The sequence below is a fragment of the Odocoileus virginianus genome, chromosome 17 (assembly GCF_023699985.2).
Source record: "Odocoileus virginianus isolate 20LAN1187 ecotype Illinois chromosome 17, Ovbor_1.2, whole genome shotgun sequence".
Lineage (NCBI taxonomy): Eukaryota > Metazoa > Chordata > Mammalia > Artiodactyla > Cervidae > Odocoileus > Odocoileus virginianus.
In genome coordinates, this window is record NC_069690.1 from 13,319,185 (window position 1) to 13,441,080 (window position 121,896).

The 121,896-nt window shown below is 44.3% G+C and overlaps 4 protein-coding genes, 1 long non-coding RNA gene and 1 pseudogene across 12 annotated transcripts; 5 read left to right on the top strand and 1 right to left on the bottom strand.

Moving 5' to 3' along the window:
* The first annotated feature begins 12,609 nt into the window (after positions 1–12,609).
* On the top strand, positions 12,610–14,636 carry LOC110132062 (C-C motif chemokine 3). The gene is made up of 3 exons (XM_070478393.1): positions 12,610–12,872; positions 13,705–13,819; positions 14,108–14,636. The coding sequence occupies exons 1-3, from the start codon at positions 12,800–12,802 to the stop codon at positions 14,196–14,198; spliced, it is 279 nt and encodes a 92-aa protein (XP_070334494.1). The 5' UTR covers positions 12,610–12,799; the 3' UTR covers positions 14,199–14,636.
* A 22,561-nt stretch (positions 14,637–37,197) lies between these two features.
* Positions 37,198–39,198, bottom strand: LOC110132064 (C-C motif chemokine 3-like). The gene is made up of 3 exons (XM_020885167.2): positions 38,666–39,198; positions 38,093–38,207; positions 37,198–37,683 (listed from the first exon to the last, which is right to left on the bottom strand). Exons 1-3 carry the CDS (start codon positions 38,739–38,741, stop codon positions 37,593–37,595), a joined length of 282 nt encoding a protein of 93 aa, XP_020740826.1. The 5' UTR covers positions 38,742–39,198; the 3' UTR covers positions 37,198–37,592.
* A 258-nt stretch (positions 39,199–39,456) lies between these two features.
* On the top strand, positions 39,457–47,818 carry LOC110132055 (uncharacterized). Of its 2 annotated transcripts, none has more exons than XR_002312349.2 (4): positions 39,457–39,668; positions 46,016–46,202; positions 46,947–47,061; positions 47,445–47,818. It is a non-coding gene; the product is annotated as an uncharacterized lncRNA (long non-coding RNA). The 2 variants fall into 2 exon arrangements; XR_011492112.1 differs by lacking the exon at positions 39,457–39,668 and adding an exon at positions 45,863–45,923.
* Positions 47,819–79,239: 31,421 nt separating this feature from the next.
* Positions 79,240–80,470, top strand: LOC139039008 (heterogeneous nuclear ribonucleoprotein D-like pseudogene; annotated as a pseudogene).
* A 10,959-nt stretch (positions 80,471–91,429) lies between these two features.
* Positions 91,430–96,614, top strand: LOC139039009 (C-C motif chemokine 15-like). Of its 2 annotated transcripts, none has more exons than XM_070478652.1 (4): positions 91,430–91,826; positions 94,537–94,608; positions 95,446–95,557; positions 95,960–96,614. In XM_070478652.1, the coding sequence occupies exons 1-4, from the start codon at positions 91,736–91,738 to the stop codon at positions 96,162–96,164; spliced, it is 480 nt and encodes a 159-aa protein (XP_070334753.1). In that variant the 5' UTR covers positions 91,430–91,735; the 3' UTR covers positions 96,165–96,614. The 2 variants fall into 2 exon arrangements, with proteins under 2 accessions (XP_070334753.1, XP_070334755.1); XM_070478654.1 differs by having other exon boundaries at positions 91,447–91,793.
* Positions 96,615–110,688: 14,074 nt separating this feature from the next.
* On the top strand, positions 110,689–121,693 carry LOC110122181 (C-C motif chemokine 16). 6 transcript variants are annotated; one of them, XR_011492113.1, is made up of 4 exons: positions 117,304–117,572; positions 117,710–117,989; positions 119,878–120,364; positions 120,468–120,816. XR_011492113.1 is itself a non-coding variant. In XM_020869597.2 (4 exons), the coding sequence occupies exons 2-4, from the start codon at positions 117,920–117,922 to the stop codon at positions 121,493–121,495; spliced, it is 303 nt and encodes a 100-aa protein (XP_020725256.1). In that variant the 5' UTR covers positions 117,512–117,572; positions 117,710–117,919; the 3' UTR covers positions 121,496–121,693. The 6 variants fall into 6 exon arrangements, 5 of the variants coding, with proteins under 5 accessions (XP_070334756.1, XP_070334758.1, XP_070334757.1 ...); XM_020869597.2 differs by lacking the exons at positions 119,878–120,364; positions 120,468–120,816 and adding exons at positions 120,823–120,943; positions 121,384–121,693 and having other exon boundaries at positions 117,512–117,572; XM_070478655.1 differs by lacking the exons at positions 117,304–117,572; positions 117,710–117,989; positions 119,878–120,364; positions 120,468–120,816 and adding exons at positions 110,689–111,168; positions 114,390–114,580; positions 115,033–115,251.
* Positions 121,694–121,896: the final 203 nt, after the last annotated feature.

The window sequence follows — 121,896 nt, forward strand, 5'->3', positions numbered from 1 at the left end:
TGATCTTCACCAAGACTGCCATCCCCAGGTCTAACAGTCTATGATCCCTGATATCTAAGCAAGTATCTCTCAAGTTCTCTCCTGGTTGTGGAGTTTCATCTGCACACATCTTTTTTGCTTCAAGAGCAGGAAGATGTGTCTGATAGCACCAGGAATCTACACAGATTTTGTGATCCATGGCATTTCCATTCACCCCAAGTCACCTGCTCTTTGTCAGGGCAGACAGAGCTGAATGAAGCCCCACCCCTGCCCTCAAAGAGTTCTTAGTCAAGAGGTAATGATGACAGTGACGGAAATAACTATCTCTTAAGATAGAATATGGTAATCTCATGTCAGAGGTAGAAACAAAATGTCAGAGAGCCCAAAGTGCGGAAAAGACTATCCCTTGGGTGTAAATGAATCATTCCAAGTCAAGGCTAAGTTCACTGTGCATTAAGGAAGAGTACTTGACGTGGAGACCTCAGTCTAAATGAGTGGGGAGTGCTAGTCTTTAAGCCATGGAAGGCTTATGAAGATGCTTAAGAAGAATGATAAGAATAGGTGATTAGCCACACAAAGGATGACTGTTGATTTTTGCCTCCTAGCCTTGATTTGATCTTTGGCTAATGCAGGTAAAATGTTTTTATTCGTGAAGGTCTTAACAATAATAGTGCGCTCACACCAGTGAAATTTCACATGGAGAATACAAAGGCTTGTGTCAATATTTTTAGCTAAATTAGTAGCCTCCAAGATTTATACATTGAGGTCTTTTCTAAGTAATAATCGACTCTACAGTCCATGGACTTCTCCAGGCCAGAATACTGGAGTGGGTAGCCTTTCCTTTCTCCAGGGGATCTTCCCAACCAGGGATCGAACCCAGGTCTCCCACATTGCAGGCAGATTCTTTACCAGCTGAGCCATAAGGGAAGCCCAATAATCAACAGAGAATGATAACAAATGCCTTTTGTATGCACAAAAAAATTGCTCTTCTCCTCTAGGGAACCTTCCCTGACCTCTCGCAACTGAATTCTGTATCTCCCTCTGTGCACCTCCATTGCTTCATCTATAATATGTCTATCTACTCGATTGTCTCCTCCCCTAGAAAGGGAGCGCCTTGAGGCAGAAATTGTGTTCTGCTTTTCTCTGCGTATACAACAGGTGTTCAATAAACACTTGGTTAATAAGTGCCCAGAGGCAGCCCTAACTGTTTTAATTTGAGGGGGTGTGATGGGTAACATGGACTCAGGATGTGAATTCAAGGGGGTGTGATGGGTAACATGGACTCAGGATGTGAATTCAAATGAATTCAAATGAATTCAAATTCAAATGAAGTCAAATGAAGTACGAATGAACTGGGCATTTGACACTCTATCCAGAATGTTTCTGGGGGTTTTGTTTTGTTTCCTAATTCTATTTATTTATTTATTTATTTATTTATTTATTTTTGGCTGTGCTGGGTCTTCACTGCCGGGAGGGCTTTTTACCTCTAGTCGCGGTACCTGGGCTTCTCATTGCAGCGGTTTCTCGCAGGGCACAGGCTCTAGGGCTCACAGGTTTCAGTAGTTCTAGAGCACAGGCTCGGTAGTTGAGGCGCACAGGCGCAGTTGCTCCGCGGCGCGTGGGTCCAGGATGAGGGATCAAACCCATGTCTCCTGCATTGGCAGGTGGATTCTTTAGCACTCAGCCACCAGGGCAGCCCCTATTCAGAATGTTCTGATGGAATAGTAACTCCTGCTCCCCCTCTTTCAACCCACACGCCCAGTGGGTTTATGGTGAAGGATACTATTCCAGGCCTCGGCTCTTCCCAGTTCAGGCATGTCAGAAGTGACAGTGAGGCAACCACGGTCCAATAGATTGGACCACAGGGCATACTGTGAGCCGCCCCCTCACTCCCGAGCAGGGAAACTCTCCACTTCCCCCTCACTCGTGCTGATAAGAGGTTTCCCTTCCCACGCCCCCCACCGCTTCCCTACGCTGCCACTACGCTCGAAACTCCATCCTGGGAACTTTCACATCTGTTTCAGCACTTTGTCCTCCCAGCTTCCCGAGGCTGAAAGCAAGACCTCTGACTACAGCCATCACATGACCTTACAAAAGCCCTAGTACTTTTAGTGTTGATTTCCCTCAACACTTTTGATTTCCCTCAGCACATCCATGTCTGTGATTTTATCTGAGTCCAATCTATTTTTCCATGCCTCAGATTAGGAAGCAAGACCTAGAGAAGTAAAACAAAACAAAACTTGATTAAGGTTACATAGGATATATGTCAAGACTCAGTTTCTTATAACTCGTGGTCCAGAGATGACCAAACTTCTTTGACAGGTGTGACCTTCTGAGATCACACGTGGCAAATCTCTGTAGGTACCAGACTCTCCGGAGAGATTACAAAAGCTCCTTCCGGCTGAGGAACCGGAAGCAGAGGTGGTCAATCCCGACATTCTCTGCTTTTGTTAAAGGGGAGGGCTGAGATGCAAGTGTAGGGGAGATCGCTGGGTGCCAAGACCAAGAGCACTAGCCTCTAAGGAGGCAGAGTGCCCAGAACTAGAGAATTCCTTGTGAGTGAATGTTGAGACTGCAAAGCCAAGCTGAGCTAGGATTTGTGGTCATTCTGCCAAGATCATAAACCAAGAAGAGGTGAATCCTTTGGTCTGGCCAACATGGTAGCCCAACTCCTTGGTGGGAATGGGAACAGAAATGGGATTGTAGATTGAAAAAGTAGGGACACAATTATCTGAAGTGCAGGGTTCAGGGTGGAATCCACAGAATAGTGAGCGGGTTGAAGCTGTCCATCAGTGCCTCTTCTTAAAGTGGAAAAGTGCCTTCACAGCCGTCCGAAGCCTGCTGTGTAGCTGTCAGAGGTGGGCGGCAGTGACTTCAGGGGATGTCAACTTCCTGAGAGGAGTTTATTTGGTGGGTTCACGAAGAAAACTTTCAGCATTCCTTCTGGAGCATCTTTCTTCCTTCAGACAACACTTTTACACCTGTTTCAAGTTCTTTACAGGCTGGTCATGGGGCACATCCAGAAATAGAACAAAATGATTTAGTAAAACTTTGTTGGGGACCAACTATGTGACAGGCATTGAGTATACATGTTAAAGGCTTTCAAAAAAGATGATGCCTGATTTTTCAAAAATTTATGTCAGTTTTCTTTTCTCTTTCAGGGAATATACATGGTTACTGTACAAAATTTAGAAATTACTGGAAGGCATAAATAAGAAAACAAAAATTATCCAGCATTCTGTACATGGTTTTGTATTTTATTATATTTACTTAATATCTTTTATGGAACCAGTATATCTTATTGTTGTTACTGTGTATTCTTCCGTGTTATTAAAAAGTTATTCAAAATTAGCATTCATGATGTTTCATTGTGTGAGTATACCAAACTTTTATACCAAAATTTATATTTAACCATTCTGTTACTTAGCCCCCTCAGGTTGTTCTAACTTTATTCTAAATTTAGCTGAAACTTGAAGTATGATTAACCAAGAAGAGTGTGAGAATGGGGTCATTCGGGAAAAGAACAAGAGACTTGTACTTTTTAAAATATATAAGATAGATTACTTGAAATATTTCAGTTATAATGATAATAGTAACGAACACATAGCACTTACCATGAGCCGGTCCCGTTCCAAGTCTTTATAGATACTAATGTATTTCGTTAGTCAATCCTAAACCAGTCACTCCTAAAAGAAATCAGTCCTGAATATTCATTGGTAGGACTGATACGAGAGCTGTAACTCCAATACTTTGGCCACCTGATGTGAAGAACTGACTCACTGGAAAAGACCCTGATGCTGGTAAAGACTGAAGGCAGGAGAAGAAGGGGACGACAGAGGATGGGATGATTGAATGGCATCACCGACTCAATGGACGTGAGTTTGAGCAAGCTCTGGGAGTTGGTGATGGACAGGGAAGCCTAGCGTGCTGCAGTGCATGGGGTAACAAAGAGTTGGACACAACTGAGGCACTGAACTGAATGTATTTCATCCTCACAGCAGTCCTCTGAAGTAGGTACTGTATTATCCCCTTTCACACATGAGAAAACTGAAGCACAGAGTTAGTAACCCACAGAAGAACACACAGCTTATACATGATAGATGTGGAAATGACACCAAGGAAATATGACTCCAGAACATAAATAAATCAGAAAATGAGTATGTGCTTATTATAAACTTGTGTCAAAAGCTTAATAGCCAGAGTTGTGTTATCATGATGTAAAATGTCTTTCAGTTTTGCATTTTGCGTGTCTTTAAGCAGTGCAAATCATGGATTTCTCTCTTTTCCTTAGAAAATTAAGGGAGTTAAATAGTGGTTTCCTTTATTTGTTCTAAATACTAAGCTCTGCAGCTGTCATGGGATATAATAGAACTTAAAGTATTTCACTCTGGCCTATGATCTACAAGAAGGGGAAATTGTGCTTTACTAAGTGACACTTCATTCATAAAAAGCAGAGCAGAGACCTGCACTTTTAAGGAATCGCATGCAGTTCAGAGTATGACTCTTTGTTTCCAGGAAGTCTGAAGGAGGCAAGAGATGAGGCCAAAGGGGAAACAGAAGTCAGGTCAGAGAGGGGAAGCTTCTATTTCATGCTGGAAACAGTGCAGACTCTTTGAAGGGTTTTCCAGAGACAGAGACTGACTTAAACAAAATCACTTTAAATGCCTTGTGATGGACAGATTGAACAGAGGCAAAAACTGGAGGGAAAAAAACAATGGACAGGATACTCTTACAGCTGTCTTGGCAAGAAGTGGCGAGGGTCTGCCTGACACAGAGGCAACGGGAAAGGTGAGAAGTCGATACACTCCGTTTCAAGTATACTGCAGCGTCTGGCTGAACAGATGGAGGAGATGAGAAGGGAGGAGTCGAGGGTGACTTGGTAACAGGGCATGCTTTTTACTGAGTTACAGAGGAGGGAGGGGACAGGTGGAAGGATCTAATCCAGTACCAAGACGTGTACCCCACTTTCTATGCATGTGCACACACACACCACACACACACAAACACACAATGGCCAGAGGAAAATGACAAGAACTCAAGATAGGAAAGGCTCTGGCTGCAGAAAGGAGGGGCTGCATCGATGAGATACAGCTAGAGGATGCTAGAGGATGCTAGAAAGGGCCCCTCAGGATACTGTCTCTGCCCACGTGAAACACGGGGCCAAGCTGGCTGCAGCCTGACTCTGTGGACCACAGCTGAAAAAAGCAGACCAGGGCTGGGCGAAGGAAGGGTGTCATTATCAGTGAGCCCCTCCACGGAGCCACTGCTGCTGGAGGGAAAGAGCTGAGATCGATATCTGGGGATGTAGAGCTGTGGGGCCGGAAACCGGAAGGAAACCAATCCGTCGGGTCAGGGCACAGGAAGCAGGGAGGAGGTGAGCAGAGAAGGACAAGGCGGAGGTGTGGCAGAACCTGGATTATTCAGCCAGAATTCCCTGTAGTCTTGGCTGGGGATTTTCTGCTGGACTGAAGTGGGGCCTCAAAGAGGCTGGAATGAGCTAGAAACCTTGCACTCAAATCAAACCCCTCCATTTGATTTGAAAGATCATCATGGTGGAAAGATCCACCATGCTGATTGTTGGCTACTTTCTGACATCACCACCTATAAGATCTTAGGTAGCCCCCCAAAATCAAGACCTTGACACCATGGCCTTTCTGAGCCTTTATATAATATCAGTATTTCAATTCTAGTGAGATTTTGGGTCTAATACATGCTGTCGGTCAAATCAATGAATCATTTTTTCACCAAATACTTATTAAGGCATTGTGGTTATTGCTGGAGATGCACTGTTAAATAATGCGGAAATGTAAGGGCTTACTGGTGGCTCATTGGTAAAGAATCTGCCTGCCAATGCAGAAGACGTGGGTTTGATCCCTAGGTCAGGAAGGTCCCCTAGAGAAGGGAATGGCAACTCACTCCAGTATTCTTGCCTAGAAAACCTGATGGACAGCAGAGCCTGGAGGGCTACAGCCCATGGGTTTGCAAAAGAGTCGGACATGACCTAGCAGCTAAACAATAAAAACAGCTGAAATGTAAAGCTGACTAATTCTAACTCTGTGATCCTGGACGAGTCACTTCACCTGGGAACATCAATTTACCAATTAGGAAATTTCTGAGACCCTTCCAGCTCAATCATCCTACAGCTTCCTTACATTATTCATTCAGTATGTACACATGAAACTCATACTTTGTATACAAGTATATTTTTTTCTGATTCAAATAAAAACATATATGGCCAAGAACTATTTATTACCTGGTTTTAGGATTAGTATGAAAAATCTTACAAATATATAATCACTAAGATAGAATTTTATATTCAATAAATCACTTTTATTAAAAAGAACAAAATTATAAGAATTAGAGGTTACATCAGAAAATTAACCATTTTATAATCACCATGTGCTAGAATCTGATTTAAATCCACAAAGACATGGCATGAATTTGATTTAAAATCAACAGGACATGCGATAGGCACATGAAAAGATTCTCAGCATCACGTATTTTTAGAGAAATGCAAATTAAAACCACAATGAGGTATCACCTCACACTGATCAGAATGGTCATAATTAAAATGTCTACAAATAATAAATGCTGGAGGGGGTGTGGAGAAAAGGGACCCTCCTACACTGCTGGTGGATACAAATTGGTGCATGACTATGGACAACAATATGGAGTTTCCTTAAATAATGAAAAATAGAGTTACCACATGATCCAGCCATCCCATCCCTGGACATATATCTGGAAAAGATGAAAACTCTAATTTGAAAACATATATGAACCCCAATGTTTAAGCAGCTCTATTTACAACAGCCAGGACAGGAGAGCAACCTGAATGTCCATTGACAGATGAATGGATAAAGAAACAATGCCATTTGCAGCAACAATGGATGGACCTAGACATTGTCACACTAAGTCAAGTCAGTCAGAGAAAGACAAGTATCATATGATACTACATATATGTGGAGTCTAATATGGTACACATGTACTTGTGTACAAAACAGAAACAGACTCACAGACATAGAAAACAACCTTATGATTACCAAAAGGGAACCAGAAGAGGGACAAATTAAGAGTTTGGGATTAGCAGAAACAAACTACTCTATATAAAATAAATAAACAACAAGGACCTACTTATAGCACAGGAAACTATATACAATATCTCGGTGTGAACCTTAATGGAAAAGAATATGAAAGAATGTAAACAACTGAATCACTTTGCTGTACATCAGAAATGAATGCAACATTGTAAATCAACTATACTTCAGTAAAATTTTTTTTAAATTTTAAAATAAGTAAAAATAAATTTGCTTTAAAATAAAAAATAAGTAAAATCAACAGAACATCTTTTAAGTTTGTGAAGAGACAGCTACCTAGATAACTAATTATTTCCCAATGTGGAAAGTGTAGTAATGTCAGAGGTAGATAATAAGGTCCATTATCAGAAATGTGGTTGATTCAGCAGTTTCCAGTTCCTCCTTCTCACCCTCCTCAATTCAAATCCGTCCACTCTCAGAAACTGAATCACGAGTGTGAAGGGGGTTCCCCCAAGGGTAAAGGGAATGCAATTCGAGTAATCGACTGAGGACTGGGAGCGAGCGGGCTGGGTGTGAGGAGGAGGCATTGTCTATGACTAGAGTTTCCAATGAAGCAGGCGATAGACTCCTTTTTTTTTTAAATTGACAGTAACAAAGAAAGACAGCTGGATGCTACAGCCCCAGTGAGATCTGCTACTGCCCCACATCTTGCTTTTGTTTCACCTCCCTCAGGACCAGCATCAGGAATCATAGAGATGGATGGAATCAAAGCTCGTGTGTTTTAAGGGAAGTACCTGTGCAGACGTAGGAAGGACAGAATTCCTAAGGTGTGGTTTCACTTGGCTTATGTCTTATTTCCTCCATTATTCTAGCTCCTTTGGGAGAATTCAAAGCCCTCTTGGACTGGCCCGAATTTAACTTCTTTGCTCAAATTTGCTCCTCCATCCTGCAGCTGAGTCAGAACAACTCACTTCTCTCTCTGACCCAGCAATTTCACACCTGTGACTCTGCATCAGCTGATCAAGTCATCTATTGCCACACTGTCTATATATGTTCAAATCCTGTGTCACTTTCAAGACCCAATAATTCTATCCCTTCTGTGACAGCTTTCCCTATCCTCTCAAGAAAGCCTATGACTCCCTCCTCCTCTTGCTCTGAGCTTTCTCCTATTTATCTCCTAAGAATTTTAGCACTTCCTGCTAAGTGCTATGGTTGCCTGTTTATACTCTACCTGCTCCTATTAGACTGGGTGCATCTAGAGGATAAAGATTGTTAGAAAATATAATCCATAATTTAAAAGAACATATATATATATATATATATATATATATATATATATAGTATATATGCTATATATGCATATATATATTTGTATATATAGTCAACAAAAACAAGATCAGGAGCTGACTATTGCTCAGATCATGAACTTGTTGCAAAATTCAGACTTAAATTGAAGAAAGTAGGGAAAACCTCTAGCCCATTCAGGTATGACCTAAATCAAATTCCTTATGGTTATACAGTGGAAGTAACAAATAGATTCAAGGGATTAGATTTGATAGAGTGCCTGAAGAGCTATGAACAGAAGTTCATAACACTCTATAGGAGTTGGTGATCAAAAACATCGCCCAGAAAAAGAAATGCAAAAAGGCAAAATGGTTGTCAGAGGAGGCATTAAAAATAGTTGAGAAAAGAAGAGAAGTGAAAGGCAAAGGAGAAAAGAAAAGATACACCCATCTGAATGGAGAGTTACAAAGAATAGCAAGGAGAGATAAGAAAGCCTTCCTCAGTGATCAGTGCAAAGAAATAGAGGAAAACAATAGAATGGGAAAGACTAGAAACCTCTTCAGGAAAATTAGAGATACCAAGGGAATATTTCATGCAAAGATGGGCACAATATAGGACAGAAATGGCATGAACCTAACAGAAGCAGAAGATATTAAGAACAGGTGGCAAGAATACATAGAAGAACTATACAAAAAAGATCTTCATGACCCAGATAATCATGATGGTGTGATCATTCACCTAGAGCCAGCCATCCTGGAATTTGAAGTCAAGTGGGCCTTAGGAAACATCACTACGAATAAAGCTAGTGGAGGTGATGAAATTTCAGCTGAGCTGTTTCAAATACCAAAAGATGATGCTGTTAAAGTGCTGCACTCAATATGTCAGCAAATTTGGAAACCTTAGCAGTGGACACAGGACTGGAAAAGATCAGTTTTCATTCCAATCCCAAGGAAAGGCAATGCCAAAAAATGTTCAAACTATTGCACAATTGCACACATCTCACACACTGATAAAGTAATGCTTAAAATTCTCTAAGCTAGGCTTCAACAGTACATGAACTGAGAACTTCCAGATGTTCAAGCTGGATTTAGAAAAGGCAGAGGAACCAGAGATCAAATTGCCAACATCTGTTGGATCATAGAAAAAGCAAGAGAATTCCAGAAAAACTACTTCTGCTTCATTGACTATGATAAAGCCTTTGACTGTGTGGATCACAGCAAACTGGAAAATTGTTAAAGATGGGAATAGCAGACCACCTTACTGGTCTCCTGAGAAACCTGTATGTTGGTCAAGAAGCAAGAGTTAGAACAAGACATGGAACAATGGACTGGTTCCAAATTGAGAAAGAAGTATGTCAAGTCTATATATTGTCACCCTGCTTATTTAACTTAGATGCAAAGTACATCAGGTGAAATGCTGGGCTGGATGAAGCACAAACTGGAATCAAGATTGCTGGGAGAAATATCAACCTTGGATATGCAGATGACACCACCTTTATGGCAGAAAGCGAAGAAGAACTAAAGAGCCCCATAATGCAAGTGGAAGAGGAGAGTGAAAAATCTGGCTTAAAACTCAGCATTCAAAAAACTAAGATCATGGCTTCATGGCAAATAGAAGGGGAAACAATGGAAATAGTGACAGACTTTATTTTTTTGGGGGGGGGCTCCAAAATCACTTCTGATGGTGACTACAGCCATGAAATTAAAAGATGCTTGCTCCTTGGAAGAAAAGCTATCACAGACTTAGATAGCATATTAAAAAGCAGAGACATTACTTTGCTGACAAAGGTCTGTATAGTCAAAGCTATGGTTTTTCCAGTAGTCATATATAGATGTGAGAGTTGGACCATAAAGAAGGCTGAGCACTGAAGAACTGATGCTTTTGAACTGTGGTGTTGGAGAAGACTCTTGAGAGTCCCTTGGACAGCAAGGAGATCAAACTAGTCAATTCTAAAGGAAATCAGTCCTGAATATTCATTGGAGGGACTGATGCTGAGGCTGAAGCTCCAATAGTTTGGCCACCTGATGTGAAGAACTGACTCACTGGAAAAGACCCTAAAAAAAAAAAAAAAAAAAAATTAAAAAAAGAAAAGAAAAGACCCTGATGCTGGGAATGATTGAAGGCAGAAGAGGATGACAGGGGACAAGATGGTTGGATGGTATCACCAACTCAATGGACACGAGTCTGAGCAAGTTCTGGGAGATGGTGAATGACAGGGTAGACTGCCATGCTACAGTCTATGGGGTTGCAAAGAGTTGGACATAACTGAGTGACTAAACAACAATGATATATATGTCGGTATCAGTGGGGCTTACCAGGTGGCTCAGTGGTAAAGAATCTGCCTACCAAGCAGGAGACACGGGTCTGATCCTTGGGTCAGAAAGATCCCCTGGAGAAGAAAATGGCAACCCACTCTAGTATTCTTGCCTGGGAATTTCCATGGACAGATGAGCCTGGCGGCTTATAGTCCACGAGATCACAAAAGAGTGGAACAGAACTTAGCAGTTAAAGAACAGCATATGTATAACTGGGTCACTTCGCCATACAGTAGAAATTAACCCAATATTGTAAAGCAACTATATCAGTAACATTTTTCAGAAGATCATTGGAAAGAAGTAAATCTGTTTCCCAATATAAAAATGTGATTTGTACAGTAAGTGCCCACTAGTTATCCCTCTTGTGTGTATGCGTGTGTGCTTGGCTGTTTCAGTCATCTCTGTTCCAGGGATCTTCCTGACCCAGGAATCGAACCTGCGTCTCCTGCATCTCCCGAGTTGCAGACAGATTCTTTGCCGTCTGAGCCACCAGAGGTGGCCTATGCCCACTAATAATAATAAAACAATAAAGGACAGAAAAGAAGATATGTGTCTGGCTGAGAAAGAAGACCCTCTCGCACCACTGAAATTATGAGTTGAAAAGAATAGGAAAGGAAAACTGCTCTGAATTTGGCATTACTTACGGTCCTCAAGTAATGCCAAATTCAGACTTATTTTCCTGAAGGGCTGCCCAAGTGGCGCTTGTAGTAAAGAACTCCCCTTCAAAAAGTCAGACACAGCTGAAGCGACTTAGCATGAGCGCGATGTTCCTCAAAATAATTCAGAGAAATGGAAATCAAGACTTCATTTTAGCAAAGGTATTCGAAAGAAACCTTAGTATATCTATCCAAAAATTCTTTCAAGTTGAACAGTTAACAATAACCTACTTTCCAACTGGTTGTCTTGTCAGTGCTTTAAGACAGAATGTGTCCATAAATCTGTTGGCTCACCAGGAAGGTAATACATTTTTACTACAAAAAAATGAGAAAATTCCAGAAAAAGAGGAAAACAAAATTAATCATCCATTCTTCTGTCACACAACTATAAGTACTATTGATGCTTTGAGCATTTATTTCTAATGCTTTTCATGTTTTCCATGCCTAGATCATATATACGTGTGTGTCTGCACACACACATATTTGGTTACACTATTTACCATATATGTGTATGTACACATATGTATTTATATAATTCTGTGTACATTTAGTACTAATGTAGAATTAGTACATTTAATACAATTAGTACATTTTTTATCTTACTTTTTGACAACTGAGGTTAGATTATATTTTTGCTACTTCCTTTAGTTTAATGGTTTAAAAAGAAACATTCCAGTGGATATAGCCTATCTTACTTTATCATCCCCTAATAGAGAAAAATTTATATTTCCTTATTTTGAGTTGTGACGCTGGGGTCAGCCCCTTCCTCTCTGAAGACATCTCTGTATTTGGGCTTGTTTCTTCAGAACTCTTTCTTAGAAATGTGATCTCTAGATTAGTAGGCATAAGTATTTTTAGGCTCCTGACATATTAACACCCACATCTAATTTCTCTTTATGATTTTCAACTAGCGTTTAACCCAGGGGCCCTGGTCATTCGGTGACTGTTTGATGAATGGACGAATGACAGAAACATGACCTCAGGCTTCCTGGTCTCTGGCGGGAATTCCTTAATTCAGTTCCTTCCATCCAAAGGAGGCTTGTGCCCCCTTGCAGGGCAACATCGCACCTAACCATCTATTTGTGTGGTTAGAGCATCTGAAGAATCACACTTTCGGTTCTGTGGGAAGGTCTGGGATGGAGAATTCATTAGAGGCAGGGACCAGACAGGAATAGCCCTGGGTGGACATATACCCTTCTCCGGATGCTCACAGGGGAAACCATTTCCTCACATGCAACCAGAACAAGTCATGTGTTGCAGGCTGACACTTATGGCTGAGAGAAGCTATTCTTGGATATCCTGAGGCCCTGTGGTTGTCGGAGACCCCGAGTTGTGCAACACTGCATGAAAGCACCGCTATGCTTAAAATTTTCCCTCCTCACCCCCAGATTCCACTTCCCCATCTGCCAGGGCTGCCTTTATAAAGAGCCAGGGAGATGGTCTCCCACTGCAGAAGGACAGAGGCAACAGCAAGCACCGAGTCCCCCCTCAGCTCCACTGACCTCAAGCCCACACTCCGACTCGCAGCACCATGAAGGCGCCCGCGGCTGTCCTCGCTGTTCTCTGCGCCATCGCCCTCTGCGGCCAGGTCTTCTCGGCACCATGTGAGTCTGGGTGGTAGCTGAGGGGGTCTGCATGCCAATCTTGTGGCCTTGAGAGCCCCCAAGAGAAAACAGAGAACTTTTTAAGGGTTATGAAACATTTTTAATCTTTTTAAAGGGAACCTCAGATCGAGAGCCAGGGTGAGGGAGTTATAGTCCCATTTTACAGACGGCAAAACGGAGACCCAAACAAATGAGTTTGTAAGAGGCAGAGTCCAAATCTGGTTACTGCCCAGTGGTGTGAGTTTTCCACTAACCCTTCCTAGGTCCCCCCAAGAATTTGTCCTTCGGATGTCTTATGAGAGACAGCCAAGCTTTTTTCTCTTGCTAGGTTGTGACTTCTTGCTCAGTCGTTAAGTGGTGTCTGACTCTTTTGCGACCCTGTAGGCTGTAGCCCACCATGCTCCTCTGTCCTGGCATTTCCCCGGCAAAAAAATACTGGAGTAGGGTGCCATTTCCTTTTCCAGAGGATATTCCTGACTCAGGGATTGAATTCACATCTCATGTGTTTCCTGCATTGGCAGGCGGGTTCTTTACATCTGAGCCAAAGGCTAAATGATTTCCTGACCCAAACACAATTTCCTGAAGGGAGAAGTGATAAGAGAGAGCCCACAGTAAAGAGTCAAAAAGGAAGCGGGGTTCAGACAGAAATAAAGGACAGAGACAGGGAAATTTCTAGGCAAAACCCCCAGCGCCTCCCACTGACCGGTCTCCCCGTCTGCACCCTGAAGCGGGCTGTCTCCCTCCCCGAGTCTGCATCACCCGCCCACAGATCACGGGTCTCGCCTTTTCATCTGAACTGTGACTCAGGTTCATTCTGTCCCTTCCTCCACAGTTGGCGCTGACACCCCAACGGCCTGCTGCTTCTCCTATGCCGCCCGGCAGCTTCCTCGCAAATTCGTAGCCGACTATTACGAGACCAGCAGCCAGTGCTCCAAGCCTGGCGTCATGTAAGTGCCAGCCTTCCTGCCCGCCTCTGGGGAGATGGGGGATTTGGGGTTGGGGCAGGGGTCGCACCCAAAGGCACAGACAGGCCAAAGGAGCCATCGTGGAAGGCCCAGGCCTCCAGGGCTTATCAAATATGGAGCACCTGTGTCTCTGAGGAGTGACCTGACCTGGCCAGGCTGACAGAGTCTGGGAGGGCTGAGCTGCTCGGGACAGGGATTGGGGGTGGGGGGCCCCCAAGATCTCCCCCCTCTGCATTCCGCAGCGTGTGACCCTTCCGCTCCTCTCCACAGCTTCCAAACCAAAAGAGGCCGGGAGCTCTGTGCCGACCCCAACGAGGACTGGGTCCAGAAATACATCACCGACCTGGAGCTGAATCTCTGAGTGGCCTGGAAGCTTTGAGGAATCCAGTGACCTCAGGGGCCCGACTGGGCAGCAGGGGTCTGAGCCTTGGGGGCACCCCTGCCGTCTCCGTAGCTACCTCTCCTGTGCGCTGGTTGTTGTCAAACAGCCACACTCTGGGACCCATCCTTAACTGAAATTGCAACTTATTTATATGTACTATTTAATTTTGTAATTTAATTTCAATGCCCCACTGGGGTCTGGGACTGTTTGCTCCCAGAGGTCCCGAGATACCTTTTCCCCGGCCTTCCCCTCCCCCTCCCCTTGCACTTCGGGGACAGTGGAGGGATGGTCGCCAGCTTGTTCCAGGCGGAGATGACGCCAATGCCGCCAGACTGACTTGTGTGTACTTGATGTTTCTCTTCAGTGTCGTGTTCAGCCCAGCAAAATAATAAAGATGCTCTTTTGGAGAGTAAACTAGCTTCGAGTTTGGTTTTGTTTCTCTGGCAAATCAGAATCACTGATTGACTTTCTCTGAAAGACAAACATCATACGATATCATTTATATATGGAATCTAAAAACTGGTACACATTACCTACTTACAAAGCATGACCTGAGTCACAGATACAGAAAACAAACATGATTACCAAGGGGGAAAGGAGTAGGGGATGAACTGGGAGTTGGTATTGATAAATGCATACTACTATACACAAGAGATAACTAGTAAGATCCTACTGTAGAGCACAGCGAACTTTTATTTTGTGTTCTGTAATGACCTGTGTCTGACTCTTTGCAACCCTATGAACCCGTCAGGCTCCTCTGTCCATGGGATTTTCCAGGCAAGAACACTGGAGTAGGTGGCCATGCCCTCCTCCAGGGGAATCTTCCTGACCCAGGGATCGAACCTGCATCTTCTGTGGCTCCTGCATCGCAGGCAGATTCTTTATGGCTAGCACCACCTGGGAAGCCTGACTATGTGTATATGTATGGCTGATTCACTTTGCTATACAGCAGAAACGAACACAACATTGTAAGTCAACTATACTCCAATTAAAAATTAGTTTTAAAAAAAGAATCACTGGTTGAAAGACATAGTAAGTTAAAGAATAGGAAGATGGGAAATGGAGGGAAGCTGAGAAAGATGAAGAGGGGGCTACATACCATAGAGCTACTCTGTTTGACAGTTGTGATTGAACAACGGTGACTGCCATATCAATAAAGGAAGGATGCTGCAGCCATCAAGCCATCACATTACTGCTGCCCTGACAGTGAGCTCTGAGGGAACTCAGGATAGAAACAGGATGCCCAGCATCTAGCCGTCAACCGCTACAGTCACCCCAAGAGTTCACATTGAAGAGACTCAGACGGTGGAGGTGTACATCAAAGGAATGATTTCAGTGATCCCACCCTCTTGCCTCTCCCCGTACATACAAAAAGACTGAATTCCTTAACTTGAGATATCTGGTTTTCTTTAAATAGCAGTTACCTTTGGATGTCCCAGCTACCTGGTCTTTGTTGCAAAAACTCCTTTATGTATATCCTGGCTCCTCACCTTGCCTCTACAGAGCAGTCTCTCCAAGTTAACTGAGATACTGCATTCTTGGCTTAAGTGCTCAGTTTTGTCCACCAATAAATCTTAACTCTCGACTTTTAGATTGTGCATTTTTTTTTCAGTTAACACTCTGGAGACACATTTCCAGAACACTGAAACTGTGAGTATTTTATGTATCAAATGATAATGTACATTAATGGATATCATTAAGAAGAGTGTCTGTAGTACATATTTACTATAAATCAAACTTTGTTAATAACAACAACTAACATATGAGACTTACTCCAGGCTGAGTGCTTTTTCTGCTGTGTTCATTTGATCCTCACAATAAAATAATATAGTTTAAGTGCTATTTCATTCTCAGTTGACAGAACAGTAAACTGAGGCTGCAGGGTCAGAGAGGTTAAGCAACGTGGACAAGATCACACAGCAAGTAAACAGCACCATTGAGTTCTGAAGCCAGATTCTGATGTAACTAGAGACTTTGCTCTTAATCACTAACCAGGTTATTTCCCCAAATGCGACTCACCTGTATTCAAATCATAAGCAATGATTGTTTAAGCCACTTACATCAGAATTTCCCAGGTATGTCCCTGAGAATTGATATGTCTACCAAGCTTATCAACCATTCCACATGCATGTTAACAGCTGAGAACCACTGAAATAGTCAATAGAATTCACTTCTCTTTTCCAGATGTGCTGTATATCTGCATAGGGTAACAGATATATTGAACATTTTTTTCCTAGAATCCATGCTCCACAAAACAAATGACTAATGTTAAAGAAGAGAAAAACAACCAGCCTACATGTGGAACAGGATTTTGTTTATAGGTTTACCGTGAAAGCTCGGTTATTTAATAGATTGCCGGTTTTATAGTTATAGCTACAAGAAATGTACCCTGAAATAGAGTCCTGTTTGTAGAAGAAGGAGAAATTCAGAAGACTTGTGTGAAACTCAAACAGATATTAACTTTTATGAACCACAATTATTTCATTTTGTTGAAAAATAATCTAATTTTCATACCCAAATTAGCTTAGATTTGTAGTGATCAAACTCTCTAGAGTACAATTCAACATTACTATTAAGCAAACATTAAGATGCCTATACTATTGTACCAAAATATTGTTTGCACTGATTCCATTTCTAAGAATGTATTTTGAAGCAACATAACCAAAGGTAAGGAATATACAGACACAATGATATTCTTTGCAGCATGGTTTACAAACATCAAACAAATGTAAATAACCACTTAAACCAGCAGAAGACAAAATCAGTAGAGAAATGAGATGTCCACCAATGCAGTTTTCAGTAGTTAGTAAAAAAGATAACACACATCTATATCTATGGAAATTGTCCATAATATTAGATGCAAAAGATATCTGTTTACCTCTAGTAAATGCAAGGATACTCTACACATATGCTACAAAACTATACATATAGGACAACATTATTTTTACTTTTAGCAACTAATAAACACATATTTGCAAAGGCATATTTGGAAAGATACATATCAAATAGCTAACTATGGTGGTTTCTTAGAGGAAATGGAATTTTTATTCTTCTTTCTTTAAAGGAATGGAGACTATTTTCTGTACTTTTTTAAAGTAGAAATTTTTATTTTTTTATTTTAAAGTTTTTATTTAATTTGTTACAAATTGCTTCTGTTTTATGTTTTGGTTTTATGGCTGTGAGACATGGGGGATTTTAACTCCCTGACCAGGGATCGAACAAACCCACACCCCTGTACTGAAAGGCGAAGTTTTAACCACTAGACCACCAGTCTGTCATTTTAAATTTGGTTTATTTTTTTATAAACATGTATTGCTCACCTTTCCAGTTTCACCTTTGATCATCAGATACCCTTTTATGCATCAAATCATAAAGTACAGTAATGGATACCATTAATGGGTACATCCATGGGTGGATGGAATATCACCCATCTATCAAAACTACTTTCTGGCTGGGACCCTAAGTTGACACAGAGATAATAGAGCTCAGCTGAGCTCAGAGTCTTGATGTCATAATGGCTTTTTAAAAAATTAATTAATGTATTTATTTATTTATTTTGGTTGCACTGGGTCTTCATTGCTGCCTGCAGGCTTTCTCCTAGTTGCAGTAAGTGGGGGGGCTACTCTTCATTGCAGTGCACGGGCTTCTCATTGCAGCTGCAGAACACGAGCTCTGGGGGGCACAGGCTTCAGTAGTTGTGGCCCACGGGCTCAGTTTCTCTGTGGCATGTGAAATCTTCCTGGACCAGGAATCAAACCTGTGTCCCTTATTTTGACAGGTGGATTCTTATCCACTGTATCAGCAGGGAAGTCCTCATAATGGCTTTCATCAAATGAGAACAAGGCAAGGAACAAGTCCTTTCACTTAAGGCTTTCCTCTCACACATACACACACACACATGCACACACATACGGAGCTCCTTCTAAAAAGCATTTTACCATCCCCTTCCTTTAAGAAATGCCCCGTTCCCCTAAAACTGAACTGGTCAACCCATGACAAGTGTGAAGATTCTATCAGGAGAATGAGAGGAACAGCTTTGTCCCCAAAGAAGCAGGGGAGGTGTCACCATTTCTTTGCTGTTGGCTTCCAGCATCTTAGGACAAACAAAATCTGCTCACTTCTGCTGAACTGCTTCTCACGGCCTGGAAGCCCAAAGGCAGACAGGAGCACAGTTGTGCCCACTATTCCCTCAATACAAGTGTTGTGAACAAAGTGTGTAAGAACAAAGAGAATTGAGTGCAAGGAGAACTGAGAGCATGGGAACTGCACTGTTAACCAACGAACAGGGCATTTCAGAGTCCAAGGCTTGGCTGAGATCCTTGGTCAGCCTTTCTGGTTGACCTCCCTGGGGATTGTCCCCCTTGGACACACACGTGTGCTGGGGAGGAGCCCTTTTCCAGGTGGCAGCCAACTTCTTGACCATGTGAGTTAGAAGCCTAGAGTTTGCCCTAGGTGTTGAGCAGCTTACAGCTATTTTGGAGTGATCTTGTAGTTTCTCTGGTAAGTAACATCTTTCTGATAACAGCAGGCTTCTGATCTCTTTGCTTCTGATCAATTCCATGAGCTCAATAACCCAAAAGACAGAGCTTGTCTAGTCATATATCTTGCATTTTACCTGGGGTTGAGAACATGTGTCTCCTAGCACGGCCCTCAAAACTACAGTCACCCCTACACCCCTACCTCTAGCCATGGGGTGGGAGACCTCTGCTTTTATCTTGGCCCCTGCAGAGATGGGGCAACATGCAGAAGTGATGAATATTTGACGCCCAAAGTTACATCTTACCTGTTCCTTTATAAGCAGGTGATTGTCTACTTCAAATAAGCAAATGTTTCACAGGAGAGGTGAGGAGGGGGACTTAGGACCCAATCAGAGCCCAGATTTCTCTCCTGTTAAGTCTCTCACCTCCTTGTCTCTATTCGCATTAACTTTTTTTAAAAAACTTTTTATTTTGTATTGGGGTAAAGCCTATTAATAATGTTGTGATAGTTTCAGGTGCACTAGAGTCAGCAGAGTGACTAATGTATTCATTCTCCCAAATTCCCTTCCCATTTCTTGCCTGGAGAATCCCCACGGACAGAGGAGCCCGGCAGGCTGCAGTCCCCGGGGTCACGAAGAGTCGGACCCGACTGGGCGACTAAGCACAGCACACACATATGTCCCTCCCTCCTAAGCCTCCCTCCAACCCACCCCACATCCCACCTCTCTAGGTCGTCATGTTACATGAATTCTTGTTCATTTTCTTCAGGGAAGAAAGAGGCTGGTCTTCACTGGAAAAAAAATCACTCGGTTCTCTCAGATTTGACTGACATGTCGGAAATCCAACTCCTAACCATTTGCTGTGGCTGGGGGGATGGGTTTCATTGATCTGCTTAAACTAATTAAGGTTGTTGTTGTTCAGTCACTAACTCACGTCTGACTCTTCGCAGATCCCAAGGACTGCAGCATGCCAGGCTTCCCTGTCCTTCACTATCTCTAGGAGTTTGCTCAAACTCATGTCCATTGAGTCGATGATGCCATTCAACCATCTCATCCTTTGTTGCCTGCTTCTCCTCCTGTCCTCAATCTTTCCCAGCATCAGGGTCTTTTCTAATGAGTTGGATCTTCACATCAGGTGGTCAAAGCACTGGAGCTTCGACTTCAGCATCAGTCCTTCCAATGAAGATTCAGGACTGATTTCCTTTAGGATGGACTGATTGGATCTCCTTGCAGTCCAAGTGACTCTCAAGAGTCTTTTCCAGGACCACAATTCGCGAGCATTAATTCTTCAATGCTCAGCCTTCTTTATGGTCCAACTCTCATATCCATACATGACTACTGGAAAAACCATACCCTGGACTGTGGCTGAATGAATTTCACATAAACTTAAAATCTGAGAACTTTGGGGTAGAGTGGCTTCCCAAAGGAATTGTGGGTTTCTGGTATCAAGAAAGATGTAGAGTAGATGGTGGTCAGGAAAAACATGTCTTTTTCCTGTCTTTTTTTTTCTTTCTTGAGATAACAACACTAACACTTAAGGTGTGATAAATATTTGTCCCCTTTGCTGTCTAGATTAGAAACCATTAGTCTTCCCCCTTCCTGAATGACTTAATTTTTAAGAAGATGCTGATTTGTGTATTTCCTGTTGCTCTGTAAATGACTATTGCCCAAATCTGAGACATTAAGCTCTTCATGGTGGCAAAGTCACAACCCCAAAATAGGCCTAGTGTTCATTCCAGAACACGCTAAGAGAGTTATAACTGGCCCTGCCACAAACACTACCCACCATGCTCTGTAAAAGCAGAAGATGGGGGAAGGTGGAAAACAACAGAACTCTCAGAATAGTGAGTCATCATTACTGAAATTGCCCATATTGAGGAAGAGAGAAGAATCCTTTACTGTTAAATTGACTGAGGGGTAGATGAGAGGAGACACATTATACTCGCTGTTTCTATTCTCCCTCTTTCCTGGGAACAGGATCCCCCCAAAATATTAAATGCAACTGACCACCTCCCCAGGCACAAGATGGGTTCTGATTAAAATAAGTCAATTTGCATCTTGGGTTTTTTTTTTTAAGCTTATCATTAGAATGTGAGTGTTTCCAATGTCATCATATTGTTTCAAAAGGTTGCCTAATAGCAAACCAAATGAAGACACCATAATTTTCTTTACCATTTTTGTATTGTAAACAATTTATATTAGGTCTAATTTTATTTTTATTTTTCTCCTTTCAAACTTTTTTTAAAATTATTTTTAATTGGTGGATAATTCCTTTGCAGTGTTGCACTGGTTTCTGCCTTACGACAATGTGAATCAGCCATAAGTATACATATATCCCAGCCCTCTTCAAACTCCTTCCTACCCCACCCCCATCTCAGCCCTCAGGTCATCACAGAGTACTAGGCTGAGCTCCCTGTACTATTCAGCAGCTTCTCACTAGCTGTCTGTTTTACACATGGGAGTGCATTTATGTCAATGCTATTCTCCCAATTCATCCCACCCTCCCCTTTCTCTGCTGTGTCCACAAGCCCATTCTCTACCTCTGTGTCTATATTCCTGCCCTGCCAATAGGTTCATCAGTACCATTTTTCTAGATTCCATATATATGCATTAATGGATGATATTTTTCTCTTTCTGACTAGGTCTGATTTTAATGGGGACAAAATATTCTTATGCATAAACCTTTTTCCATATTTAAATGTATTTTTTCATTTTTAAATTAATCTATTTATTTTAATTGGAGGACAATTACTTTACAATATTGTGATAGTTTTTGCCATCCATCAACATGAATCAAAAGAGAAATTAACAGTAACACAATAATAGTTGGGGACTTTAAAACCCCACTCACACCTATGGATAGATCAACCAAACAAAAAATTAACAAGGAAACACAAGCTTTAAATGTTACAATGGACCAGTTGGACCTAATTGATATCTGCAGGGCTTTTCACCCCAAAACATTGGATTTCACCTTTTTCTCAAGTGCACACGGAACATTCTCCAGGATAAATCACATCCTGGGGTACAAATCTAGCCTTGGTAAATTTAAAAAATTAAATGTGTTTACATAGGAAATTTATTCCTTGACATGGATTATCTTGGTCAAAGGTTAAGATCATTTTAAGGTTCTTTATGTATGTTACCACCATTCCCAGATGATGCTAGTGGTAAAGAAATTCACCTGCCAATGCAGGAGATGCAAGAGAAGCAGGTTGGATCCCTGGGTCAGGAAGATACCCTGGAGTAGGAAATGACAACCTACTCCAGTATTCTTGCCCAAAAAATTCCATGGACAGAGGAGCCTGGCAGGCTACAGTCCATGGGGCCACAGAAAGTCAGACATGACTGAGTGACTGAACATACACACATACATAACATGTCTTTGCTTTGTGTGTATTGAGGCCCTCGATAAACCTCTCTTGAACTAGTGGGTGTCTAAAAGGCATCCCACCCTCTGCAGGCCCATCATTCCTGCAGCCCAGTTTTGGATCATACAACTCTGTCTACCTGGATGTGGTTTGAAGTGAGGTGTGTTGCTCAAGACTCATGGCTTCACTGCAAATGCCACATCTACGTGTGAGAACAGCTGTGGAATAACAAAAGTTTCTGCTGGGGGAAACTATGACTGCAGGGCTTCTAATGAGAAGGAACCAACTTAAGTGTGGTCCCAGGATGACACCAATATCTCACCTCCTCTCGCTGTGGAAACCACTTCCCTGTAAACAGCCCAAATTAAGTGAGCACTTGAACTATTCTTGCAAATACCCTGAGCCCTGTGGTTACCCAAGACCCCTATTGCGTATACAAGTCAACAAGGCACCACTGTGCTTAATAACGTCCTCTCTCGTTACCCCCAGTTTCTATCTCCCGATAGCCCGTGGCTTAGGTCTTAAGAGTAGGGGACATCACTTGGACCCCAGAAGGGGGCAATAGCGAGTAGTTCTGGCCCTCCCTGCCCTCCTCACCATGGCCCTTTGTTCTCAGGACTCCTCTTCTGGGTGTCCTCCTGCTGCCCTTTGCTGTTGACCCCGAGTCCTAGCTCAGGTCAGACCACATCACCAAAGGCCTATGTACAGAGCTACCAAATGAAACACAGGACTTCCCAGTGGATTTTCAAAATGCCCTGGGCTATCTGTTTCTTTCTGCAGGAGCTGTAGATTTCTATTCTATACACCCAGAAGATGGGATAGGGGCTTGTCCTATTGTGAGACTGGGAAAAGTGAGTGGGTTTTCAACAGGAGGCAGAATCCAGGCTCAGTTGCTTCCCAGTCATCAGCTGAGTAGTAAAGTCACCTCAGTGCTACTTTATAGGTGATTTACAGAGTTTAGTCTCTCGCTGGAAAAAATCCTTTCTTAGACGAGGAAAAATCTCTTCTTAGGTCAGATTGAAAGTGAAAGTGGTAGCCACTCAGTCCGTGTCCAATCTTTGGGACCCCGTGGACTGTAGCCCACCAGGCTCCTCTGTCCATGGGATTCTCCAGGCAAGCACACTGGAGTGGGTTGCCATTCCCTTCTCCAGGGGATCTTCCTGACCCAGGGATCAAACTCAGACCTCCTTCATTGCAGGAAGATTCTTTACCATCTGAGCCACCAGGGAAGCCCCAGATAGAACTGAAATGAAGCAGACCATTCAGTTAGCCGCCTTCCCTGCAGTGGGAAATAGAGACCAAAACTAAGATTAGAGTAAAAGTAAGTGAGGAAGGAATTCATCCAAGATGGTGACTTAGGGAGATCCTGAATTCACCTCTTCCCACAGACACAATGAATCTTTAGGTACATATTAGACAATTTCCTCTGCAAAAAGACCTGAACACTAGCTGAGCAGGCACTTCACGTCAGCAAACAAGAAAAGAGCCGCAGTGAATAGCACAGCAAGATGGCAGACTAAAAAGACCTCATGCTCACCTCCTCTCCCAGGAACACCAGAATTATAACTATTTACAGAACACCTATCAGTGAAAAAGATTGGAACTTACCAAAAAGAGATCTTCTCCAACTAAATATATAAAGAAGGAACCACAAGACAGGAAGGGAGGAGTCACAGTCCAGTCAAGAGCCATACACCCAGGTGGGCAACCCACAAACAGGAGAACAGTTATAATTACAGAGCTTCTCCCCAAGGAGGGAAGGGTCTGAGCCCCACATCAGCCTCCCCAGGCCAGCGGTCCTGGGCCAGGAAGATGAGACCCCAGAACATTTGTCTTTGAAGGCCTATGGGGCTTACTTTTGGGAGTCCCAGAGAGCTGTGGGAAATAGAGTCTCCACTTTTAAAGGGTGCACACAAAAATCTCACCTGCTCCAGGATCAGAGCAGAACCTGCCATTTGACAGTAGCCTGAGGCAGACCTACCTGCTGATCTTGGAGAGTCTCCCAGAGATGCAGGAGGCAACTGAAGCTCATCCTGGGGACACAGACGCCGGTAGCAGCCATTTTGGGGGGAGTCCATTCTACCACATGGGCACTGCTGCTGGCAAGCACCATTTTGGAATCTTCCCTCCAGCCTATTAGTCTTAGGATCCAGCCCCATCCACGCCCACCAGCCCATAGGCAGCAGTACTGGGACATCTCAGGCCAAGCAACTGACTTGGAAGGGACACAGCCCTGCTTACAATCAGACGGGCTGCCTTAAGACTGCCTGAGCACATGGCCCTCTCTGAACATGGCCCTGCCCACCAGAGGGCCTAGGACCCAACCCTACACACCAGTGAGCAGGCGCCAAGCCTGGGACCCCCAGAGTCCTATAGCCAGAGACCCTGGAACCCAGCTCCACCCCACAGTGGGCAGGCAATAGCCTCAGAATCCTCGGCCCCTCCCTCCAGTAAGCCTGCTCTAGGCCTGTCTCACCCATCAGTGGGTTAACACAAGCCCCCGGAAAACCTCAGCCCTGGGCCTGTGGGTCCAGCCCACTCACCAGCAGGCCAGCACCAGACCTCAGACCGGCTGGGCCCCAGCCCCGCCAACCAGAGAGCTGGCTCTAAACTCAGCACCAGCCTCGCCCACCAGCAGGCCAACATTGGCCCTGGGACTGACCAGGCTCAGGCCCTGCCACCAGCATAGCAACACGAGCTTCAGGATGCCCTGGACCCCACAGCCAGCTGTGTCAGAATTCAGTCCCACCCACCAGCAGCCACCAGTTCTGGAACTCTTGGACCCTGTAGCCAGAGCCTAGGACCCAGCTCTGTCTACTTGTGGGCAACCACTAGCCCTAGGACCCGAATTCACCCACTGGTGGGTGGGCACCAGCCTGGGGATCTCCTGCACCCCAACTTTGCCCACCAGTGAGCCAGCATTAACACCAGGGTCCCCCAGGGTTCTGCAGCCAGCCCGACACTTGACTCTGCCCTATGCCTGGGCCCCACCAAGAAGTGACTGTCAGCCTCTACACAAGAGAGGGCCTGGAAATCAATAGACCAGGAGCCAACTCAGCCTGCTAGACTACCACTACTACTGACTACTGGTAGTCGCCCTACCACAACAGAAGGGTCCAAGCAGCCCACATCGGGGAAATCCCTGCAGAATATGGCTCTAGTGACCAGAGGGGATGTGCTGTTGGCACTCATGGACATCCACAAAAGGCCACTTCTTCAAGGTCAGGAAACATGACCAACTTACCAGATGCGTAGAGATAAGAACAGCAAGGTAGACAAAATGAGGTGACAATGGAACATATTCCAAACGAAGGAACAAGATAAAATTCCAGAAGAAGAACAAAATGAAGTGGAGACAGCCGATCTAATCAAGAAATAGTTCAAGGTCACGATTGTAAAGATGATCGAAGAACTTAGGAGAAGAAGGGACAAACAGAGGGAGAAGTTAGAAGTTTTAACAAAGAGAAAATATAAAGAACAACCAGAGATAAAGAATACAATAGCTGAAATGAAAACTAGACTAGAAGGAAGCAACCATAGACTAAATAATGCACAGGAATGAATTAGCCAGCCAGAAGACAGTGGTGGAAATCACTGAAGATGAACAGAAAAAAAGGAATAAAGAGAAAAGAGGAGAGTTTAGGAGACCTCTGGAACAACATCAAGCATAATCACATGTGCATTATACAGGTCCCAGAAGGAGAAGAGAGAAAGAAAAGGGCAGAGAACATGTGTGTTCAGTTGCTCCGTCGTATCTGACTCGTTGTGACCCCAGGGATTGTAGCCCGCCAGATTCCTCTGTCCATGGGATTCTCCAAGCAAGAATACTGGAGTGGGTTGCCATTTCCTTCTCCAGGGGAACTTCCTGACCCAGGGATCGAACCTGTGTCTCTTGCACTGGCAGGTGTGTTTGTTACCACTAGTGCCACCCAGGAAGTACCTCAAATAACGTATCTGAAGACATAATAGCTGAAAATTTCCCTAACCCGGGAAGGGAAATGGACATCTGAGTCCAGGAATCACAGAGTCTCAAACAGGATCAGCCCAAAGAGAACCACATCATAACACATTGTAATTAAAATGGCAAAAATTAAAGAGAATATTAAAAGCAGCATTGACAAAGCAAAAAGTTATATACAAGGGAATTACCATAGGCTTTCAGTAGACTTCTCAGCAGAAACTCCACAGGCCAGAAGTGAGTGGAATAATATATTTAAAATGATGAAAGGGTAAAATCTGCAACCAAGAATCACTCTACCTGACAGTCTTTCATTTGGATTTGATACAGAGATCAAGTTTTACAGACAAGCAAAAGCTAAAAGAGTTTAATGCCACCAAACCAGCTTTACAAGAAATGTTAAAGGGACATCTGTAAGTGAAAAGGCCATAACTAGAAACATGAAAACTGAAAGGAAAAGGCTTATCAGTAAAGGCAAATATACAGCAAAGGTAGTAAATTAACCATGTACAAAGAAAGTTATTGTCGTTTAGTCACTAAATTGTGTCTGACTCTTTTGCAGTGCCATAGATTGTAGCCTACCAGCCTCCTCTGTCTATGGGATTTCCCAGGAAAGAATACTGGAGTGGGTTGCCATTTCCTTCTCCAAGTGATCTTCCCAACCCAGGGATTGAACCCATGTCTCTTGCATTGGCAGGTGGATTCTTGACCACCAAGCCACCAGGGAAGCCTGTACTAAGGTAGTAGGAAGGTTAAAAGACAGAAGTAGTAAAATCATCCATATCCATAATAAGCAGTTTAAGGCATAAATAAAACAATTAGATGTAAAATGTGATATTGTGATCAGTAATCATGAGGGGAAGAGAATAAAAATGGAGGGTTGCTAAAATGTGCTTGAAACTAAGAGATCAGCAACTTAAAATATAATATATAGATAGATTGCTATTATAAACCTCAGAGTAACCACAAACCAAAAATCTATAATACACACACACACATATACACACACACACAAATTACTAGAGCTCATCATTGAATTCAGTAAGGTTGCAGGATACAAAAGTAATATACAGAAATCTGTTGCATTTCTATACACTAAGAATGAACTATTAGAAAGAAATTAAGGAAGCAATTCCACTTACAATTGCATCAGAAAGAATACGATTCCTAGGAATAAACCATACCTAAGAAAGTAGAAGATCTGTATTTGGAAAACTGTAAGACACTGATGAAAGACATCGAAGACAATACAAACAGATGAAAAGATACCATGTTATTAATGATTAATTGGAAAAATTAATATTGTTAAAATGACCATGTTACCCAAGACAATATGCAGATTCAAGGCAATGCCTATGAAAATACCAATGCCAATTTTAACAGAACTAGAATAAATATTTTTAAAATTATATGGAAAAAAAATTAAGTCTGAATAACCAGAGGAATCTTGAGAAAGAACAGAGTTGAAGGAATCACACTCCCTGTCTTCAGATGATACTACATCACTCCAATAATCAAAACAATATGTCACTGGTCAAAAGCAGACACAAAGATCAATGAAACAGAACTGAGAGCTCAAAAATAAACCAATACACTTACATTCAATTTAATCTATCATTCAATTTAATCTATGACAAAGGAGGCAAGGATGGAGAAAAGATTGTCTCTTCAGTAAGTGGTACAAAGGAAACTGGACAACTACATGCAAAAGAATGAAATTAGAACATTTTCTCACATCATATACAAAAATAAACTCAAAATGGATTAAAGACCTAAATATAAGACTGGAAACCATAAAACTACCGTTTCTGAAAGAATGCGTGTGGTCTGGCTGGTTGCTGCTCAAAAGCCAATATAAACAGGCCAGGTTGGTGGAAAGGAAAGTTTGCTTTATTTCAGAATAAAGTAGGGGCACGGGAAGTGAAGGTGAGCATCTGTCCAAAGGCCAACTCTCCCCCCACTCCTCACTGGCAACCAGTGGGGCAAGAGCTTTCATTGGCAAAGGAGAGGGCTACACGCAGGAGCAGCACCGTCAGCTCTAACAGTCATCTGCAAATTGCTCATCAGTGGTCTGACCAGCATCATCTTGGATGTTTCAGGTACAGTTAACCTTCCGTTCCAGGGTCTGCTTTTTCCCATTTCTTTGAGGCCAGTTCTCAGAATTTTGGCCACTTGTGTCATAGATACCCTCTGGTCATTATGTAGTTAACTTCTTGCTGGTGTTCCGGTATCTATAGGACAGCTCCCAGCATCTGGCTCAGAATATTATCTATAGCCCTTGAGAAGGAACCAAAGGTCCCTGACTATGCTCAATGACGACGTTATTATTTTTTGGGCTCCTTTGACTGTTTTCCTTTGTTTCTGCATTTCTCACTTCTCTGATTAAACTTATTCTTTGCCTAAAATTTCCCACAGACTAAAGGCAGGCAGAGGACAGGGACGGGTGGGGGGAGGGGAAGGGCAAAGGCCATAGGGCCCTGCTATGTTTCCCTACAAGAAGAGAACACTCTTAGGCAGAACACTCTTTGACATAAATCATAGAAATACTTTTTTGGGTTTTTTGTTTCCTTCAGCAAAGGAAACAAAACCAAAAATAAATGGGACTTGATTAAACTTAAAAGTTTTTGCACAGTGAAGGAAACTATCAGCAGAATGAAAGGATAACCTACTGAATGGGAAAAGTATTTGCAAGTGATATGACTGGTAAAGAGTTAATATCCAAAATATATAAACAGCTCATGCAACTCAACAATAAACAAACAACCCAATCAAAAAATGAGCAGAAAACATGAATAGACAATTTTCCAAGAAGACATCAGATGGCCAACAGGAACATAAAAAGATGTTCAACATTGCTAATTATCAGGAATATAAATCAAAACCACAATGCGTTATCACCTCACACTGGTTAGAATGACTATCTTCAAATGGACCACAAGTAACAAATTTTGGTAAGGATATGGAGAAAAGGAAACCCTTGAACACTGTTGGTGGGATTGAAGATTGATGCAGTCATTGCAAAAAAATAGTATGGGGGTTCCTCAAAAGACAAAAATAGAACTACCACATGTTCCAACAATTCCACTCCTGGGTATACATCAGGAAAAAGAGAAAACACTAATCTGAAAAGATACATGCAACCCAGTGTTCATAGCAGCATTTTTTTAATTGCCAAAGTATGAAAACAACCTAACTGTCCCCAGTATTTCAATAGATGAATGGGTAAGAGTATGTGGTTATATACATGAAATGTTACTCAAACATTAAAAAAGAATGAAATTTTGCCAATTGTAACAACATGGATGAACTTGGAGGGCATTATGCTTAGTAAAATAAGCCAGACAAAGAAAAACAAATACTGTGTGTAATCACTTATGCATGAGATTTAACAAATAAACTAGTAAATAGTAAGGAAAGGAAACAGACTCATAGATAAAAAGAACTAACTAATGGTTATCAGTGGGGAATGGAAACACAGGAGGACCAAGATGAGGGAGACAATGAAGAGATGCAAGCTATATGTAATGAGATGCAACTATATGTAAAATAAGTAAGCTACAGGTATATACAGCACAGAGAATGCAACCAATATGTTACAATAGCTATGTGCATGCTAAGTCGCTTCAGTTGTGTCCGACTCTGTGCAACCCTATGGACTGTAGCCCACCAGGCTCCTCTGTCCATGGGATTCTCCAGACAAGAATACTGGAGGGTTTGCCAAGTCCTCCTCCAGGGGATCTTCCCAACCCAGGGAGCTGAACCCCCATTTCTTAAGTCTCCTGCATTGGCAGGCAGACTTTTTAGAACTAGCACAGCCTGGGAAGCCCCATAATATCCATAAATGGAGTATTATTTATAAAAATTTTGAATCACCATGTTGCTCACCTGAAACTAATACAGTATTGTAAAAATATCTCAATATCTCAGTCCCCAGGGCCACAGAGTCAGACATGACCGAAGCGACTTAACAGTAGCACTTTTTTTTTTAGTATTAAAAGGTGGAATTTTGATGGTCAGTGTTTTTGAAGCATAATGACACTTTCTAGCAAATTTTATTTTATTTTTTTTTTTATTTTTTTTTTATTTTATTTTATTTTATTTTATTTTATTTTATTTTATTTTTTAAATTTTTATTAGTTGGAGGCTAATTACTTTACATCATTACAGTAGTTTTTGTTATACATTGATTTGATTTAGCCATGGATTTACATGTATTCCCTATCCCAGTCCCCCCTCCCACCTCCCTCTCCACCCGATCCCTCTGGGTCTTCCCAGTGCACCAGGCCCGAGCACTAGTCTCATGTACCCAACATGAGCTGGTTATCCGTTTCACCCTAGATAATACACATGTTTCAATGCTGTTCTCCTGAAACATCCCACCCTCGCCTTCTCCCAGAGTCCACAAGTCTGTTTCATACATCTGAGTCTCTTTTTCTGTTTTGCATATAGGGTTATCGTTACCATCTTTCTAAAGTCCATATATATGTGTTAGTATACTGTAATGGTCTTTATCTTTCTGGCTTACTTCGCTCTGTATAATGGGCTCCAGTTTCATCCATCTCATTAGAAGTGATTCAAATGAATTCTTTTTAATGGCTGAGTAATATTCCATGGTGTATATGTACCACAGCTTCCTCATCCATTCGTCTGCTGATGGGCATCTGGGTTGCTTCCATGTCCTGGCTATTATAAACAGTGCTGCGATGAACATTGGGGTGCATGTGGCTCTTTCAGATCTGGTTTCCTTGGTGTGTATGCCCAGAAGTGGGATTGCTGGGTCATATGGCAGTTCTATTTCCAGCTTTTTAAGAAATCTCCACACTGTTTTCCATAGCGGCTGTACTAATTTGCATTCCCACCAACAGTGTAAGAGGGTTCCCTTTTCTCCACACCCTCTCCAGCATTTATTGCTTGTAGTCTTTTGGATAGCAGCCATCCTGACTGGCGTATAATGGTACCTCATTGTGGTTTTGATTTGCATTTCTCTGATAATGAGTGATGTTGAGCATCTTTTCATGTGTTTGTTAGCCATCTGTATGTCTTCCTTGGAGAAATGTCTGTTGAGTTCTTTGGCCCATTTTTTGATTGGGTCATTTATTTTTCTGGAGTTGAGCTGGAGGAGTTGCTTGTATATTTTTGAGATTAATCCTTTGTCTGTTGCTTCATTTGTCTAGCAAATTTTAAAATGTACAAACTCTTCAATCTATCTTATTTCAAGGAATCTATTTCAAGAAACGCTATGTAAAGATATAAAGGTGTAGGCACACAGTTCTTTGCAGACCTGTTAGTGAAAGCAATGAAAGAGAAACAAATCTATCAAAAAAAAAAAAAAGAGAGAGAGAGAATAGTTTAAAACATCATAGTACATGCACTTCCCTGGTGGCACAGTGGGTAAGAATCTGCTTACCAATGCAGGGGACAAGGGTTCGATCCCTGGTCTGGGAGGATCCCACATGCCAAGGAGCAACTGAGCCTGCGAGCCACAACTCCTGAGCCTGTTGCTACACCTCCTGAAGCCCATAAGCTTCACCCAGAAGCCTAGAGCCCACGCTCCTCAACAAGAGAAACCCTTGCAATGAGAAGCCTGTGCACCGTGATGAGGAGAAGCCCCCGATGGCTCCAGCTAGAGAAAGCCTGTTCTCAGCAACAAAGACCCAGTGCAGCCAAAAACAAACAAAAAAACAGTGCACAAACATTCTAAATTTTAAAAATGTCATAGTACACCCACATAATAAATACGAAACCACTAAAAAGGAAGAAGTATTGATATGAATGTGCTGAGATGAAAAGGTATCAATGATATTAATTTAAAACTCTGAATATGGAATATAACTTTCACATGGGCAGCTGTAAGTACCTGCCTAGACTGCAATTCACATTGGTCAGGAGTTCCCTGGTGGCGCAGTGGTTAGGACTTGGTTCTTACTGCCAAGAACATAGGTTCAGTCTCTGATTGGGGAACTAAGATCCCGTTAGCCACCTGGTGTATCCAACAAAAAGTTCGCCTTAGAAGGCCCCCTTTCATTGGTTAATCTCTTGTTGAGAGTAACTGGTAGAGACGTTAGCGCTCCCTAAACATTAATAGCCTATGTGTTTCCCTACATTGCAGATGAATTGGCCTCTTGTGACTACTTCTGGTGAATGGACTGTAAGCAGAGGTGATGTGTGTCACTTCTGGGCCAGGATAGTTAAAAGGAGCATTCCTTTTCTGTCTCCTTCTTCCTTATTCCAGAATCAATAGCTGCTAGGATGGAAGTTGCCTGGATTCCTGGGTCACCACCTACAGGCAAGCCGCTCTGGGGTCAGTACTGCTCAAATATGGTTCATGGACCAGCAGCATCAGCGTCACCTGAAAGCCCATGAGAAAAGCGGAGCTGAGCCAGATCCCAGACATAGCATCAGAGTCTCTGCCGTGGGGACCAGGACTCTGTGCTTAGACAGGCCTTCCAGGTGGCTCTGGTGCACACTCAATTTTGAGAACCAGTGACCTGATCTACATCAGATCTGGTGCCAATGAGAAACTTTTATTTTGTTAATCCACTGGGGGGTTGTTTGTTAGTTAGCTATAGCCTGTCCTATCCTGTCTTATCCGATACTTTGGCCACCTGATGCGAAGAACTGACTCATTGGAAAAGACCCTGATGCTGGGAAAGATTGAAGGCAGGAGGAGAAGGGGATGGCAGAAGATGAGATAGCTGGATGGCATCACCGACTTGATTGATATGAGTTTGAGCAGGCTTCGGGAGTTGGTGATGGACAGGGAGGCCTGGCGTGTTGCAGTCCATGGGGTGGCAAAGAGTTGGACACGACTGGGCAACTGAACTGAACTGATCCTAACGATTACAGAAAATAAACATAAAATGCTGAACTTTTCTTCCACCAACCTTAACATCATTTGGGCAGATCCCATAGCCTTCTGAGCACATTCAGTAATTAAAATTCTTTCTGTTTAAAACTCCAACCTCAAATTTGATCTCATTTCCACTTCTCACCCCCTCCACACCTCCCACTGGTACAAATCAGGCTTAAAGGTTTTGGAGCAAGATGAAGCTTTAGCTTGGTCCTGGACCCCTTCCCCTCCTCTCTTTTAAAGGCCTAGTTCTTCTGGTGTGTTGGGGAGAAGACGGTCTATGTGGGGTGATAATGCAGTAAGGAAAGCTTCTTGTAACTGCACACAGATGTAGTCCCTGTTCCCTTCTGCTTGTTTTCTCTGCCTCTCTTTTTAATACCAACAAGTCACTGGTGCTCTCTGGGGCAGCACATGCCTTTCTTTGCATGGAAGGGGTTCTGTGGGTCCTTTCTTTGTCTAGTTCCCTGATGTCAGCACCCTACTCTTGCCTGCATCCTTCACCTCTCTCTCCACCCACACCACTGGCAGCACACCTGGGCCTTTGCTAGTCTGAGGGCATTAAGAAAAGGCTCCCTGTTGGAGTACACCTGGTCCTGTGTTGGATGTAAGACTGTCTAGGGGTCATGCAGACTAGATTTCAGCATCCTTTGCCCACACAGTCACAGACCTTTATGGATATCAACCCTGAGACCGTCTCACCAGCACATGTCATTAGAGACCTTTCAAGCAGTAGACCTACTATTGTTAGGATGGGCATTTTGAGAGTCAGAGAGGATACTATTAGTAATATTCTGGCATAACCAGCAAAAATGGGGTCTTCTTTAGATAAGGTGGGATACATGATTCTCCAATCTGTGTGGTGTAAATGAGAAGAAGGTTCAAGCTCCAGAACCTTCCATACACATTGCCATATTGAAAACGGATAACCAAAAGGACCTACTGTATGGGACAGGGGATTCTGCTCAATGTTACGTGGCAGGGGAGATGGGAGGGTGGCTTGGGGCAGAATGGATACATGTAATGCATGGCTGAATCCTTTTGCTGTCTACCCGAAACCATCACAACACTGTTAATCATCTATGGCCCAATACATAGCCCAAGACAAAAGTCAAAGGTTTTTTTGAAAAAAAAAAAAAAAAAAAAGCTCCAGAACCTTCCACAAGTTGGTTTGACGAAGAGGAAATTCACTCCATGTGAAGGGAGCATAGCTGCCCCCACACTCCTTTCTCTGCCCTGCCTCTCATGTCAGTTTCTTTTCTTCCATTCACTCCGGCTCAGGAAGTGGACAAGTTCATTCTACACCTACAGGAAGAAGAAAGAGTGGCCCACCTGCTGGGTTCCACCTTTGTGAGGAAAGGTCATTACGTCTTCTCTTGAAACCACACAAAGGCGTCTCAAGTGGGGGGTGGGGACTGTAAGCAAGCTGACTCACTCTACAGCTGATGCCCTAGGATGTAGCTCTCAAATTGAAGGGAGATCAGAAATTTAGAAAGAAACATGGTTTATGGTGATACTTTAAGGACCACTGGATCGTTTGCTTTTTTTTTTTTTCTGAATCAAGTTTTGCCTGAAGGTAATCTACTTCTTGAAACTTACTTTTGCGAACTATTACTAACAAGTTCCCTTCATCATCAGTTAAGTCAGATTGAGCCAGCTTTTCTGATTTGCTGTTGTTTAATCCCTCAGTCATGTTCCACTCTTTGCAACCTCATAGACTGCAGCACCCCAGACTTCCCTGTCCTTCATTATCTCCCGGAGCTTGCTCAAACTCCGGTCCGTTGAGTTGGTGATGCAACCCAACCATCTCCTCCTCTGTCATCCCGGACTGCAGTGCTGCAGACAGCAGACCCCAAAAGTGGACTTGGCCAAGGGCAGTAGCTGAGGTCAAAGACAGGGAGGACATCTCTAACCAGCACAACAGCTGGTCACCCCCATGACTTTTTTTATATTCTCACCAAGGCCATCTGCCTACCAAGTTTGCATCAAAAAGGAAAATGCAGAATGTTGAAGACTGATTGCTTCATGCATACGTAAGCAAAGCTGTCTAAGAAAGAGACTAATTCACCTTGAAACTGGCTCCTCCGATAGCAGAGAAGGAAAAAATATATAGTTTGCTTAAGAGAAACCCTTTCTGCTTGCTGGTTGAGAATCAGTCATCAGGAAAAGCAGAATTCTCCCCTCCAAGCTAATGTTAGTAGAAGCAGAAATGACGGGATGGGAGACTAGAAAGGACTAAAAGTGGAATCCATAAACATTCTCAGACCCCCTCCTTTAAAAATTCATCCTGTGAACAAAATGAACCCTCATGTTCTCTGTGAGGAGGCAGAGAGCTGATCAGGGCAACCTCCATACCTTGTGGCATCATTTCATCAGCAGAGGGCAGTGAGGAGCCTGGAGTCAGTTATATGGGTGAGAAGGGTGGGGAAACGGGATGCCCAGAGCTCCCAGCACTGTGGTATGAGAGAGGAGTCCTAAAACCCCGTTCTGAAAGTAACAGTAGCTGACAGATTTTCTGCTAATTAACCATCCATCGGACTTGACTAAAAAACAGATCAGAAGCCTTGAAAAACTGGAAGGGAGTTGTATTTCCTCTGAAACCCCAAGACCAGCCAAAAACAGGCTATGAGTACACCCCAACATCAGCTCTCAAGCTAGCTGTACATGAACTGTATTTACTATAATTACTGCTGTGCAGGTTTTACCTAGATCTCATTGCAGCCTTAACTTTGGAGGCAAGCTCCTGGTAATGAAGTTTCTAGAAAGCTCTGCCTGGACTTGTCTGGTAGTCCAGTGGTTTAGAATCCACCTGCCAATGCAAGGAACACAGGCTTGACCCCTGGTTCAGAAAGATTCCACATGCTGAGGAGCAACTAATCCTGTTTGCCACAACTATTGAGAGTAAGGTCTAGAGCCTACGTGCTACAACAAGTGAAGGCCGTTCACGAAAATAAGGGAAGCCATCTCAGTGAGAGGAGCTTCCCAGAGGTGCTAGTGGTAAAGAACACTCATGCCAGTGCAGGAGACATAAGAGACGAGGGTTCAATCCCTGGGTCAGGAAGATTCCCTGGAGGAGGGCATGGCAACCCACTCCAGTATTCTTACCTGGAGAACCCCATGGACAGAGGAGCCTGGTGGGCTACAGTCCATGGGGTTGCAAAGAGTCGGACGAAACTGAAGTGACTTAGCAGGAGGCAGGCACCTCAGTGAGAAGCCTATGCACTGAGACAAAGACCCAGTGCAGCTAAAATTAATTAATTAAAAAATAAAAAGCTCCCCCAAGTGATTCTAATGTGAATTTGAGGTTGAAAAGCACTACTCTGCCTTCAGGCCGATCCTGGGTTACTCAACTCTGACAGGAAACAGGCAGCCTTTATGAGATGTGCACCCCAAGTAGTGTTACCGGGTAAAATACAGGAATCCCAGTTAAAACTGAATTTCAGATACACAACAAATAATTTTTGCATAAGCATGTCTCAGCAATTGCATGGGCCATCCTTATACTAAAGAATTCTTCCCCCTATAATTATATTTAACTCTGACTACTCTAGCTCCCAAACCTCAGCTCAGATGTGGCTTGAAGAACTTTCCCCAGTAAAGCAGAGTGGGAATAATGGATAAGGCGAGCAAAGCTCTCAGTCAACTGGTGAGTAGGGGATCCTTGCTAGACTGCAGGCAGGGTTGGCTAGACTGTCACCAAGGCAGGCACTCAGCATAGCACTTCTGTAAGCACTTAGCATCAAAGCCAGCACCCAATAAACCCTCAACAGGAGTTAGCCATCATTGTGAGGAAATCACTCATGAAAACACATTTCTGTGTACAAATACACATCAGCTTGGTATTAATTTAATTAGAAAACTTCCTAGACCATATCAATTATGATTTGGTTGTAAAATAATGTGTTAGGGCTTCCCTGGTGGTTCAGTGGTTAAGAATCTGCCTTCCAACGCAGGGGCCACGAGTTCGTTCCCTAGTCAGGGAACTATGATGGCACATGCCAGGGGTTAACTAAGCCCTGGGACCTCAACTAAGAGTCCTTGTGCTGCAACTAAGATCCAACACAGGTAAAAAAATAAACAATTCTTAGTAAAGATAAATGAAAATCTTTTTACTTAAAATTATTTTTTAGTTAAAAAAAAAAGTCAGTTTCAACTTTCCAGGACAGCATCTCCAGGGGAATGTCTGGTGTTCTTGTTCTAGGATGCTTTTTCTTTCTGGTGGTTTCTGCCCCTTTTCATATTCCCCTACTTTCCCCCCAGTATTAGTCTCAATCTGTCGTTCTGGCTGCTGGGAAGACAAAATCAAGAGTCACCACAAGGAAAAGGCTGGTTTACCTTTTATAGAAGAGCCTTCAACATTTTGAGTCACGGTCCTGGGCAAAACCACTCGACCAGCATTTGCTGTTTGGCCTCCAGGAGAGGACCGATCACAGTGACTGACCCACGTGCTGAGGGTGAGGACAGTTACGGAGGAAGGGGAGGGATGCGTGGGCAAGAGGGTGATGGGGGTCAGAGCAGGTGTGCATGACATCACACACTTCCACGGTGGAAATAAATGACAGAGGTTAAATAGGAGACATTAAAGTGAAGGAGGGCCCCCGTGAGTGGCTGGGGAAGGGGTGTGACCCACAGAAGAGGTGCCTTTTGGAGCCCCAGGGTCATCGCCCTGCTTCCCCGACTGTCCGTAGAGGGAACATCTTCCCTGCAGCTCCCGGGCCACTCAGGGATTCAGCTCCAGGTCGGTAATGTATTCCTGGACCCAGTCCTCACTGGGGTCGGCACAGACCTGCCGGCCTCTTTTGGTCTTGAAGCTGTGGAGAAGAACGGAAAGGTTATACACTGGTGAGTGCAGTGGGGGGGATCCTGGGCCCCCAGGGACCCCCCTCCTTCTGCCCCAGACACCTCAAGGCCTGTCCACATGCTCATATCGTGTCCCCTTCACCCTGGGGTTCACAGACCTTCCTGGGTCTCCTGTGGGGGTCCCCTCGGACAGCCAGCATTGTTGTTTGGCAAATGAGAGGGGAGGACAATTTCCTGCTGTCACCCCTCTCCTCTCCTCCCTCTGCCCAAGGGCAGACCCCCAGGACCCTCTGCAGGCCCCAAACCAGGTGAGAAAACACAGTGGGGCCCCCCCATCCCCGTGTCCTGAGCTCCAAGGAGGTGCCTCAGGCTAGAGCCCCAGGCTCCTTCCCCGGGGTGGGCAGGAAGGCTGGCCCTTACATGACGCCAGGCTGGGAGCACTGGCTGCTGGTCTCATAATAGTCGTCCACGAATTTGCGCGGAATCTGCCGGGAGACGAAGGAGAAGCAGCAGGCGGTCGGGGTGTTGGCACCAACTGTGAGAGACGGGACAGACCATGCTAAGTCCTTGTTCAGGGGGAAAGGCAGCCAGCTGCCCCTCGAGGGTCAGGCAGACCTGCAGGAGACAGCGCTGGGGGTGGGGATGGGGGCGGGGGAATCCAGGAGGAAGTGGTGCTATTTCAACTGGATTCCAGAGGAGAGCAAAGGCTACACTGGGAGCCCACTGGACACAGATCCCACCTTTGGTCAGAATCCCGCCTGGGCCTCATTTTCCCAGGAATCCATAAAATGAGCTTCCCTCCCACTGTCTCTCAGAGCCAGAGAATAGAACTGCTACAAACCCCCCTGGGAAGGAAAGTTCTGCTCAGGAAATAGTGTCTGAAGTCTCTCTGAAGCTCTCTGCTTAAGGGCTCAGGTCAAAGACTTCAGCCCTGTGGCCCAAGCCCCGGCCAAGAGTGGGGGACAGGCCTAAAGGAAGGGAAGACGGACTCACGGCTGGCCGAGCAGGAGTGGGCAGAGAGGGCCGCGGTGAGCAGCAGGACAGCCAGGGCGGCCCCGGGGAGCTCCATGACGCCGGGCGGGTGAGAGGGTCAGGTGGGGCCAGTGGAGCTGGACCCGGAGACCCGAAGCCGCAGTCTCCTGCTGGGGTCTGAGCTGCGTCCTCTCTTTATAGGCAGCCTTGGGACACTAGAGGACGGAAACTTGTGGAGACTGAGGCGGGGGGTGTATTTTTCATCACAGCGTTGGTATCATGCTGTGAGTGGCAGAAGCCAGGAAAGCTTTGGGTCACCACAAAGGCTCAGCGTATTTGCAAGAATGGTCGTGTTGCTTTCGTGATGGGGAAATGGTTTCCCCAGTGAGAGGAGGTGAGAGGCTGGTGTGACCCTGTGACAAGTTCATGCGGCGCTTTCTCACAAGAGCAGGTCTCTACACCAAGCATCTCCCCACAGAACTGAACCTTCTGGGACCCACCCGCAGCTGTCCCGACAACACAGCTCTGACCTAGAGCATAATACCATGGAGTCTTGAGAAGGCCCACCACCCCCCCCAAGCTAAAACCACACCCTGCAACGGGAAGCAGATCTGGGGAATTCTCAGCTGCAGAAGGGGCAGGAGTCAGGCTGGCCTTTCAGACTTCGGCTCATTCCTCAAACATTCTACCTTAAGCTTTTGACTGTGAGGCATCCATTTTGAAGATACCCATCTTGAATAAGCACATCACCTTATACAGAACTAGATCACGGGCCAGGCTGCCCTAGCCATGAAGTTCCCCTTTTAGAAAGTTCTGGATGACCTAGATAACTGACCATTTGAGTGACTTCACTTTTCCCTTCTATACGTTCTCTCTTATCTTTTAAATTCACCAATAAAGAGTGAACCTGCAAAACCCTGGGCACCCCACCCTCACCCCAGCAAAGGCAGAGCCCCAGGTCTGAGCTCTCTCTCTGTGAGACCTTGCTGTGTGGCCTCAGCGGTGCCGTGCACCCTCCAGGACGGTGAGTAACAAACCTTGTCTTTTCAAAGTCCCTGATGGTTGTTGCTGGGGTGTGTATCATAATAAGAACCACAGTGGCTGATGCAGCTTCAACATTGGCTCCAGCTGGGAAATGTCAGTGGGGCTCCCACAAAAAATACAGCCCAGGCAAGTACCTGCAGGCATCACCATCAACAGGCTGGGGACTGATGCAAGACCGCTGGTCTCTGGGTTAGCTGGACTTACTGGGAGCTAATATGATGAGCTTTAAAATGTTGTTACTCTTTGAACAGCAAAGCTCTCTGCCAGGGATCTCTCCTATGGACATAAACACAATGATGAGGTTGTATGCATAATAGTGTTTGTCACAGCTTATTTATAGTAGTTAAAAGATGGCCTAAAATTACATGCTGGTGTATTCACCTCTTGTAATAATAATTCACCATTAGAAACTGTGAAAGTAAAGAAATTTTACTTTCTTTAAATAATGATATTTCCTATTTCCTTATTGTAAAATCAAGGAGAAAATTCCAAGGTTTGTCCAGTAGCTCAGTGGCATCATTAAAGACTCTGACATCTCCCCTTCTCACATCATTTTGTCGGCTTTTCTTCTTTGCACTCTGATCTCATGGTTCTAACGTGGCTGCTGCTGTGCAGGCATCAGTTCAGTTTAGTTCAGTCGCTCAGTCGTGTCTGACTCTTTGACCCCATGAACTACAGCATTCCAGGCGTCCCTGTCCATCACCAACTCCCAAAGTTTGCTCAAACTTATGTCCATCATGTCGGTGATGCCATCCAACCATCTCATCCTCTGTTGTCCCCTTCTCCCCTCGCCTTCAGTCTTTCCCAGCATCAGGGTCTTTTCCAAGGAGTCAGTTCTTCACATCAGATGGCCAAAGTATTGCAGTGTTAGCTTCAGCATCAGTCCTTCCAATGAATATTCAGGACTGATTTCCTTTAGGATTGACTGGTTGGATCTCCTTGTAGTCCAAGGAACTCTCGAGAGTCTTCTCCAACACCACAATTTGAAAGCATCAATTATTTGGTTCTCAGCTTTCTCTATAGTCCAACTCTCACATCCACACATGACTACTGGAAAAACCATAGCTTTGACTAGATGGACCTTTGTTGGCAAAGTAATATCTCTACTTTTTAATAATACTATCTAGGTTGGTCATAGCTTTTCTTCCAAGGAGTAAGTGTCTTTTTATTTCATGGCTGCAGTCACCATCTGCACTGATTTTGGAGCTCCCCCAAAAAAATAAAGTCACTGTTTCCACTGCTTCCCCATCTATTTGCCATGAAGTGATGGGACCAGATGCCATGATCTTAGTTATCTGAATGTTGAGTTTTAAGCCAACTTTTTCGCTCTCCTCTTTCACCTTCATCAAGAGGCTCTTTAGTTCTTCATCACTTTCTGCCACAAGGGTGGTGTCATGTGCATATCTGAGGTTGATATTTCTCCCAGCAACCTTGATTCCAGCTTGTCCTTCACCCAGCCCAGCATTTCTCATGATGTACTCTGCATATAAGTTAAATAAGCAGGGTGACAATATACAGCCTTGACATACTCCTTTCCCTATTTGGAAGCAGTCTGTTGTTTCATGTCCAGTTATAACTGTTGTTTCCTGACCTGCATACAGATTTCTCAAGAGGCAGGTCAGGTGGTCTGGTATTCCCATCTCTTGAATTTTCCAGAGTTTTTTCTGATCCACACAGTTAAAACCATTTCTGCCCTTTATTGTGCCCATCTTTGCATGAAGTGTTCCCTTGGTATCTCTAATTCTGTTGAAGAGATCTTTAGTCTTTCCCGTTCTATTGTTTTCCTCTATTTCTTTGCACTGATCACTGAGGAAGGCTTTCTTATCTCTCCTTGCTATTCTTTGGAACTCTGCATTCACATGGGTATATCTTTCCTTCTTTCCTTTGCCTTTCACTTCTCTTCTTTTCTCAGCTATTTGTAAGGCCTCCTCAGACAACCATTTTGCCTTTTTGCATTTCTTTTTCTTGGGGATGGTCTTGATCCCTACCTCCTGTTCAATGTCATGAACGTCTGTCCATAGTCCATCAGGCACTCTGTCTATCAGATCTAATCCCTTGAATATATTTCTCACTTCCACTATATAATTGTAAGGGCTTTGATTTAGGCCATACCTGAATGGTCCTAGTGGTGTTCCCTACTTTTTTCAATTTCAGTCTGAATTTGGCAATAAGGAGTTCATGATCTGAGCCACAGTCAGCTCCTGGTCTTGTTTTTGCTGACTGTATAGAGCTTCTCCATCTATGGCTGCAAAGAATATAACCAATCTGATTTTAGTGTTGACCATCTGGTGATGTCCATGCATAGAGTCTTCTCTTGTGTTGCTCAGGCATCAGGTCTTCACAAAAAGTCTCATTCACAGGTATAGGAGTGAGTCTCAGAGAGGCAGAGAAAAACAGTGTTACTACTGCTTTTAATTTTTTAAACATAATTTGTGATCCTAACTATAGATGATCCTCAAAGGTAGTAAAAATTAATTTTAAGTATATAGGAAATAGAAAATATTGTTTCATTTCTGAAAGTTGGGTAGGCAGCATGGCAACTGTAAGTAAGAATGTGAGGCATTTTCATCTACATTCTTCCTGTTTTATTGCGGCATAAATGAATTCTGAGCCATAATCTAAATGCAATGTCTTTGCCTAAAGGTAGAAAAGTTCTATTACCCAAAATTAACCGTATAAACTTGGTTTATTTCTTTCAGGTGCAGTTTTCCCCAGGCTTTTGATAGTTTTAGTTACTTGCTTTTTACCAGGGGAAGGGACATAATTGTAGTCAAGATATGGATGCAATTTTGTAGTTCTCTTATTTATACTTAATGTTACAAGACTTTTCCAAATCATTTCAGTATTTTTAAGAGCTGCCTAATTTACTCATCCATCAACATAGTGCATTAATATTATCATGCACTACTGTAGCACATTTGGACTGTTTTAAATTTTTATTTGCTACAAATACACTGCACCAAATATCTATATGCATAAAACTTTTTAACAAATGAAGTGTTTGCCCATAGGATATTTTTCTAGTTGTAGACTTTCTGGGCCAAAAAATAGAGACATTTAGGGCTCCTGATCTATAGAGACACCCTATGTCTAATATGTGTTCATTTCTATACCCAACTGTTAAGCAAGATGATGGCATATTGTGGGGACTGGTGAATGTTTGATGAATGGAAGGAGGGGATTTAAAAGCTGACTTCATCTGCCATGGTCATGTCTGTAGCCCAGACTCCCCCAGTTCCATTCTGTTCATCTGAGTCTGGATCAAACACAGCTCAGGCTACTGAAGACTGTACGGCATCAGTAGATAGGTCACAGTCAAAACACCTGTGAGGAACCTTAGGCATGTCTGCTCCGAGAAAGGCGAAAGCGAATGGCGTGGTCCCTAAAGATGGGCTCACGTGGACAACCAGCTAAGCTCGGTCCCTTAGTGGCAGCAACTCCTGGCTCCCCCACCTCCGTCTTCACGAGTCATTTCCCCAGAAGCAGGTCCGAGCAACATGACGTCATGGTCCTTTCCACCCAGGATGCGGTTCAGTGGGGCCTGTGTGCTCAGGGTGCTGTGACATCACCCGTAGGTGTCACCCTCTGTGACCAGCACAGCTGCAGCAGAACATCAGCTCTGCTCTGTGGGAGGAACTATTAATCTGTAGATCTTTCCATGTCCCTACGGCTCTGACACTAGCATCATCTCACCTCCTGTCACTGGCCAAAACCTTTCCAGCCAAGCAGCCCCAACAAATGAGCAACTGGGCTCTTCTCGGATGCTCTGAACCTCCGTGTGACCCAGGGACCCCAACGTGTGCAACTCATAACAAGACACCATGCAGCAACTTCCCCTCTGGCCATGCCAGCCTCCAGCTTCTCATGCTCTAGAGTTGCTTATTAAAGGGAGAAGGATACAGGATGGACTCCCGAAGGATGCAGGCAGCAGCACTTGCCCCATTCTATCTTGGCTTTGCCCTCTTCCAGCCCATCATCAATGATTTCCCCACGCATTCCCCATGCTGCCCTAGTCCACCATCTCCTCACCACAAGCCTCAGTTCACAAGTCTTGTCTGTATCATAAGACTCAACCCTCACCCTTTTTGCCTTTTAGAATTACTTCTCAGTGCTCTGGACAGATGTCTAAACCACATCACTTAAGCCTATGGTTGAGATTCCCCACATGAAAGCAAAAAACTTCACAGAAGGTTTCAAAATGCTCCAAACTGCTCCCCAAACTTCCCAAGAACTTGTAGCTATCCTAGCTAGGCAGAAGAGGACTAGGACCCACTTTTAGTGGGAAAATTGAGGTCTAATGCATTCATTCAGTTCAGTTCAGTCACTCAGTCGTGTCCAACTCTTTGCGACCCCATGAACTGCAGCACACCAGGCTTCCCTGTCCATCACCAACTCCCAGAGCTTGTTCAAACTCATGTCCACCATCATGGATGGTGATGCCATCCAACCATCTCAACCTGTGTCATCCCCTTCTCCTCCTGCCTTCAATCTTTCCCAGCATCAGTCTTTTCCAAGTAGTCAGTTCTTCGCATCATGTGGCCAAAGTATTGGAGTTTCAGCATTCATTAACAAGATGCAAATGCCAGGTCCAATTGGTTTCTAGGATGAGCCAAATGACAGAGTCCCTTGACTCTCACAAGGAACTCCACTCTTTGGGTGATGTACAGAAGGTGGCATCTTGCTGGCAAATGTCTGTGTGGACCAGATGAAGTTCCCCCAAAAGAGACGGAATAAGGGCTGCCTGCTCCAATAGCTGTATTCCCTGAAGAGGGAGCCAGAGTCTGAGAACAAGACAGGCAGAGATTCAAAGCAGTAATTCAAATTAAAGAAGAAATGCTGTTTCCTTGGTTCATTTTGTGTTTTACTCTGCAGCCCTGAGCACTGAGGTCTCCACCAACTTCTGGCCAGCCGCCCTCCGAGGGGGAAAGAAATTGACCTGGCTTTTCTGGGGCTCTTGACAGCTACTTCCTCATGGTTAGGGTAATTACTTCAGTGCCTGCTGCTTCTCTTATTTCTATCCAGAGTCGCCACAAATTTGTTGATGATCATGGTAGTATCCACAGCCTTCTACCCTGGTATCATATCAGGATCATTCCCACTTCCTAGAGACAGGCAAGGGTTGTGGAGGAAGACAACCCAAGGGACGTGGGATGAAGAGCAGATAAGCACAGATAGCAGGTTTATTTCTTCCTTTTTTTTTTTTCTCTTCCCAGGATGTTTTGCATCTTGCTTTTTAATATTTAATATTAAAAATCAAGTCTGTCATGGGCATAGAGAGCATATATGTGGTACCACAGAAGAAAGGGGAATGGGATGAATTGGGAGATTGGGATGGACATATATACACTACTATGTATAAAATAGATAACTATTGCAAATCTACTATATAGCACTGGGAAATCTACCTGATGCTCTGTGGTGACCTAAATGAGAAGGAAATTCAGAAAGAGGGCACATATGTAAACACACAGCAGGTTCACTTTGCCGTGAAGGAGAAGCTAACACAACATTGTAAAGAAACTATACGCCCATAAAAATTAGTTTTTTAAAAAATTAAGTCTGCGAATGTCACTCTATTTGTTTAAGAGGCTGGCATTAGGGTCCTAAACATTAGCCTTTACGTCTGTCAGTGGATTTGCTCTATTATTCTATCACTGTAGAGGAGGTAGTTTAGTGTCAGTTATTTTATCATAGATAAGCTACCCCAAATAACACTGTCCTTAAAGTTTTCCCCATTTATGAGTTCATTCCCATAGTGTAGATTCTGAAAAAACAGAATTTCTGGTTCAGAGTATGGACATTTTTAAGTCTGCTGACCCTCATCCAGCATTAAATGCAGACTTCATTGTAGGGTTGTGATGGGTATTTGACAGATAGACCAATTATTGGAAAGCTAATCCTGACTTTCACCATCCTTGTACCTCCAGGCTTTCCAATTCTGTTCTTTCCATCTAGGAAGTGGTTAAGCTCACTTATCCTTCTTGATGCTCAGTGGAGTTTTTACCCATCACATTTAGACACTGAGGACAACTGTGGGAGTGTATCAGGGCCTCCGGCTCTATGGAAGGAGGCTCTGATCACTCACTTCAGAGAGAAATCTGTCACATGGAAAGGAAACAGCTAAGGCTGATCCCTGGGTGGTGCCAACTTCTGGTCCATCTGGAGAAACAACTTGGTAACTGAACAAGCAAATTGGTAACTGAACTATGTGCTATGTGCTCCCTAAGCTCCTCTGGTAATCATAGGCAGCACTGGGTGGTAAACTTACATGATACGACTACACTTAAAATTCCACCATAGATACCTCTGACTTTTATATTCCCGCAGCCCAGGACATATAGAAAAAGAAGAGAAGACAGCTCACATCCCAGAAGGAGACACGCAGCAGTGAGTTCCCAAGCCCCTTCTCAGCTCTGCCCACACTCTCCTGCCTGCCTGTCCAGCATCACGAAAGTCCTCCTGGCTGCCGTCTTTGTCCTTCTCTGCACCGTGGCCCTCTGCTCCTATGCACAAGGTAAGTCTGCTATCTGCTCTCCATTATCAGTTGCTACTCATACTCTAGTCTGAAGTCCAGCCCGCATGCTGTGGCTTAAGAACCCTCATGTGAAATTAAAGAACATTGAATGGGGTTTCAAAAATGACATGGTTGCTTTTTTCAAGAAGCTTCAAAAGGAGTGTATTGATTTGGGCTGCAGGTTGGAGTTAAGAGAGGTTTTATCCTACATTTTAGGTGAGAAACTTGAAGTCTAACGTGTTTACTTGTTAGCATTAGGTAGAGGGGACCTCCTCGGTGGCTCAGTGGTAAAGAATTTTGCCTGCTATGCCGGAGATGCTTGAGATGCTGGTTTGATCCCTGGGTTGGGAATTTCCCCTGGAGGAGGGCCTGGCAACCCACTTCAGAAGTTTTGCCTGGAGAATCCCACAATCAAAGGATCCTGCTGGGCTACAGTCCATGGGGTCACAAAGAGTCAGACACGACAGAAGTGATTTAGCATGCACTTATGGTTTAATTGATCAGGAAAATATTTCCACAAAGGAAGCTGGGAGTAGGGAGTAGACTATCTAGGGTTTAGTTCCCTGTAGAGAAAGATAGAGACCAAATGAAGAGACAAGTCCAAAGACAAGACTAGGGATATTAATGAGAAACCAGCAAACAAAAGAATCAAATGATTCCCAGTTTCCTTTGCCCACCAGGTGTTCCTGACCCTCTGGGGCTTGCCTTCACTCCTGCATAACTGTTATTCTTGTTTCTGTACAGAAAGGGTTTACACCCCTCCCAATTGCTGCTTCACCTACATCTCCGGGAAAATCCCCCACAGAAATGTGGTTAACTATTTTAAGACCAGTAGCAACTGCGCCAGACCTGGTATCATGTAAGTGTCAGTCCTTCTGTTCAACCCTGGGGAGACTCAGGACATGGAGGCGGGGGTGAGGAGTATCCATAGGGGTCAGAGCAGAGAGCAGATCTCAAGAGCACCAGTTCATGGAAAAGGGTCGTCCTGGGAAGGTGCTCAGCACTCTTGGGGCCTTTTGTGCATACAGGTCACTGGGCTGTCTCCTGACATGGGGTGAGGGCTGCAGGGAGCCAGGGAAGATGTGGCCAGAAGTAGAGGGAAGAGAGGAAAGGAAGGGACAGTGGAAAGGAGGTGGCCTGAGGTTATCTCCGTAAATCCCACAGGGACGAAGATGCAGAGGCCACAGGGGGTCAAAACCATCCCTACTCATCCTCTGTATTATACGTCTGCCCTCTCCACAGCTTCCTCACCAGAAGGGGCCAATATGTCTGTGGCAATCCTGCTGACAGCTAGGTCCAGAAATACATCAGGGACCTGAAGAAGAGTCCCTGAGTGGTCCAGAAGGAACCCATTGAAATGTGGGTAGAGATTGGGCAGCAGGGACCTGAACCAGGGGACTGCGAGCCCAGAAGTTCCCTCTCCCATGCGTCCCTCTCCCCTCCACTCACCATATTCTGGAAACTTCCTTTACTTTAGTTAAGCTACTGAAATGCTGTAAATCATTTTATTCATTTGATGCTTTCTCTGAGAAATCCTATGATTTCCTCTCAATGAAATCCCTCTCATTCCCAAGCCCCTTCCCAGTCAGTCACGCAGAGGCTGATGGGTAATGATTTACACTCTGGGTAGACTTTGGACCACATCCATCAACTGATGCTTATTGAATTTTTCTGAGACTTTTCCTCTATTAAAAATGTATCTTATCATGTATCTTATCATGATTCCTGTAGGTAAAAGTACAAGACGACCTCTAGATGTCTTTTCTTTCTATGAAAGGAGCTGCTATGTACACATGTGCACACACACATACACACACACACACACACACACACACACACACACACAAACTGGGAATCAACAATGAGTTTATTGTTCATAGTAGATAAAAATTAAGCTTGCATAAAGGTTGGGCTAAGTGGTCCTGGATTACAGACTCTGTTGCCTTGAATATAACAGAACAATTTGTCATTTACTCTGCACCAGGCTAAAATGAGTAAAATCTATTTGAAGGTATCTTGTTTGTAAACATTTGTCAGATTCTAATTTTTTTTTCTTTTTGTATTAAAATTCAACTATGGATGTATATGAAACAAAATAAATGGAGATCATTTTTCTCCCAAAAAAAAAAAAAAAAAATGTTAGAATAATAAAGATTATTCTTGTTTCTTAGATATATTTTAGACTCCTGGCTTCACTTTTTTTTCCCCCTGATAAATCAGCTTCACTGGTTGGAGAGAATAAGAAAGAATGCTTCGAGACATCTGAGCAGAAAGGGAAGTCAAGAGAATGAGGATAAGTGTCATTCCAACCACACCAGCTTTATACCAGTGAAATACTTCTCGTAGGCCAGGAAAAAAGCAAAGGATTAAAAACAAATGCAAACTAATGTACACCAAGGAAATCCATCATTTAAATTAAAGACATTACTTTGCCAACAAAGGTCCATCTAGTCAAGACTATGGTTTTTCCAGTGGTCATGTATGGATGTGAGAGTTGGACTGTGAAGAAAGCTGAGCTCAGAAGAATTGATGCTTTTGAACTGTGGTGTTGGAGAAGACTCTTGAGAGTCTCTTGGACTGCAAGGAGATCCAACCAGTCCATCCTAAAGGAGATCAGTCCTGGGTGTTCATTGGAAGGACTGATGCTGAAGCTGAAACTCCAATACTTTGGCCACCTGATGTGAAGAGCTAACTCATTGGAAAAGACCCTGATGCTGGGAGGGATTGGGGGCAGGAGGAGAAGGGGACGACAGAGGATGAGATGGCTGGATGGCATCACCGACTCAATGGACATGAGTTTGAATAAACTCAGGGAGTTGGTGATGGACAGGGAGGCCTGGCGTGCTGCAATTCATGGGATCGTGAACAGTCAGACACAACTGAGCGAATGAACTGAACTGAAAGCATTCGAGCATGCATATTTACGCATTTTCATAAATTCAGCTTTTTTTAAGAATAAGGACTAACAGCTTTTGAGGACTTGCTATGAACCACAGCCTATACTAAGGGATTTACATGCATGGTCTATTCTTCAAAATCACTGTGCTGTGTGTACGCTGAGTATCTCCCTTTGACATATGAGAAAACAGTTTCAGTGAGCTTGTCCAAGGTCACACAGCTAGTAACGCTGTGGTCAAATCTGCATACGAGAGCAAGACCCACTCTCTCAACTAAACACTAAGAACTTGTCTCTCAGAGTTCTGCTTGAAGCAGATTTACCAGGAATGCACAATTCCCTGGCAAGAGACAGACTACCTCAGCGAGCCAGAAGTGAGTTGTTGGTTAAAGAAAGGACAGAAATCCAGAGATAGCCTGGCACTGAGACCTATTCTAGTCTGAGGATGTTTGCAGTTCAGAAAAGGTGGCTAAGAAGGTGAGCTGAACCTTTCTCAGCCTTACTGGGCTGGTGGAGAACAACGTACCAGGCTGCCCAAATGCAGGAACCACAAGAAACCATCCTCTGCCTGGGCTGATGCCTTAGGAGGAAAAGTAAATGAGAAGGAAACCATCTCTTGAACAAGAGGAGGCCAGCTCCCATCACTTGGGGAGTTTAGAAAATCTCAAACTCATTGAATATTTTTAAATACGATCCCAGACGCTGATGCCACAAATGCCTGACAAAGAAGCTTGAGCTTTTTGGTGAGGAACTGGAGGTTATCATGAGTATCCTTGCAGATATGTAAAAGTAAAAAATGAATTCCGGAACCAAAAAATGCAAAAACTGAAATAAAACATCAGAACAGGTTAAAACCAACAGAAGAAATACCAGTAAAGTTCAAACAGATCAAAATGAAGCAAGGGGAAACAAAAAACTAAAAAATACAAAAGAGAGGATAAGAGCCACAGAGGATGGAGCAGGGCATCTGTCGTCTGGGCGACTAGAATCTCAAAACGAGAGGAGAAATGGGAGTTTGTTGTATGAGTCAGGGAACTCAAACAGGGGCTCTGTGACAATCTAGAAGGGGGAGAAGAGAGGGAAACGGGAAGGAGGTTGAGGAGCAAAGGGACACGGGTGTAATTATGGCTGACTCCTGTTGATGTTTGGCAGAAAACCACAAGCTTCTGTAAAACAATTATACTTCAGTTAAGAAATAAAGTGGCAAAAAAAAAAAGAGGAGAGAGAATGAGACAGCAAATGGATCTGAAGAAATAATGGCTAACAGTTTTACAAAAAAGATGAGAGATATAATTCTGAAGATACAAGCAGGGAGGGCATGATCCCCACTGCTATCAATGGGCCAAGTTTTGTATCAGCCATTCCTACCCTCAGTCCTAGCTGGAAAAAGCGAAATACCACTGATGCTGGTCCCTGTCTCACCAGCCAACCCTGATGGCTTGATGAATAGTGTGTTCTCTGGGACTTCCCATAGAATGTAACATGGATGGTCTTTCAGCCTCACATGGTACATCTACTCCACCACGCCCACTTCCACAGTCATTTTCATCCCTTCCTCCTCCATCTGTCATGAATTCAAATATTTTAAGTTCACTCCACATGAGTCATTGATTTCTCCAGGATTCTGGAGTTTTCCTGGCTGCAAAATCACACCAACTTCTGGGATCCTTACCAGGAAGTAATAGCCTGTATCCAGAAAGAGTACTCCTAAGTCAATAAGTCCCCTTAATCCATTCTTGTGTTCCAGCTTCCTTGATCAAGCACCCTCAAAATTGAGACCCAAGATACTCTTCCAGCTCAGGCTGGTACATGTATGCTAAATTTTGCTGTTCCTTTGGAGTTTAGTTCCTTTCCTCTCTTATCAGAAATATAATTTACTGACATGAGAAGACTATGTAACAAAAAGATATGGAAAATATGAATGGTCCTATATCTATTAAGGAAATAACATCAGTAATTTAAATTCTTTTGCAAAAAAAGAAATAATCTTCATACCTAGTTGGCTTCAAAAGCACATTTGGCTAAAAACATTTATTGACAAGATAATGGAGAGAGAATAGTCTTTTTAACAAATGGTGCCAGAGAAACTAGACATCCATAGACCAAAAACAAACAAAACAAAGACATCTTGACCTTCACACCTTACACAAGAATTAACTCAAAATGGATCGTGGACTTAAATGTAAAATGAAAACCCACAAAACTTTTAAGGAAAAAAAAATGAGAAAATCTTCTGGACCTAAGACTAAGCAAAACCTTCTCAGATTTGACATCCAAAACATAGCCCATAGAAGGAAAGATCTATAAACTGGACCTCATCAATTTAAAATTGTTGTTCTTCAAAAGACGTTGTGAAGAAGAAGAAAAGACAAACTATAGAAAGGGAGAAAAGTCTGCAAACCACATATTTTACAAAGCATTTATATTTGGAATATATAAAGAACACTCAAATCTTAACATTAAACAAACAAATGAACAATGCAATTAGAAAATGGATCAAAGTCACGAACAGACATTTCAGTGAAGGATATGTACAGATGGCAAATAAGCAATGGTGGTGTGATAGTGTTTTTTTAACCTTTATTTTTTTAAGATATTGACTGAAGTAGTGCAGTAGGCAGAATAATGACCCCTCTCTCAAAGAAGTCATGTCCTAATCTCTGGAAACTGTGACTATGTTACATTACACAGCACTGAGGAATCAAAATAGACTTCAACTGATTTTGAGATAGGGAGATTACCCTGGGTTATCTGTACGATCCAGTGTCATTACAAGGCTCCTCACAAGGGTAGCAGGAGTGTGAGTGTCTGAGTGAGGCAATGTGAGGAAGACTTGACGGGCCATTGCTGGCTACAGACAAGGAAAGTGGCACAACCTCTAGAAGCCATAAAAAGCAAGAAAATGGATCTTCCCTTGTAAGTACAGGCTAAGTTTCTTCAGTTGTGTCCAATTCTTTGCAACCCTATGGACTGTAGCCCACCAGGTTCCTCTGTCCATGAGGATTCTCTAGGCAAGAATACTTGAGTGGACTGCCGTTTCCTTCTCCAGAGGATCTTCTCAGTCCAGGGATCCACCACGCACCCTTCATGTCTCCTGCACTGGCAGGCGGGTTCTTTACCACTGGCGTCACCTGGGAAGCCCCAAATAGCAGAGGAGGGCATCCCTCCAAAAAGGAAGGTAGCTTTGCAGATATCTTGATTTTAACCCAGTGAGACTCGTTTCAGACTTCTGACCTCCAGAACCGTAAGAGAATACATTTGAATTGTTTTAAGCCACTAAGTTTGGGGTCATTTGTTACAGCAGCAACAAAAAGCTAATGCAACTGAATCACTGTGCTGTACGCCTGAAACTTACATGATACAGTAAATCAATTCTATTTCAATTTTTTAAATAAATAAAAATAAAGATAAGAAGCTAACACAAATACTTATAGATAAAATGATACTATAGTGGTTTTTAAACATGGCCAAGATTTCTTTGACACCCCTCTCATGCAGAAACAGGGATCTAGAACCCCTCTCCTTGAATCTGGTCAGGCTTATGACTGCTTTGACCTATAGCAGAAGAGATATAGAAGGTATTATAGTAGAAGAGATACAATAGGACTTGTGTGACTAAGTCATAAAAAGCCAGGCAACTTCTCCCTTATTCACTTGGAACACTCATCTTTGAGCCCTAAGACTGCAATCTAGAAGGGCCATAGGTACACAGCCCCAGTGAAATTCCCAACCCAGGCATGGCATGTGACCAAGGAAGCCGTTGTAGAAGTGGATCTTCCAGCCCGGATGGGGAGGGCTATTTCTGATCTCGGACCACTGGTGGCGTCATCGTTGATATCACATCTGTGTGGTCAGATCAGTTGTGAAAGAACATCAGCACCTTCTGCTCTGTGGGGAGCAGCAGTTAGCATACACTTCACAGATCTATCTGTCCCTGAAGGGGGCCTGCTGCAATACCAGCTCCTGGCCACCCTCTAACTAGGAAATCATTTTTTCAGAAGGACCTCAAAGAACAAGCAATTTCATCAGAAGTGTTTCCAACCAATGGAGAAATTGAGATATTCGTGCGGATACTCTGAACCCCTCTGTTAACCAAAGGGTGCTGACAACCCTGTGTTGTGCAACGGACAGCATGACACCAACACTGTGATTAAAATATTCCCTCCTGCCACCCCCAGTTTCTGTCTTCAATGCCGTGAGCTTTTCTCTCTATAAAGAAAAATAGCAATGGCTTGAACCCAAGAAGGAAGTCACTCTTTCCAGAGGGTCCAGGCTATCATATTCTACCAAGTGGTTCAGAAAGGAAGAGCAAGGGAGGTTAATTTCACTTTATAGATAAGATAATTGAGGCCAAATTCACTGAATTAATTGGCAAGAGGCATTCTTCAGGTCTATTTATTTCTCACTGGGCCAGTTAAGTTCAGACTCATGTGAGTTACTCCCAAAAGCCCTGGTGTCTTGGAGACAGAAGAGACAGCCCAGGTTTGATCCCTGTTATTTTTAGTGACATCATGGGCCAAATGAAATTCCCTCCCCGCAGAGATGGTAGGCCAGATAAGGTATTTTCATGTACTGGTTCATTTAGTCCTCAAAATATTACTAACGATGCAAATTTTATTGCACCCCCAGTTGATAGAGGAGGAAACAAAAGTTCAGAGAGTTTAGATGAACTTCCTTATGGCTGTGCTGTTAGCAATGCTGTGTAGTTAGCAATGTTGGATCAACCTGGGTCCATCCACGTCCCGTGCTCTTAACCACCAGATCCCTGTCTCTCAAGGTGTGGTTCCACCTGAAACAGTTTTAACCTGACATTCCCTGTTTCAGTTGGTACTCTGCTTGCAGCTAGCCAAGAGATCATCCTCCTGGGTGGGCAAAGGTAAGATGATTCAAGTCCCTCTCCCCACTGTGGCAGCTTGGCTTGACGCATGCTTATCAAACAAAAGTCAAGAGTATAGGCAAAGTCTCTCTCTGCCATCCCTCTCCTTTCCCCTTACCCCTGCTCAGGTACATTCAGGGCACATCAGCAAATATATTGTCTATGTTGAAATCTACCTAGGTTTTAAGATGACTCCCTCTATCCTTCATGGCACCTCCAATCTCTACAAATATTTCCCTTGGTGTTTCCTCATCTGCATTTATGGGAGTGGTGAAGCAATAACATTCCCTGCCCGGGGCAATGATTCTCTCCCGCTCTCTTCAATCTCCGGCTCCAGTAGTCTGGAAGGATGAAAAGAGATACAGGGATAGTCCTGCCATCTCCAGGGGATATTGTCTCTGGAAGGGGTATATGGAATTGTCTTTTGGGGGTGAGAAAACAGTTTTTTGCAGGATGAATTTCCAACCAACGTCTTATTAAATTACATAGAAAATTTCAGGAAGATGGAGAGCAGTGACACTGCCTAGTGCTGGGAAATAAAGAAGAAGAATTACTCATAAGGTTACAGTAGAACTCTGCAACTTAGGCAATCACAAGTATGGCCCCAATTTTAGGAAAGATATACCCAACTTGTGTAATGATTAATATTCTTCACATATCAAAAATTTAGAAAAATAACACACATATTACATACCTAAGTGTATAGAACACACAATTTTGCTTTTAAAAGAAATTAAAAATTTTCCTTTTCCTTTTCTCATTATTTTTCCTTACTACTCTTAGTCATCCAGAGGAGGTCTGATGGCACTGAATATAGCAGATAGCCAGGGAGCTTGGGGTGCAAATGAAGAGTGAGCTCCATGCCACATTCTCCCATCTCCAGACAAGGTCATGGCTCCATCCACATCAGAACACTTACATTTACTTCCTCAGACATCTCACTACTTTTGCTCTTATGTCCAAAGACTTGTACACAAATGTTTGTTCAAGTTTTATTCAAATACCCCCAAGTTTCATTCCAAATAGAACTCAAATAGCTTTCAAGTGGTGGATGGATAAACAAATTGCGGTGCCGTTATTCTGCTATAACATACATTCTTAAAAATCACTGCAATTTGAGAAATTGTGCGATGAAAACCATAGGGCTTCAGGGAAATAGGGTTGGGACACAACACTCAAGCACTTCCTCAAAGACACCCTGGAAAAACTAGGAATCTAATAAAATAAATAAAATATTTATATTTTATTATAAATAAATATAAATAAATAATATATTTATAAATAAATATGAAGCACAACTTTATATATGTGGAATAGTTACCATAACTACTAGAGTAAATATGACACTTTGAAAAAAATCCGAAGTTTGCTTGTGGAAGTGAGAGTCGGAGGGTTGCAGCTTGTAAGCTATTGTGAAGTTGTAGAAGGAGGGTTGTCTAAAATCAGAAACTTGTAATTCGAGTTGTGGATGGGTAAGGCTCATAACATACGCAATGAACTGAGGTAGATGGTAGGTGTTTGAGAGTGTGTGTGTGTGCATGCTGTAGTAATATATACCTCTGAGGCCTGTTCACCTAGTGTTTTTCATGGATAAAATCACATGTAAGCAAATGGAATAACTTGTTTTATGCTTAAATTGTTTCCTAATGTGTCAATCATATTAGAATAAATTCACATTTTCTAAAGAAGTATTATAACAGAATTGACTATACATTCACACAGTGGTATATTACTCAGCAACAAAAAAGAGTCAATTACTGATACAGGCAAAAATATGGATACATGTCAGGAGCATAACATTAAGAATCCAGACTGAAAAGGCTACATATTGAATTATTCCACTAGGCTGAAACGATAAGGACAGAAATCTGATCAGTGACCAGTATAAATTAAGAGATGGGAATTTCATCAGAGACACTGAAAACCTTTAAAAAGGATCAAAGAGGAATGTTAAAAATAAAAAGCAAGATCTTATAAGTGAAGGGTACATTAGCTAGGCTAACAGCAGACTAGACAGAGCAAAGAACAGGTAGACTTGAAGATAGATCAATAGAAAATGTCTAATTAAGATACCAAAAGTGACAAAATGTTGAAAATAAGAAGAATGCATTCAAGATATGTAGAAAAGTACCAAATAAAGAAATAAATATGTATGTATGGCGGAGTATCAGAAAGGGTGAGAGAATTAGGACGAAGAAAAAGAGTCAAAATCCTTAAACTACAGATCCATGAAGCTCAGGAGCCCCAAGCAAAATAAATACAAAAAGCAACTATGCACAATAAAATCAACTTCAGAAAATGCAAATGCACATACATATTCACGTGTACATGGGACACTCACCAAGACACACTATATCTGAGCCAAGAAACAAGTCTCAATAAACATCCAAGAATTACAATAACACAGAGGATATTCTCTGACCATAGTAGAATCAATTAAATCTGATTGATCTAATTAGAAATCAAAAACAATAAAATATATAGTAAACACTCAAGTATTTGGAAATAAAGAATGCAGTTCTAAATTACTCATGGAGCAAAGATAAAAATCACAAGGGAAACAGGAAAATATTTTTAACTGAATGATGACGAAAACACATGATATAAAAACCTGTCATTTTGAAGCTAAAGCAGACCTACGAAAGAATTTAGAGCTTTTAATATTTCTGTTTAAAACCAGAAAGATATAGAAAAATTAAATAAATCATTCACCTTATGAAGCTAAGAAGAACTGAGCAAGTTAAGCCCAAAGTAAGTTCAGGGAAGAAAAGAATAAGATTGCCAAGCAATGAAACAGAAATCAGAAAAGAGAAAAATCAGCGAAGTCAAAAATTGGCCATCTGGAAAGATTAATGAAATTGATAAATCTTGTTGTTTCTCATACTTTTCTCATTGGGTCCCTCATCAATTTCCCGTTAGAGACCAGCAGTTTATCCTTCTATCCTGATGCTATGTCAGAGCCAGTCCTCCTGACTCTCCGAGGCAGAGACATCCTGAAGGACATGGAGTGGGCACAGTCCACAAAGCACAGACAGGTGGGCAAGGAGACATCCTGGAAAGGACCAGCCCCCTGGGGCCCTGCTAGGTGTGCAGGACACAGGAGAGGTCCCTGGGCAGTTTCTACATAGGCCCAGGGCCTACCAGGGGTCAAAGAAGAGCTACCTTTGTGCAGAGGATGGGAAGTGAGCCCCCATGAGCAATGAAACAAATGTCTAGGGAGTCTTGGGGCTTGAGGAAATATTTCTCACTCTGAAATTAGGCTGAATCTGAAATCCCCAGCACAGAGAGAAACACAGAGTAGAAAGGGAAAGAATCCCACAGATATTCTTCTCCTAAACTGTTTCTCTTTTATGCATTTTTTCCTTTTACCGCTGTTTCCTCCATATAAGAGACTGGAAAGTCTGTGCCAATCCCAGCAAGGTGTGAATCCAGGAAAACATCAGCAATTGGAATTGGACCCCTGAGGGGTCTACAATCAGCAGGGAAAGAGTTAGAGACGTGAACAGATTGGCTACAGGGACCTGAGCCCGGCAAGGTCCCTGTAATCTCACGAACCACTTCCAGACAAACTCTAGGACTCAGTTTCCCTTTATGTTAAATTTATGTATGCTATGTTCCGGTCGTAACTCCTTTCCAACTTCAAATTGTATTATTTACAAAATGTGCTGAGAGATCATGGCCTGCTCTCACATCCCCTCACCTTGCCCCTTCAGTCACACAGGGATTTCAGTGTCTGCAATCAGCTGGGTTCAGGGCAGACATTGTGAGAAATTTATCAAACCAGCAATATTTATTGACTATGTGTACCCAGTTGTGGATTCTGGATTTGGAAAGAATAAAGTTGTCCTTCCTTCCATCCTCCTGTGTGTCTCCCTCTGATTTTAATTAAATATTAAATTTGAGAAGTATTAATATTAGAGTGCTGGCACTGTGTCTGGGTCCTGTGGCTTTGGAAAATGCTGTTGTCCACCTGTATAGTAAAAGTGTTACCAAAAGAGTATGTGGGGTCCAGCTGCTCACTGCTCAAAAGCCAATTAAACAGGTCAGGTGGGTGGAAAGGAAAGCTTACTTTATTTCAGATCCTGGCAACTGTATGGAGGGTGGGGGTGCTGAGCAGACATCTGTCCAAAGGCTGACTCCCCATCACCAGCAACCAGTGGGGCAAGAGCTCTTATATTCAGAAGGAGGGGGCTATATGTAGAAACAGCACAGTCAGCTCTGACAGTCATCTTCAAATTGATCATCCGTGGTGCGACCAATGTCATCTTGGTTGTTTTAGGTAGAGTTAACCTTCAGTTCCAGGGTCGGTTTGTTTCCACTTCTTTGGGGTCAGTTCTCAGAATTGTGGCAGCTTATGTGGTGGGTACAGTCTGGGTCATCATGTAATTAAAGTCTTCCACGTGGGGTTTCAGTATCCATAAGATAGCTCACAGGATATGGCTCAGATTATTAGCTACAGTCCTTGAGAAGGAACTAAAGTTCTTAACTATGCTTAATGACTATGTTATTATCATTTGATCTCCTTTGACAGCTTCCCTCTGTTTTTTCATTTCTCATTTCTCTGATTAAACTTATTCTCTAAACATAAAGAGAAATTAAGGAAAAATACCATTCACCATTGCAACAAAAAGAATAAAATACTTAGTAGTATATCTACCTAAAGAAACAAAAGACCTATACATAGAAAACTATAAAACACTGATGAAAGAAATCAAAGAGGACAAATAGATGGAGATAGATACCGTGTTCACGGATTGGAAGAATCAATATTGTGAAAATGAGTATACTACCCAAAGCAATCTATAGAGTCAATGCAATCCCTATCAAGCTACCAACAGTATTCTTCACAGAACTAGAACAAATAATTTCACAATTTGTATGGAAATACAAAAAACCTCGAATAGCCAAAACAATCCTGAGAAAGAAGAATGGAACTGGAGGAAGCAACCTGCCTGACTTCAGGCTCTACTACAAAGCCACAGTCATCAAGACAGTATGGTACTGGCACAAAGACAGAAATATAGAATAATGGAACAAAATAGACAGCCCAGAGATAAATCCACACACCTATGGACACCTTATCTTCGACAAAGGAGGCAAGAATATACAATGGAAAAAAGACAACCTCTTTAACAAGTGGTGCTGGGAAAACTGGTCAACCACTTGTAAAAGAATAACCAGAACACTTTCTAGCACCATACACAAAAAATAGACTCAAAATGGATTAAAGATCTAAATGTAAGACCAGAAACTATAAAACTCCTAGAGGAGAACATAGGCAAAACTCTCTCCAACATAAATCACAACAGGATCCTCTATGACCCACCTCCCAGAATATTGGAAATAAAAGCAAAAATAAACAAATGGGACCTAATGAAACTTAAAAGCTTTTGCACAACAAAGGAAACTATAAGCAAGGTGAAAAGACAGCCTTCAGAATGGGAGAAAATAATAGCAAATGAAACAACAGACAAAGGATTAATCTCAAAAATATATAAACAACTCCTGCAGCTCAATTCCAGAAAAATAAATGACCCAATCAAAAAATGGGCCAAAGATCTAAACAGACATTTCTCCAAGGAAGACATACAGATGGCAAAAAAACACATGAAAAGATGCTCAACATCACTCATTATCAGAGAAATGTAAATCAAAACCTCAATGAGGTACCATTACATGCCAGTCAGAATGGCTGCTATCCAAAAGTCTACAAGCAATAAATGCTGGAGAGGGTGTGGAGAAAAGGGAACCCTCTTACACTGTTGGTGGGAATGCAAACTAGTACAGCCACTATGGAGAACAGTGTGGAAATTCCTTAAAAAACTGGAAATAGAACTGCCATATGACCCAGCAATCCCACTCCTGGGCATACACACCGAGGAAACCAGATCTGAAAGAGACACATGCACCCCAGTGTTCATCGCAGCACTGTTTATAATAGCCAGGACATGGAAGCAACCTAGATGCCCATCAACAGACGAATGGATAAGGAAGCTGTGGTACATATACACCATGGAATATTACTCAGTCATTAAAAATAATTCATTTGAATCAGTTCTAATGAGATGGATCAAACTGGAGCCCATTATACAGAGTGAAGTAAGCCAGAAAGATAAACACCAATACAGTATACTAACACAAATGTATGGAATTTAAAAAGACAGTAACAATAACCCTATATGCAAAACAGAAAAAGAGACACAGATGTACAGAACAGACTTTTTAGACTCTGTGGGAGAAGGTGAGGGTGGGATGTTCAGAGAGAACAGCATTGAAACAAGTATACAAGAGTGAAACAGATCACCAGTCCAGGTTGGATGCATGAGATGGGTGCTCAGGGCTGGTGCACTGGGAAGACCCAGAGGGATGGGATGGAGAGGGAGGCAGGAGGAGGGATCGGGATGGGGAACACATGTAAATCCATGGCTGATTCATGTCAATGTATGGCAAAAACCACTACAATACTGTAAAGTAGTTAGCCTCCAATGAATAAAAATAAATGGAAAAAAATAAATAAATAATTTAAAAAAAAAAAACATATTCTCTGACTAAAGTTTTCCACAAACAAAAGGCAGGCAAAAGACATGGGTAGGGAGCAATGACCATGGGGTCCTACTCCATTTCAAAAGTGTGCTTAGCCAAGGACCTAGCACACCTGCTCCTAAATACATCCCCCAAATACCCTTGCACATGTACACTGGGGCAGATGCACAAGAATACTCACAGAAGCCCTTTTGGCATTAGCAGAAATAAATTAATAAAATCAATTATTAGCAAAAATTTAAATGGGAAAATGAAAAATACATCATAGTATATTCACATGAAATATGTGAAAGAAAATGTACTACAGGAGTGAAAGAAAATGTATTACAGCTAGATACAGTAATATGGGTGAATTTCAGAAGCATAATGTTGAGAAAAAATGCTATGAGAGAATACATATAATGATTCTACTCGCATAAAGCTCAAAAATATACAAAACTAAAAATACATTGTTTAAGATTCAAGTATACTTGGTGAAACTGCAATAGGGAAGAAACTTTGTATTCTCACACAAGTTAATCACTAAAGGGATATTGCTTATAAGCTTAAATTATGTACAGTGACCCATCTTTGGGAGCCCTGCCTCCCATGTCATGATCATCAAGCTAAAATACCTTTGTTTAGCTCATAGGAAACTTCCAGACCATGCCCCTCCTGTGAATGGCTGCCAGACAGGAGAAATTAGCACATCTCCTCTGGAGTCTGACCAAAACCAGTACCTTACTCCCTCCCTTTTCAGTGTAAAAGAAGGCTGAATTCTAACTCAGCAAACATGGTTCTTTGGGACACTAGTCCACCATCTTCTCCTTCTGTGGGTTTTCTGCATAAAGTCACTATTCCTTGCCCCAGCAACTTGTCTCTTGATTAATTGGCCCCTTTTGGGGTGAGCAATATAAGCTTGGACTCAGTAATAAAAACACAGGAAAAGCAAGAGTATAGCATAGACTATGTTTGGAAGAGACATTGTTTGAGGAAAAGGGAAGAGGGACAGAACTGCAGAGGGCCACATGGGGTAGTGGGTGCAGGAATGTTTGTTATGCTGTTTCTCTTCATTCTCATTCTTTGCTTTATGCCTCTGTGTGTGTGAGAGAGAGAGAGAGAAAGAGAGCCACTCATTTGTGTCCTACTATTTGAGACCCCATGGACTGTAGCCTGCCAGACTCCTCTGTCCGTGGAATTCTCCAGGCAAGAATACTGGAGTGGGTAGCCATTCCCTTCTCCAGGGGAATCTTCCCAACCCAGGGATCAAACCCACATCTCCTGCATTGCAGGCAGATATCTGGAGCCACCAGGGAAGCCCTATTTAATGCCTACTCAATGCTAAATAGAAGCAATTATAAAGCCATAACAATCACGTTATAGAAAAGAACATTTAGTATGACCCCATTTTTTGTTTAAAGGTATATGTATTTAATATGTGTAATGATTATATATAGAAAAATGACTAGAAAATTGCACATCAAAATATGAATAGTGGTAAACAATGAGTTTTTTCTTATAGTTTGATTTTCTTAAAAAGCCTGTAAGAATTATGCACCATTTTTGTTAAAAAATTACCTTCAGCCACATATAGAATTTTATAATGAAATGATATTGCTCACAATATGTCAAAGCATGGGCTATGAAATTGATATTTTTGTGTATGATCCCAGTTCAGAGAAAGCATGCAGAGGCAAAAGAAAAAGATACATCTAAAAGTGATACTGTGTGACCACATAGAATTTCTGTTTAATTCATTTTGCGTAAGTATTTTCTAAACTCCTTCATAGTACTACTTTTTCAATAATAAATCATAATGATAGCTTTTTGTTTGTCTCATTTTAAGAAGAATGAGCCAGGTTGCCCAGTGGTTAGGACTCTGATCTCTCACTGTGGAGGCCCCGGGTTCAGTAGCTGGTTGGGGAACTAAGATTCCACAAGCTGTGTAGTATGGTCAAAAAAAAACAAGAAGAATGTGCCAAAAGCCTATTGCTTACTTAAACTTTCAGAAGACTCTATGCATCTTGCTCATGGCTTAATCTCTGGCACCTAGAAGTGCTCTACTCACAGGATGCATTCAATAATTATTTATAGAAAAAATGAAAGAGTAAACAAATGAATTGATGAGTGAACTGATGAATAAACAGGTGGAAGGGATAGAGCACAACACTTGGTCTCCAATATTTATTTGTCCTTCTCTGTCTGTTTCCTTCTCTATCCATTACAGTCTAAAGGGCATAATTTCCATGGATGAGAAGAAATTGAAGCCCAAGATGGGTAGGAGATTGTACGGTGTTTCATTCCTTGACTTGGATGAAGTCCTTTCCAGCAGCCCAGACACTTTACAGACTGATCATCTTTGTGGGTTCTTAGGAGACAGGGAGGTTGTAGGATATAAGATGAACAAACAGCGACCGAGTTCCCAAAAAAGGAAGTGGAAAGAAGACGGATTCCATGAACTTGAGAGGGGTCATCCACCTCTGTCATGGGCAAGAGTCTATGCCTTTGCAGTTCTTGGTAAGAAATCCTTTGTTGGCACTTTGAAAAGGAAGTGTACACTGCAAGTCAGCATGGGTGCAGCTAAGGCAAGTGAGGCTGGACCAACTTCACTTCCTTCTCTGGCAGCAATGAACTGCTGATGAACTGTGGGCTAGAAAAAGCTGTGAGCAAAGGCTCTGGTCTCCAGCATTTAATGCATTTTCTCCAGCTGGGAAAACAGTAAAACTCAGGAAACTAGTGTAGTGTCTACTGTGGGCTGGCACATTATTCCATGTGCCAGTGCAAAAAAAAAAAACTTTACCCCCCCAAAAGTTACCCAGCCTTAATCCTCCCCAGGCCTGCCTCACTCCAGCCCTTCTTTTCTGAGTAGAGAAGTAGGGTCAGTTATGCAAGAATAACCCGCCTTCAGGAGGCGGGTGCATGCTCCTTACAAAAGCATGGAAGGGAGAAAACTGAGTGTTACCAGGAACTTAGATTCAAGAGCTGAGGACTTGGCACAGGGACACAAGTGATGATATGAATGAATCAGCTTCTCCCCCCCTCCTGCCCACGTGTGTCCCCCACCTCCCCCACATCTGATGCTCTGCTCACCAAGAGGCAAAGCCCAGTGTCGGCCACCTGCCCCATCCTGGTGCACACCCAGGAGCCCACAGTCAGCAGGGAGGACAAAGGCAGCTGTCAGAGGCACCCACTACATGCATCTCCATCTCTCTGAACTTACAAAGAATGGGGAGAGGCCCTGCTCCCCCCTGGGCTCTGGTTTGCTGGGCAAAATCAAGCAGCTCAGACCCTCTCCATCCACCTACAGGGGGGAGAATGAAGTCTCAGGGGAAGGAATCCACAGTTTTCTCTTCCTGCTTTCCCTTAAAGCAACTGACAAGAGCTCTTGTTGCATCCACCCACCTGTTCTCCAGGATACAGCTACCTTCAGGGCCCACATGGATGAAATGGAAAGTAAACTGTCCAGTGACCGGACACAAAGGACCTGGACAATGGCCCTCACCTCCCTTCTCTTCAGTCACCTGCTCGTCTGTCTATTCCTCAAATGTCCCAAACCCATTCCTCCTCTAGGTCTTGGCCTTGCTGGTCCCACTCCTAGGACATACCTCCCCCAATCTCCCCTGAGCAAGTCCAACTCATCTTCAACAAACCAGCCCCAGCGGAAGAGACACTCCCTCTGTAGAGGCTCCCCTCCACTCAACCCTCGGGTCTATCAGAACACCTTGGTTTATCCTCTTCCTAACTTTGAATTCCATCTCCTACTCCCTGTTTGTCTGATTCCCCACTATAATTTGAGCATCTAAAAAGCAGAAACCTTCTTTTCTTGTCTGTCTCAGTATTGCCAGGTTGTAGAAAGTATCTGGCATGCAGAAGAAGTTCAATAAAGATCAGTTCAGTTCAGTCACTCAGTTGTGTCTGACTCTTTGAGATTCCATAGACTGCAGAAAACCAGTCTTCCCTATCCATCACCAACTCCCAGAGCTTGCTCAGACTCAAGTCCATCGAGTCAGTGATGCCATCCAACTGTCTCATTCTGTATCATCCCCTTCTCCTCCTGCCTTCAATTTTTCCCAGCATCAGGGTCTTTTCCAAGGAGTCAGTTCTTTGCATCAGGTGGCCAAAGTATTGCAGTTTCAGCTTCAGCATCAGTCCTTCCAATGAACATTCAGGACTGATTTCATTTAGGATGGACTAGTTGAATCTCCTTGCAGTCCAAGGGACTCTCAAGAGTCTCCTCCAACACCACAGTTCAAAAGCATCAATTTTTTGGCATTCAGCTTTCTTTATGGTCCAACTCTCACATCCATACATAACTAGTGGAAAAATCATAGCTTTGACTAGATGGATCTTTGTTGACAAATAATGTCTCCGCTTTTTAATAAGCTGTCTAGGTTGGTCATAACTTTTCTTCCAAGGAGTAAGCGCCTTTTTATTTCATGGCTGCAGTCACCATCAGCAGTGATTTTGGAGCCCAAAAAATAGTCTTTCACTTTTTCCACTGTTTCCCCATCTATTTGCCGTGAAGTGATGGGACCAGATGCCATGATCTTAGTTTTCTGAATGTTGAGCTTTAAGCCAACTTTTTCACTCTCCTCTTTCACTTTCATCAAGAGGCTCTTTACTTCTTTTTCTCTTTCTGCCATAAGGGTGGTGTCATCTGCATATCTGAGGTTATTGATATTTCTTCTGGAATCTTGATTCCAGCTTGTGCTTCCTCCAGTCCAGCATTTCTCATGTACTCTGCATATAAGTTAAATAAGCAGCGTGACAATATACAGTCTTGACATACTCCTTTTCCTATTTGGAACCAGTCTGTTGTTCCATGTCCAGTTCTAACTGTTGCTTCCTGACCTGAATACAGATTTCTCAAGAGGCAGGTCTCAGCTGGTCTGGTATTTCCATCTCTTTCAGAATTTTCCAGTTTATTGTGATCCACACAGTCAAAGGCTTTGGCGTAGTCAATAAAGCAGAAGTAGGTGTTTTTCTGGAATTCTCTTGCTTTTTCGATGATCCAGCAGATGTTGGCAATTTGATCTCTGGTTCCTCTGTCTTTTCTAAAACCAGCTTGAACATCTGGAAGTTCACAGTTCACGTATTGCTGAAGCTTTGTTTGGAGAATTTTAAGCATCACTTTTTTAGCATGTGAGATGAGTACAGTTGTGCAGTAGTTTGAGCATTCCTTGGCATTGCCTTTCTTTGGGATTGGAATGAAAACTGACCTTTTCCAGTCCTGTGGCCACTGCGGAGTTTTCCAAATTTGCTGGAACCCTCTTATCCAGGCAAACCAGGGTGGTTGGCACCTACCATCTCAGTCACTAAACCATCCTGACGTCCTGAGCACACCCCCTGCAGCACACACTTAGGGTGACAAGACACAACTGTATTCTGTGGACAACATTGCCCTGCCTCTGGCTGGACAGAAGAAACTGTCCCTCAGTCTTGTTCTGGAGGCTGGCCTGGCTGAGCAGAGGGCCCAGACCCCTGCCTGGGTAGCTAAGGGTCTGATGAAGCTCCGTGGGCTGGGCAGGGGGCAGGGCCCTTCTGTTCCACGTAGGTGAAGGTTTCCAGTCCATCCTTGCTGGTGAGGCTCAGCCGTTCCAGGACCCCCCTGGACCGTGCTCCTCTCCCCAGCCCCCATCAGGCCTGGACGTTGTGCTCAGGGCAAACGCTGCACTCACCCCCACATCCCTCTCCTGGCGTCCAGCCAGAGCTGTTGATTCTGAGACAGTCACCCGGCCTCCGAGCTCATGGTCCACACCTGAGGTCGGACTCACCAAGGGGGCTTAACCAGGCTCCCAGGGGAGACCAGGAGAGGGGGCCTGTTTCTGACACAGCTCCTGGTCTCCGGGCCTCCCCCACCACCACCCTCAAGATATCAGTCAAATTGAAAGCCAGCATTGTTTTCTGCCTTCCTCTTTTCTTTGCCTAAATTGACTGAGTTCTCATAATTTACATATGTCATTGGTCACAATTCCAAAGAATCAAAACTGCCACGCAACCTTAAATTTTTGGATCTTGTGACTTCCTGAGCAGAAGTCTCTTATAAAGGAGGCTCACAGCCCAGATTTCAAGGAGCCAGAGAACCCAGGAGTCCTCAGCCCAGCCCTGTTCCTGTTGCTGGTCGGCACCCAGAACGATGAGGGTCAGCCTGGCTACCCTGGCCTTCCTCCTCACTCTTGCCGTCCTGCACTCGGAGGCTAATGAAGGTGAGAGCGGCTACTCTCATTGCTCTGAACAAGGAGAACTCAGGGGCTGGAGACTGAAGGTGGGGGTGGGCAGGGTCGGGGGCTGCAGTGAGGAGGTGTGTGTGGTCTGGAAAACATGGTCTGGGGTTCCTGCCAAACAGAGAGTGTCTTTCCCAAGGGTGTCTCCCCATTTCTGGTCGGGGCTCACTTCTGCCTCCCCCGGGCTGGGGAAAACCTGCCTCTGAAAACAGCCTTCCTGGCCTTTGGTCTCAGCCTCGAGAAGCTGACCCAGAGCACTCCGGGTGTCTGCTCAGCTGCGTCCAGGCAGGAGCAGAATCTGGGCGAGAGGAAGCCACAAAGGTTCACGCTCTCTTCACGGCCTAGATGGGGTCTGACCATATTTGGATGGTTGCCAACATTGAAAAACTGGAAACATTAAAAACCCCTATTGCCCATTTCTTTCACAAATATGGAAGACCAAGCAGACATGAGCCCGAGTTTCCACAAGCTCACCTCCAACTGGGACTGAGGTGGGGGTGCTGTCCCCTTAGACAGGGGCCGCTGCCCAGGCCTCAGGGTGCCCACTGCCTGCCACACCCAGCTGCTGTCCACGTGGTCTCGGGGCATTTGAGCCTGAGTCACCCAGGTCAGATTCCCTCCTCTCCCCGCAAGACGTGTCCAGTGTGTGCACGGCCCAGAGCCGTGCGCTGAGCTCTCAGTAAATACCTGGCTACTGGAAGAGGAAGCAGCAGGTGACTGTGAAAGAGGCAGGGCCAAACCCCAGTGTCCTGACCCCCAGCTCACTGCCCTCAGCAGGCCTGCTTGCCTCTCTGCAGGGGGCTGGGGCCAGGGGAGAAGGTGGCACAGAGGGACCTGGGAGGACGCTTCCCAGGAAACGACTCTCCTGAGCTGAATGTCTTTTCCTTTTTCCCTTAAACTTTTATTTTTGTATTGAGGTATAGATGATTAACAATGTTGTCACAATGTCAGGTGAATGGTGAAGGGACTCAACCATACATACACACGCACCCACTCTCCCCCAAACTCTCCTCCCATCCACGTAACACTGAGCCGAGTTCCCTGTGCTATACAGTAGGTCATTATTGGTTATCTTTTTTAAATATAGCAGTGTGTACATCTCCATCTCAAACTCTCTAACTATCCCTTCCCCTATCCTTCCCTCCCGGCAACCACAGGTTCATTCTCTAAGTCTGTGAGTCTCTGTTTGATCAGTTCATTTGTATCATTTATTTTTAGACTCTGTGTATAAGGGATGTCATATGATATTTCTCCTGTGTGAGACTTACTTCACTTAATATGTTGCTCTTGTTACTGTTCAGCCACCCAGTCGTGTCCAACTCTTTGCGACCATGGACTGCAGCACGCCAGGCCTCCCTGTCCCTCACCATCTCCCAGAGTTTTCTCAAGTTCACAGTGTGGCAACCTCTAAATCCATACACGTTGCTGCAAATGATATCATTTCATTGTTTTTAAAGGCTTAGTAATATTCCACTGTATGTATGTACCACATCTTCTTTACCCATTCCTCTATCAATAGACATTTAGATTGCTTCCAAGTTTTGGCTATTGTAAACAGTTCTCCTGAGCTGAATTTCAACTGAAATCAGAGACCGAACAATACTCCACACTAGGACTGCCATTTGACATCCTGCTAGTTCAATGGATGATGGCTAGTTTCCAGGAATTTTGACTGTGAAAGAGCTTTTCACTGCTTTCCAATAATTTCAGTTATTGTCATATGACTTCTCATCTGCAAATGGGATCAGTGATAACTTCTCAAAGGGTAGTTGTGAGGAAGGGAGATGAGCCACATCAGGAACGAAGCCAGGCACCAGGCCTGTAGTAGAGTCTCAGCGCATATCTGCCTCAACTCATGAGGGTGTTACCTCCCAATAAACACACCAGAAATGGAAAATACTGGAAGTTGAAAATGCATACCATGCCCCGAACCTCTCAGACACCATAGCTTAGCCTCACCCATCTCAAAGAAGCTCAGAATTCACCTTAGCCAACAGTTGGGGAACATCATCCAACACAAGCCTGTTTTATGATGGAATGCTGTCTAGCACAGGTTATGTTTTTGAACACTGTACTGAAAACAACCCACAGCATGGCTGTCTGGGTCCAGACTGGTGGTAAGTGCATCAGTGTTGACCCTGGTGATCCCATGCCCGACCCGGAGCTGCAGCTGCTCTACACAGCATCTCAAAAGAGAATCTATCCTGTATATACATAAAAAGCCGACTCTGTGCCACTCACTCAGGCAACACGCTGGAACGCACTGGGGGCAGAAGCAGATCATCTCTCCCCGGGAGCCTGGGTCTGGAAGCTCTGCTCTGGCCAGCTTGTGACCTGTGTCTTGTCTAGTTTTCCTGACCCACAGCTTCCTCATCTGTTCTGTGGGGGTAATAAGGCCTTTATTGCACAAAATAATCATCAGTATAAAAATCAATTTGCACAGTAATTGCTGCAAGGCTATTATTTGCATTTCAAGGACAATGGTTCGATAAGGGTGGGTGTCCCGCCTGGAGTCACACAGCTTTCAGGAGAAACAAGGACAAGTTGAACTTTCAAGCCTCCTAGCCAAGGCCCTGCTCCTCTGAGCTGAGCAAACTTCCCGCTTCTAGCAGCACCCCCACCCCTACCCAGACCTGTGAGAGAGGGTCCTCTCAGATGCAGGGAACAGTCCCACCCTGCTGTGGCCCACCCTGGACATCCACTAGCATTTTCATGTGGGAATTCTTCTCAGCATTTCTCAGGAAATTATATGCTTTTTCTAAATTCCAAGTCCCAAGAAAACTCAGTTGAGCAATTGGGGAAAATGGGCAAAAGTACTCTAATTCTCTTGATGGAATAAAGCTTAACATTCAACAGAGAGATGTCACTGACTTAAAGGAATTTGCTGACATCAGGTGTGAAAGCAGGAAACATTTGTCACATGGAGTTAAGGTTAAGATTAGCATGTGGGGGGATGCGGACTGAAGCACAAACGGGAGAAGTGGTCTTGATCCAGCTTCTTGAGACTATTGCCCTGTTACACATGGGAGTTCACAGCTCTGTCTGCTGTTAAGAAATGCTAATAAGTTTGTAAAATTCATACACTTTCACGATCACTCAGCTGTGTCTGACTCTTTGCGACCCCATGGACTGTAGCCCACAGGCTCCTCTGTCCATGGGAATTCTCCAGCCAAGAATACTGGGGTGGGTTACCATGCCCTCCTCCACAGGATAGTCCCAACCCACAGATTGAACCCAGGTCTCCTGCATTGCAGGAGGATTCTTTACCATCTGAACCACCAAGGAAGCCCAATAACATAAGAGGAAATACACAGAGAAAATGCATAAATGTCACAGAATACTAGGACATGAAACCAGAAATATTTGCTAATGTTTATATAAAATCTAAATTAGCTGAAGCAGGGGACTTCCCCAGTGGTCCAGTGGTTAAGACTGCACACTTTCAATGCAAGGGACACAGGTTTGATCCCTGGTCCAGGAACTGAGATTCCACGTGTTGTGTGGCCAGAGAGTAATATCAATTTGAATTAGAAAAACAAATTCAGGAGAAGCAGACTAGATATGTCCATCATTAAAATAGGAAATTAGCTCATATGAAGGAAGCATTTAGTACCCAAACTCCAACTGAATATGCATTTAGACATACTTTCAACAGTTGGGCCAATCCAGTATGGAAAAAATGTTCTATGGAATATTTGCTACAAAACAAAGGGAAAGACTACAAGCAGTTTGCAATTGATGCTGCCTGTGTTTCGAATTTTTATTTTTGAATGAGAACTTTAAATATTTTAAATAGTTGTTGCACTTTTTTTGGTTTTTAAATGATTTTCACTGGCCTTTTATTTTGTGTTAATGTTCCCATCTTTTCATGTTTTTTATTATCAACTCTCTTTAGCTGCTGGAGAACATTAGATGTGTTACTGAGTTTGTAAGCTTGTCACCATACATAGAAACATCCCTTATTGTTACTTTGAATTTATTTTTATAGAAAACCTTTTTTTGGAAAAAAAAAAAAAAAAAAAACTTCATAAAAAATGATTCCCTGTTTACTGTGTAGTCACATTATTTTTAAAACATGAGAATAAAGTGTTATATATATAAAAAAATCACCCAACACAACATTGTAAATCAACTATACTTTGAAATAAAATAAAACCTTAAAAATGAAAAAAAATTTAACATGGGGTACAACCTAAAACGATTTATATCTCATTTTTTATTTATTTTTTTTCTTTTTTTTTTTTTTTAATTTTTATTAGTTGGAGGCTAATTACTTTACATCATTACAATAGTTTTTGTTATACATTGATATGAATTAGCCATGGATTTACATGTATTCCCCATCCCAGTCCCCCCTCCCACCTCCCTCTCCACCCGATCCCTCTGGGTCTTCCCAGTGCACCAGGCCCGAGCACTTGTCTCATGTACCCAACCTGAGCTGGTTATCCATTTCACCCTAGATAATATACATGTTTCAATGCTGTTCTCTTGAAACATCCCACCCTTGCCTTCTCCCAGAGTCCACAAGTCTGTTCCATACATCTGAGTCTCTTTTTCTGTTTTGCATATAGGGTTATCGTTACCATCTTTCTAAAGTCCATATATATGTGTTAGTATACTGTAATGGTCTTTATCTTTCTGGCTTACTTCGCTCTGTATAATGGGCTCCAGTTTCATCCATCTCATTAGAACTGATTCAAATGAATTCTTTTTAATGGCTGAGTAGTATTCCATGGTGTATATGTACCACAGCTTCCTCATCCATTCGTCTGCTGATGGGCATCTGGGTTGCTTCCATGTCCTGGCTATTATAAACAGTGCTGCGATGAACATTGGGGTGCACGTGTCTCTTTCAGATCTGGTTTCCTTGGTGTGTATGCCCAGAAGTGGGATTGCTGGGTCATATGGCAGTTCTATTTCCAGCTTTTTAAGAAATCTCCACACTGTTTTCCATAGTGGCTGTACTAATTTGCATTCCCACCAACAGTGTAAGAGGGTTCCCTTTTCTCCACACCCTCTCCAGCATTTATTGCTTGTAGACTTTTGGATAGCAGCCATCCTGACTGGCGTGTAATGGTACCTCATTGTGGTTTTGATTTATATCTCATTTTTTAAAAAGATGAATATAGAATAATTTATGGTCCGAGAATTTCCAGGAATTCTGATTTCTTATTCCCGAATCCTGAGGACAACCAGAAATTTGAAACACTAGGACCACAGAGTCCCATCCCAGCCCTGGATAGGGTCTGGGAGAAGAGATTGGGAGGGGCTGGAGAGGCAGACGGAGGGAGGAAAGGACTTAGGAGGAAATTTAAGCGGGGATAAGGGGTGTTTGGGGGGTGCCCTGCAAAGGAGCCTCCCTCGTCATTCAGTAGTTAAGACTCTGTGCTGCCAATGCAGGCGCCACTGGTTCTATCCCTGGTCAAGGAACCCAGATCCCACATGCAGTGTGGCTTCGCCAAAAGATTTTTTTAAAGGTGGAAGGAGGAGGGAGACCAGGCCATTTCCTGCCAGGTGCTCCCATCTCCTGTCTCCCTCCCTTCCTCAAGGGCTGTGGGGGTGCAGATAGAGGCCTAAGCTTTCTCATGGAGAAGCTTCCAGCATCTTACAGTCCTCTACCTTGCAGAAACAGCTGATAACCTGCATGCCTGCTGTTTTACCTTCATAACAAGGATAATCCCACGCGCTCATGTGGTAAATTATCAAAAGACCAGTGACATGTGCGCCCAGCCAGGGGTCATGTAAGTACAGCCCCCCAACAATGGAAAGGGTGTGATCTCAAGAACCAGTAGGGCTGGGAGGAGGGGGCAGGGGGGCGGGGCTCTCTAGGAACAGAGACACGAGTGGGGTGAGGGGGTGACACAGGAGGAGCTGCTGGTGGGGGCGGTGGGAGAGGCTGGGGTGGCGGGGTGGACCCTTCTTTGCCTGCTGACTCTCCGTTTCTCATCTTCTCCTTGCTCCTCAGCTTCCAGACCAGAAGTGGGCGATCAATCTGTGCCGACCCAGGCCAGGCCTGGGTGCAGAGGTACATCATATACCTGAACCAAAAGTCCAAGGGAGCTGGGAGCAGTGGGACCTTCACAGTCGAGGGATCATGAGAAGAGGCCACGGAGCCACCTCCCCTCCCCAACCAGCTCCCTCAGCCCAGATGGGCCCTGGGCGAGTCCTGGCCCGAATGAAAGCTCGTGCGTGCATCTCCCTGCTCCTGCTCTGATGGTCTGCGCTCTCCTGAAGCTTTGCTGTGAAGCTCCGTCTTCTGGGGCCAGAGGCGACTGTGGCCCCCGGAAAGCATCTGTCGTCTCCTTGCAGGCGCTCAGGTCTTGAAATAAATCTGTGCTGCAGAAAGGGACTGGTGGCTTAAATTGGTTCTCTCCATGACAGTCTGGTCATTTCTTTGATTTTATAGACATTTCTATGGTATTTAGTGCATATCCGGGGCCTTGTAAACATTTCAATAGGAGTAGACATAAATAGTGGAATGATGGGTACATAGTTAGAATCAGGGGGATGAACAGTGACCCCAGTTCAGGGTCCTTAGATAAGAAGACCAGTGTGAATACAGACGACCGTGGGGAGACCCTCTGTTTGCATGTGCAGAGCTGAGGTGCACTCCAAACACACCTCCTCACTCCCTCGTCCAAGTGGGCAGAACGGCTCACCCTTGCTAGAAAGCTCTCCCCAGGTCTCTGCCATTCAAAGCATTTACTTCTCTGTCAACCTCCTTGTGCTCCTCCTTCAAATCTGTGCGCTCCCCCCAAATCGGTGCTCCCTCCCCAATCCGTGCACCCCAACACTGAAGTCCTACAGTCTCTTTAGATCCTGCCCGGCCCTTATCCTTGACACCTGGGGTAAAAGTGACCTTGGAAATGCGGCCATCCTCTCCACTCCATCCTCCCCACCACCTCCTCAACTAAGGACAGAGGCAGGTACAGGGCAGTGCTCTGTGGGCGTGAGGAGGAGAGGGAGGCAGGCAGGAGGCGGAGGCTGATTTCAGTCTGGCCGTGCTTCCCTGGACTCGGACTGCAGAAGGGTCTCAGGGACACCAGGGTGGCCCAGCACACGCCCTCCAACTCAGTCCTTGGGGAAGGCACGCCGTGGCTGTGGGCCTCGACCCTAAACTCCCGTGGGGGAAGGATGCTCTTCGACACCAGAGGTCAGAGGTCTCCGTACATCCGTGAGTTTAGCGGTGGGGAGTGGATGACCACCTACTGTCAGGGGCAAAGTCGGGAAATGAGCACAGTCTGTGCTCGGAGCCCACAGCTGCCCTGGTCAAGGCCATTTCCTCACCTGGCGGCCCCCTCCTCTTCCAAACTCCATCCTTAGCGCCTCTGTGCTCTTGCACACAAATCCCATCGGAAAACCCGTTCTCTGCACCTCCATCCACGCTCAAATGGGATGGGAGCCCAAATCTCAAAGCCAAAGGGACTGGAGTGAGTGAGGAGGTGGGGAGACCTGGGGTCTCCGGGAAGGACGGGCGGGAGTGCAGGGGCGAAGGGGCGGGGAGGGGTGGGCACAGAAGGGGCCCCTGACGACCTCTGCAGAACGGGCTCCACAGAGTGGCGTACTGCGGCGTTCACCCCCGCTGCCAGGCAGGTTGGCTCTCCTCCTGGGTGACTGGGGTGCTCGGGCCTGCGGGGAGCTGGGTGGATACGGAGCGTCCCCTGAATGTGGAGCTATAACTGCCGCGGCTGCGCTCCATCCCTGAGTCCCCCCACCTCAGGAATGGAACCTCCATCCTCCAAGCTGCTCCAGATGAAAACAGGAAGTCATCCTTGAAACACTCGCCCTGATCCATCCATCCGATCTATCAACAAATCCTGTCTATCAATAAATCCTGTCAACTCTCTCAAAACCTCTCTCAATCCAGCCACTCTGGTTTCTCCACCACCACCCGCGTCCAAGTTCTCATCCGCATGACCTCAGGATGTGCCTCAGAAGCGGATGAGAGCTTGGCCGGTGCGCAGAATCCAACCAGGCACCTGGAGTCAAGGCTGAGCATCAGGAAGGTGCTCACGGGCATTCAGAACTGAATTATGCGGGAAGAAACTGCTGCAGGGCATCAGCTGTAACCTTAGAAGGAGATGCAAGATTCCATCCACACAGATAGATCACAGAGAATTATAGAAGGATCTAAAGGACGGATGGATTGGTTTTAAGTGTCTTTAGTGCCAGAGGGAAGGGTAATAAATGTCCTGAAGGAGTTAAAGACATGAAAAAAAGTCAAGAATGGCTGTTAGGAATGTTTGCGACACCCTCAGTGAAGGCGCTGGCTTCTGTCTACATAAGTCACATAGAAGAAGTGCTCAAGGGTCTAATCAGAACTTAGAAGACACCAACCCTATTTAAAAGATGTGAATTTCAAGCCTCCTGTTGCCATTTTGAGTATTAAAGTAGAGTTCCGTGTACCCAGTCATGGCGGAGAGAATCACACTTGAAGCGCACAAACCCAGGTCAGAAGTCTGTTTTGGCCAATAAGCACCCTCCAGTGCTGGGATGATGATCTGGTGGAGACTATATAAAATTGGCCCAGTAATCTCAATTTGCGTAAGGTAATAACACAACACCTTAGTGGGTAAGCCTCACAAAGGTGGTAATTAAACATAGAAAGATGTGGGGACTAAAGGACTAAAGACATGAACAAAGTCTAGCATAGCCGTTAGGAATGTCTGCTACAGCCAGAGTGAAGGTGCTGGCTTCTGTCTACACAGGTCACACAGAAGGATCACTGGAGTGTCTAGTTAGAACCTAGACGATACCAACCGTTTTTTGTTTTGTTGGATTGTGGTTTTCTTTCTTTCTTTCTTTTTTTTTTTTTCTGTAGTGCTGCACAGTACCTGGCCCCCTCCAGTGGGAGCACAGAGTCAACTACTGGACTGCCAGGGAAGTCCCCCAAACCAACCCTTTTTAAAAGATGTGAATTCCAAGCCTCCTGTTGTCATTTTGACTATTAAAGTAGAGCTGCGTGTACCCAGTCATAGTGTAGAGATGATCACACTGGAAATGCACAGGCCTGACTCTCAAGTCTCTATTGGCCAATAAGCACCCCCCAAAGCTAGGTTAATAGGGACTGGGGGAGATTGCAGCAATGTAGAATGGATACGCCCCTTCCAAATGAGCATGTGTTCCAGTAACTGGCTAAGTGGGAAGAGAGTGTGCAGAATTAAGGACCTACAGTCCTGTCCATGGAAATCGGATTCATTCCCTTTAAGAAACCCGAAGCCACAAGGCTTCCCTTGTAGCTCAGTTGGTAAAGAATCTGCCTGCAATGCAGGAGACACGGGTTTGATTACTGGGTCGAGAAGATCCCCTGGAGAAGGAAATGGCAACCCACTTCAGCATTCTTGCCTGGAGAATCCCCGTGGACAGAGGATCCTGGCAAGCTACAGTCTATGGGGTCGCAAGAGTTGGAAACGACTTAGTGACTAAACCACCACCAATGCTAGGATGGTGATCTGGTGGCAATCACATAAAATTAGCCCAGTAATCTCAATTTCATAAGATAACTCTGTAAGTTAAGAGTTACAGAGTTAACCGGTAAGCCTCCAGAAGCTTACAATTAAACATAGATAGTGTAGTGCAAATCAGGCCAGGAATATTAATATTCATATGCAAAGATGAGTTATGGATTTGTAATCATTGGAACCATCTATATAATTTGGAACTTAGAGCACTTATATACATTTTTAAATGATCTCTTGGAGTACATAACAGATTATTCATGTGATTCCAGTATTAAATGTGTAATTAAATAATTTATTTGTGCTTGTGATTTTGAGCTGAGAGATAGATATAAGAGAATTTGCCTAAGTTAACAAAGAACATTGGAGTATTTAACACAACTTGATTTTCCCATAGTCATAAGTTTAATTTGCTGTGTTTATAGGAGTGAAGTGCTTTGGAAGATTCTGAGTGATAGATTGGGCATGGAGAATACTCTTAAAAATTTAATGTGCAAAGTCGCTTCTGTTGTGTCGGACTCTGTGACCCCATGTAGCCCACTAGGCTCCACTGTCCATGGGATTTCCCAAGCACGAATACTGGAGTGGATTGCCATTCCCTCCTCCAGGGGATCTTTCCCACCCAGGGACCAAACCCAAGTCTCCTACATCTCCTGCATTGGCAGGCAGATTCTTTACCACTAGAACAAACTGGGAAGCCTAAAATCCAGTATATTAAATTAATTAAAGCAGCTTAAATTATTTACAAAAATTTAATCATGAAGTTTTAAACAGGACTGATTGTTTAAGGCTTGTCTATTCTACTTAATTAAGCATTCATCAAGGACTTAAATTTTGCTAGTTTTATAAGTAGGATAAGATGGGTGAGACATGGGAAGTTATATTTTTAATTTGTTGCTCTACTGAATATTCATTTAAAAATCAAAGTAACTGCAATAGCTTCCTACACACAAAACTTTACCTGCAGACATGAAAAAAACCTCACACGGATTGAAGTCATCCTCATCTCTTGCCCTGATGACCAAAATATGCTCTACTCAATCTCTCCACTTCCATTCTTCCTGCATGCCCTCCATTCTCCACTACAGCCACCTGAAAATCCTCCATACCCTCCCTTTATACACAGAGTCAAATCCAAAATCTTTATAAGCATGTCCTGCCAAATGCCCCCTAACTGGGACCCTGCCTGTCTCCTGAGGCTCAGCCTGCTCCCTCACCTTGATGCTCCAGCCACACAGACCTTCTTTTGTCACCTCAAATACACAAACCTCATTTTTTGCCTTGGGGCCTTTGCTTATGCTATTCCCCCTTTCCCAAGGCTTCTATTCCACCCTCTCTTAGCTAGCCAACTCTCATTCATCCTTTAGGTCTCAGTTAAAGACTCTTCTTAGAGCAGCCGTGTGTTAACCCCTAGTGTGAGTTTGGTCTCCAGTGACACAGGTTCATAAACATCCCAGAAATAACCCATTATAGCTCTCACCACAACTTGTAATTCTGTCTTTATTATATGATACTATTTCGTTAATGGCTTTCTCCCTCATAAGACAGTTACATGAGGCCAAGTAGCATTGAGTAGGTGAATTAGGAGAGGCAAACTCTTGCTGATGGCCCAGACAGCATCTCCCCAGCCCTGCATTTGCTGTGAAATTCTCCGGTGGTTCAGTGGTAAAGACTCTGCACTCTCACTGCCAAGGGCTTGGGGTTCAGTCCCTGGTTGGGGAACTAAGACTCCACAAGCCATGTGGTGCAGCCAAAAACAAAAAATAAAGTATAATTTTTTAATGGGCTGGATCAGTAGGTTTCTATTAGACTTCCAGGTTAGGTGTCCCCAACCTATGGTCTGGGAGCTAAATCCAGCTGCTGCCTGTTTGTAAATAAAGTTTTATTGGAACACAGTTATGCTCATTTGTTTTCATGTGGCTTTTGACTGCTTTTGATCTACAAACAAGAGCTGGGCAGGTATGACAGAGACTTTGTGGGGCCCACTCTCCTCTTTCACTGTCATCAAGAGGCTTTTTAGTTCTTCTTTGCTTTCTGCCATAAGGATCATGTCATCTGCATATCTGAGGTTATTGATATTTCTCCCAGCAATCTTGATCCCAGCTTGTGCTTCATCCAGCCTGGCATTTCACATGATGTGTTTTGCATATAAGTTAAGTAAGCAGGGTGACAATATACAGCCTTGACGTACTCCTTTCCCAATTTGGAACCAGTCTGTTGTTCCATGTCCAGTTCTAACTGTTGCTTCTTGACCTACATACAGATTTCTCAGGAGGCAGGTCAGGTGGTCAGGTAGATGGTATTCCCATCTCCTTAAGAATTTCCCACAGTTTGTTGTGATCTACAATGTGGACACACCCAAAACATGCCTCACCTTTTGTCATTCCCACACCTTTGTCTGAAAGGGTGAGCTCTAGTATCAGAAGACCTCAGTTTGAATCCCAGCTTTGCCCCCTGTGAGCACTGCGTCATAGCTCTGCGCCTCTGGATCCTCATCTGTAAAAGGGGATGACCCTACCAATGTCACAGGGCTGCAGTAAGGAAATAATTGTAAATATTTTCAAAATAGTAAGTGCTTCCTGTCTTAGGACAACTATTACCCCTGTTGGCAGTTACCTTTGAGTAGAATGTTCTTCTGTCTTTCTCTGCATTTTAAAATCGAATACAGTCTCAGTCTAATATTTGAGACCCAGGCCAAATGCCATCCCTTTCATGAATTTTTCTCTGCATTCTAATCTAAGGAGTTCTCTCTTGCTTCCCTCTGAAATTCTCACTGAACACTGAGGCCCCACAGCTCTGGACAGCAGGGACTTTCTCAGTTCTCTTCATCTCTACCCCAACTAGAATAAAAGCGTCTTTACTAGTACTTACAGTGATCCTTCTTAACAAGGATTTGTTTAATTAAAAGAAGTAAGCCTAAATCTCCTAACAAAGAAAATCTCTGATACAAATAGCATCACTGGTGATGTCTACCAAACACTTAAAGAATTAACACACCGCTCTTCCGCCGCCATTTTGAATCCAGCTCCATACAACGCGCCGCCGCCGCTGCTGCGCGACTCGGTCTGCGCGCCAGCACCCTCCGGCCGACCACTCCGCCGCTATGGAAGACATGAACGAGTGCAGCCACATAGAGGAATTCGCAGAGGGATCCAAGATCAACGCGAGCAAGAACCAGCAGGATGACGGTAAAATGTTTATTGGAGGCTTGAGCTGGGATACAAGCAAGAAAGATCTGGCTGAATATTTGTCTCGATTTGGGGAAGTTGTGGACTGCACGATTCAAACAGACCCTGTTACTGGAAGATCACGAGGATTTGGATTTGTGCTTTTCAAGGATGCTGCTAGTGTTGATAAGGTTTTGGAACTGAAAGAACACGAACTGGACGGCAAATTGATAGACCCTAAACGGGCCAAAGCTTTAAAGGGAAAGGAACCCCCATAAAAGGTTTTCGTGGGTGGATTGAGCCCAGATTCTTCGGAGGAACAAATTAAAGAATATTTTGGAGCCTTTGGAGAGATTGAAAATATTGAACTTCCTATGGATACAAAAACAAATGAAAGAAGAGGATTTTGCTTTATTACATATACAGACGAGGAGCCAGTAAAGAAATTGCTAGAAAGCAGATACCATCAAATTGGTTCTGGGAAGTGTGAAATCAAAGTTGCACAACCCAAAGAGGTATATAGACAGCAACAGCAGCAACAAAAGGCAGGAAGAGGTGCTGCAGCTGGTGGGCGAGGAGGTACTAGGGCTCGTGGCCGAGGTCAGGGCCAAAACTGGAACCAAGGATTTAATAACTATTACGATCAAGGATATGGAAATTACAATAGTGCCTATGGTGGTGATCAAAACTATAGTGGCTATGGCGGCTATGATTATACTGGGTATAACTATGGGAACTATGGATATGGACAGGGATATGCAGACTCCAGTGGCCAACAGAGCACTTATGGCAAGCCATCTCGAGGGGGTGGCAATCACCAAAATAATTACCACCCATATTTAAAGGGACGCTGGAGAAAACAGGAAGAGATTGCTAACGTAACCATCTTGCAGGAGGACATTGAAGATTGGTCTTCTGTTGATCTAAGATGATTATTTTGTAAAAGACTTTCTAGTGTACAAGACACAATTTGTGTCCAACTGTATATAGCCGCCAATTAGTTTTCTTTGTTTTTACTTTGTCTTTTGCTATCTGTGTTATGACTCTGTGGATTTGTGTTTATACAAACTTTATTTGTATGATTACATGTTAAACCTCAAATAAATGCTTCCTTATGTGATTGTTTTTCTGCGTCAGGTACTAAATAGCTCTGTAAAAGTGTAATTTTAAATAAGCAATAATTAATGCACAGTTTATTTTGTAGGGAGTCTTGCTCCATAGGAAGAGGAGAAAACTGTGGTCCTTTATGAATAGCCAGCTACAGTGTCTGCTGTGTTCCCCTTTTTTGTTAGATGTATTCTATGCTCTTAAGACTTCATTTTTGTCTCTAACTGAGGCTCCCATCAGAACCTTTAATGTTGTTTTCCTCTCTGCCTATCTGGAGACATTGTCATGACAGTTTCTGTGGCATAGTTACACTGTTGTGATTAGTGGGAGCTTTCTAGTAGACCATGAGTCTTTGGGTATATTTTGAAAAATAAATGTTTAATGGCACAAAGCATGCCGGTAGCTCCTTTTATGAAGAAAATGTTTTGTTTTGTTCTTGTATCTGGAAAAGCATTTTTTAATGGTTTGCTGTATTCAGTGGTCTGCTAGAAAGAGCTTTGACTAATCATAGTACAGTAACTTTGTTTTCTTGATTAGAATGTCCAGATATACCCATTGCAGGGTGGTGGGGGGGCTTAAACTGTGTTATAGGAGCTACGGGTTAAGAATATCAGATATAGTTAGATTTTACACAATTTTGGCAAATAGGTATGAAGTTTGAACGAAAGTTAGATTACAAGTTTGAAGTAGTAAACTGAGTAAATTAATTGTATACTATTCTGTTGGTTTTATGTCACAGCAAGCACCAAACTGAACAAAATGTTTTCTCTTGGGGCATTGTTAGGAAGCTATACTGGGTGTTAACTATTACATGATGTGAGTTCTTAGAAGGCATGGATAGTAGGTTTCAGTCATTTTTTTATGCGGTTAGTGCATGAGCTGAGTAGTTGAGCATATTCACATCCAGACAAAGAATAATGGAGAAGGATGACCCTTGATTCTTATGTAAATGCAAGTCTTCAGTGTGACCAAGTCATGTCATTACAACAGATCTTCCTGGTGCGTTAAAAAGAAAACCTTTTAGCTCTAGATTTGGGAGGATATCCTAGATAAGTTCAAGTTTTGAATTTCACATTCAGTGTAGTTAACTGAGTTTAATGTTTTCGGTTTTGTTGCTTTGGTTTCATGTTCACCATTAGGGTTGGCATACATGTTTACTTGTGGAATAGTTCACCTCTCCTTCAACCAAGTGTAAATTTTTTTATGCTAATGAACCTGCCTCTTGTTTTCTTTGGTGCCTGCAACTTTCTTTATTCCAGTGATGTTTGTACTTGATGGGCTATCAAGTTATAATGCTTTTGGCCTTGTTTTGCTCCTGTTTTGCTATTTGACCTTAATTTAAACCTAAGCCAAGTATCACTGTTAGCTGTTGCAAGGGATTGTTTATTCTTTCAACGTGCAACCTTAGGGGACAGAAAGGAGATTTTCATTTTAAGTTATGTTGTCAAAAGTCAGGTGCAGTGTTTTTAGGGCAGTAAATCTTGTAAGTTCAAATTTATGATTAGGTGACAAGTTGACATTGAGATTGTCCTTTCCCTGATCAAAAATGAATAAAGGCTTTTTTTAAACAAACAAACAAAAAAGAATTAACACACCAAACTCTTCCAAAAGACAAAAGAGGAAGGACTACTTCCTAATTCATTCTATGAAGGCAGCATTACCCTGATCTCTGAACATATTTTCACATAAAAACTTGTACATGAATAATGTTTATAGTAGCACTATTCTTAATACCCACAAATTATGAAACAACCCAAATGTCCATCAGGTGATGAATGGATATACAATACGAGATATAGCCATACAGTGGAATATTATTCAGCCTTCAAAAGGAATGAAGCACTGATCCATGTTACAGTATGGAAGAACCTTGAAAACTTTATGTTAAATGAAAGGAGCCAGACACAAAAGGCAACATATAGAATGACTCCCTTTACACATGAAACATCCAGAATAGGCAAATCCATAGAGACAGAATGCGAATTAGTGATTGCCAGGGGCTAGGGGAGGGGAGAAAGAGAGTGGGTTGTCACTGAATATTGTAATACCTTTGTATGTGTGCGTGTTTTATTTTTTATCATTTTCTTTTTAATTTAATTTGTTATGGTCATGCATATTGCAACCAAAGAAAGACAATGCCAAAGAATGCTCAAACTACCACACAATTGCACTCATCTCACATGCTAGTAGAGTAATGCTCAAAATTCTCCAAGCCAGGCTTCAGCAATATATGAACTGTGAACTTCCAGATGTTCAAGCTGGTTTTAGAAAAGGCAGAGGAACCAGAGATCAAATTGCCAACATCCGCTGAATCATCAAAAAAGCAATAGCGTTCCAGAAAAGCATCTGTTTCTGCTTTATTGTCTATGCCAAAGCCTTTGACTGTGTGGATCACAATAAACTGTGGAAAATTCTGAAAGAAATGGGAATACCAGACCACCTGACCTGCCTCTTGAGAAACCTACATGCAGGTCAGGAAGCAACGGTTAGAACTGGACATGGAACAACAGACTGGTTCCAAATAAACAGGAAAAGGAGTATGTCAAGGCTGTATATTGTCACCCTGCTTATTTAACTTATATGCAGAGTACATCATGAGAAACGCTGAGCTGGAAGAAGCACAAGCTGGAATCAAGATTGCCGGGAGAAATATCAATAACCTCAGATATACAGATGACACCACCCTTATGGCAGAAAGTGAAGAACTAAAGAGCCTCTTGATGAAAGTGAAAGAGGAGGGTGAAAAAGTTGGCTTAAAGCTCAACAGTCAGAAAACTAAGATCATGGCATCTGGTCCCATCACTTCATGGCAGATAGATGGGGAAACAGTGGAAACAGTGGCAGATTTTATTTTCTGGGGCTCCAAAATCACTGCAGATGGTGATTGCAGCCATGAAATTAAAAGACACTTGCTCCTTGGAAGGAAAGTTATGACCAACCTAGACAGCATATTAAAAAGCAGAGACATTACTTTGTCAACAAAGGTCTGTCTAATCAAGGTTATGGTTTTTTTCAGTAGTCATGCATGGATGTGAGATTTGCACTATAGAGAAAGCTGAACACCAAGAATTGATGCTTTTGAACTGTGGTGTTGGAGAAGACTCTTGAGAGTCCCTTGGACTGCAAGGAGACCCAACCAGTCCATCCTAAAGGAGATCAGTCCTGGGTGTTCATTGGAAGGACTGATGTTGAAGCTGAAACTCCAATACTTTGGCCACCTGATGCAAAGAGCTGACTCATTGGAAAAGACCCTGATGCTGGGAAAGATTGAGGGCAGGAGGAGAAGGGGATGACAGAGGATGAGATGGTTGGATGGCATCACCGACTCAATGAACATGAGTTTGGGTAAACTCCGGGAGTTGGTGATGGACAGGGAGGCCTGGCATGCTGTGGCTCATGAGGTCACAAAGAGTTGGACACGACTGAGAGACTGAACTAAAACTAAATATTGCAATCATGTGAAACTACTACATGTTGTTGTTTAGTTGCTAAGTTGTGTCTGACTCTTTTGCAACCCAGTGCCATGTAGCTTGCAGAATCTTCGTTCCCTGACCACTGATTGAACCCACACCCACTGCAGTGGAAACATGGAGTCCTAACCACTGGCCCACCAGAGAATTCCCTGTAACACCTTTTGGAGTGATGAAAATCTTCTGGAACTAGATAGAGGTGATGGTTACACAAACTGTGAATGTACTAAATGCCACTAAATTTCACATTTGAAAATGATTAATGCAATTAATATTGCATTATGTGGGTTTTATCTCAATAACAACAACACAAAGCAATAAGCCTCCTCTTGAATGAGGAACTATTATTTTGCTTTCAGCAAACATGTAAAGATGAGGCAATCTTTATTGTCCAAAGAGGAAATTATCAGTTAGCTTTTACTCATAACAAGTCACCCTAAAATTTAGTAGATTAAAACAAGCATTAACAAGATACCACTGCACACCTATTAGAATGGTGAAAATCCTGAACAGTACCAGTATCAAATGCTGACAAGGATGTGAAACAACTGAAATTTCCATCCATAGCTGATGGGAATGCAAAATGGTACAGTCACTTTGGAAGAAAATTTAGAGATATCTTACAGAATTAAGTATATTCTTACTATGCAATCCAGTAATTATGCTTCTTGGCATTTTCCCAAAGGACCTGAAAACTTTTGTCCACCCAAAAACCAGCACACTGATGTTTATAGTAACTTTATTCATAACTTCCAAACTTGGAAGCAACGAAGATGTCCTTCAGTAGGTAAATGGGTAAATAAACTGTGTTACCTCCAGACAATGGAACATTCAGTGCTAAAGCAAATGAGCTATCAAGCCATGAAAAGACAAGGAGGAAGTTTAAAAGCATATTACATATCTTAAAAGTGAAGTCTCAAGCACTTTTCAAGTCTCTGTTTGCATGACACATTCTATTATCTCATTTACCAAGAAGCCAATCTGAAAATGCTACATACTGCATGATTCCAATTATATGACATTCTGGAAAAGGCAAAATGATGGAGACAGTAAAAAGATCTGTGGTTGCAGGTTGGGGGTGAGTGGATAGGTGCTAGGGAAGGTGAGTAAGCAGAGCACAGAGGATTTTTTGGGCAGTGGAAACACTCTGTGTGCTCCCATAATGATAGATACACATAATCATACATTTGCCCAAACCTATACAACACCAAAAGAGAACTGTAATGTAAACTATGGCCTTTGGAGACTCACAGAGAATGAACTTATGGTTGCCAGTAGGGAAGGATGGGGGGAAGGAAAAATTAGGGAGTTCGGGATGAACATGTAATCACTGCTATATTTAAAATGGATAACCAGCAAGGACCTCCTGCATAGTACAGGGAACTCTGCTCAGTGTTATGCGGCAGCCTAGGTGGAAGGGGAAGTTGGGGGAGATGGACACATGTATATGTATGGCTGAATCCCTTCACTGTTCACCTCAAACCATCAGAACATTGCTAATTGGCTACACTCAAAAAAACAACAACAAAAAAAAAAACTATGGTCTTTGGGTGATTATGATGTGTCAACGTTCACCAGTTGTGACAAATGTACCACTCTGATGAGGGCTATTGAAAATGGGGAGACTGTGTGTTTGGGTATAGGGTGTATACGGGAAACATCTATACTTCCCTTCAGTTTTGCTATGAATCTAAAACTGTTCTTTTAAAAGTTTTAATGAAAACATTAAAAAAAATTTTAAGTGCAAGGATTTATTATTTATCACAAATCTATGGGTTGGATAAATGGTTCTGCTTAAAGTTTGAAGTGAAGTCACTCAGTTGTGTCCAACTCTTTGTGACCCCATGGACTGTAGCCTACCAGGCTCCTCCATCCATGGAATTTTCCAGGCAAGAGTACTGGAGTGGGGTGCCATTTCCTTTTCCAGGGGATCTTCCCAACCCAGGGATCGACCCCGGGTCTCCCACACTGCAGGCAGACGCTTTACCGCCTGAGCCACCAAAACTGCTCTTTTAAATGTCTTAACGAAAACATTAAAAAAAATGTTTAAGGACAAGGATGTATTAGTTCTCACAAGTCTATGGGTTGGATAAATGGTTCTGCTGGTCCGAGGCAATTCAGCTGGGGTTCAATGGTCTAGGATGATCTCTCACCAGGGACAGCTCTCCACATGGTCACTCAACCTTTGAGAGGCTATCATGGGCTGGTACACATAAAGGCACAAAGGTTCCTAGCAGAAAACTAACACAAGTCTCAACAGGCCAGCAGTTTTCAAGTCTCTGTTTGCATGATACATTCTATTATCTCATTTACCAAAGTCTCATAGCCAAGACTTCCCACGTGCATGCATACTAGGTGGGGGTCAGGGGGGTGAGGATTGTTGCAGCCCTTTTTGTACATAAGCTACCAAAGGGAGGAAGAAGTTAAACCTGAACCAAGACCTAATCTCTAATAGCCAAGCTAGAGTTAGAAATGCTTGGTACAAAAGGGAAGCCTCTCTATTTGACTTGATATCATCAAAGTATATAGGAAATGATCAGACGGTATTTGAGGAACCTTGTCCATGTGTGACCACAGAATGGTTTCAATTCTACACTATAGAACAGACTTCAGCTACGAAATCTTGAATGGAATATTTTTGTTTGGGTTTGCTGTATTTTTCTAAGGAGGGCCACAGTGAGGGTCAGTCCCCACACACACAGCCATCTTGCAGTTGACTTTGGGCAATGATCTGAATGCTCCCTCTTGAGCTACATGTGAAGGGCCCTTTCCCTCCCCACCAGGAGCAGATAGTAGTGGGGTTAGCCTGGTGCCCTATGTCATTACAAGCTTAAGCAAAACAAAGGAGCATACGCTGAGTCCATAACAGAGTAAGATAATCCTACACAAAGCAATCAGCCCAGCACAGCTCTGGAGCACTTTATCTCTGGGGAAAGAAGTGTTCCAGCCCCAAGGCCTCTCTTCTGTGGCCCTGAAGGGGTTAAAAGATTGCAAAGACTAGAATGCCTTTCCTGATGCAGTGTGCAGTGTGGGACTCAAGGTACTTAACTTGAATTCAAGGTACCTTCCTTACTCACCACACACAGCCATCAGAGGAGGCCAGACACCTGGGATGATTTCACTTGGAAACTAAAGGAACTCTGGTGTTGGAGAAGACTCTTAAGAATCCCTTGGAGAGCAAGGAGACCAAACCAGTCAATCCTAAAGGAAATCAACCTCGAATACTCATTGGAAGGACTGATGCTGAAATTGAAGCTCCAACAGTTTGGCCACCTGATACAAAGAGCCGACTCATTGGAAAAGACCCTGATGCTGGGAAAGGCTGAGGGCAGGAGGAGAAGAGGGGGACAAAGAATGAGATGGTTGGATAGCATCATCGACTCAATGGACATGAGTTTGAGCAAACTCCGGAAGATAGTGAAGGACAGGGAAGCCTGGCATGCTGCAATCCATGGGGTCACAAAGAATCGGACATGACTTAGCACCTAACAGCAACAAGAAAGGAACAGCAAGCAGTGCAGGGAGAAACCTCTTCAGGCCTCTCTCCTGGAAAGGGACCAGTGCATCTGGGCATGGAACACCATCCTGAGATTTCAAGACCTGCCCAGGATACAGACACATAACACATGAGTGATGAGAAAGGAGTGATGGGGGAGTTGAGAGTAACAGCAGATAATTGCCATAGGCCAAGTGCAGGTCTGAGAAAGCAGGTGGGCCATCTTAGCTCAAATATGCTGACACTGTAATAGTACAGGGCAGCTCAGCTTATTCTAGACAAACAGGTTATGCAAGCCTACGTCCCGGGATGTGGCAAGATAAGTGTTTACACTGATCAGGGTATTTGGTATTTCTGCAAGGGAAGAAGCTGCCGGGTGTGCTAGGCAGTATTGTGAAATAGTTATAGTAAGCGCTTCATGTAGTAAACATCTCGTCTCAAAGGAAGTACCCATAACGCGGTTTTGAAGTGTAGTACGTGCTCAGAAAGCACCAGCTGTTGTTATCATCAACCCTGGAAGACCCCTGAGGTTGGATCAGCTTACAAGGAGCACAGCCTGCTCCCTCAACCATGCCAAGCTAAGTAACAAATAGAGTTGATGTGATTCTTCAATGTCAACAATGATGCTTGGTGGCATAGGAAAGGAAAATCCATAAAAGACTCAGGAAGTACACAAAAACCACTCAATTAAAAACAAATAAATTTTTAAAAAAAGAAACAGCACTACATTGTGAAATCGGACATGTGTCTTCATTGCTTCCTTTTGCTGAACAGATATGCATCCAGTGCTGCATCAGACACTTCTTATACTACTTCCCCCCCATCAGCCCCATCGCTTCCTCTGGCCACCACTATAGCCACCAGTCCTATAGAGACCTTGCCCAGCTCCATGGAGGGGCAGTCTGGCCGCATCTCACCTTCCACACCCTTCATCTCATCATGCATGCCATTCCTTTCTTGACTCAGGGACTCCCCGATGCTGAGACAGAGAACCTGCAGGAAACTACTTGGTACTCGGGACCGAGATGCTGCAACCTGGAGGTACTGGACAAGGACTCATGAGACTTGGAAGAGACTTGGAAGTCACTGGGGAGTATCCATAGCAAAGGAGAAAGTCAGCGAGTATATGGATAGAGTGACTTGACCCGTGGAAGTCAGCCAGCCTCTTCCCGCAGTCACAGCAGAGCTATTGCAACAAACCCTTGGCTGTGGTGGCAAGGATAGAGGTTATGCATGGGCCAAACAGTGTGGACCTTGTCTCATCAAGTCCCATTTAACTATGGCTGCTGTTGAATGAATAACCTTCCAGCAGAGGCAGACATCAAGTCTCAACTTGGCACCCGCCTCCAAGGAGAAAACACAGCCATACAGTGGCATGTTGATTGTCTTGGATGTCTGCCAACCTGCAAGGGAGAACAAGCCAACCTTAGTAGGACTGACACTTATTCCCAATGTGGGGTTTTCCACTACCAGCAGTACCTTTGCCAGTCCAGTGGTTCAAGGACTTAGAGAAGGTCTGATCACTCAGTATGGTATGTGCACAAGATGGCTTCAGGTCAAGGGGTCCATCTCACAAATGGTGTGAGTCAGTGGGTATATGGGATCCACATGGTTTACCATATACTGAAACAGCTAAGAGAACAATGAGGGGTTAATAATTTAGCTGAAGCCAAAACAAACTTCAGGGTTGGGACTTCTTCAGAACGAAATGTATGCATGGAAGCAAAGAATGATAGATAATGCTACATCCCCGGTGGCTAAAACACACAGGAATCAAGGGGATGGGCTCCGTATTCATATTTCCAGTCATCTATTTGTGATTCCCACCCTGAAACATTAGACTCTGCTGGATTTCTGGGGAGATGGGAGAGTTGGAGGTGAACTGGTATGAGTGCACATTTACGGGTTCTACTGAACCTGAAAGAATGTGTGTGTGTGCACATTTACGGGTTCTACTGAACCTGAAAGAATGTGTGTGTGTATGTGCATGCGTGTGTGTGTGTGTGTGTGTGCGCTCAGTCACTCAGTCATGTCCAACTCTTTGCAACCCCATAGATTAATACAACCAGCTTGAAGCAAGCTCTGTGATGGATTAGACATAATAAAGTCACAAACACCTTGGAGGGAAGCAAGGGGTGGACTGTATTGTGGATTACATCACATCCTTGCAACCTCACCCCTTACCTCGGCCACTGCTCAGTCACTGCTTTCCTTGCATTAACATAAGCTTCATGCAAGTGTCTTACCTCATAACTAACTTCCCATGGGGCTACTCCGGTTCTGAGGCATGGAATAGGTGAAAGAACATAACAGACACTCATGAGCAAACCAGAAGTGTGAATAAATTCATGCTTGTATATACGGAATCTAGAAAAATGGTACAGTTCCCTATCTGCAGGGAACGAATAGAGACACAGATATAGAGAATCATGTGGACACAGGCGGGAAGGAGAAGGTGGACAAACTGGGAGAGTGGCACTGATGTATATACATCACCATGCATAAAACAGATAGCTAGTGAGAAACTGCTGCGTAACACATGGAGCTCGGCTCGGGGCTCTGTAATTGACGGCCTAGAGGGGTAGGGTGGGGAGTGGGAGGGGGGCTTAAAAGGGAGGGGATATATGCATATCTATAGCTGATTACAGCAGAAACTAACATCATTTTGTAAAGCAAATATACTCCAATAATAAAATAAATTAATATTTGAAATCCACCCCTGGCCGATGAAGTCTTGCTCTCACCACAGTTTAACACATTGCTGTGTCACAAACCACTTGAAGCTTAGTAGTATAAAGTGACAACAGCTGTATTCTACTCACAAATTCTACCCTTCAGAAATTCACACAGGGCACAGCCCAGATGGCCTGTGTCTGCTTTATGAGGGCTGGGGCATGCCTGGGAAGATATAAAAAGCAAGAAATGACCCAAAGGGATGGGGAACCATCTAGAGCAGGGCTGTCCAGTAAGAATACAATGCAAGTTGCATGTTGTTGTTGTTGAACTCTCTAAGTCCTGTCCAAGTCTTTGCTATCCCATGGACTGTAGTCCACCAGGCTCCTCTGTCCTTGGGATTTCCAAGGCAAGAATAATGGAGTGGGTTGCTATTTCCTTCTCCAGGGGATCTTTCCACCCAGAGATCAAAGCCACGTCTCCTGCATTGACAAGTGGATTCTTTACTGCTGAACCACCTGGGAAGCCCATGTAGTATTTTACACAGTGTCAACTACACAGGAGAAAAATCAAGGCAAATTTGGGCAGAGGGAGGTCATAGTTTCAGATAGAGAGTCCCAGTAAGATTAACAAGAAAAACAACATTTGAATGAGGAGTTGAAGGAGGTTAGGGAGAAAGTAAAATTTTCTTCCAAAAAACTTATGGCAGGGAAGGGTAATGTAGGAAGCAGGAACAGAAATCTCTGAGCCAGCCTGCATAACCAAAGCAAAATGAGTAAGGGGAAGAGTAATAGGACCTGAAACAGAGCATGAACAGGGACCAGATCACATAGGAGCTTGTAGGTTAGGAGAAGGATTGGGCTTTATACTAGGTTGGGATGGAGGATTAAAAAGCCATCAGTGGGTTGTTTGTTTTTTTTTTTTTCATCAGTGGGTTTTAAATAGGATTGACTTGGCTGATTTATATTTTAACAGGATCACCCAGGTGGCAATGTCTAGAATGAACTAAAAAGGGGCAAGGGCAGAAGAAAGAGACACATTAGGAGGTTTCCCGCAAAAATCCTGGTGAGAGACAAGAGTGGATTGGACCAGGTGGAGAGAGAGGATGTGGTGAGGAATAATAAGGTTCTGGACACATTTTTGAAAGTAGACCCACCCCAGTATTTGTTAATTAATTGGATGTGGAGGTGAAACAAACAGAGGAGGCAAGGGTCAAGATTCTATGTGAGGAGTCACATGACCCGGTTCACGTATTAGAACACCCTGATCACAGGCTGTTTGATATCAGGGTGACAACACCCTGATAACAGAACTCCCAAGGAAAACATTCTGATGAGAGGATTCAGTGACCCTCCTAGAAGAAGGATCCTTCATAAACTGGTTCCTCCCTTTGCCTGTGCCCAGTGGGCAGTTGGGGAAGCCTCATGTCATCCTCGCCCCTTCTTCCTGTTGCCTTCTCAGCCTCCTTCCCTTTATTTAGAAACAGCGTGTTATCTATTATACAACCCAGGAAAGCGTTCTGATCTCTGCCCTGTGACTTCCCGCTCCTCCTCTTTCTATAAATACAAGGGCAGAGCTGAGATCCAGGGAAGTCGGAGAGAGCCCGGAGTCCTCAGGCTGGTCCACTCTCTGTGCACCAGGAAGATGAAGACCTCCGTAGCTGCCCTCCCCTTCCTCATCCTCGCTGCCCAGGCTGCACGTGGTGAGCTCAGTGAGCCTTCTCCCTGGTGGGCAGGTGGGTGGTAACTTGCAGACCAGGGAGGAGAGGCAGAGGGACACCTTTGTCCCAGCGCGGATGTAGCTCCTGTTTAAAAGCGGCCGCAGCAGATACAAATCTCTCCCTGCAGACGTTGGTCCCTGGGGAAAGCAGCAGGCAGCTGACTGGTCCTACCTGGGGAAACAGTTCTCTCCCTTTCATGACCAGAATTATCTGACATTTTCTCTTAGCTGACATAGGAGCATTATGGGCCAAATCAAGACAACTGTAGAAAAATCCTAGATCTGTAGAAAGAAGTATAGACTTTCACAGTGTTAGAACTATTATATGCCCTCTAATGTAAAACTCTCACTTCAGAGAGGAAACTGGACAAGCCAGACAAGTGACTCACTCAAGTGTACTTAATCATCTTATTTATTTATGTAACAAATAGATATCTAGTATTTCCTATGTGCAAGCAGGCACTGTTCTAAGTGTCTTGTAGATATTAATATATTGGATCCTCCTGACAATGCTGTAGGGTAGACTATCATCAAACTATATGGATTTACTTATTATTATTATTAATTACTCTCTTACAAATAAGAGAACTGAGGCATAGGAACCCTAGATAACTTGCTCAAGATCACACAGCCATATGTGGTGGCATTAGGTTACAAGCTAGTTAGGAAGCTGTTATGGGAAGACAACACCCATCTAAGACATAATTCTGCAAGCCCCACACATATCATATTAAGCATATGGAAGTGGATGCACATGCCTCTTCTAATATAGTTCATATATAATTACATAAGAATGAGCTAAATTTTAGTTATGCTTGCCTAATTATTCTAATACAGGCCCACAATTCATTTATCCAAATCTTTGGAGCTAGATGCATTTTGGAATGCAGAATTTTTCAGGTTTTAAAAAGGCAATGCAGTATGACCCAGCAATTCCATTTCTTCTTGATATAGCCAAAAGAACTGAAAGTAGACACATGAAAGAGATACCTATACAACCTTGCTAGTAACAGCTTAATTTTTAATTGCCAAAAGGAGGAAGAAACCCAAGTGTCCATTGACAAATGAATGGATTGAAAAACAGAGTGTGTGTGTATATGTGTGTGTGTGTGTGTACACTGTGGAGTATTATTCAGCCTTAAAAATTAAGGGAATTCTGACATGTGCTACAACATGGATAAACATTGAAGACATGATGATAGGTGAGATAAGCCAGTCACAAAAGGACAAATAATATGATTCCACTCCTATGAAGTACTTAAAATAGTCAAATTCAGAGAGAAAGTAGAATGGCAGTGGCTCAGGGTTTAGGGAAGGGGGAAATGGGGAGCTATTGTGTAATGGGTACAGAGTTTCAGCTTTCAAGATGAAAAAAGTTTCAGCTTTCAAGATGAAAAAAGTTCAGGATTGTGGTAAGCTGCACAATATGAGAAGGTACTTGATGCTATTGAACTGCACACTTCGAGATGATTAAAATTGTGAAGTTTATGTTATTTACATTATGTATGTGCTAATAAACTCTTGGTTTATTAGCAACTACAGAGTAAACCTAGATTGCTGCCTATGGGTCTTGGTACTTCGGTTGACAGCTCTTGAATGTACAAAATCACCTCCAGTTCATGGTCAAGCCATGAATACCCCCATCTTCAAATCTGCCTGCTAGAGCTTTTGCTTTCCCTGATGGTGATTTTTCTGACATTTTATCTCAGATAATTGTACTTTTTGATAATTTGAGGAAAACAAAAATTACCTGAAAAACTGCCTGACCCACTGCATTGTAGACATGCAATCTTTGCAAAGATCATAAATGACAGTTGTGAATATTCAGATGTGATTATCTTTTCCTATCCATATTCTGATCCCAGGGAGATAGTGAACAAATGATTATGTTGGAGATGTTTTTATTTATAAGATCTAATGTAAAATCACTACTTGCAACTTTTTAGATCTGGATGTTGCCTGTTTAATATATTTCTTTTAAAGTTTAAAAGGGTTTTCTATCTATTGTTAATATCAGTTGGATAACATTTTGTCAAGTGTGTTTTTTTTCTGATTGTTAGTTTGATGTTAGCTGGAATTCAAGAAAAGGCAGTGACCTTATTCAAATAAAGAAATATTTTAGTAATTTTTTAAATTGTAAACTTTGCATTATGTACATTCTATCACATTCTAAAAGAATGTATTTTTTAAAAGGTAACACATACCTGGACACTACTTAACATCCCTGGCAGAGTCTGAGAAACACATGTTAACCGAATACAGCCATATTTCTGCAGGAAACACATGTCAGTATACATACTAATGAAGTAAATAAAGCCTGTAAATAGCCTCACTTCACTTTGGGTGATGCTGTGTCACCAAATCAGTTATAGAAAAATTTTTACTGTTTCCAGAGCCCTGTGAATTCCAGAAATGTGTAGAAAGCATGGTGCATTGGATCATATTATGAAGCTATTCAGCTGGTCTACTCGTGTTGGATGTGCAGTTAGCTTTTTGTATTCAAAGTCAATAGAATGTTTTCCTGTCTCAAACGTTTTCAAAAATTCCCTGAAAAGTCTCAGGGCCTTGATAGAGAAAATGGGCTTGGAGGCAGATCTGGCCCAATGGTTCAGTATCCTTGCCTCCCTAGCAGGAGATGGGGTTGAGGAATGAAAGAGATGGAGATGTTGAAACAATGCTGCTTCCCAGTAATTTTTCTTCCCTTCTCTACTGTTTCTCTCAAATAGAAGACATGGTGTCAAACCTGAACCTTGAACTCTCAAGACCAAACCTAGATCGACACTCATTGTCTCAAGGAGGTAAAGTTTTGTTATGGCATATATTTAAAACAGCTAGCAGGTACAGATTGGCTCAAAGGCTTCAATACACCTCGTTTGCAGGCCCTGAGGGGGGTCGTGAGGGTGGTGAATATCTCCAGGGAAGTTTAGGATGGGCTGTGGGTCCATAGATGGCCTCTTTCAGAGATGGACTCTATTCCACCTGGCTGTCCGAAGAGTTGGCTCACTGGCCGGGGAGGCGAAGGGTGCTCTCTGACGCCTTCTGCAGGCCTCAGTCTCTCCTTCTTCTGGGAGAAATTCTCCTGCTCTGTCGTGGCCCTGCCTGGATGCCCTCAGACACATAAGCTCAGCCCTGGGGAGAACGAAACGTCTCTGGCAAGAAGAGGCCAGCAAGTGCCGGAAGAGGAGGAAGACATCCCTTTCCAGTCCTGAACCTTCAGGACTACCCTGGTGGTCCAGTGGTTAAGAATCCGCCTGCCAATGCAGGACACACGGGTTCCATCCTTGCTCCGGAAGATTCCACATGCCGCCCTGCAAGGAGGAGTATCCCGGCTCGCTGTAACTGGAGAAAGTCCGTGTGCGGCAACACAGAGCTAGCACAGCCAAAGATAATTATTTTAAAGCCTGCACCTTCTCACCCTTCCCAGTACGTGGGAGGAAAGGGGGAAAGGATGCCGTTTTCATCAGTTTTGTTTGTTTAGTTGCTAAGTTGGGTCCAACTCTTTTGCAACCCCAAGGACTGTAGCCCGCAGGCTCCTCCGCCCATGGGGTTTCCCAGGCAAGAATATAGGCGCGGGTGGCCGTTTCCTTCCGCAAGTTTTCCTCCCACTCAGCCCGTGACGCTTTCTTTTGTAGCAGGCTTTCACCGGCCCACGGACTGCTGCGTGTCTTACACCCCACGAAACATCCGATGTGTATTCATGAAAAGTTATATAGAAACGAGCAGCGCGTGCTCCCAGCCAGCTGTCATGTAAGTGCGCCAAGCTCAACGGCCGTTTCTGGGGGCAGAGTGGAGACGGGAAGGGGTGGGACCCCAGCAATGGATGTCCAAGAAAGTCCCACCCACTGGATCCTGCCGGGTCAGCAGAAGCATGTGTCCTCAGTAGGATCCTGCAGGGCACCAGGTATGAGATGCTCCCAGGGAAGAGGGAAGCTAGGGAAGGAAGGCGGGAGCAGGAGGGAGGCTGCCGAGGAAGCTCTCTGAGCCCCTGAGGCCGGGGCTCGGAGAGAAGCTGCTCTGAGCTCCCGCAGCAGAGCGAGGGAAGAACTGGCTGGGCTGTCGGGGGCCCGAGACGCAGGGAGGATGGGGCTCCCCTCCCGCATTTGCTGAACTCCCTTCTGTTTGTAATCTTTCCCCCCACCTTCTCCTCAGCTTCGTCACCAAGAGCGGGCAGCGTGTCTGCGCTGATCCCAACAATGAGGGAGTTCAGAAATGCAAGTCGCAGCTGAGGCTGGGGTCAGCCGTCGAGGACCTGAGATCGCTATTGCTTGAGCGGGGGCGCCTGGAGCGCCTGGAGCGGGCCCCCTCTGCTCCGTCTCTCTTGCCCCACCGTCCTCACTCGAGGGCCCTGGCCTGAGTTACTTTTTAAAAAGCAACAGTTACTGTTCTGTTCTGGTTACAAAAGCAACACGTTTATCAAGAGTATCCAATTTGACTTCACTCAAACTTTTAGAGGGAAAAAATTGTGTAGGAATTGCCGAACTTTGGATTCGTGGTTGGGGGGCGGGGGGGCGGGGTTTGCGGGGGTGGTGTCTAAACAAGACATCATAGTGTAAACTTTTTTAAGCTAAAAACATGACCTTGAAATACAGACTTAGTGTGTGTATTTAACCCATTAATCACTAAACTGATTCAAAGATCATCTGAGGAACAGAGGCTTATATAGTTATTGGAGATGGCATTCTGAAATGTTTGTTAGAGAAAAATTCAAATCCTAGACAGCAATAAAGCTGTAACTTTGGGGATTATCTTTTCTACTAGACAGCAATCCTTTGGATCTGTGCTTAACAATAAAATTACAAACCAGTCTCAGTCAACAAGCAATTTTATAAATTCTGGGTGCTGGTCAACAATATATAGACCATCAATCAAATGTACATTCCCCATACAGATTAAGGAATCCTGGGTGAGTCCTTCAGACAGTGCTCCAATATGATATTGAAAGGCCTATACTCATCCTTTTGCCTTAATGCTACGCTTTGGATTTTTTTTCTTACCAGATATAATTTCCTAAAAGATATTTTCTCTAAAGTTAAAGGACATTAGGAAAACACTTAAAACTAAAGTTAATATCAATTTTAGATTCATATCTATTAAAGCATATGCATTTCTATTTATAATTAGTAAATCTTAATCAACTCTCACAAAAAATTCAGAAATAAAGGACTGAATTCTAAACAACAACATTTTTGTTTTAATTCAAAAAAAGTGTAAGATTTTTTTCCAGGCCAAGTTGCCAGAGTAGAAAGGCCCTGAACTCACCTCCTCTCATGATCACACCAAAATCACAACTTGGCTGAAAAGTTTGTTCAGGTTTTCCGTAAGATGGTATAGAAAAACCAAAATGAACATTTTGGCCAACCCAGTACTTGCAGGACAACTATCAGTGGAAAAAAAGAAAAACAAACAGAACCTACCAACAAGGAAATATCTTTTACAACTAAAGATGTTAAAAGACGAATCACAATAATATGGTGCTGGGGTGGAGCAGACTCATGATATATCAAGTCCCATATTCCCTGGTGGGTTGCCCAGATGGCGCTCGTGGTAAGGAATCCGCCTACCAATGCAGGAGAAGCAAGAGACTCACGTTCAATCCCTGGGTCGGGAAGATCCTCTGGAGTAGGAAATGGAAAACCATTCCAGTATTCTTGCCTGGAGAATTCCATGCACAGAGGAGTCTGGCAGGCTGTAGTCCATGGGGCCGCAAAGAGTTGGACAGGACTGAGCATACACGCACATTCACCCTCGTGGGTGGCCCACAGGCTGGAGAGTGCTTACACTGCAGAGATTCTCCCACAGGAGTGAGAGGTCTGAGCTTCACTTCAGGCTCCCCAGCCCAGGGCCCCTGCACTGGGAACATAAGCCCCCAGAGCATTTGGCTCTGAAAGCCAGCAGGGCTTATACTGGGAAAGATTGAGGGCAGGAGGAGAAGGGGGCGACAGAGGATGAGATAATCGGATGGCATCACTGACTCAATGGACATGGGTTTGAGCAAACTCAATGGACAGGGAAGCCCAAGGAAGCCTGGCATGCTGCAGTCCACGGGCTCACAAAGAGTCGGACATGGCTGAGCGACTAAACAACAGCAACAGGGCTTAATTTTGGCAGTCCCAGAGAACTGGAGGAATAGAAACTTCACTCTTAAATAGAATACACACAAAATCATGCAGCCTCTATGACTCAGAGCAAAAGCAGTATTTGATAGGAGTCTGGGATCAAACCTACCTGCTGATCTTGGAGAGTCTCCCCAAGAGGCAGGAGTCAACTACAGCTCACCCTGGGGACACAGACCGTGGCAACAGCTGTCCTTGGGAACTCCTACTGCCACATAGACACCTTGCTGGTGGGCACCACTGTGGAATCCTCCCTCTAGCTTATTGCCCCTGGATCCAGCCCTGCCTGGTCCAACATCTTGTAGGAACCAGTGCTGGACTGTCTCAAGCCAAGCAACTAACTGGGCAGGAACACAGCCTCCCTCACCATCAGTAGGCAGGCTGCCTTAAGAGCACACAGTTGCCTCTGGACATGACCCAACCCACCCAAAGGCCCAGAATCCAGCTCCACCCACCAGTGGGCAACCCCACGGCTTACAGAACAAACCTGTCCACCAGGAGGCCAGACCATACTTTCGGACCATCTGGGCCTCGGTCCTGAGCACTGGTAGGCTGACACAAGCTTTGGGACAACCTGAACTTGTACCCAACTGTGTCAGAAACCACGCTGCCTCACCAGAAATAACGATCTGACACCAACTCTGGGACCCCTAAGCCCTGCAACCAGACTCCAGGACTCAGCTCTCCCTGCCAGTATTCTGGCACTAAGCCCAGGTCCTGGCTTTACCACCAGTAGGTGGGCCACAGCCGCAGAGTCTTCTAGTCTTGAGTCCACCCACCAGGGAGCCAGCTCTAGCTCTAGGACCCCTGGAGTTCTGCCGTCTGCTGCCCTGTGACCAGGCCCCAGTAACCAGCAACCAACAGCCTCTATACAAGTAAGTGCCTGGTAAATAAACAGACCAGGGTCAACCAAGCCTATCAAACCACCCACATAGCCTGCCACAACAAAAGGAACCACACAGCCCTCATGGGGGGAGTCCCCAGAGCATGCAGCTTGGACCACAAGAGGGGTGTGCACTGCTGGGATGCACAGGACATCTCCTGTAGAAAGCCATTTCTCCAAGGTTAAGAAATACAACCTAGATACCAGATGCATAAAAATATAAACAGCAACTTAGGCAAAATGAGATGCCAGAAGAACATGCTCCAGATGAAGGAACAAGATTAAACCTCAGAAGAAGAACTAGGTGAAGTGGTGAAAAAAATAAAAAAGAACTAAGTGAAGTGAAAATAGGTGATCTACCTGAGAAAAAGTTCAGGGTAGCAATCATGCATGCTTGTGTGCTAAGTTGCTTCAGTGGTGTCTGACTCTTTGCTACCCTATGGACCGCAGCCCGCCAGGCTCCTCTGTCCATCAGATTTTTCAGGCAAGAATGCTGGAGTGGGTTTCCATGCCCTCCTCCAAGGGATCTTCCCCACCCAGGGATCTAACCTGAGTCTCCTGCATTGGCTGGTAGGTTCTTTTTAGCGCTAGCACCACCTGGGAAGCCCAGTGATCATAACTATGATCAAAGAACTTGGGAGAAGAATGGATGCAGAAAGCGAGAAGTTAGAAGTCTTCAACAAAGAGTTAGAAAGTAAAAAAGAAAACCCCAAAAGAGGTGACAAATACAACAAATAAAATGAAAAATACACTAGAAGGAATCAACAGTAGACTAAATGACACAGAGGAATGGGTCAGCCAGTTGGAAGGAGGTAATAGAAATAACTGATGCCCAACTCTCTTTCTGGCCCATGGTCCCCTCTGGAAGACTCCCATAGCAGATACCCTTCTTTATTTAGAGAACTGTGCTTCCAGCTTCGTCCTGGGTCAAACCCCTGACTGTCCAAAAGTGGGGACTGGCAAGGTCCTTTACTTGTTTTTTGGGCCCAAGATTCTTCTCCCAACACCTCCCAACTGATCTTTGGCTTACCCAGGGTCCTGCTGAAAAAAATGTTTTCTCAATGATCTTTTCCATCACCTATGTAAGGATATAAGTTTTTCAGCCACTTTGTGCATTGCCATCAAATTGACAAAAGTCCATTATATAGAACAGAAATTTCTCACCTTATGGTCAGCTTTCTGTCATCTTTTGTGATCCTTTACTGTTCCTATAAGTTTTTTTTTAATAGTGAAAACTTTTATATTTCGAATTAGGCAGCTGGACTCGGTTTCAGTCAGTTCAGTCGCTCAGTCGTTTCCAACTCTTTGCGACCCCATGAATCACAGTACACCAGGCCTCCCTGTCCATCACCAAATCCCAGAGTTTACTCAAACTCATGCCCATCGAGTTGGTGATGCCATCCAGCCATCTCTTCCTCTGTCGTCCCCTCCTCCTCCTGCCCCCAATCCCTCCCAGCATCAGGGTCTTTTCCAATGAATCAACTCTTCGCATGAGGTGGCCAAAGTATTGGAGTTTCAGCTTCAGCATCAGTCCTTCCAATGAACACCCAGGACTGATCTTTAGGATGGAGTGGTTGGATCTCCTTGCAGTCCAAGGGACTCTCAAGAGTCTTTTCCAACACCACAGTTCAAAAGCGTCAATTCTTCAGCGCTCAGCTTTCTTTACAGTCCAACTCTCGCATCCATACATGACCACTGGAAAAACCAAAGCCTTGACTAGATGGACCTTTGTTGGCAAAGTAATGTCTCTGCTTTTTAATATGCAGTCTAGGTTGGTCATAATTTTCCTCCCAAGGAGTAAGCATCTTTTAATTTCATGGCTGCAGTCACCATCTGCAGTGACTTTTAGATGATCCCAGTTCTGTTGGCAACAGCCAAAACATCCTAGTCAGAAGCCAGCTTTGTTCTCTGCATCAGGCCTGATCAGGGTGTTGACCTTAGCCACATCAATGTCATAGAGCTTCTTCCCAGCCTGTTTAATCTGGTGCTTGTTGGTCTTGACAGCCACAATTAATACCAGTGTGTGTGGTCTTCTATTTTCTTCCTGGCCAACTCAGACTGAGGGAGACTTTGATGATGTCATAGAGATCGAGTTCATTTCTTCTAGGGGCTGTCTTCCAAGGGTATTTGGGCCACCTCCTGAGCTGCAGTGTTTTCGGCCACCTTTTTTGTGAACCTTTGCCACAGTTTTTGTGGCTGTGGATGCTTTTCAACACTGCTCTTGGCCTTCAGAGTCTTTGCTCTGGCTTAGGCTTTGGAAGGGGCAGGGGCTTCCTTCTTTGCCTTTGGCACCATCTTTGTGAAAAGCTGAATTTATTTTTAATGTAGCTTTTATTTTCCCACTTATTCTGTCATTTAGATGGAGTTGGGGGAAGCAAAAGAGGCAACACAGATGCTAAGGGTTCTGGCCTATGTTTTGACCCCAGTATGATCTTTCCTGTTGCTCTCATTACTTGTGGTGGCCACAGAAGCTTTTGACTTCTCTGTCGAGCATTTTTTTTGGTTTTTTGTTTGTTTATTTACTTTTTGTTTGGTTTTTTTGTTTTATCAGAGAAAGATTTATTGCAAGGCCATGCAAAGAGACAAGTTGATTCATGCCCTAAGAAGCCTTGAGCTCCCCGAAGGGTTTCAGTAAAGCATTTTAAAAAATCAGGTGAGTGTGGGGAGGGTTGCAGGGTATGTGATCAGATCATGCGTAATTCTCTAATTGGCTGATGATGAGGGAACAGGGTGGTGTCACAAGGGTTAACCTTACCAGTCCTTAGGCCCCAGGACTTAGGCTTCTAAAGTCCTTAGGGTTTTGAACTGTGGTGTTGGAGAAGACTCTTGAGAGTCCCTTGGACTTCAAGGAGATCCAACATCAAGGAGATCCTTCATCCTAAAGGAAATCAGTCCTGAATATACATTGGAAGGACTGATGCTGAAGCTGAAACTCCAATATTTTGGCCACCTGATGCAAAGAACTGACTCACTGGAAAAGACCCTGACACTGGGAAAGATTGAAGGCAGGAGCAGAAGGGGACAACAGAGGATGAGATGGTTGGATGGCATCACCAATTCAATGGACATGAGTTGGAGTAAGCTCCGGGATTTGGTGATGGACAGGGAAGCCTGGCTGCTGCGGTCCATGGGGTCGCGAAGAGGAGGACACAACTCAGCAGCTGAACTGAGGCTCCAGGAGGCCTGGAGCTATGAGCCCCTGATCATCCAGTAGGTAATATCTTCCATCTGATAAGGAGTTTTCACATCTGTGAAACAACTCAGGAAAAGTGTATCAGATACTATTATCTGGGTACGTCAGAGAAGTGCTAAAGCAGAGGGTGTGGGGGCCCAGTCTGTCCTGAGAAGGCCCCAGAGGGCCCTGCTGGGTTACCATTCCCCCCTTTTCTTTGATACTCTTGAGATTTTGTTTCAGAGGCTTGACGATCTCAAAGAACTATTGGAGTAAAGCCATGCCAGCCCTAAGGGCTGTGTGTGTGGTTTCACTGGGTGCTTTGGCTGGTTGTCTTGCCAGCTCAGTAGAGTGAAACGGTGAGCGCAGACCACCTGGGCCGTGGGCCAGGTGTCTCCGGATTAAGGCTTTGGTTCACAACAATGGCAGCTGAAAAGAAATGAGGGGTGAAATGAGACTTTCCTTCCTAACCAAGCACCTGGTCAATCACAGCTGTTCTCCGAGCTCTTTGAGGAGACAATGCAATGTTATGTAAAGTCAGTTACTTAATACTGTCTTTTCACGGTTCCTCCAAAACAACATGTTCTCTTTTGTTTCCTTGCTCTCTGTGGTGACTCTGCCAGAAATGCCCCCTGCTCTCAGCCCTCCCAGCAAAACTCAATCCATCCTGCAAGGTTCAATGTAGATGCCACCATAAAATCGTCCCCCACTGTCCCAGTCAGAGCACCCCTCTCCCGTTCTCTAGAATCCTAAAACAGATATTTATCATCACTCAAGTGACAATGATTGAGTGACTGTGCTGTGCTTAGTCGTTCAGTCTTGTCCGACTCTTTGCAACCCCATGGACTATAGCCCACCAGGCTTCTCTGTCCCTGGGATTCTTCAGGCAAGAATCCTGGAGTGGGTTGCCATTTTCTTCTCCAGGGGATCTCCCGGACCCAAGGATTGAACCTGCACTCTTGCATTGGCAGGCGGATTCTTTTTTTTTTAATTGGAGGCTAATGACTTTACAATATTATATTGGTTTTGCCATACATTGATATGAATCCAGCAGGCAGATTCTTTACTGGTGAGCCACCAGAGAAGCCATGATAATAGTTTAAACGTGGCTCAATAAATCTGACAACTAGTTTTTGAATTTTTAAAAGTAAAGATCTTGAGACTACCCTAGTGGTTCCGTGGTTAAGATTCCATGCTCCCAATGCAGGAGGCATGGTTTCCATCCCTGGAGGGGGAACTAAGATCCCACTTACCATGTGGTGTGGGGAAAAAAATAAAGTAAAAATCTTACAAGTTCAAAATAGCTAAAAAAAAAAAAAATAGGTGCTTTAAAGTTGTTTTTAAAAAAAATCCATACATTTACTATTTCACTTTTGGAATCATAGACAAGATTTTTAAAGCAATATAGCCCATACCCTTTTCTCTTGACATGGACCAGGGCCGGGACAGAGGGCCCACTTGATTATGGATGGTGGGGTCTGTATTTGTCACATACAAGTGATGTAGCACAGAAGTAAACAGATTAAGGGTCCCACCCACCCTTTCAGTATTATTCAATTTTTTAAAATCAATGCAAATGTGTTGATTTGAAAAACATTTTTTTAGCATTTTTTAAAAGGCACTCCTGCATACTCACCAGTGGGTCACAGAAGAAACTTTTTAGGTCTCTGATTATGTTGCCACCAAAGTTCATCCCACTGTTTTGCAATTTTCATTTACTTTTTTGAGTTCCTTCTTCAAACTATGAGGTCAGGGTTATTTCCAGGCTGAGTCCATGATATTATGACAAAGAAGGGATGTGGTCACTAAACCCATTCTCTCTTCCCACTGGGCACATAAATGATCTATATTTTTCTTACCTTTGCCATTAAGTTGGAGTCAGGTGACTTCATTTTGGCCCTGGAGTGTAAATGAAAGTAATTTATACTATTCCAGAAATGGGCCATGAAAATCTGCCCATCCCCCTCTGCTTCTCCCCTTTGGCAGCAAACTTGGAGGCTCCTTTTTTGAAAATATTTGCAAGATAGAAGATGTGAAAAGCATCATCAAGAGGAAAAAGAATTGCAGAAAGAAGAGGCCAAAAACGTCTCAAAAATTAAAAGGCAAAGAAAATGAGTGTTTTCTAACTAAATTACAAATTAAAATTCTGCTTACTCCTAATTTTTACTGTTCAGCCATTTTTCTTTTTTTAATTAATTAATTTATTTTAATTGGAGGCTAATTATTTTACAATATAGTAGCGGTTTTTGCCGTACATTTACATGAATCAGCCATGGGTGTACATATGTTCCCCATCCTGAACCCCCCTCCCACCTCCCTCCCCATCCCATCCCAGCCATTTTTCTTTTTTTTTTTTTCACAGTTAACAGGTTTTTTTTTTCTTTTTTTTTTTTTTATTTATTTTTATTAGTTGGAGGCCAACCATTTCACAACATTGCAGTGGGTTTTGTCATACATTGACATGAATCACCCATGGAGTTACATGTATTCCCCATCCCAATCCCCCCTCCCACCTCCCTCTCCACCCGATTCCTCTGGGTCTTCCCAGTGCACCAGGCCCGGGCACTTGTCTCATGCATCCCACCTGGGCTGGTGATCAGTTTCACTATAGATAATGTTCATGCTGTTCTTTCAAAACATCCCACCCTCGCCTTCTCCCACAGAGTCCAAAAGCCTGTTCTGTACATCTGTGTCTCTTTTTCTATTTTGCATATAGGGTTATCATTACCATCTTTCTAAATTCCATATATATGTGTTAGTATACTGTAATGTTCTTTGTCTTTCTGGCTTACTTCACTCTGTATAATGGGCTCCAGTTTCATCCATCTCATTAGAACTGATTCAAATGAATTCTTTTTAATGGCTGAGTAATATTCCATGGTGTATATGTACCACAGCTTCCTTATCCATTCGTCTGCTGTTGGGCATCTAGGTTGCTTCCATGTCCTGGCTATTATAAACAGTGCTGCAATGAATATTGGGGTGCACGTGTCTCTTTCAGATCTGGTTTCCTTGGTGTGTATGCCCAGGAGTGGGATTGCTGGGTCATATGGCAGTTCTATTTCCAGTTTTTTAAGGAATCTCCACACTGTTCTCCACACTGTACTAGTTTGCATTCCCACCAACAGTGTAAGAGGGTTCCCTTTTCTCCACACCCTTTCCAGCATTTATTGCTTGTAGACTTTTGGATAGCAGCCATCCTGACTGGCGTGTAATGGTACCTCATTGTGGTTTTGATTTGCATTTCTCTGATAATGAGTGATGTTGAGCATCTTTTCATGTGTTTGTTAGCTATCTGTATGTCTTCTTTGGAAAACGTCTGTTTAGTTCTTTGGCCCATTTTTTGATTGGGTCATTTATTTTTCTGAAATTGAACTTCAGGAGTTGCTTGTATATTTTTGAGATTAATCCTTTGTCTGTTGCTTCATTTGCTATTATTTCTCCCAATCTGAGGGCTGTCTTTTCACCTTACTTATAGTTTCCTTTGTTGTGCAAAAGCTTTTAAGTTTCATTAGGTCCCATTTGTTTATTTTTGCTTTTATTTCCAATATTCTGGGAGGTGGGTCATAGAGGATCCTGCTGTGATTTATGTCGGAGAGTGTTTTGCCTATGTTCTCCTCTAGGAGTTTTATAGTTTCTGGTCTTACATTTAGATCTTTAATCCATTTTGAGTTTATTTTTGTGTATGGTGTTAGAAAGTGTTCTGGTTTCATTCTTTTACAGGTGGTTGACCAGTTTTCCCAGCACCACTTGTTAAAGAGGTTGTCTTTTTTCCATTGTATATCCTTACCTTCTTTGTCAAAGATAAGGTGTCCATAGGTTTGTGAATTTATCTCTGGGCTTTCTATTCTGTTCCATTGATCTATATTTCTGTCTTTGTGCCAGTACCATACTGTCTTGATGACTGTGGCTTTGTAGTAGAGTCTGAAGTCAGGCAGGTTGATTCCTCCAGTTCCATTCTTCTTTCTCAAGATTGCTTTGAGGACATGGAAGCAACCCAGATGCCCATCAGCAGACGAATGGATGAGGAAGCTGTGGTACATATACACCATGGAATATTACTCAGCCATTAAAAAGAATTCATTTGAATCAGTTCTAATGAGATGGATGAAACTGGAGCCCATTATACAGAGCGAAGTAAGCCAGAAACATAAAGACCATTACAGTATACTAACACATATATATGGACTTTAGAAAGATGGTAATGATAACCCTATATGCAAAACAGAAAAAGAGACTCAGTTGTATAGAACAGACTTGTGGACTCTGGGAGAAGGCGAGGGTGGGATGTTTCAAGAGAACAGCATTGAAGCATGTATGTTATCTAGGGTGAAACAGATCACCAGCCCAGGTTGGGTGCATGAGACAAGTGCTCGGGCCTGGTGCACTGGGAAGACCCAAAGGGATCGGGTGGAGAGGGAGGTGGGAGGGGGGACTGGGATGGGGAATACATGTAAATCCATGGCTAATTCATTGCTATTCAAGGCTTTTTGTATTTCCATACAAATTGTGAAATTATTTGTTCTAGTTCTGTGAAGAATATCATTGGTAGCTAGACAGGAAATGCAGAAAGGTTGTATAAACATGAACCCAAAACAAGAAAGTAAATGGCAATGGGACCATACCTATCAATAATTACCTTAAATGTAAATGGGTTGAATGCCCCAACCAAAAGACAAAGATTGGCTGAATGGATACAAAAACAAGACCCCTATATATGCTGTCTACAAGAGACCCACCTCAAAACAAGAGACACATACAGACTAAAAGTGAAGGGCTGGAAAAAAATATTTCATGCAAATGGAGAACAAAAGAAAGCAGGAGTCGCAATATTCATATCAGATAAAATAGAGTTTCAAATAAAGGATGTGAAAAGAGACAAAGAAGGACACTACATAATGATCAAAGGATCAATCCAAGAAGAAGATATAACAATTATAAATATATATGCACCCAACATAGGAGCACCACAATATGTATGGCAAATGCTAACGAGTATGAAAGAGGAAATTAATAGTAACACAATAATAGTGGGAGACTTTAATATCCCACTCACAACTATGGATAGATCAACTAAACAGAAAATTAACAAGGAAACACAAACCTTAAATGACACAATGGACCAGCTAGACCTAATTGATATCTACAGGACATTTCACCCCAAAACAATCAACTTCAACTTTTTCTCAAGTGCACACGGAACCTTCTCCAGAATAGATCACATCCTGGGCCATAAATCTAGTCTTGGAAAATTCAAAAAAATTGAAATTATTCCAGTCATCTTTTCTGACCACAGTGAAGTAAGATTAGATCTCAATTACCAGCCATTTTTCTTGATCTTGCTCTCTGATTCCATACATTCCAGAGTGTTCAATGGATTTGTAACTATTAAATAAAAATAGCTGTCATTTATTAAATCATGTAAAAGTATTAAAATTAAATTTTATTGATTAAAAAAATGGGTGCATGAAAAAGCCTTGCCCAGTGCATGCGCACACACACACACCCCACTGCTGACCTACAGCAGACTGTGACATTAGCAAGAAATAAACCTTCATTTAATGACTCACCTGAGATTTATGGGTTGTTTACTATAGCAGTGAACATACCCAGGCTAATGTAGGTAGGATCTCAATAACTGCTTGAAAAATAAAGACTTTTCTCTAAAGATCCAAGCAACAACTTGGCGGGCAGGCTAATCTCCACAAAAACACAGAGGATGTCATTATTTTGTCCCAGCTCACATTCTTCCCAGAAACAGCTTTTTTCCTTACATTGTTGCTGATGGCAATTTCTATCACTTGACTTGAGGCATTTGAACAGTGTTATTATAGACAACAATACAGAAAATTTCGAATAAATGACATTCTCGGTACCCAAGCATGAGAATTCAGCTATTTCCTGTGAGATATACATACTTAGACCAGCTCAATTCATCCTTCTTCTAAAACATATACTTATAGGAATTTCCTTGGTGATCCAGTGCTTTAAGAATCTACCCTGCAATTCAGGGGATACAGGCTCAATCCCTGCTTGGATAACTAAGATTCTGCAGAGCAACTGAGCCCACGAACCACAGCTAGAGAGTCCATACACCACAAGAAAGGTTCTGCATGCTGCAACTAAGACCCAACACAGCCAAATAAATGTTTTTTAAAGTAAATAAAGAAAACATATACTTACAGATCCTTTGCTATCTGCTAGACCTGCCCTGCCTTGATGAGTGGAGGAGAGAAGATGGAAATAGCCTTCTAACCATGAAAGCATGAACAGTGGGGCAAGGGCCTCCCCTGGAAGAGCATGGTCAAGGCCACTGGACTGAGAGATGGAAGAGTGGATTGGTCCTGCATCCAAATCGTTTCGTGAACATAAGCGAGTCTCTAACCTACCTGAGTCCCAATTCCTCCTCTGTAAATGGCCCATGTAGACAGATCTAAGGACAGCAAGTACATAGCACGAGAGCTGCCCCTTCACAGAAAGCACATCAGTCACATGATCCATGGATGTGGCTTCAGAACAGTTTCCAGCACTGAGCTCCAGGCCACCGCTAGTCCAAGAAACCTGCTAGCTATCTGCTAGAGTCCCTGCTAGGACCGCAAGGATACCCAACCAGTCCATCCTAAAGGAAATCAGTCCTGAATAATCATTGGAAGGACTGATGCTGAAGCTGAAACTCCAATAACCTTGGCCACCTGATGCCAAGAACTGATTCATTGGAAAAGACCCTGATGCTGGGAAAGATTGAAGGCAGGAGAAGAAGGGGGTGACAGAGGATGAAATGGTTACATGGCATCACCGACTCGATGGACATGAGTTTGAGTAAGCTCTGGGAGTTGGTGATGGACAGGAAAGCCTGGCTTCCTGCAGTCTATGGGGTTGCAAAGAGTCAGACACAACTGAGCAACAGAACTGAACTGAACCCCAAATAAGGCATCTTCTAGGTTCCCATTAAGCATCTCTGTCACAGAGTCAGAAACCGGGAGAAGGTCCCAAAGAGATCTACTCCCTGAACTCAGAAATGTCTCAGACTAAAGGTTTTATAGAGAAGCCAAACCAAGCAGAACGATTTTAGAGACCGCTTGATTGGGACTCCCATGGTTCTTCTCCATAGCATAGCGGCTAAGAACACAGACTTGGACGACTTCCCTAGTGGTCCAGTGGCTAAGACTCCATGCTCCTAATGCAGGGGCCTAGGTTCCATCCGTTTGTCAGGAAACTAGGTCCCACATGCCACAATTGAAAATTCCTCATGCCACAGCTAAATATCTCATGTGTCACTATGAAGACAGAAGATCCTGCCTGCTGCAACTGAGACTCAGTACCGCCAAATGATTACATGAATATTTTCTTTAAAAAAGAACATAGACTTGGGAGCCAGACTACCCGATTGGAGTTTGAAGCCTGATTCCACTTATCAACTGTCAGAGCTTGGGCAAGTTATGGATGCTTTTTGTGCCTCAGTTTCCTCAACTGCTAATATAAGGCTTAAAATGCCTAATATCCATGATACATTTGGGACAACAGTTAGTGTGTATTAAAGTGTGTGTGTGCCAGCGAAGTAAGCCAGAAAGATAAAGACCATTACAGTATACTAACACATATATATGGAATTTAGAAAGATGGTAACGATAACCCTATATGCAAAACAGAAAAAGAGACTCAGATGTATAGAACAGACTTGTGGACTCTGGGAGAAGGCGAGGGTGGGATGTTTCAAGAGAACAGCATTGAAACATGTATATTATCTAGGGTGAAACAGATCACCAGCCCAGCTTGGGTGCATGAGACAAGTGCTCGGGCCTGGTGCACTGGGAAGACCCAGAGGGATCGGGTGGAGAGGGAGGTGGAAGGGGGGACCGGGATGGGGAATACATGTAAATCCATGGCTGATTCATTTCAATGTATGACAAAAACTACTGTAATGATGTAAAGTAATTAGCCTCCAACTAATAAAAATAAATGGAAAAAAAAATAAAAAATAAAAATAAAGTGTTCCCAACCATGAAAAAAAAATAAAGTGTGTGTGTGTGTGCACCCTAGGTTGCTTCAGTCATGTCCAACTCTACTCTATGGACTGTATCATCCGTGCATGGGATTCTCCAGGCAAGAATATTGGAGCGGGTTGCCATACCCTCCTCCAGGGGATGTTCCTGATCCAGGGATCAAACCCACGACTCTTATGTCTCCTGTATTGGCAAGTGTGTTCTTTACCACTAGCACCACCTGGGAAGCCCCATATTAAAGTATAAAGCTTGTTAAATCAATTATCTACTGAGCCCTGTGGCAGTTCTTCACCCCCAGGGGACAGTGAAGGAGTGAGGGTGAGGTTGGGAGCCAAAGATTCTGCTGAAAAGCTTAAGTGAGGATTTCCAAGACTGGAGACCTTATCCTGTTACCCCAAATCCCCTCTGACCTCCGGCTCCCACACACCCTTGTTCTGGGGCCTGGAACCAGAACTAGTTACAGGACACATCCCAGCCTTGAGATCTTGAGCTAAGGCTGAACCAGTCTCCCCTCCCCACTGGGCTCGTGGTCTTTCTATGACTAAGGAAAGGCTTATGTCAGAGAGTTAAACCTGGCTTCCCAAGTTGCTCAGTAGTAAAGAATCCGCCTGCCAATGCAGGAGATGCAGGAGACGTGGGTTCAACCCCTGGGTCAGGAAGATCCCCTGGAGTAGGACATGGCAACCCACTCCAGTATTCTTGCCTGGAGAATCCCATGGACAGAGGAGCCTGGTGGGCTACAATCCATGGGGTTGCAGAGTCAGATACGACTGTGCAACTGAACATGGGATAAGAAATAAAAATCATATCTAAACTGTGACTATAGAAAAGGGTTAAACATATTCCCACTGGGGTGGAGGTCAATTTCCTCTCTGAAATCTTGGCTCTCCAGGCTTCCTTCACCCCACCCTCAACACATGTGCAGGATATGAAATCGCTGAAGGATCTACTGCTTCCTACTTCCCTTTGAAATCCTAGTTCCCTTACTGAAAAAAAAAAAAAATTGTCCCAATTAACATTTCTCAAAACTTCCGAAGCCCAGAAGCCTCCGAAGCCCCTACGAGGCTACTTTTCCTCCTGCAGCTGCTCCCTCCACGAGAAGATGAAGGTCTCCATGGCAGCCGTCTCCTTCGTCCTCCTCCTCAGCACCACTGTGGCCCTTGGGTCCGAGAATGAATCCTCTTCAAGTGAGTGCAACACCTTCCAACCTGGGCCCTGTGGGATAGCAAGCAGGAGCCGGGTTGCCGGGATGCGAAGAGAAAGGGGCTCCAGGAGGAGGTCTAGTGTCTTGTTTCCTTTATTACTGAAGTATAGTTGCTGTGGGCTCCCCAGGTGCCTCAGTGGCAAAGAATCTGCCTGCCAAGCAGGAGATGTGGGTTTAATCCCTGGGTTGGGGAGATCCCCTAGAGGAGGACATGGTAACCCACTCCAGTATTCTTGCCTGGAGAAACCCCTGGACAGAGGAACCTGGCCGGTTACAGTCAAGGGGGTGCAAAGAGTCAGATACTATTTAGCAACTGAACAACATAGTTGCTATACAAGGTTGTATAGACTTCCCAGGTGGGGCCAGTGGTAAAGAACCCCACTGTCAGTGCAGGAGATGCAAGAGGCTTGGGTTGGATCCCTGGGTGGGGAAGATCCCCATGGAGGAGGACGTGGCAACCCACTCCAGTACTCTTGCCTGGGAAATCCCATGGACAGAGCAGTCTGGTGGGCTACAGTCCATGGGGCCACAATGAGTCGGACAGGACTGAAGTTAGCTTAGCATGCATGCATACACAAGGTTATATTACTTAAGGGGTTTAATATAGTGATTCATAATTTTTAAAGATCATATTCAGTTTACAGTTATAAAATATTGACTGTATTCCCTGTGTTGTATAATGTATCCTTGTGGCTGATTTTATGCTTAATTGTTTGTACCTCTTAATCCCCTAGCCCAACTTTGCCCCTCCCCCTTCCTTCTCTCTACTGGTAAACACTATTGTTCTCTATATCTGTTAATGTATTTCTTTTTTGTCCTATTCATTTGTGTGTTGTGTTTTTTAGATTCTACATATAAGGATATGATACTGTGTTTATTTGTCTCTGTCTGGTTTATTTCACTTAGCATGTTATATTGCTGTGAAAGTCACTCAGTCATGTCTTACTCTTTGCCACCCCGTGGATATATAGTCCGTAGAATTCTCTAGGCCAGAATACTGAAACGAGTAGCCTTTCCCTTCTACAAGACATCTTCCCAATCCAGGGATCAAACCTGATTTTCCCGTATTGCAGGCAGATTCTTTACCAGCTGAGCTATCAGGGAATCACTTAGCATAATACCATCCAAGGCCAACCAGGTGGCTGCAAATGGCAATGTTTCATTCTTTTTATGGCTGAGTAGTATTCCATTGTGTCTGGTGTCCTCTTAAACTGGTTTTATCCTCACACTGCCCAGGACCAGTCCCCTCCCTGCCAACGCCATGCAGTGAGGCCAGGTTATCTCTTCACTCCCTCCATTCCTCTCTCTTTACCATTAAACTAAAGACTGGCCCATCCCATTTGGCCTCATTATCACCCAGGAGACTGGGGAGATGTGTTTGGGACCCTCAAGGCCAGCTTGTCCCTTCACCCCCTGGGATTTGGGTCCAGGCTGCTTCCAGGGTCTCCCTACCCCCCTGAGTGCAGCATCCCTTAGGCATGTACCGGGGAAAGCAGCAGCTGGGGAGGGGTCTCCTAGGCCATCATCTTTCAGCTTGTTTCTTAGGATGCACTGCCTTTACAGGCAACCCAAGCTATGCCTCACTCTGCAAATTTACCTCGTTTCCTTTTTAGAATCTCAGGGGAAACATAGAAGGCTGTTGAAATAAAGCTAGACTAAACGGGGCGGAATGGGGACAGTCTGCTTTGCTTATCTGAGGAGTCACTGATCAGCTCAGAGGGATGCAGTGACAGTGGTTCTCAGGGACCAGGGGGTCCCTTATTCCACTCTTTAGGGGGTGGGAGAGCTGCTGGGGATGGCACTGAATAAGACGACCAGCCCTTCCCTTGCCACCCACGCACCTTGGTGAGCCCGAGGCCATCGCTGTGCACACCCACATTTCTGTCCAGGTCGGTCACATAACATGACAGCCCCAATCACTGCACCCCCTAACTGCAAGGCCCTTGTCCTGAACCCCCTCCCCTGCTGCCCCTGCAATTCAATCTTGGAGTGACTTTCTTGTCACCCCCTTGCACCTCCTACAAGAGCCAAGAAATCTCAGAATCAAAAAATAACTGAAAAGTACAGCGATTTTTTTGTAAGTGTTTTAGATCAGGAAAACTTTTCTTCCAGCAAAATCTTACACAGGAGGCCCAAAATGTAAAATAGGGGGAAAAAGGCAGATGGGGTCTTATACCCATTCCTCGGCTCCCAAGTGCCTCTGTGCCTCCAGGAAGCTGTGTGTAAAATGCAGTCAACCACCAATGCAGTCAACCACCTTGTTCACAGATGAGGAGATGTGGGGGGTGATGGGCGCAAAGCCAGCAGAGACTGGGCGGGGTTAGAGCTGGGAGTCCTAGCTCCCTGGCCACTGTCCGCGGGGCTTGGTGTGGGCATTCTGCCCTCTTGGCAGGGCGTGGGTTCAGTGGGGATCAGGCAGGATGGGGGCACTGGGAGGGATATTGGGACTTTTTCCCCCAATATCCCTTCTCACCAGGGACGCCATGTGCTCACTGAGATCTGGGCTTTACTGCTCTTCCATCCAGGGTTCAAGTCATCAGCCAGTCCTTTGGGGGTGGGGTGGCGATTGTCATGGTCTATGTGCAGGTTAGAAAGGAATTTCCAGACACAAGGCAGAATGAGAGGAGAATAAAGTTTGTTAGAGCAGGAGACGCTGTTAGACCAGAGGGCTGGCTCAAGACAGAGCCAGTGCCTTTCATGGGCTGGTAGCCAGTTTTTATAGCCTCAAGACAAAGAAACTTCCTGCTAGAAGGGTGGCATTAGGTGATCGGTTAGGATGCTGCAGGATGGGTATTTTTATCTAATGTGGGGTCAGGGAGCTGGCCAGTTTAAAGCTGGGGGGCTCATGACAACATAGCTTCCCTGGTGGCTCAGCTGGTAAAGAATCTGCCTGCAATGCAGGAGACCTGGGTTTGATCCCTGGGTCAGGGAAGATCCCCTGGAGGAGGGAATGGGAAGCCCATTCCAGTATTCTTGCCTGGAGGATTCCATGGACAGAGGAGGCTGGCGGGCTACAGTCCTGTGGGGTGACTTTGGTCGGACTCCATGGGGGTGAGAGAATGGGAAGAATGATCGGTGATGAAGGAGGAGAAAAAGAGGAGCCCTGGGATTAGCCTGAGAGGGAGGCCAGAGGACTAAGCTTTTTCTACAGCCCTCTCTCTGAATTCTGGGGTGCTCTCCTTCCTTCCCTCCTGCACCCCCTAGGGTTCCAGAGGCAGCCAGCACCCCGCATCTTTAACAAGCACCTTGATCTCAGCTTCGCCCCCCTCTTTCTCCTTAGAAGGACTTTACCACTCCACGGAGTGCTGCTTCAACTACGTGAGCCGGGCAATCCCCCGGCAGCACGTTTCAAGCTATTACGAGACCAGCAGCCTGTGCTCCAAGCCTGCAATCATGTAGGTGGCACCCACACACCACACTGGGGGAGGGGAGTCTGTAGGGCTGGGAGCACCGTGGGGGGCGGAGAAGGCAGGATGGGTGCTCCCCAGAGTGTGCTCAGGTGTGTCCACAGAGAGGAAGCAGCATGGGGTGGGGTGGGGAAGCAGACTTGGGGCTCCGGGGCCGTCTGGGGGGGCCTGCTGGGACCATGGATGAGGGTGTCGGGGGGAGGGGAAGGGGAGGCAAGGGACACTTCCTGGGTGGGGATGCGGAGACTAGACGGGTCCAAGGGGTCCTGAGCGGGCTGAAGGATACATCTCAGAACAGACGCTGGTCCTGGGCTCCCTCTAACTAAGGAAGGAGAACCAGTCCGGGCGGGATGAGGAATCTGTGAAGAAGGAAGGACTGGGTCTCGCTTCCTGGCTGCCGGAGCCTCGGTTGGTCATCATTCTCCCATCTCCTTCCACAGCTTCGTCACCAGGAAGGGCCTTTACGTCTGTGCCAACCCCCATGATGGCTGGGTCAGGGACTATATCAAGGAACTGGAGGAGTGACCCAGAAGTAACAGAGAAGGACACAGCTCGGGATTTACAGAGAGGGCGCTGAACCCCACTCCCCTCCTCCCAACTCAGCCCCAGCCACCTCCTGAGAGCTGCCCCAACTTGAATTAAAGAGCAGTCAGGCCCTTCCCTGCCCTCATTCATTTCTACTAAATTTCCCCGCTGGAACTGGACCTGAGGACACTGGTGAGCCCGCTCATGGTGGCACCCTCAGCCTCATGCTTAACTCTGCAGAAGTTTGGCCAAAGCCTGGTGCAAAAAAAAAAGGGTCAGGCCTGCCGTGAGGTAGAGAGAAACTGAGCAGGAAGTGAGGAAGACACTCTGTATAAAGGCTACCTTGAGACAGTAATAACCACAGCAATAACAGATACCATTTTTGTAGCACCTCCATAGTCCAAGCACTCTGCTAAACAGTCTATGTGCATCCATTTATTTAAGCTTCACAAGGAAAGTTTGATTTTGCAGCTAAATCTTCATAAAGGCCTCTCTATAGCAGTCAAATTCCATAGTCTTTTTCTGTGCTGGTCCCAAGGCCTTTGTTCCCCTGCTGACTAAGATAGGAATGATTCATGGACATATTTTATCCAATTCTTCCCCATCCACATACACACATCAGGTTGTACTATATTGTTTTATTCATTTTTGTGTACTGCACAAGGCATAGCAAAAAGTCTGGCCCACATCAGGTGCTCAGGAAATGGATAGATGAGTGGTAGATGGATGGATGGGTGGTGGATGAATGGGTGGATGGATGGGTGGGTGGATAGATGGATGGATGGATAGATGGACACATGCACGCATAGATGGATGGATAGTGGATGGTGGATGAAGGGGTGGATGGATGAATGCATAGATGAGTGAATGGATGAATGGATTGTGGATGGATGGATGGTGCATAAATGGGTGGGTGAATAAATGGATGGATAGATTGGTGGATGGATGGGTGGATGGATGAATGCATAGATGGGTGGATGAATGGTTCCTGGATGGGTGGATAGACGGAATGAGAAAGGAACCAAGAGGAAGCTTGTGTGCCAGCTGACCCCAAAGGCTCTCAGACTCATCTTCCAGGTTCAAGGAGCTCTGCATACACAGAGGAAGAGCATGCCCAGTGCAGACACTATGACCACTCTCTCTGGCCTCCAGCCCTCCACAAAGACCAAGAGGGTGCCTGCACGCAAAGGTACAGCAGGCTTTCCTGCGGTAAAGCCACAGCTTTACCATCACTAACAGCCTTGAGCCCACCAGGACTAATTGCATTGCCCGTTTTTCCCTATTTTATAAGCAAACTTGCCAAACAGCAAGACCCACAAGGATTTTCGACACCCTTGTTTCCGCATGCCCGCCCCCCGCCCCCACAACTCCCATCTCCTGAAACACTCCCTCATGCCTCTAGAGGTCACAGTCCATCAAAGATCAAATCCCCTCTTTCATTTCTTCTCTGAAAGCTGCCTTCAGCCTGGAATAGGGCTCTGAGGCAGTCTGAAGAGAGAAGATACGGACGGGCAGGTCTGCGGGCCAACGCTAAGTCGCTTTGTAGCCCACCAAGTTCCTCTACTGGAGTGGGTTGCCATGCCCTCCTCCAGGGGATCTTCCCAGCCCAGGGATCGAACCTGCATCTCCTGCATTGCAGGCGGATTCTTTACCACCAGGGAAGCCTGAGGCAGCGGGCCCAGCTTTAGCCAAAGCCAAGGGCAGAAGCCGGAGCTCTGGGAGCCAGAAGCAGGTTGTCAGGTTCACTGTGCTGGACGGCCCTCTTCTGGCCATGATTGGCCACGGTGGCAGACTGGATTAACCCACACTAGGGGCACCCAGGGGCTTCCCTGGTAGCTCAGACGGTAAAGCGTCTGCCTACAATGTGGGAGACCCAGGTTCGATCCCTGGGTCGGGAAGATCCCCTGGAGGAGGAAATGGCAACCCACTCCAGTATTCTTGCCTGGAAAATCCCATGGACTGAGGATCCTGGTAGGCTACAGTCCATGGGGACGCAAAGAGTTGGACACGACTGAGCGACTTCACAACAAAAAAAGGGCACCCGGGCTTCCCAGGTGGCGCTGGGGGTAAAGAACCCGCCTGCCAATGCCAGAGACCTAAGAGAAGCTGGTTGGATCCCTGGGTTAGGAAGATCCCTTGGAAGAGGACATGGCAACCCACTCCAGTATTCTTGCCTGGAGAATCCCATGGACAGAGGAGCCCGGCGGGCTACAGTCCATGGGGTCACAGATAGTTAGACATGACTGGTTAGACATGACTGAAGAGACTTCGCCCACACGCACGAGGGCACCCAGGAGGGATCAGCCGATTAGACCTGAAACTGGTTCCCAGTCCAAGGTCCAAAGAGGTAAATGAGAGCATCGACAAATGAGACAAACATTTCAGCAAACAGGGACATGAAGAGCCAGCGCTTGAGGAATTGGAGAGTATTAGTAGCATAATCTGCGACAAGAAAGTGTGAGTTCCATCGTGTGTCCTTGGACAGGGAACGAGGGGGACATTCTTTTCCGAGATCACTAAACCCTGTACAGAGTGTGTTGCCTCAGTCTGTGTTCTCTCTAACCCTGCTTTCTGTCGGCCTCCCGAAGACAGATATGCAAATATTAGCAAACTCACTGGGCACCAGACCCTGCCCTCCACTGCCCTCCCTTTCAGCAAACACCAGGGGCGGACCGTTGTCTCTCCTCCACCCACTCTGGAGTGATCAGAGTCCAGAGAGCTGAGGGCCCCGTGTGGATGATCAGCAAGGAAAGAGACTGTGTCCGCCCAGCCTCCTCTGGAGCCTGACTGCCCACTGAGAGGATGAAGGTCTCCATGGCTGCCCTCTCTCTCCTCATCCTCACCATCACTTCTGCTGTTCACAGCCAACCAAGTGAGTCCACCTGTCCCTGGCGGGCGGCAGTGAGGAAGCTGAACAGGGAGCGGGCAGCGAGGTGATGCCAAGAGTGCTCTCAGGACTCTGCCATCAGCCCCAGGCCCCCTCCCCGCCTGCACCCATAGCTCCTGCGCACCGGCCCCTTGTAAGCAGAGCTGAGCTGTGGTCCAGAGCTGCTGGGGTTGGGCAGCTTCAGGAAGCTGGGTCGAGGTCACATCAGGAGTCCTGAGGACACAGCAGGAGTGATCACTTAGGAAGAGCCAAGGAAGGAGCAGAAGGGACGATCACAAACGTCTGTGATGAGGAGGAAGGCGAGGCAAGTGGGTGGGAGAAGCTACGCCTGCTCTGGCAGGGCAGCATGGAGGGAGTCAGGGAGGCAGGTGGAGGGACATCTGGGGCTAAGCCCAGGACAGGGGGTCTGAAGCTAGACACCTCTTGCAAGCAGGGTCTGTTGTAGATTTCTGGGACTACCATGGCAACCAAGAGATGCCCCAATGGGATGCCCACATGTGCCATTTGAGGATTTCTGGACCCCTATCTCCATCTCCCAGCCTAGGGCTAAAAAATGTTTGTAGAAAAGAGAAAAGGGGTTGAAGGAGATTAAAAGGTTTTGGAACCATGAGACGGATGCATGGGCTCTGCCTCTACCAGCGTTTATGAGGACTGGTGACAGGCATGGGACCAGAGACTCAGACCATCTCCCAGTACATACCTGCCTTCAATGGCCCCAGCCCTTGCTTTCTACCTAAGGCTGCCCTTGGCACGTAGTCTGGCTGGATTCCGCCTTTGTGATCACTCATGGGAGCGAGGGTCACACATACCGTGTAATCTGCCCACATACTCTCAGGATGCCCCTGGTCTTTGTAAACATCACCTTAGAGAACCAGGGTCACCGTGGGCAGAGGTGCCTCCTGGGAGTGGGAGGGGGCAATAGTGCCCTTTGGGAAGGTCAGGCAGGAAGAAAAATGGCCCAGCCAGTGCATGAATCAGCCAAATGGTGCCCTGGAGACGTCTCAAGCTTTGCCACCTACTGGACGCAAGCGTCAGGGATTTGCACTCTGCAGGTCTGGGGGCTGGGGAAGGTGATATCCTTGAATGATGAGCAGTCAGGGCAGCTCAAGGGAGACACAACGCTACCAACCAACCAAGTCTGGCCTCCTGGGAGTGTCAGAGAGAGGGAGAGAGAGCACTTTCCAGGCCAGTCGAGTGGCCATTGCTACCATTAGCTCTTTGGAAAAAGAAAAAGAAAAAGTTTCTATTTTGTATTGGAGTACAGCCATTAACAATGCTGCGATAGTTTCAGGTGGACAGTGAAGGAACTCAGCCATACGTACACATGTATCCATTCTCCCTACCATCAGCTCTTAATCAGAAGCACTGACACTCTCTACCCCAGACTCAGTTAAGGGTTTTACAAGCATTTTTTCAACTCATCCTCACCACGATCCTAGGACACAACTGTTTTTTCTTATTATTGGTTTATTTTTATTGAAGGATAGTTGATTTACAATGTTGTTAATTCCTGTTATACAGCAAAGTGATTTGGTTATACATGTATATACGTGTGTATGCACTCTTTTTAAATATTGTTTCATTATGGTATATCATGGGATATATTGTTAGTTGCAGAATAATTGTTTTACGGTGTTGTGTTAGTTCCTGCTGTAAACAGTCTGAATCAGCTGTATGGATGCATACATCCTCGCCCCCTTGGGCCTCCCTCCCACCCATCAACCCACCTCTTTAGGCCATCACAGAGCACCTAGCTGAGCGCCCTAGGTTCTACAGCAGCTTCCCACTAGCTATCTATTTTACACATGATAGTGTGTATATGTCAATGCCACTCTCTCAATTCATCCTGCCTTCTCCTTTCCCCACTGTGTAGGATGGAGCTTTTTTACCCTCATTTAAAGGCTGAAGACATCTAGAGAAGTTAAGAAATCTGCCCGTGATTCAAGTCGTTTAGTCAAGACTCCAACCCATGCTGTCTGGCCCCAAAACTTAAATACAAGCTTTTTCCCCTTGATCTGACTTCTCCTGCTCATCCCTCTATCTCAGCCTCCCCCCAACCTCAGCTTCTCTGGTGACTCTAGGACAGAATCCAGGCTCCCCGCCACAGTTCAGAATGGGTAGGCCTCCTCTTCCTCTTGAATATCCTCTTGCTACTTCTTCCTTCCCACCTTGCTCTGCGGCTCCTGGAACTGCTCCATCCTCCCAGACACGCTGGGCTTCCCCCACCCCAGGCCTCCATATATTTCTTTCTTCCAGATCCCCTGACCCCTCTGTCTGCCTAAGTCCTGCTCATCCTTCAGGAATCAGCTCAGACACCACCTGCAGCAGGACTTCTTCCTCAACCACCCAGGCTGAGTGAGGTGTTCCTCGTTCTGTTCCCATAGCCCCTTGCGGCAAATTCTACTCTATCCCAGACCACATTCTATTGTAGTGTTTATGTTTTTGCTTTCCTTTTTCACCCAGGCTGGTCTCTAAGGTACACAAGAGTCATGACAGTACCTTCCACATGTTCTAACTTCCACAGAGCCTGGCTTCTAATACGAGCTCAATACATGTTTGCCCAATCAAGTTCATCAGCAAATGTGAATCCCCCAGTCCTTTGTACTTGATGAAGCTCAGTCCAGAGGCAGAAAGATCTACAGAAGATTCATCTTTTTCACTTGTCTGTTACTCATCAAGCTACCATCAGTCCCTACTGACAGTGGGCTTTGCCGTCAGAAGAACGGACAAAATGCAAGAGATGGGGGAGATGTAGGTGGGCAGCCATGGGCTCTCTCTCTCTGCCTTCTTAACTCAGCTTTCAACGTCATTCCCTCAGAAATTCCTGAGTCGGTGAACCACCCACCCACCTGCTGCCTGAAGTATCATGAGAAAGTATTGCCAAGAAAACTGGTGGTGGGATACAGACAGGCCCTCAACTGTAACCTGCCAGCAATCATGTAAGCACGGTCCTGCAGACATTTACAGGGAGAGGGAAGGGGAGCCCAAGGCTGGATCGGGGCACACAGAACCAAGTCTCCATGCTAGAACAGGGCACAGCAGTTAAGGGCCTGGACTTTGGCTCTCACGGGACAGGCCTGGGTTTTGTTCTAGGCTTTGCCACTTACAGAGGCACGTGGCTGGTTCACGTGGTCCAAGAAACGGTGGCCATAGAGGAACCCAAGCCTGAGGGTCTAGGCTGAATGGAGAAGGGCTGAAAGAAGAGAGGAGGTCTAGAGGCCGGGGGGAGGGGGCACTTTTTGAGGGGACCCAGACCGGGGGAGGCTTAGGGAGGTGGTACAGGACGTGAGGCAAGCCCCTGGTGAGCTAGAAGTGGGGGCGTGTGGACAGCACCCCTAACTGCTCCGGGGCCCCTGACGGTCTAACTCTGCCCCCACAGCTTCATCACCAAGCGGAAACGAGAGGTCTGTACCAACCCCAATGACGACTGGGTCCAAGAGTACATCAAGGATCCCAGGCTTCCTCTACGGCCTTCCAGGAGGTTGGCCTAAGTTAACATCACTAGATGGGAGGAAGGTCAAGCCCAGATCCACAGCTCGTCGTGGTGGTCAGGCCTCCAACGGAGCCCAAGTTCGACGGGGGGAAGGTGTAACCCTGTGAAAACACAGGCAACCTTGTGGTCTGAATGACAAGAGTCGCCTGCAGAGAAACAGGCCAGAGATTCAAAAAAGTAAAGCATTTCGAATATATTCTCAGTCTCCGGAGGAAATGCCAAGGTTGAGAGAGGAGGGCAGGGATACATTCTTAACGCTCAGCACCGCACATTCACATCCTCCTCCTTGTCCTGCTTTCAGACCCTCACCTCCCTCCAGTGCACCAGCCCGTCCTGAATGATCACGTCCCACTTCCCAACAGCCAAACCACCTCTGGCTCTCCCTGGCTTCCCACTCAT

Coding starts and splice junctions, on each gene's coding strand:
- LOC110122181 (XM_070478658.1), top strand. CDS start 111,084: ATGAAGGTCTCCATGGCAGCCGTCTCCTTCGTCCTCCTCCTCAGCACC. Junction 111,169..114,465: donor CGAGAATGAATCCTCTTCAA/GTGAGTGCAACA, acceptor CTTTCTCCTTAG/AAGGACTTTACCACTCCACG. Junction 114,581..121,383: donor TGCTCCAAGCCTGCAATCAT/GTAGGTGGCACC, acceptor CTGCCCCCACAG/CTTCATCACCAAGCGGAAAC.
- LOC110132064 (XM_020885167.2), bottom strand. CDS start 38,741: ATGGAGCTCCCCGGGGCCGCCCTGGCTGTCCTGCTGCTCACCGCGGCC. Junction 38,208..38,665: donor CCACTCCTGCTCGGCCAGCC/GTGAGTCCGTCT, acceptor CGTCTCTCACAG/TTGGTGCCAACACCCCGACC. Junction 37,684..38,092: donor TGCTCCCAGCCTGGCGTCAT/GTAAGGGCCAGC, acceptor TCTTCTCCACAG/CTTCAAGACCAAAAGAGGCC.
- LOC110132062 (XM_070478393.1), top strand. CDS start 12,800: ATGAAGGCGCCCGCGGCTGTCCTCGCTGTTCTCTGCGCCATCGCCCTC. Junction 12,873..13,704: donor CCAGGTCTTCTCGGCACCAT/GTGAGTCTGGGT, acceptor CTTCCTCCACAG/TTGGCGCTGACACCCCAACG. Junction 13,820..14,107: donor TGCTCCAAGCCTGGCGTCAT/GTAAGTGCCAGC, acceptor TCCTCTCCACAG/CTTCCAAACCAAAAGAGGCC.
- LOC139039009 (XM_070478652.1), top strand. CDS start 91,736: ATGAAGACCTCCGTAGCTGCCCTCCCCTTCCTCATCCTCGCTGCCCAG. Junction 94,609..95,445: donor ACACTCATTGTCTCAAGGAG/GTAAAGTTTTGT, acceptor CTTTTGTAGCAG/GCTTTCACCGGCCCACGGAC. Junction 95,558..95,959: donor TGCTCCCAGCCAGCTGTCAT/GTAAGTGCGCCA, acceptor CCTTCTCCTCAG/CTTCGTCACCAAGAGCGGGC.